This window comes from Hypomesus nipponensis, chromosome 14, assembly GCF_054491055.1.
Source record: "Hypomesus nipponensis isolate SF chromosome 14, ASM5449105v1, whole genome shotgun sequence".
Classification (NCBI taxonomy): domain Eukaryota; kingdom Metazoa; phylum Chordata; class Actinopteri; order Osmeriformes; family Osmeridae; genus Hypomesus; species Hypomesus nipponensis.
Window position 1 is genome coordinate 10,272,204 of NC_140374.1, and position 132,797 is coordinate 10,405,000.

The 132,797-nt window shown below is 42.8% G+C and overlaps 5 protein-coding genes across 7 annotated transcripts in view; 4 read left to right on the forward strand and 1 right to left on the reverse strand.

The window, feature by feature from the left end:
- Positions 1 to 256: 256 nt before the first annotated feature.
- Positions 257 to 90,423, forward strand: tln2b (talin 2b). Its single transcript, XM_084671983.1, has 57 exons — positions 257 to 327; positions 41,875 to 42,048; positions 42,170 to 42,267; positions 42,490 to 42,619; positions 43,180 to 43,332; positions 43,782 to 43,924; positions 50,367 to 50,494; positions 50,797 to 50,860; positions 51,053 to 51,157; positions 52,397 to 52,552; positions 53,454 to 53,555; positions 53,677 to 53,753; positions 55,012 to 55,195; positions 55,362 to 55,475; positions 55,928 to 56,036; positions 56,718 to 56,926; positions 57,248 to 57,346; positions 57,815 to 57,982; positions 58,515 to 58,809; positions 59,967 to 60,133; positions 61,622 to 61,750; positions 63,069 to 63,182; positions 63,366 to 63,479; positions 63,647 to 63,781; positions 63,958 to 64,086; positions 64,174 to 64,276; positions 65,208 to 65,416; positions 65,772 to 65,891; positions 66,079 to 66,276; positions 66,879 to 67,018; positions 67,602 to 67,695; positions 68,301 to 68,390; positions 68,494 to 68,616; positions 69,288 to 69,431; positions 69,643 to 69,804; positions 69,983 to 70,123; positions 71,289 to 71,470; positions 72,032 to 72,164; positions 72,274 to 72,375; positions 72,493 to 72,663; positions 73,287 to 73,433; positions 75,252 to 75,353; positions 75,501 to 75,620; positions 76,309 to 76,455; positions 77,635 to 77,801; positions 78,035 to 78,218; positions 79,506 to 79,631; positions 80,723 to 80,839; positions 81,527 to 81,712; positions 82,093 to 82,200; positions 82,295 to 82,400; positions 83,495 to 83,619; positions 86,141 to 86,266; positions 86,375 to 86,437; positions 86,920 to 87,102; positions 87,228 to 87,353; positions 88,190 to 90,423. The coding sequence occupies exons 2-57, from the start codon at positions 41,913 to 41,915 to the stop codon at positions 88,316 to 88,318; spliced, it is 7,632 nt and encodes a 2,543-aa protein (XP_084528109.1). The 5' UTR covers positions 257 to 327; positions 41,875 to 41,912; the 3' UTR covers positions 88,319 to 90,423.
- Positions 90,424 to 100,953: 10,530 nt separating this feature from the next.
- tpm1 (tropomyosin 1 (alpha)) lies at positions 100,954 to 109,488 on the forward strand. Of its 2 annotated transcripts, XM_084672576.1 has the most exons (10): positions 100,954 to 101,175; positions 101,854 to 101,979; positions 105,078 to 105,211; positions 105,762 to 105,879; positions 106,156 to 106,226; positions 107,013 to 107,088; positions 107,358 to 107,420; positions 107,528 to 107,597; positions 108,040 to 108,118; positions 109,276 to 109,488. In XM_084672576.1, the coding sequence occupies exons 1-10, from the start codon at positions 101,062 to 101,064 to the stop codon at positions 109,277 to 109,279; spliced, it is 855 nt and encodes a 284-aa protein (XP_084528702.1). In that variant the 5' UTR covers positions 100,954 to 101,061; the 3' UTR covers positions 109,280 to 109,488. The 2 variants fall into 2 exon arrangements, with proteins under 2 accessions (XP_084528702.1, XP_084528703.1); XM_084672577.1 differs by lacking the exon at positions 109,276 to 109,488 and having other exon boundaries at positions 108,040 to 108,122.
- A 2,481-nt stretch (positions 109,489 to 111,969) lies between these two features.
- lactb (lactamase, beta) lies at positions 111,970 to 116,472 on the forward strand. 2 transcript variants are annotated; one of them, XM_084672574.1, is made up of 6 exons: positions 111,970 to 112,605; positions 112,717 to 112,783; positions 112,945 to 113,135; positions 113,262 to 113,559; positions 113,648 to 113,813; positions 115,806 to 116,472. In XM_084672574.1, the coding sequence occupies exons 1-6, from the start codon at positions 112,228 to 112,230 to the stop codon at positions 116,332 to 116,334; spliced, it is 1,629 nt and encodes a 542-aa protein (XP_084528700.1). In that variant the 5' UTR covers positions 111,970 to 112,227; the 3' UTR covers positions 116,335 to 116,472. The 2 variants fall into 2 exon arrangements, with proteins under 2 accessions (XP_084528700.1, XP_084528701.1); XM_084672575.1 differs by having other exon boundaries at positions 111,970 to 112,593.
- Positions 116,473 to 118,039: 1,567 nt separating this feature from the next.
- Positions 118,040 to 119,720, reverse strand: nrg4 (neuregulin 4). Its single transcript, XM_084672578.1, has 5 exons — positions 119,653 to 119,720; positions 119,406 to 119,457; positions 119,141 to 119,234; positions 118,795 to 118,947; positions 118,040 to 118,647 (listed from the first exon to the last, which is right to left on the reverse strand). The coding sequence occupies exons 2-5, from the start codon at positions 119,413 to 119,415 to the stop codon at positions 118,578 to 118,580; spliced, it is 327 nt and encodes a 108-aa protein (XP_084528704.1). The 5' UTR covers positions 119,416 to 119,457; positions 119,653 to 119,720; the 3' UTR covers positions 118,040 to 118,577.
- Positions 119,721 to 122,697: 2,977 nt separating this feature from the next.
- Positions 122,698 to 132,797, forward strand: part of tmem266 (transmembrane protein 266) — a 20,147-nt gene continuing 10,047 nt past the window's right edge. Inside the window, 2 exon segments of the mRNA XM_084672654.1 lie at positions 122,698 to 122,711; positions 127,779 to 127,967. Of these exon segments, the coding sequence (XP_084528780.1) occupies positions 122,698 to 122,711; positions 127,779 to 127,967 (203 nt within the window).

The window sequence follows — 132,797 nt, forward strand, 5'->3', positions numbered from 1 at the left end:
GCAACTTAGCCAATATCAACGTGAAATATAGTAAAGAGCAAAGGATATATAGTGGGTTAAACTGTCTTCCTATAACTATAGAAACTATAGAAAATGTAAATGCAAAATATTGGATACAAATGCTGGAGTTCATGGAGCCTACATGTGGACTAGATAGTGTGACGCGTTTCCTCTTTTCTGCGCATAGAAATCTCCACCCCCCCCTCCCCATCTCCAGTCTAGTATACTAGTCTCTAAACGAGGAGGGGCTTGATATCGTGGAGGCTGGACCGCTGCTGTGTGTACATCCAAGCCAGTTCGCATGCATTAACGAGTGACAGATTTCAGGTAGGATTTCATTTTTTTTGTCATTACAAGGTATTTTTAAACACTGCTGTTTACAGGGAGTATAATTTGTAATTTTGAGGGCCGCGAAAATGTCCTACTTTACTCAATTGGGGCTTTGAATGGGCAGTGCTAATGGATTTAAAATAATTAAAGCCCAGATCTCTTTTGGCATTCTGCGATTTATGACATGATACTTCCTGTTTGTGGATTATTCTCGTTCTAATGCTAAGAAGCCATTTGTTTTTTAATGTTTGTTTTCGTTCAATTAGCTATGAATGATCATTTTCATTATAGGCTATCCACATTACCGCGCGCTATTCCTGGTGACTGATTCAAATTTGCACCTGACATCAACGATGATCAAGGACTTCTTTTACAATGTATATATCTTCAATTACCCCTTTGAGCTTCCTTAACCGATTTCAATGTGCGCTCGGATAGAAAATGTATCCTTCGTTGCAAGACTATTGCTTTTGAAATTAACTTGCTAGACGACCCGTGGCTCAGTTATCGGAGCTTGTGGAAAGACAGTCGCTTCCACGTTACGACCGGCGTATCTGGCAGAATTTGATTGGTCTTGTATTGGCAAAATCCCACTAAAGCCGAAAAAACACCATGACCAAAATCCTTCCATCCTCAAGCAAACATATTCCACGCATGCCTAGAATTTATCATTGCGTGATCTCTTGACATTGAGAACGTAAGAGACTGAGAGCCTTGTGAAAAAAATATGCAGCATCACGATATTTGACTTGAACTGACGTATAAATTTAACATGGGACAGGGACTAAAACTCACTTAGATTGGTCTTTAGTATTGAGGTCAATAAGGTGAAGTTTGGAAGAGTTATTGTAGCCCAGTGGGATGTGGTCGCTACAAAACGCATAATTTTTAGGACACTCTCAGAGTAATGAATTGGGATGCTTTCATTTGATCCCAAGAAAGTTATTGTCAGACATATTTGTCCCATCAAATTTAATAGACACTTCATGAGATCCTCTACTGCCCACTCTGCATGAATGTTGGGTCGGATGACAAGCCATGTCTCCTTATTCCATTTAGTGAATCAGCTTTCCCTGTGCTAAGGAGGAGCAAAAACAAGAGGCTTCAATAATATATGTCTGTCACTGCTGGTGACAGAACAGTGATAGACTTCCTCAGTATCAGATTGACATGTGATGTGCCAAGAAAGAGTCATGTTGAGACAGTGGTTTGAAAGGATTTGTGGTATCTAAATAGCTCTTTCTGTAGAAAGGATTTGTGTCAGATTGGACTGGGCACATGTCATATGAAATGTGGGGATGATACTAATAATATATTTTATAAGTGGTCCATACCCTTATAGTTTTACATACAAAATACTATAGAGCAAAGTCATAATACTGTTATATTATTATCAAGTTTCGCATACTGTGGATGTAGCCATCCACAATCTCTTAAAATCTCCCATAGTGATGTAACCTCTAGAAAGACTAGCTCAGAACTATAGATAAGTCCACAGTGCCCGTGATAAAATTGGTGGCACACACAGATTCCTGGAATTATATATAGGGCACAGTGCCCACGATGATGATGGGGACACACACAGATTTAGATAGTGCCATGCCTGTGATGCAGCTGGTGATGTCAGTTCCTCTCAGTTGCTTTGATACATATATTTCTCAGATCACAATTGAAATTCCGTCATCTCTGAAGTAGTTGTTCAACCTCCAAATCATCTATTCTAGTCACTTAGGCACATCTTAAAAGCAATTTCTCATTATTTTAAAATTATTTGGGTAAATTGACTGCATTTATATAGCGCGTTTTTAAACCTTGGTGGCATCCAAAGCGCTTTACAATTAAGCCTCTCATTCACCCATTCACACTCACACACCGACGGCGGCGAGCTTCCATGCAAGGCGCCACTCTGCCCATCGGGAGCAACTTGGGGTTCAGAGTCTTGCTCAAGGATATTTCGGCACATGGCCTGGGAAGAGTCAACCTTCGAAGCGCCAACCTTGCGATTAACAGACGACCCTCTCCACCCCCTGAGCCACAGCCGCCCCATTAAACAAATTGCCAATGCTCTAGTACATTCATGCAAATGATTATGTAGCCTTCATTTGTCTGCTGTTTCCTATGTTATCAATTGCTTATGTTATGTTCATAACAGAAGTCATTACATGTGTAGTCAGTGTAGATCAGGTAAACTCACTTCTCAGGTATGTATACAGGCCACCCCCGTCAGTATGGCGCTAGCTTTTCATTGGCGTAGCTGGTAGTAGTCGTGCTTGGGATGTCGGAGGTGGCGGGTTCAGGGGCGGTTCTACACAGGGGGCTTACAGGGGCCAGTGCCCCTGTAAAAATGTCCCTGGCCCCCCCTGAGCTGCCTTAAAAAAAAAGTAGTCATCACGAAACGAGGAAGGGACATTGCAGCCTTTTTTGCCCCAGTAAATAAAAAAGTGACAGAAACATATTAAGGTATTGAGAGAGCTGAGGAGCTGGAATAGGGAGAGCCAGAACCGTTTGTATGATTTAATGTAAAGCTAAATTAAAGTATTTAATGTTTAAATATCATTTGATTCCATTTATAATGTGACCCCCTGATTAAACACTTTTTTACGTTTGTATTTTTTCCTTTGTGCTATGCAATGCTGTAAAATAGTCTTTAATTTTCTGTATTTCATTTGCATAAAAAATAAGACACGACAACTGACCCAGGAGACTACAGAGCTTTGTACGAACATTGTTCCTGTCGTATGCCCGTTTGTGGATCGCTATATCCGTGCCTCAAGAAACTGACCAAGGAGGCTAAAGTGGTAGGAATAGTGCCCGTGTCTGTGATGCAGCTGGAGTTTATAGAGCTTTATATTTGAGCTGTAAAGTCAACCCATCAGCCTGTAGCCATGTGAAAGGTTCAACCGGCGGAGAACAATGCAGAATATTTTTTTAGCAAATTAGCAATTTTAAAACACCACCAAGGGATTGTAATACCCTTCGGAATAAAGTTAGGAAACGAAGTGAGGAATCAAAATGCAAAAAAAGCTAAATTTGGAACCGGTTCTAAACCAGTTCTCGATACCCAACCCATCTGGTAGGGTACCCTAGAGGGCACAGCATCACATTTTTTCCACAGGTAGGACACGCTAGAAGGGAGTTTATCACGTTTTCTTACACACTGGGCCACTGTACAGGACCCTTTATCATGTTTACAGTTTTTTACAATCGCTATGACAGTTTTTTCAATACCTTTAACAATTTTTCTAAACTCTTACCGCACCAACACACCTACCACTGTAGCAAGTCAAGGGGTGTGGGGTTTCCACAACAACAAGCGGAACAAAGACTTCAGCACACCCAGTCCACTTTCTGTGTATCAGGCCCTTTAATTTGTCACATACATCATTTTAGGCCATCCCACAAACAATCAACCCCCCAACGAGACACAGCCTGTCTCATTGAAGCAGGAAGTCCCTATATGGCTCGGGGGTGGATCCAATCATAGCTCAATGTCATAAAAAACAATAACATCAGATGGAATTACAGAAACTGCATTCATTTATGCAGGTATGTATCAGGTCTCACAGTATATGGATTATAGATTGTGTTTGCAATGCAGTTTCTTTTGAAGCCTCTACATTTTTGTTTTGTTGGGTTTAGAAAATGCATGCATTTTGTTTCTTTTGCTGCAGAAATTCAGAACAAAAAATGAATGACCAATGTCAGAGTAGCTTTATAGAATGTATGGTTACTGTATTGAAAAAAAGAAGACAGAAACATAATTGCTGCAGTAAAGGCTTCATTTGCGACAGGACACTACTGCAAGAAATATGCAATTTAGCTGCCAATTACAGTATTACCCTAGCTCTGGCACTTCTCTGAGCGCCACCACACATTCTAACTCCTCTCCCTTGCCCTTGTCCCACTCCTCTCACTTGTCCTGGTACTTGTCTTCCTCTCCTTTGTGCAGGTGTTACTGTACTGTATTCTTACTTTCTTCGTGTTTCTCTATATTGTTTTTTTCCACACAAGATCAGCACAAAGAGCTCTACTTTGCAGTATATATACCATATTGTCGTGCGATTGAAAGAACCCCAACATCATAGTGTTTCGTAGTTGGGAATCAATTGTAATTTATAGTATTTGCATAACTTCAACCAGCTTTTTCTCAGTATCAATGGAATAAAATACAGGGGATATATTTGTGTTTCAATTCACAATATGAACAGCTGTTCACTTTGACTTTAGCCAATAAATTAGGTTTTGAACATAGTGTTATCTGTTCTGACATACAGTGTTAAAGCGTTGGTAAATTGGTCCATAAAAATCGATTGTTTTGATCTTGGTGGAGCTTGTGTGTAAAAGAAGTTCAAGCATTTAAAATTTGTGTTTACTCTATGCATTTTGTGTCAAAGCAACAAGAAATTTGTTAATTGTATAGCCAACACAGGCGGATGTTCTGCTAACAGTGTCAAGAGTTTAGAAAACGTGTTAAATTTATTGAAAAAACTGTCATAGCGATTGTAAAAAACTGTAATCTACCATAGAGGCATCCAAGAGGACACTTTTGCTAATATGGGGGCACCAGGGAAATCCAGCGATTTCCACAAACTGGCATACGACAGGAACAATGTAGCCTGGCTCTGCCGACCTACGTACTTCCACTCAATTTGGATTTTGCTTCTGTACTCGGTCTGGCTGTTCAGTAGGTAAGTCAGATTTTGCAGGTTACTTTTTAACCGGCAGCTACGGTAGCTAGGTCTGTTACATTAGTGGTGAAGGAATTGGCTAAGGCGAACGCTAGCGATTGGTTATGGCAGATCAGAGTGGCTCTGGGCAGATCCAATAGTTTTAAACTTCAACAGAGTACCCGCCTACAAGGAAGTCAACGCTTGTCAATGGAGCGAGGCCAGACTCTCTGTACGAATGAAATGTATGCGAGTCTGGTTAGGACCAGGCTAGGAACAATGGGCCTTATTCTCGAACGCATTTAAGAAGAATTTAAAAAGGAATTTCTTCTGAATTGGATTTAGGAAAACATTTGGCATTCATGAAAGTTTTCTCATATGGGATTCGTTGAGAACTTCTGAAGACTTTCCGAACTCGAAATAGCAGTCTTAAATCGGCCAGAGTTGTCTCAAATGCGATTCCTTAAAAAAAACACGAGTAACAAAGGAATCGCATTTAAGAAAACTCTGTGTTTGAAGTGTTACTGAAGTTATGAGAAATCGTTGGTGATTGCGTTCACATCAACTCTACAGACTATGAGATTATCATTTAACCAATCAATTCTTGATATCTAAAATTCGAATTCTTGATATCAAGAATTGCATTTTGAATATCAAGAATTTGAATTTTGGATATCAAGAATTCATTGGAATTCATTAAATGATAAAACGGCTTGACATAACAGACATCCTCGGATTTAAATAATTATAATAATTAACCTTTCTTAGTGTGCACACTGTTAGATCCAGTGGAGAACAATTCCACTGCTCATTTTACTGGTATCATGTTGCACCTGTGCACCGGTTGTTTTTCGCTTGGACATAACTTGCATTCCTGTTGCTTTCCTAATTGTGTCGATTCTGACTGCACACGTCACTGCTGTTGTGCACGAGGACGCGCTTTCAACCGTTTTCAAGCGTTCATGAATTTGGCGGATGTCTTTTTCTTACGTTGTTTTTCCGAAGCCTGTAAGAAACATTTCAGAAGAAACTTCAGAAAATGTTCGATAATGAGGTCCAACGTTCGTTCAAAGTTTGTCTCCTTGGTCAGTTGTCTTATTTATGCGAATGCGATACAGAAAATAAAACACAATTTTCCAGCATTGCATAGCACAAAGGAAAAAATACAATTGTTAATGTAAACAAAGAAAACACCCCTTAGGCATAACTGTACATACAAGTGCTGTATGGAGAATTAGGCCTACAATTAGAAAAACTGGCTCAACCGTTGTGCATGTAATGACTTATTTTATGAAATAAATGGCTAGATGTGTGTGGTGGTAAGACAATTGAACAGAGAAACAATATAATTAGTGCTGTCAAACGATTAAAATATTTAATCGCGATTAATCGCATTAATGTCATAGTTAACTCGCGATTAATCACAATTAATCGCACATTTTTATCTATTCTAAATGTCCCTGATTTCTTTTTGTCCCAATCTTTTTTCAAATTTTAATGCTCTTATCAACATAGAAAAGTGGTTCGGATTGCTTTGTGCAAATATATTTTTTATTGAAAACAACATTGCAATCGCCTGGCTTTGACGAGGGGGCAGAGAATTCGCATCAGCTGTGTTCTTGGCCATCAAGTCGTATTTCAGATTGGACGTGCTGCGATGATAGCTCAGTTTACAACGACAAAACACACAGATCACTGGTCTTGTCAATAGAACCATTTGGCAACTTTTTAAAAGCAAACTTTCCATTCAGAATCTTATTGGCATCCATTTCGGCATCTCGCGCTCGTCATCCACTCAAAACGTAACGTTAGCCTACTACCAGAGAATATCTAATATCCGTAAACGGGCTCTGCTACTACTCTTTAGCCAGCTCGCAAGCCAAACGAGTGTTTGGCGTGCCTGTTGTTTTGTTTCCGGTCTAGCTAGATCCGGTGTGGTGTTGTAGTTTTTCTAACGTCGGTAGTTGTTGCAACAGCATGTGAAAAAAACTACAAAGTTTGCTAGGCCAAAAAGAGCGTTAATCGCGCGATAACATAATTGACGCCGTTAATTTGGGTTTGCGTTAACGCCGTTAATAACGCGTTAAACTGACAGCACTAAATATAATACATTTTGATCAACATAACATAAGCAATTGATAACGTAGACAAATGAAGGCTACATACCGGTAATCATTTGCATGAATGTACCACAGCATTGGCAATTTGTTTAAGTAGATTAGAAATTGCTTTTACAGTAAGATGTGCATAAGTGATTCAAATAGATTATGTGGCGGTTGAACAAGTAGCCTACTTCAGAGATGACGGAGAATTTCAATTGTGATCTGAGAAATAGTTACCAAAGCAACTGAGAAGAACTATCATCACAGACACTGCACTATCTATAATTCCAGAAATCAGGGTGTTTCACCAATATTTCACCATCAGCGTGGGCTGTGCCCTATCAATAAATTATACACTCACCGAACATACATACACACACACATATACACACAGATTCCTGGTATTATTAAATTATTAAATTACGCATATTATCTACGTTTACCTCATACTGTAATGGATCCTTTTATCCTACAGTAATTAAAGTCAAGTATTCCTTAATGGTTTGTCTTTACCCAATCATAAGCCTGCCATTTAGGAGGCCATTACCAAAATGACTAAGGATTATGTGAAGCCATCAAGGCCTCTGCTAACACTAGGTCCCTCCATGTATCCATCCAATGCCCTTTTAATGTACAATTATCATATTTATCAACTGCAGGTTATTCATTTTTGTTATTTACTGAAATTGAGTTTCCACAAATAATGTAATTTAAATTATATTTGAATTTGCTTTATCTGGTTTATTCAATTATGAATTGAAGAGCAATTTAATATTTTCTAATTACGTAAGGCATTTGAAGGCATGATTTTAAATAAATAGGTGCCAATGGATGTCATCTCAAAATGTAATTTAGTTGTGTTGTTTGTGTAAAACTAACCCTGTGGCTGAGGCTTCAGTTGTGGACGTGTCATGTCAGCTTCAAGACAGATATAGTGTGATGATAATGCGGTTAGACATTTCAGGGAGAGAATGTTTTTGTGGCTTTTATAAAATTGGCAAAAGAGATTGCAAACTAAAACAAAGCACACATTGCACTGACAAGAATGGCCAACAAGACAGATTAATTAAAGCCAACCTATCATTCATAATCCACAAAGGTGTGTTTCCGCCAATCTGTAGCCTATATGTGCGTTTGTTTTCAGTCTGTGTGTGTAGAGAAAGACAGAAGGTCAGTTTCACACCACTTAATTTGAAAGTGTTGTTTCTCTCAGCTGTTTCAATTTCTCTGCCACCATTACAACATTCCTGGATTGAACTCCCCAGGAAAACATTTAGGGGAAACACAGATTAGGGAGTCATCGGAGAGTGTTGTTGTTGAACCATACTAATGCATGAGTGTGCGGGAGTTGGAAACTTGAACACACCCTCTTCTTTCGCACTGACCCTGCCGTTGTGTTCCCTGTTTTCAACTTCTCCTATGTGTTGCTCAATGCTGTCTGTGTGATCTCAGCCTCCAGGGCTGCCCTCCACCAGCTGCTAGGGAACAAGAGAGAGACACTTCCTGCCCATTTCTATATGACACAGAATAGATGGAAAGTACTATAGCATAGTAGTAATACTCAGGTTAAATCTATAGATTTGTGTGTTTGAGTGTATGTGTGTGAAATCTATTGTGGTCGTACATTCATGCTGTCAAGAGGTGAGCTGAATTTGTGTCTTGGGAGGAATGGGCATGATAGGTCCCATCGTCGATGGGACAATTCACTCCTCAGTTCTCCTCATGTGCTTTTTACACTGCTCCCCCCAATTCCCCTCTTTCGCACTGCCAGATCTTTCCAAGAGAAATTCTAGTCGGGTCAGTAGAAAACAAGACGGATAGACTAATCCTCTGATATCACCCACTCACTTCATGACCTAGTCCTGGACAGCTACTCCACTTTCAAGCTGTTTATCATTCAAACCCACAACAGGAATGGTCACCACGCTATAGGGCCCAATCTTGCACCCAGCGTAATTGAATTTGTCAACGACGCAAGTATCAGTCCTAGTTTGCACTCGAAGCAAAGCGGACTTTTCCCTTCAAAGACGCACGTCGGTAAATTAGGGAATGACTTTGAGCTCTCGGGGGCGGTTCAGCGAAAAAGGGAGGCGTGTTCCGGCGCAAAGGTTCCCTGGTGCTATTTTGCAGTTTCAGAAAAACAATTCCGCCACTGGTCTTAAAGGGAATGTGAGATGACGCTCTGATTGGTTTATTGCACGTTACGCCCAAACCACAACCATTAATAATGTCTATAAAACTAAATATATATATATATATATATATATATATATATATATATATATATATATTATGCTATTGCTGTCTAACTTTTTTTTTTACGGATGCGCGAGAAAAATCTGTTTTCACACACACAGGCAATTTGCTTCTTCTTCTTGCTCGTGGCCTCAAAAGTTCAATTAATTTGCTAATTTAAATTTGCGCAACGTTTCCCTTGTTATTTACACCTGATTGCCTGTCGATGAGAAAGCCTACACTACATCAACTGGCAGTGACAATATTTGTGTGAATTTACCTATTCGCTCCTCGTGCTCTGTGTGGTGCTGTGTATTTACTTCCTTGCATATACTGTGCCAGCCCGACTGGCAACATACTGGCGTTGCTCGTCACAAAAGCTCTGATAAACGCACAGAATAGGGTTCGATTCTCTTGCTAGGCTACGTGTTTGCGCTGCTAGGTATCTCACGCTGCCTTGCGGGGCCTGTCACGTGACTTCCATTGAAAATGAATGGGAGGCAAAATGTATGTCTACCGCCCCCCCTAGAAAAAAAACATATGGGAAACACTGCAGTACTGATTACGTCTTGTGTTGGTGACGTAAAATTTATAACACAACCATTGCACAGTCAGAAGTCTGATAGTAGACTCCAGTGTGGTGCAGCTCAGGTCAGGCTAATAGGGCATAATGCCAGCCTCCTCATCTGTGGGTCAAGCGAGATGCCAGTATGAGCCAGCATACTGGGGCATCACTTTAATTAGGTTACCTACACAGGTCTGGTATGAGTCTTTAAGGTTAAGGGGTTGTCATGGCTACATTATTTACCTCATCAAGACTTTTCATTCAAGTAAAAATGAACACAATGAAGGGATATTTGGAAGGATTTAACTTTGCCTTGAAGATTTCTTCAGTTGGGGATGACTGGATTAGTTTTCCTTTATGCACTTCTTGTGGTGACGATATCATTGATCAGTGAGGAGTACAAGTTTATAGTCCTTCTACAGTTTATGTTTTTTTATAGAAGAAAGGGATAAACATCTCTGTTTTCTGTTATGGAAAAGGGCAGGAATGTCTTGGAAAATGCTTCCCTTGAGGAGAATTGATTATCTGTGGCAAGGATCAAGAGTCTATTCAGCTGCAGTTAAAAAGGAGAACAGTTGAGAAGAGCAACCGCTGCTCCTCAGGCTTTGAGGTATTTGTTCCCAGTTCTGACCCTCTAAATACCATGGAGTGTGTAGCTGTAGCCACATAATCAATGCAGCAAATGTACTGCAAGACGAGTGTCTAGTGTTTCGCCCATCTTCTGACCTACTCTACACTCGGCTAAACTGTTCTGAACTGTTACAGTACATGCAGTTACTAGGTCATCATGGTTCCCAGGCTCTTAGGGAGGGTTATGTATGAACTTTATTACACATCAGAGCTCTCAGTGGGCATGGGGCATTGAAGGCTGCTCATTGTGCTAGGTGAATGATGGTAACCTGTTGCAACCTGCCAGGTTATTTTTTCCCTGGGTAGTGGACCATTGTTAAAGCAGAATGTCCTCACTCCCTATGTTAACATTTGTCAATAGGTCTATATTTATCGTCTTTACAGGAATGAAAAGGACAGTCCCTTCCAGGCTGCAGTACAGTATATTCACAGCGTGAGTCTCTCAAGGGATTCAGATGAGACGTAAGACATGAACAAACACAGTGTTGTCTTACAGTTGCGTTTACACAATAAAGCTACATGCTGGGCTGTGCTGTTGAGACACTAGGTATTGGACCAAGTCATTTCTAGGCTGTGGTTAGCTAGGAGAATAGGCAGTATACTCCAGGACTCTGGTGATACAGTACACTATTGTCTTTCCCCCCTCATCAGCATTGTAGGAGGGGTCTTGACCTCAAAGGTCAGGGTGTGGAGGCTACAGGCCAAGCTGCTCACCATCGATCTGGTGTCCAGCTATCAAATTCTGCTGCGCATAAGAGTTCCAGTAAAGGTCCTTTTCCTTTTAATGCACCATTTCCTCATTATTTATACTCATTACAATGAGTCATCTACATGATTGACATACTGTGATGAAATTGGCCTTGGGCTATCATCCCTACTGCAACAGCTCCAAGGTCCAGGAGATGAACCCAGAGGTCTTGGTGATGAGGGCAAAGGCTCAATGGAGTAGTCACAGTTATTGGAGGGAAATAGACAAATACAGCCAGAAAATCATCTTGTAGTTCAACTACACTATTGATCTTTTTTATGGGAGGTTGACAAGCCAGTAGTTGTTGTCCAGGTCAGCTGAGGTCTTTTTCCTCCAGGCCCTGGTGTTTGGCAGCGGACTGCATGGTGGACCCATCCCTCCTCTTTCAAAAGCAGCAGGGAAATTACTGCTGTCCTCTGCTAAGATGATCTCTCTCTCTGTCTCTCTCCTCTCTCCACAGCAGATTGCTGATCCAATGAGAACAACTTGAGAACAGCTTGTCTCTCTCTCTCTCTCTCTCTCTCTCTCTCTCTCTCTCTCTCTCTCTCTCTCTCTCTCTCTCTCTCTCTCTCTCTCTCTCTCTCTCTCTCTCTCTCTCTCTCTCTCTCTCTCTCTCTCTCTCTCTCTCTCTCTCTCTCTCTCTCTCCAGATCCCAGTGCATCATCTCTCTCCCCCCTCTATCCGTGTCTTTCTATTGTACTGTCTATCCTTTGGCCAGTGAACAGTCCACCACCCTTCCTCATTTTGTCTCTCTCCCTTTCTCTTCCCCTCGTTTTCTGGCTGAACGGCTATGGCGTCAGCACCTTGACTCGAAGCGTGGGCCGCTTTGGCACACTCTAAACGATTTAACTTTTGGGACGGAAATGCATTTGGCTGCTGGACGCAGAGTGACTGTGTGTGCTACTTTAGCCCTGTGCATTCAGCTCATCAGCAGTAACCTTGTCTTAAGGGCAGCTGAGTACTCAGGTTACCCTCAATGGTGATATCTTCGATTACATTGGTCGTTTCCAGAAGTGACTAATGACATGGACTCTCAAACCCATGTAGTGATTTCACATGATGGGAAACTATATACAGCACACACTGATACCAGTTACCTCATTGTTGTAATATGGGCTACCATGCACATACAAAGTCAGATACTGTATAATTCTTAACTAATTTGCAGTCACTCAGTGTTTTTGCCCCGTCAGCTGATATAAACCAGACATCTTTCTTCTTCTTCCTCTGCTTGTGCTCAGTTGGCTTGTAGCTGCTTGTGTTTTCGAACTTGAACGTACTGTGTGGCCTACTCTTCCTGACAGAGGGCATGCATAGCTCCTCCATCCCAGAGAGCATGTTGTCTGAAGCAAAAGGTTGCTCTTGGCTGCCAGGCTACACTCAATGTGTACCATGTGGGCTGTTGTCAAATGATGACAGCAGGGTTCTTAGATAGAGTAGGAACAAACCCTCCATGGTTGATTTAATCCATCTGTATTACTGATCACTCCATTCTGACAGTCTTGTCCCATACTAGTAGAAGTAGCATGGGGCTCTGGGAATCTGTTGTGTTGCTTGTGCTGTTGCTGAAGCCCTGGTCAAAATCGTTAAAGGGGCAATTGACTGGGTTTTGGGGGTATTTCAAACTGTTCCTTAAGGTCTCCGAATAGGATATGTAACATTTGTTGGGTTGAAAATGGCCCGGGTGTTCTTCTATGCCCACTGACAGATCCTCTGAATTGTTCCCGGGAAAAAACCCTAGCTTTTCTCCTTTTATGGTGTGCTCATAAATATTTAGATTAGCTGCGCGCTGATTGGTTAGTTTTCAACGAGTGAAGCTGGGGAGCAAAAATGCAACATGGCCAACAGCAGCACTTGCTGAAACACTGAAGTTGGAGACTTGAAATAAAAACGCGCAAATAAATCTATTGTGTCTACACAACACTGTTTTCAACAGATTGACTATATATCATTTGAAATGATAACATTACTTGTTTCCACTCCTGTTGTTGAAGCAAACTGGATTGACTTGAGGCTTCAGTTAGCTAGCTAGCTCTAAATAACTTGCTGAAAAATAACATGACCAAGATCTGGACAAACATGCATCGTGAATTGTAGATTTACATTACACAGGTTATTTATTTAAATGAAACACAGTCAGGAACATGAATCAACGTTAGCCCCATTACCAATAAACTAGGCTAAATTATCACACATTCTACCTATGCTCTTGCGTTAGCAAGCTAAACTTGTTTACATTCCCTAGAGTCTAGGTGTTACTAGTAACAGTTACTAGCAATGCTAACGTATCCTGTATCAAGCACCTGCCTTTCTCCAGTTCTTTCAAATAGATTATCTAGACAGGCGTTAGCAATAAGCCAGACTGCTGTTCGTTTTCTGGCTATTTTTCGGAAGCTTCCCTTCTAATGCCGACTACAGCTAGTCTAGCTAGTCATTTGATGTGTGTAGAAACTTATTTAGCATTCTACCTGGTATGCTATATTATACAGGAAACGTTAGCATTGCTAATAACTGTTAGCACAACATCATACCGTCCTTATACCTTGCGGTTGCAATGAGCATACGGTCGGAACAGCCCCTCTTTCCAGGTTCAGCTTCCTAGCAAATCGTGCTTGCAATTGTCCAAGGTTGTCAAAACTGTCTTGGGTGAAATGTTCAGAGCAAATGAATGATTGAGTGTCGAACTTCGCCGGGATCTTCTCATAAGACAACAGCAGCCATGCCTGTTGAATGTTTGGCTCCTTGGGAAGACTGAGTGTTAGCCTTCCCTGTACAGCCTGGAACACAGCATTTACGACCGTGGTCCATTTTCAATATCCTTGTTATAATTTAAAACGTTCTTCTTTGTAATTCCTTATAAGTACCCTTACAAAAAAGAAGTATACTTCAAGTTTATTTTGTAAGTATACTTAGTTTAAAAAGTATACTATTATCATGTTACTTAAAGTATACTAGCAGTGTACTTATTTATATACTTTTTTTGTACTAAGTAAACTGAATTGGCCCACTTTTTAGGTCATTTAGTACACTTTAACGTACACTTGTAGTGTATTTCAAGGTTTACTTTTGAAAACTGCAAAGTAGCCTGTGTAGTGCACTTTCAGTTCATCAAGTATACTTCCTAAAGTACTTCAAAGTATACTTTGGAATACTCTAAAGTAACCTGTGTAGTGCACTTTGAGTTCATGAAGTATACTTCCTAAAGAACCTCAAAGTATACTTTGCAATACTTTCAAGTGCACTTTCATTTAATGTATGTATGTCAACAAGTAAACTTCTAAATGTAATTTTACTATTATTTACTAATGTATTTAAATGTTTATGGGCCCCTCAGATGCCTCAGATCTTGAGTCACTTGGCGAAAAGGGGGCCCTCATAATAGTTCATTGCAGATTCTTAGCTCTTCACTGCATATTCAATAATGTTCCTAGAATCCAGCTGTTCTTATCAAATGTAACAGTCATTTAACTCATGGTTACAATGGTAAACCAGCACAACAATGACAATTACCACGCAACAAAACTCTACATTCTAAGCAGACACATTTAAAAAACGCAATTCATGAAGTTACATTTGTATTTCGAACAAACGGCAAACTTATCAGCAAATTTTAACACTAGTTACCGCCTTGCATCATGGGAATTGACTAGCCAATGAGCCACACTATCTCCATTATTTCACGTCGTTATTTGATTCTTCAGTCAGTTTGACAGTATAACCTTCAAATTCTCAAGTAGCTTTTTCGTTTTTTCCCATTAATACTCCAATTGATAATTATTTGTATAAGAGTATAGGGTTTCAGAATGTTTTAGCAGTAATTAAGGTTACAGCTTCAGTAACAAAAAAAGATTAAATGTGCAATGCATTAGATGTTCATAGACATGAATAATTAGAATGAGATGGATCTAAAAAATGTAACCTGTAATGTACTTTAAAATTATTTTGACTGTTTTTGCTGTATAATAATAGAAAACATACATCCTACTCCAGAAAAAAATGTATACCATTTTCTGTTTCTAAGCATACTTTCTAAAAGTATGTTATTGAGTACGTAGTGAAGAGCTACGAATCTGCAGTAAACTATTATGAGGGCCCCGTTCTCGCCAAGTGACTCAAGATCTGAGGCGTTTGAGGGGCCCATAAACATTTTAATACATTAGTAAATAATAGTGAAATTACATTTAGAAGTTTACTTGTTGACGTACTTACATTAAATGAAAGTGCAATTGCAAAGTATACTTTGAGGTTCTTTAGGAAGTATACTTCATGAACTCAAAGTGCACTACACAGGTTACTTTACAGTATTCCAAAGTATACTTTGAAGTACTTTAGGAAGTATACTTGATGAACTAAAAGTGCACTACACAGGCTACTGTAGAGTATTCCAAAGTATACTTTGAAGTACTTGAGGAAGTATATTTGATGAACTGAAAGTGCACTTCACAGGCTACTTTGCAGTATACAAAAGTGAACTATTTTCAAAGCATACTTAAAAGTATATTAAAAGTAAACTATGTTCTAAGTATACTTCTTAAAAGTATATTAAAAGTGAACTATTTTCTAAGCATACTTCTTAAAAGTATATCAAAAGTGAACTAAAAGTGTACTATCCATATTTTAGTACACTTATAGTATACTTTAATATACTTATTTTTTGTAAGGGTAGCCTACACAGAGGAGCGCGCAGCTAAACTAGTATCGGAGATAGACGATACCTCGGGCTGGTCTGGATGTAAATTCGGGGGCGTGACAAAGATACAGACCAGAGCCAATAAGAGGGCGATCACCGGTCCTACGTAGGACCGGTAGCTTTGTTGAAAAGCTAGCGTTTTACAGCCACATTTGTTCTTTTTGAGATTTGAATAGGAAAGAGGTGTCAATGGACTTTGATATTCACGGTATGTTCAGTTTACCCACCGAACTGTCGTTATTCAACTATGACAAGGTAAAATCGGTTTTGCAGTCAATTGCCCCTTTCAGGATTTTGCTCACAGATCTGATTTTACTGTAATCAGAGAACAAGAAGTTGGTTGGTTGGTTAAGAAATTGGTTTTAGGCAGTGCTGTTAGTACTGTAGCTACTGTGCATGCACAACATCTTTCCTTTGACTTTGAGTGTCTTTTGGGTTGCTGGTAAGCAATGGCCACCTATCATGTTACTGTATACTTTAGACACTTCAAGACCTTCTGTTCTCTTGTTCTGCTGCAGTTATTGTGATGAAAAATTGATTGGTCACTCACATTTTACTTTAATGCTTAATCTCATATGTACAATGTCCAATACAAGCATTTTATGTGCTTTTCCCTGTGAGAACCGTTCTTATCATAATGTTAAGAATACGATTTCTGTGCCATTCAGCACGGACGCTGTTCTCTGGAATGAGATCAAATCCGACGTGTTCTAGGCAGTGACCTCTGGAGTGTATCTAACCTCCTCCACTCTGCACCATGAACATCCTCCAATTATAAATCCCCTTCCTCAATTTCCACTCCAATCATGTCTGCTCATACTGTATGGCCCTCTTTGATCCTGTCTCGGAGACATGCTGCTCTTAACTGGGTTCAGTATTGATGGGAGGAAGCAGTGGCAGGACTTGGAGCTTTTTCCACATGTGCTGAGAGAAGACAATTCAGCAGAAATAGCACAGTTAACATGGGAATGAGCATTTAACAAATTCCCAAATTGCTGTATCCGGTAGATAAATATTTTTAGTATAAGAATATATGGTGTGCCCCTCAATCATGTGTGTAGAAGGGTTTACATGATCACCAAGGACTCCGACGGTATTTTGGCAGGATCTGTAGGGGTGTAAAATGTATGATGGATCATGCTATTTCAATTTTCACAAATTCCGATGGCAACCATTTTTCAAAAAGAAAATTAATCACTGCACGCATTCAATCATGGTTGGGAATTAATCATTAGTTACATAAATCCCCAGTCTGTTGCTCTCCCCCACACACTCATACATGAGACTTGCACACATGAACATGTACGGATTTATGTTCACTGTCGCATCAGTTGTAATCAAAAATATATATCGAACATAAACAGACATTTATCTCACGAAGATTTAGCAACTTTAAACATGGTTATATCTATCCTATCATTGCATGCCGCAAATGTGCTTCAGTATTCTACAAACTGCATAACTTAATTGGCATGGAGTGACAGTGACTGCACTCTCTGTCACTGATATGGTCACCTATGCCAACCCTTTGTAATGAGCATTTTACTCCTTTACCTAGAAAAGCTTCAAATACTCCTTCAGCAGGTGCTCGGTGTGCACTAAGAATGCCTGTGGGGTTCCTGCTTGTACTGTAGCTATATCCAAAAGAGAATATCTAATGTACTACTGACACCATTTGGCACATGGTGAAGGATTACACTGGAAATCTATTAATAGAAAAACAAGTGGAATGTAAAAGTGTTTTTTCTGGTCTTCGTGGAGCAGTACCCAAATGGAAACGCTGTGTGTGAGTTTAAAACGATACCGTGTTAACTTCCAACGACCTATACCATATGCTGTGGATGCTGCCTGGCAGCTGCACAGCCAAGCAGGACCAGTCTTCAGTTTCCACAGACGTGAGATGGACCCTCAGCCACTGGCAGGTGGGTGCTAGGTGATGGGCCACACACAGTGGACAGGCTATACTTGCTCTACTCTGGAGATGGCCCATTTCCAGAGCAAGACCAGCAGAGCGAGCTGGTGTCATGTGACAAGGCCAGGTTTGTGCCAGCTGGGGGTTCAAAGGTCATTCACCAGCACTAATGACCATGGCTGGTGGATATGTCTATACAGAAGACCCCTGGCTGCTAGGGCCAGGCTGTATTCAGGTCTGCATGTTTAGCTACATTTGCATTAACTATCAATGTTCACTGCATCCTTCATAATCCACTCTATCTAAAAGGCTGGTGCCACATGTGGGATTATTGATGCCGTTATTCTATTACTGTCAGGATCTCTGGAATTTATTTCTGTTCTCCTGAATGTGTAAGTAGCTCAACCCAAGGAACATGAGCTATATTTACAGTTTGATTTGATTTTTCTGGGCCTGGGAAGAGGCTTTTATAAATGATGGGCGCATTGAGGGAGGGTGTATGAATCCCCTGCAGAGGGGTGGGACAAAGAGGCAGCCAAAAGGTTTCTTCTCTGAAAGGGGAGGCTGTATTCTCTGTGAGAGAATGAGAGAGAGAGAGTCAGGGAGCAGCAGGGTGAAAGAGTCAGAGAAAAACAGAGAAAGAGAGAAAGCCAGGCTGTCACGTGAAGGACGCTCTGAGGAAGACTGTATAAGGTGGCTGGGTTGTCTTGTCATGTGGCAGCTCATTCTACGCTGTGAAGGCCATAGCACACAATCCCTTCACATTCAAACCTCACAGGGACTGTGAATTTAGTTTAAGCTGAGGTTGTCAGGGTGGAGAAAAGAGAGGAGATATTGTATTTATCACCGGGGGTCACATAGGGTCGAGATTTGAGTGTAATGCATTACACCTAGGGCCATGTCACATGATGTTATCTTCTCTGTATACTGGATCTGCACAGCCAGTTTAGTCCAATCAGATAGAAATGTCGCGGATTCCCGTTCACAGCTCCTCTATAGTGCAGAACAGAGGGGCTAACTGAATTACAACTCCCCCCCCCCCCCCCCCCTACCCAGCCGCCACTTTCTCCCTTGGGAAGGCACGACTTATCATTCGGAATCTCTGTTTTCCAGGAAGGGGTTGGCGGAGAAGGGAGTGGGGGTTTCGGGTGGGGTAGGAATGAAAGTAGGCGGGTTTCCCCTATAAGCAGAGAGTCAGGCTCTGGGGCTGTGGTGGTTTAATTTTCCAAAGAAGGATCTCCATGACTGGGATTAGATGTCGTGGCTCCAGAAGGCTTCTGACCTACTGACCTCTATAGGCTGGCTGGCCACAGCTGCTGTCCAGATGTTCCTGCACTTCCACACGCCGCTAACGAAGGAAGATATGTTGTTCCGAAACAGACAAACAATGAATGCTGAGATACACCTCTCCAACAGCACATTCTAGCCCCCGACTATTTAACAGAGGAGGAACGCCAGAGTGCTACTGCCCAATTTGTCTGGAAGTTGTATTGCATCAGACCATTTGTATGATTATTTGGTCTTTTCGCATGGGGAGATTGTATTAATATTGCTAATCAGCTGATGGGTCCTGCTCTACCCCCTGTGATGCTGCCAAAAACCAACAGCTATGCCCTCACGTTTAAGGGGATACATGAGACTATGTTGAGGACCCCAGCACGGCTCAGCAACCTGCTCAACCTGAGAGGGTCAAACTGTTGTTGGCAAAAGTGTGTCCAAGTTAAACACTCGCATGTGTTGTTAAGGGACACCCGGTCTCTGATGGCTGTGTCATAAATCTGATTCATTGCTACATCTGTAGCATCCATGCTAATATAGTAATGCACAGCCACCGGGAAGAGAACCAGCATTGATTTCATTTCCTGCCTCTCTCTGTGAAGCTCGGGGGTTATGAGGGGGAAGATTACATGAGAGTGTCATATCTAAATGGAGAGATTAAAGCATTTGAGACTGTGGGGGGATACGGCTGTGTGCTCTGCCTCACAAATAGATGTACAGCTTGAACTGTGGTTCCCTGCCTTGCCCGCCTGCAACAGACCTCTGGAGCACATCCTCCTTGTTAGCTCTGGTTGGAAGTGTGGCATGTCAGGCTTCTCTGTGCTGCTGTCCTCTGATTGTGAAGGCAATCTGATAATGTAATCCCTGTCATGGATCTTTAAACTGGACCCCTGGCAGCCCAGTCCAGTTACTGAAAACCAGAACTGGAAACATCTTTCTGCTTGTTTGCCCTTCTGACTCAACTGCTGGTCTATGTCTGGCTGAGGAGCTGGTTGTGTATTGGAACTGTATGTCCCTCTGCCTGGCCTCCTGGATAGTACAACTTTAGTAGCTGAGAAGCAGACTTTCAGTTAATTTACTATGGCTTCTGTAGTGTTGGTGGTTCATCCAACTTTAATGCTTCTCTGTCTAAGTGCTTTAAATATACTAGCTAGCTGCCTATTATAAACACCAGTCTCCATACAGTCACTTTTAAGGTTACGTGGTTGCACTCTAATCAAAATGTAGATTACCTACCTATATATATATATATTTTTTTTTTATAGTGCCGTAAACACATGTTTCTTTTTGACCCTGGGAATCACCTGTCGTCACATGATTTCGCCTGCCGACGGTAGCTGAAAGATGGAGAGAGGGATTTTAGATGGGAAGTTCCATTTCAAAACTTTGCGAGATGGCTCGGTTGACAAAACTAAGGGTGTGTACTGATTGTCAGGCTGAGTTTAGTTACCACCGGAGTACTTCCAGCCTAAACTATCACATGCAAGCAAAGCACACAGCTGTAAGCAGCGGTAGCGGTTAACGAGCAGCTGACTGGGTTCAACAAGATAGAAACTGAATTGTTCGATATTAAGGTCAATCTGTGGTTGCTTAAGTATATAAAGTATGTTTGAGTGAGATTTGAATATTATGGAGCAGGATATTATAGTAGGCTTTAAAGGGGCAATTGACTGCAAAACCAATTTTACCTTGTCATAGTTGAATAACGACAGTTCGGTGGGTAAAATGAACATACCGTGAATATCAAAGTCCATTGACACCTCTTTCCTATTCAAATCTCAAAAAGAAAAAATGTGGCTGTAAAACGCTAGCTTTTCAACAAAGCTACCGGTCCTACGTAAGACCGGTGATCGCCCTCTCATAGGCTCTGGTCTGTATCTTTGTCACGCCGCAGAATTTACATCCAGACCAGCCCGAGGTAGCGTCTATGTCCGATACTAGTTTAGCTGCGCGCTGCTCTGTGTAAGCTACTTATAAGGAATTACAAAGAAGAACGTTTTGAATCATAACAAGGATATTGAAAATGGACCACGGTCGTAAATGCTGTGTTCCAGGCTGTAGCGTAGAGGGAAGGCTAACACACAGTCTTCCCAAGGAGCCAAACATTCAACAAGCATGGCTGCTGTTGTCTTATGAGAAGATCCCAGCGAAGTTCGACAATCAATCATTCATTTGCTCTGAACATTTCACCCAAGACAGTTTTGTCAACCTTGGACAATTGCAAGCAGGATTTGCTAGGAAGCTGAACCTGGAAAGAGGTGCTGTTCCGACCATATGCTCATTGCAACCGCCTCTAAGATCAGTATGATGTTGTGCTAACAGTTATTAGCAATGCTAACGTTTCCTATAATATAGCATACCAGGTAGAATGCTAAATACGTTTCTACACACATCAAATGACTAGCTAGACTAGCTGTAGTCGGCATTAGAAGGGAAGCTTCCGAAAAATAGCCAGAAAACAAACAGCAGTCTGGCTTATTGCTAACGCCTGTCTAGATAATCTATTTGAAAGAACTGGAGAAAGGCAGGTGCTTGATACAGGATACGTTAGCATTGCTAGTAACTGTTACTAGTAACACCTAGACTCTAGGGAATGTAAACAAGTTTAGCTTGCTAACGCAAGAGCATAGGTAGAATGTGTGATAATTTAGCCTAGTTTATTGGTAATGGGGCTAACGTTGATTCATGTTCCTGACTGTGTTTCATTTAAATAAATAACCTGTGTAATGTAAATCTACAATTCACGATGCATGTTTGTCCAGATCTTGGTCATGTTATTTTTCAGCAAGTTATTTAGAGCTAGCTAGCTAACTGAAGCCGAGTAGAATCACAATATGGTTTGGTTGCTAAGCTGTAGCCTAACGTTCTACCGACTCAAGTCAATCCAGTTTGCTTCAACAACAGGAGTGGAAACAAGTAATGTTATCATTTCAAATGATATATAGTCAATCTGTTGAAAACAGTGTTGTGTAGATGCAATAGATTTATTTGCACGTTTTTATTTCAAGTCTCCAACTTTGGTGTTTCAGAGTGCTGCTGTTGGCCGTGTTGCGTTTTTGCTCCCCAGCTTCACTCGTTGAAAACCAACCAATCAGCGTGCAGCTCATCTAAATATTAATGAGCATACCATAAAAGGAGAAAAGCTAGTGTTTTTTCCCGGCAACATTTCAGAGGATCTGTCAGTGGGCATAGAACAGCACCCGGTCCATTTTCAACCCAACCAATGTTACATACCCTATTCGGAGACCTTAAGGAACAGTGTGAAATACCCCCCAAAAACAGTCAATTGCCCCTTTAATGTATTTTATATTCCAGAATAAGTCAAATTTTGTGGATGTTTATTACACAGCAGTATAGTTTGTGAGTGAATAAAACTCCATCACAATTTAAGTTGTGTTCCATTTGAGGTATGCAAATACAAATAAAAAATCTGTTCATTCAGACATTCAAGTACACTTGGACAGCAAGATAAATATACTGAAAATGTATTAAGCTCTCATGTAATACAATTAATTTTTTATTTAAGTATGCTCTTTTTCTCTAAATAGATATGATTATCTAATACAGCTAAGCCTTCACATACTGTATACTTAATAGACTAGCTCTAAACATTGAATGGATTTCACCTTGAGGTTACAGTATGATCAGGTCTTGTGATAAGTGTGGTAAGATGCTTTTTTTTTTACATAGAGACATACTGTGTACATTATATGAATGTTCCTTTTGTATTTTGATTTGTGATGTTTTACTTGGGGTTCTGCGTCATCCAACACGTGCATACAGTTGCTTCTCACATGTTCTTCTACATTTTGCAGATGGCCATTTTAAAGTTAATCTATATGATTCTGATATTAGTCATTATGTGCTGTCTTCACATAATATACTTGCCAGTATTAGTCATGATTAGTTGCAATAACTGTGAATTGTTGGTATTGGTGTAAACCATTAAACATACTCACACAAAAAATGTAAATGATAAACATACTCATTAAGTCTAAAACGCATATGTATGGGCCCAGTTAACTAATGAGATGCGCGTGTCAGCATTATAAATTGTGCAATTGTGGCAAAACTCATTTAGGCAATTAGTGAGTAGCTACAGCAAAATGCTGAGCTCTTAAAACTGAGACTCAATGATTGAGAGAGGCATATGGAAACATAATGTACCAGGACTCTAAAATAGCCTCTGGTATAGCTGTTGACTTTGACAACACAGAGGGTTGCATATCAACGTCTACTTTATTATCTGATCCATGGGTTCAGTAGGTCACTCTGACAATGGTTGTTCACTGTAGTGCCATCAACAATATAAAATTGGGTTAAGGTATTGGTGTTATGCCTAATTTTCCTTTACTGCTTTTTGTTAGTAAATGCCCTTTTGTGATTACTGTAAACTGCCCCTGGTTCTGTTTCTCTTAAGCTATGCAAGATGCAACTGCATTCTGAGTTCCTTGGATGCCACAACAACTACATGATACTTTGGAGTACTAAGTCGTTGTCAGGATTATAGAAATGTAGGAAGCAACAGGAAGGGAATATGCATATATGCATGTTATTAGATGTAGTACTCATACAGAGGTGTATTTGTCTTCATTGTGTAGTGCATTGAAGTTCACCATTGTGGATTCCACAGCACAGCAAAGAGTATAGGCATTCACTGTCTCTATCCTGGAGTTGGAAGCGGTTTGTTCTAATGGCACCTGGCTCCCCAAAGCTTTGCTGTACCCACTGAACTTAATGAGCAAGCACTGTAATAGTCAACCACACAGCAAAAGCAGCAGTGACAAAGACCTGGCCAAACAGCTCATAAAGGACTCTATATCATCACATGTTATAAAAGCGGATAACTGTAGTGCATTACGGTTTGGGATAGAGAAAGGTAGTGCTGACTATATGATTCTCGATTGTTTACTCTCTCTGGAAGCAAGATAGAGCTCCAACCCAGTCAACAATTGCTCAGAGGGGCAGACAGATTGTATATTGATACAACAAAATGGCATATCAACTGCTTCTGGCTGGATGGTACTGAATGAGTAACAGATGGAGAGTATACAGTACAGTAGCCGAGTGAGGTTTTGGGAAATGTGTGAGGTGCAAAATGTACATTTGCTATGCCACGTTGCTTGCCATCATAACAACTGAGGCCTTAGAAATTAGGCTTTAAATAGAGGGGAGATAATAATGTTCACATATCAGATATGGCCTGTGTAAGCTCTAGTCTATAACATCACCCCAGTCTATAACAATCCCATTGGACTGTCACCATAGACAAGGGTTTTGGTTTAGGGTTAAGGCTGCAGGTCTTTTTGTCCTTGATCATTCAGGCTCTAAAGAGTGGGGACCCCATATAGCAGAGGGATCCTTTTCATCACGCAGGATCTTATGTCACTTACATAGCTGTCACTGGGGGGAGCTTGGCTAATGTCCCCACCAAGCAGCAGCACAGAAAGAAATCTATTTGTACTTGAGGGCCATTTGTTCTCTGTGTCTCTGAAATCCATTCAACAATGCTGTATGGCAAACAGACAGTTGTAAAATCCTAAAAATGACTGTGTTTTCAAATGTAAGTACAGACCCAATGTGCATCCCTTTGTTGCTGACGCACAAGATCGATCAATTTTTCAATCAAATGAGGCTCATCAACAACTGCTGACCGCCCTTCTGAGCATTGAGCAAACCCTGCTTCCTCTGACAGGTTTGAAGAGACCCATCAGAAGTGGAAGCAGGTCTCCGAACGATCTCCTGAACTTGACAGTCCATCAAGCCCATGTCAGTAATGGGCAGCTATCCCATAGCCTGCCATTACTTTAACTGCTGTCTTTACGGTATATGGAACATGTCTTTCACTTTGGTTGCTCTTTATGCTTCCCTGGGAGGACGAAAGAAGCATGAATTATCATGGTTTCCTGTGTTTTAGAGAGAATATAGGTCCCAAGATTTCCATGGTCCTCAGGTTTTGCCTGGATTTGGGAACATGCTCTACAAGTTATGTTACATCCATATTCCAAAATGGATTAAACATGACATGGCACTGCTCATCACCGTAAATTTAAATTGAGCAGACGCTTTTATCCAGAGCGACTTACAGTAAGTACAGGGACATTCCCCCTGAGGCAAGTAGGGTGAAGTGCCTTGCCCATGGACACAACATCTTTGACACAGCTGAGAATTGAACCGGCAACCTTCGGATTAATAGTCCAATTCCCTAACCGCTCAGCCATGATGTCTTTTGCAACCGTCATGCGCAGTTGAGCCTGTTTGACAGTTGTTTGACGTAGGGTGATAATTGGTCTATATAGTTTGTCCCCAATACGAGCCCCTCCAGAGCCAACTTCCCGACCAATTTTTTTTGTGGGCGGGGCTAAGTTGGGCTGGCAGCCAGGCTAAACATTAACATGTTACAAGGAAGAAATACACATCTCCTCCCATCTCTTTGCGGCACACACCCACTTTCCCTTATACCCTCCCAGCAGCGGTTATTGTGTTTTTACTCAAGTGAGCTGCCTTTGTAAATACGGTTTTATGTCTTTACCCGCTATTTTACGCCTGAAATGGGTGCAATCCTGTTAGTAAATGAGGCCCAGAGTGTCAATACAGAGTGTCATTGTCTTTTTCTCTATTTGGCAAATGCACTGTATATATTAGTTGAGACAGTTCCGGGGGTTGGGTTCAAAATGAATATTCTATGGTCTACATGCAACATCTACATTTAGTCATTTAGCAGACGCTCTTATCCAGAGCGACTTACAGTAAGTACAGGGACATTACCCCCGAGGCAAGTAGGGTGAAGTGCCTTGCCCAAGGACACAACATCATTTGGCAAGGCGGGAAATCGATCCGGCAACCTTCTGATTACAAGGCTGACTCCCTCACCGCTCAGCCACCTGACTCCCATCTACTACTTCTCATGCTGAGGACATTAAGTTAAACATTTTCCAACCATTAATACTTTTCCACACAAGCATTACAGTACAGGACTATTCAAAGGAACAGCTTGCATGTATTATCTGTATTACTGTTAGTGGATTCTCATCCATGGACAATGAGCCTTGCAGTTCTGGGGGAGTCTGATGAGGCGCTTTCATCTGCCGTCCAGAGTCACTGAGTGAGTAATGGAGTGAGGAGGAGGCCTGTTTGTCTGCATCTTCCATGTGTTTGGTTCTGTGCATTCAGAGGACTCTAAGCTCATTACTCTAATCAGGTTAAAGAGAGGGGTACTGGGGAGCACTTGGCCTCCAGCATGTTTCCTCCAGCACCCCCCACAACTACCACCCCCTCAGTGAAGAAAGGAGAGCACAAGGCAAACACAAGGCTTTTCCCAAGCTACAGCGAGTCCATGCAGTCCCTGCGACGCCGCACTCCTAATGATGAGCTCCGACTGCCTCCGTTTGCAAGGCACACACACTGGGCTATTGAGCTGCATCCATGCTGCCATAAAGACCAACTTGTATTTGTGCTGCCAACCCCCCCACTCCCACCCCACACACACCCCTCCCTCAGACTCGGATACATTCTGCTGCAAGTATGCAATTGTTTTCTAACAGTTTCCACTTCCCCTGGCTGACTGACATGTTGGGTAAATACCAAACGCTGCTCGCTATAATGATGTCCTGCACAGATAGCATTGATGATTTTGCGATATTGAAGCCGAGCTTTGTTGTCATCCTAACGTTATTACTAAATGTCAAATGGGAGAATAGTGAAAGTCAAAAGTGCAGTCCATGCTGTTGGCTATGTTGTGTGTCATCCTAGTGTAATCCACAGATATTATGCTTTAATAAATTACTGAATTTGAGTGTTTATAGAGGGCTTCCATTTCAGTGTTTTTATGGTTGTTTCAGCTGTAGGGGAAATATTTTTTTCCCTCAAGCAGAATCTGCTGTGTCAGTGATCTCATAGTGTTAACTTGTCAATTGTGCATAGTGCCTTCCTGTTGCTTGCTGGTCCATTGTTTCTTTCCAGTTGTAAAATCTGCTGAATCCTTGGCCATTTTTTGCCTCAGCAGTAAAGTGAGGCCTTGGATCTTTTCTCTTTTTTTCTCTTAAGAAATCAATGCAGAAGAATCAAACACTTAAAAGGTTAAAGCGAACAGTGCATCCACTTGTCAAACAGCAGAAACAGTAGTTATCTGTGACGTGGGTGTTGTTTAGCGATTAGCAGATGAAGTCAGCTCTCTTTTCAAGAATCAGTCGTGGAACTCAGAGCCCCTTGTCAGCCATAACAACGGATGAGTGCTGTGAATAGCACTGAGCACCAAAAGGCCCCTCAGATTTGTCTATTTACTGGAGCTGACAGAAGCACCTGACTAAGGAATTTGCCCTAAAGTGGGGTTGCCATGGCAACCCCCAGATGTAAAGCATGAAATATTGCGCCTCTGTGTGTCTTCATCTAAGCATGGTGGCATTTTCTATGTACCATAGTAGTTCATCCTGAACAACTCATACACTGTTGCTCTGTTGGTCTGTCACTCCAGCCATCAAGACTGCCCTGTAGGAACATCCCCTTCCCTGACTGTCCTCATCGCTTAGCCTGGCTGCCAGCCCAACTTCGTCCCGCCCACAAAACAATTTGGTCAGGAAGTTGGGTCTGGAGGGTCTCGTATTGGGGACAACTACAGAAAACCAGAATCTGGACGGACCAATGAAATTGCCAGGGCGGGCTTTATACGATGATGGACAGATGATCAACAGTAACGTAATCAACAACGTCACGAAAGAGCCCTTGGGTTGAATTCGTTTTCAACAAACAACATATTACGTTGCTCTGATTGGTTTTAGGTCTATCCAATTGAGCAAAGATGCATTTGTTTTACGAGTTCGGTTGAAACACGCCCCATAGTCACAGCCCAACGGAGAGTTTTCAGACTCATATTCTGACTAGAATTATGAGTATGACTATGTCAGGATACTCATCGCTCTTCCCAGAGAGCTTATTGGCCATTCAGTTTGAGAAGCATCTACTGTACAGTAATCACCAGCCAAGGCTTTCCTCAGATGACCTTAAGAGGGTGTGTTGCTCAACGACTATGGGATGGGAATGATTGTGGGGAAGGGTGTGTTGACTTGATCAGAAGTTTAAGTGTTTGTTTTCGTTAATCAGAAACACTTGGTCAACATCGACTGAATGTACGGTACTGCGGGAAAGGGAAAACGCAGTCAAGTACTGTAGATTGAGACCTTTGTTATAAAGTAAGGTGGGTCTTCTGGTAGACATTTAAAAGGTCCTTCACATCTGTTCTTCCTGCAGATTGTAGATAAATGATGAGAGCTGGAGCAAGTGATGCTATTTTCAGCTGTCCAGATGTGATGTGGGGATTGGTACAGTATGTATCTGTGGTAGAGCAGTGGTACAGTGGTAGAACATTTGATCTGCCGATCAAGAGGTCACAAATTCAAATCCCATGAGTACGTTGCTTTGGATAAAAGCATTCAATAAATTAATACATTGCGATACACCACTGCTGTAGATGCTCTTTGAGATTAATGAATGAAGGAGGTTGTAATATCCTCTTAGAGGCCAACATCCTTTCCTTCCTTTGTCTTCTCTCATCTCTAACAGCCTTCCAGTGGTGTTGTGTTACACTAGTACCACACAGATACCAGTAAGACACAGACAATTCTTTATATTCCAAAAGCTTTTAGCAAAGAACCAATCTTCTACATGGTCTTCTCAAATGTGTTTTCATTTCAAACAAGGCTTTAGTGGTGAGTGTGCTGACAGGGTGGGACTGCAGATGCATGTCTGTTTATATTCTTCCATCTTCACGAGGGGATTGCAGGGATAGCAGGACACAATCCTGTCAACCAGAACAGTGTAAATCAACTGAGTGTGTCTTTTTGCAACGAATGATAAGAAACATCTCTGAGTTTGTCTTTCAGGCATTCAACACATTGTATCGTTTAGGTGAACTTTCTATAGTGAGGCAAAAGCTGTTGTTTACACTTTTTTCATGCAAATAATTCTCTACTGGCTAAGAGGGAAACAAGTTTCACAAAAACAGTGTTTGTTGGAATATTGAGTTTTAGTTTGACTTGGCCTTCTGCAGTTTGCCTTCAAATGTTAGTGTTTACTGTCGATGTTGACCATTCAGTAATCACTTGAAGAGAGAACATACAGTGTTGTGCTGCCTGCCTAATTGAGTGTGTGGAAAGGAGTCTTGCCCAAGTGCTTTATCTGCATGACAGTCTCGTTCAGTTTGTTGTAGTTACATTGGCTTCACAGTGAACAATAAAAAGTTCTGCTTGGTTTTCAACCCAGTCAGTTTTGAGATGGTAATTGGTCCACAGCAGTTATCCTCTGTAGTAAGGTCTGAGATCAATGAACAGTAATGTAGCTAGATACAAAGAAACTACATTAATATCAGGATTTATCTTCATGAGTACAAAAATAACAGACAATCCTGGTTCTTGTAGTGAACATTTCTATATAGTTACAACACTGTGCAGGTTTATACAAAGGGAGGTGTATTCATTTTTCAGACACAGTCTGTCTCTTCATCCTATTTGTCCTGCCCACACTTCCTCCCCATGCTTCTTCAGGAGACTGGCGGGTGCACCTATAATGTCTGAAGTCATCCACAGTGAAGTGCTCATCTGAAAAAGCTCTCACAGTTGAGAGACCTCTATGTGACCTTGTTCACCTGACATTTGGAGGCTGACTGTACAGTGGCTAAAACTGTAAAAGCACACTGGCAAGTATGTTTGTGAACCTGGCCTTGTGGGCAGTGGTAGCCAAGAGGCAGGGCTAAATGGAGTGGACATGCCTGCTCCTGCTGTCCAGCCTTATATGTCCAAGGAAAGGTAACACAGCCGTCATGGCAACTGTGGGCAGAATCAGTGACATGGAAACAATGGGCCAACAACATGCCCTCTCCCTGAACCGCTCTCATCTAACAATAACAAGGTTTCGGTCAGCTGGGATGGTTTTTTAATGGATCATACAACGTTTTACAATGCGGTGCCATCTGCACTGCATTCAAAAGGACTCCTACAATCACATGCATGTGTAACCGTGAGAAGGGGGGTGAGCAGCAATGAATATCTGCAGCATTAGTGAGATGGATTTTTTTTCCCCGTATGGCTGGGGATGGTACGGGCCTACTCTCCGAAAGCCTCTGCTCTATCAGACTTTGGATCTCAGCCAGTGTGAATATGTTCTGTTCCACTGCTCTTGATATAGTCATCAGTATGCTAGTGGTAGTAGACAACAGATACTCAGGGACCTCCCCTGCCTAGGCTGGCCTCTGAGGTTTTACTCTGAGTGGCTGTGAGCTGGAGAGGCAGGCTGGGCCTGAGATTGCAGCCACCTGATTTAGCAGACATGACACTCTTAGGGCAGGATTTATTTCTGGGAGACAGAGCTCTGAGCATGTTCTCTGTGTAAATAGGGATACTCCCCACACAGCCTCTTAGCCAGGAAAAAACAGAAAATTCTCTTCCAGAGTACAGAGTACAGTAAAATCTTACTATTTTTATCTTGATCTTTATGTTAAGCCCACGTATCAAGACCACCTCAGGCTTATATAGTTTGACTCCATTGTTCACTTATAAAATACCCTTGCTAGGTATATGAGTCATTGTGTGTTCCTGTGCCCAGTCAGATTGCTCCTGTTGTACAGTGTTTGTTTTGTTTAGACATTCCCCAGGGCCAGAGGGAGCCTTGTCCGCCCAACAATGTTTGCATGGTTTTCATACTGGTCCTACTTAAGTGTGTTACAGAGAGAAAATGAGAGGGAGCTTCCCTACTCTCCTCTTTGGAAATCAGCATTACACTAATTTAATACGCCCACTTGAATCTGCTCAGAGGGAAGGCATATTTTCTCAGCAGCGTTTTTTTTTAAATGTCAGCGAGTTCATTGTCCCAGATGTTTGTTTCTGTAACCCCATCATAGCATGATCTCCCCTAATTACTGTTGCTTTGCATCTCTGGACTCATTACATGCCCCTTTTCCCTTTCTCTTCTATCTGATAATAGAAAAGTACTTCAAATACATCCTGTGTCATAGCATAGGGCCACAATGGCACGCAACAGGCAGACTCTGAGCTAGGATAGAGAGGAACAAGATCGCCTTAATTGAGTCTGCTTTGGTTTTTCGAAGAAATTGCCAAATCATGCCTGGAACAACACTGTCCTTGATTGGATTTCTCAGAAGGCTCTTGTTGTCTCCAATCTTATTTGGCTAGTGTGGTGGAGATGTGGGTAGCTTGTAGATTAATAACAAAGCCAAAGAGAGGCTACCATACAATAAAGTGTTTTTACAGAAAGTATAAAAATATATAGTTTTTTTGTCAAGAAACCAGCCCTCAAGATATCTAAGTGGTTTCTGGGTACCAGGGCAGAGTCTCCAACAGACTCTTTTGCAGACAGTGACCCTGCGGAGCATGCGGATATGGTCTGCTGCAGATATCTGGATTACTGCCCAATACACCTCTCAGAGTAACACCATCCAGATCAAATCTGCCGTCACCATGTCCAGAGGTTAATAATTGTTAGATTTTATATAGTTGCCGTCTTTCAGCAAGTCGTTTTTGGCAATATTTGTGAGGAGCATGACCTCATCCTGCAGTGTGGGCTGAGCTGAAAGAGAAGGCTGAACTCTTGACTCCAGCCATGTTCACAGAGCCCCAAACAGCTCCATATTTACTTAGCCAAACACTCATCTGACAGCAACACCAGATGCTGGGGATCCCAGTAACACATTACAAGACAGTCATATTAATCCTTAATCCAGGATCATACGAACAACATGACTGGTGAAGCAGTGGCTCGGCCATTGTGTGGTTAGACCAGCTAACAAATTGTGTTCCAAGATCATGCAGGTAAAGTTTTTTTTTGTCTTTGAGAACATATACATAGTCTTCTAGTGTGCCTGAGAGTCAGAGTCAGACAGGAATGGACTTCCAGTACAGGCCGTGGCGACCCTATCCTGCGTGGGTGGCCACCTTCTGACTGGCTGCAGCTGCTGGGTGGAGCTGTGCTCTCATTCCCCCTCCTCTTTGAACTCCTTTGCCTCTCTGTGTTCCAATGATTCCCCATCTCTCCAATGAAGGTTGAGAGGATTTGTATAAGAGGGAAAGGCCTTCTGTACACTGCTGTACTCCCTCTAGACTGCATCTATCCCTTAAACACTTTATAATTAGTTGGACAAATATAATAATTATCTCCAATGAATGTAATGTAAGTGGAGCGTGACATTGTTTGAACCACTTTGCAGTACATAATAATGATAGAGGATTTACTGTGTTTTATAAATCCCTCAGCTATGTTAACTTCACAAGTTAGGAAGAAAAGCTTGGTGTAAATGTACCAGTAGTAGAATCACCATCTCTCCACTACTCAATGGGTGTGTGAATTTGCCTTAAATGCTGTGTGAGATACTGGAGGAGTCTATTTATTGCTGGCATCTCTGTGGATCCTTGTAAAGCAGTGCTCGAGGACGCTCTACTTTACTGGATATTTTTAGATAAAGCGGAGCTTCTTTTTCTTCTTTCCTGTGACAAGGGCAAGATGCTTGATTTCTAAACCTTCAAATTACATTAAAGGAAAAAACCCAGTGAGGCATCCACCAGATACAAGTGTGTAATCACACCTGCTCAAAGCAAACAATATTCCCAACATATTGACCAACCTTCTTAACAAATGTTTTTAATATACTGTAACCAGGCAGTTAATTCCAACAGATTATTTATCTTAACCCAGAAGGGGGCAAAATGAGCAAAATTGGATTCTAACAACCCTTAAAAAGGGGTCCTTTAATCCAGTTTTTACTTGATGTATTACAATGATGTTGATATTTTTGAACAGAGCCTTGTGAGACTCCCATGGTGATCTGTAATGAACATGCCAAACCCAGAACCTCCTCAAGGTTGGGTTTTAGGAGTGGGTCATTCAAACACAAAAGCAAGGAAATAAGAGTGAAGGGATCTGATTGATGGCACATTATGATGGTTGTTTTAATTTTAGTTCCATCCTTGCTAACAGTGTTCTAAGAAAGAAAACTGTTTGATCAAGGACATCTTGGATTTAAAAAGAATAGGCGTTGCATAGCTTGGGTGTTAGTTAAAGCCTGTCTTGTGGAAAAGAAAGTTAAAAAAAATGTTAAAGCTCCTACAGTACATGGTGACACTTGATTTATAATATACACGTTTCATATATGTATTTGTACAGTGTGAACAGTGCTGTATGTGTGATCACATGGGCAGCATGAACCGATAACATACCGTGCCACTTCTGCTCACTGGAAATTCATCGAAGATTTTTTATTTTTTATGGCAGTTCATAAACATTGCACGTTTTGAAGTGCTTACACTGTGTTGTTATGGATGTATGATACGCGTAGTGAGGATGACCTGACAGGGTGATGAATATCTTGCCACGCTTGCGAGTCAGAACCTTAGGTTGTTAAGTAGATAGGGTAATAATTTGTTACATGTTCTCAGAATAAATCAAGTCTGCCTATTAACTAAAGATGTATTTACGAGGGCTGATTAAATCTCTCCTTCTAGCAAGCTGTTCTTAAAAGCTCTGATTTACTGAATTCCAATTAAGAAGAGATACACTCCAACTGATAACTTGAAGGTCATTAAATTCAGAAGTAGCACAGGGGCTGCCGGTCTTAAAACCGAGTGAAAATATCACACAACCTTGACAAGTCTTCCTAGTTAAGTGTTTTATATCCTATCTGCTGACCATTGGCATATCTTGTCAGTAGCTACAACAACTCTGTGTGTACTGAGTAATGGACAGAGAATAAGTTTGCAAGTTTGAAGTCCCATTTGGTCCCATCACATGGTTGTTTTCACACTATGATCAACAACAGTGCCTTATTGTTTAATATTGCTTGGTATGTGCCGTAGTGTTTTTGTGTAGCTTACCACATAGCAATCTATGTGTGTGTGTTCCAGGCACGTGGCTTTTCCCATTCTGCTAAGCAATTGGAAACCTCAAGAGACATGGCTTTTGCCTGCAGCCAATTGACCTTCCTTTTAATCAAATGGGGATAAAAGGGTGATAGTGAATTCTGTGGCAGTGCAGGATGAAGAGATGAGGTGAAAAAGAGACAAGGAAAGATGGAGATCAGCACGTCCTTAGCATACACAGTATTTCCATTTCTCAACCTTGCAGAATATGGCTCATTATTCACCTCACTAGCTTTTTATATAACCCTGTATACGCTACGTACAATAGAACTATTTGATTAGCATTATAACAACTAGTGCATAGTAATGCAGTCGGAGAATAAAATGTCAGTGAAACACACAAATACAGATTACTTGAACTATAAATAGTAAATTGTGACTGTGATAAAATTGGTGGCACACACAGATGTCTGGAATTATAAATAAATAGTGCAGTGCCCGTGATGCAGCTGGTGATGACAGTTCTTCTCAGTGGTTTTGGTACCTATATTTCTCAAATCACAACTGAACTTCTCTTGAAGTACTTGTTCAACCTCCACATCATCTATTCTAGTCAAATTGCCAATGATGTGATAGCCTATACACTACATTCATGCAAATGATAATATAGCTTTCATTTGTCTGCTGTTTCCTTCATTATAAATTGCTTATGTTGTGTTGATAAAAATGTTTTAAATGGGTTCTCAGTTAAATTGTCTTACCACCACAAACAACTAAACATTAGAAGCAAGCCAAACTGGCTGCAATTTTGTATTATTTGATGTTGAAAAGCTTATCCAAATAACCTCAAACGCGGCACTGCATTCTGTTAAGTTATAAAAAGGACACAAACAGAAAATGAACTTTGCAGATTGCCCATTTCTTGAGCTGATCTAGGGAAACTAAACCCATTCAAATGTGTTATACCCACACACTGATTCCTGGCATTAAAAGAGAGATGCTCAAACAACAGAATACAGTTAGTATACAGACTATTATAGAACATTTTATTTTTGTCTTGCAATAGCTTGATACAATCTCATTTTCCGGCTCGACATTGACTTCAGTGGACGTAGAGGTGCTATGCTAATACACCTCTGATCCTGGTGGAGCTCTCTGTGTCTATTTACAGATTCTGTTCCTGCACACTGGGCCCACTGTTTGAATTAGAGAGATATGAATTTCATGCGCAGACCAGTGTTTTCCTTCCTCTGGTGGAGGATGGTTAGAGGATGTTTAAGAGGGGCTATTTGAGATGTCTCGGGTGGCTGAAGAGCACTGGCTTCCTCTGCGCGTTTGATTTAAACCTTTCACCTTGAAATTCACTAGATGCTTTTGGGGGAGCGTGGGCTGCGAGCAGGAGGAGTTATTGGCATTGCAATGAGTAACGGCAGGTTTGTCCTACTGTGTATCACTCTGTATACTCTGTATCACCGGCACATCTCAGATAAGTCACGGTTGGTACAAACAGTGTTTACTTATAGAGGTCAGCAGGCTTCTGTAAGTTCCTCATATGGTCACAGGGTGAATATTTACTGGACTTGTGATGAGACTAGGCTGTGTTTCACGTGTTTTTTCTTTTGAGCGATGTCTAAAATACAATATGTAAACTACATGTGATTATGCATGTAGTTGGATGTCAGTGGATAATGGATGCATTCAAAAAAGGATTTGAGGACCCACAGTAGTCATCCTAACTGTGTTGTTGCACCACCAGCCCTTCAAGCAGCTGTAAGGTGTTGTTTATTTAGCCCAGCTGATTGACGAGTCCACTGGTTCCCATGCAGATCAGGACCTCCTCCTCCAGCAGCTACATTTATTCTAGACCTGTTCTGCACAGCCTAGCTCATTTCTGCTCTGCTCAACCTAGCTCTGCTCTGCTGTACTTATGTATTGTTCTCTGTTCAGCCTTGCCCTGCCTAGTTTTGCTCTGCTGTACTCTGCTATGCTTTCCTCAACTCAGCTCAGTTCAGCCTGGTTCTGCTCTGCTGTACTCTTCTTTGGTCAGCCTAGCTCTGCTCTGATCTGTGCTGTTCAGCTTTGCCCTGCCAGTATCTTCACATCGATCCAGCATGAGCAAATATTGCAGGCGGTGGAAAAGCCTAAAGGCTAAATAATCCCACATTTCTAGCAGTGGGATGAGGGTGGTGAGAGTAATTCATGTAGCTTGACATAACTGTGTCGTGGGAACATGCTACGTAGTCGGATGCACACTCACCAGCAGAAGTTCTTTCCCAAGACTCTGTTCCTAGAATCACTGACAGGTCCAGTGACTCCCCCCAGGCTGACCAATAGTGCCCCCCCACACACACACACACACCCAGGGCTGTATGCTCTGCTTTTTCATTACAATCATCAGAGATTAATCTGTATGGCTCCTGCCAGTGCCTCAATTCAATTGTCTGTGCTTAAACTGGCTACTCATAGATGTCCGCTGCCCAATTTTCAGATCTATAATGTTTAGAGTAGTGCACAAGATATAATCCAATGCCGTTAGCTCTGCTTCTGCATCTGGATGGATGGAAGACAGGCCTGGTAATGGTGTAGTTAGGCAGGGATGCAGGGAATACATTATTAAGGGGTTTGCAGGCAGGTGCAGCTGTAGATACAGTGAAATAAACCCTGCTCATGTCACTAAATGGCCTTGGTGTGTCAATGTGTTTTCTAGGACAGGCCTAGCTCCTTTCAGCCCACAGATGGATCCTTTTCTTCTTGAAAACCCAGTTAATGTGGAACAAGTTGTATTTGAGAATATGCCAGAGGAGCCCAGTGATAAATGGGTTGTTCTCACGCTGCTGCAAGCTGAAAAGTTATGATTATCCTTCTGGGTTTCATCTTGCCGATCCTCCACTGCGTGCTCTTTGAAGAGTCGGTGGCGATTCTCTTGTGACACTCAAGTGATTTGCTGAATTGCTCGGAGGTAGAAGGCTCTGTTTGCTGCTTTGGTTATCCACACTCTTAGGCCCAACTTTACTCAGAAAGCTCCTAGACACAGCTCTTCCTTCACACTCAGTCCTTGTCTGTGTGATTTTCCCACAGACAAACAGTTGGGCGGTTGTGTTTGTTTGTGTACTTGTGCGTGCACGCATGTGTGCAGCCTGTCAGCTGGACCTTGTGTGGCCTGTCTTGCTGATAGTAGCCAATGAGCATGTTATACATCTGGTGCACAATGGCAAGATTGGAGCCCTGTGCCATGGTTGTGGAGGAGGTCCCCCACACGGCCATTACCTCAACCTCTTTGTGCTGGGGCTGTGTCAGGGGAGGGGCTGCAAGAGAAGGGGAGCAGCACAGCTCTGATATACTGCTGTCAACGGGAAGTTCGTTCACAACTACATGATTAGAGAACATTTCCCCCTTCTCTGTGTTTGAGAGGGCTCCCAAGGGGACTGGATAGATGGGGTGATCTCCAATTTGCGAGAAAACACTCTGGGCCTCATGTACGAACATTCGCAAACGTAGCGCTATTAGCGCCATGGCCAACCCGCAGATTGCGCAGGCTGTGATACTTCAGTTTACGTCGTATTTATGAAACATGCAAGTCATCGGGTAATCAGCGCCTTTCTCCGCCCACAATACCGCACATTGCGAGCATTTAAACGCGCAATTGAATGGGCCTCCTTCTCTCTTTCTATCGTGGGTCAGCCACCGAAGTCGAATCAGCGATGACTGTTTGAAATGATCCTGATGCCAATATTTGTAATGTAGCGAGGAATTTAAAAACTGCTGGAATGGAATGAGAACGCTGAGTCGGAGATTTGATGTAATCTTTGATTTCTTCCAGTAACTGTAATATTGCATGACTGCTTAATCTGTAACGCGTAATGATTTAGTGTTTACTCAATTCAAAAAGTGTGATCCTTGTGGCAAAAATCCTTTGGACTTTGTCTTCTTGCTCGGTTAGGCTGGCACTTCACCAGGAGGCATATGAGCATCCTGGTTTACGCCTGCTTTTAAAAAGCGTAGAATTTTCAACGCAAAATAGAGGTGTGCTTTCACAGGCGTTTTTTCCGCGGAATACATAATTAGGCGCACTTAACACATCCCCTCCCATCTTTTTATGGGAAACTCCCACTTTCCCCTTGACCCTCCCGTGAATGCATATGCATGACACAAAAAGCGCAATTTGCCATTTTCAGTTTCCGCGACAGGCAGTGTGCGCTTTTACCTCAGTGCGCCATGTTTGTACATACCTCGCCATGCTTTTACGCGCAAATTGCAAAACAAATACGCCTGAAGTGGGCGTAAAAGCGTTAGTACATGAGGCCCTCTGTCTTTGAGCGCTGCTACACAGTACATCAAGACCCCAAAAATATTGTTGGATTTGGTGATGTGAGACCTTTACAGGGAAGGGGGTGTCTTTATAATAGCCATGGAAACTTATGTATACCCCATTCATTGTTGTACCCACAGTTCTAAGGTTGAGTGGTGAGTGAAAATAGGATTCACAACTTAAGCTTGAAATTTCCTTAAAAGGGAGAGCAGGAGGAGTTGGAGAGAACCATTGGGGAAGACTACTTGAATGCTAGAAAGAAGAAGACAGCTTTACTTGTTTATCATTGGTCCCACAAACATTACTGTGCCTGAACATCCTCAAAGGGATGATAGTATGTGACATAGCTAACGCCCAATAATAACGCTGTACTTTGCTTGTGTATCATCCTCTAAACTGATTGGAGAGAGAAATGTTTGCTTTCTCCTGAAAGATTACGAAGCTCACCTTGGTTCAACTCATGCTATGCACAGCATGCTGAGCTTTCTCTTATCATTAACTTTCCAAAAGCAAAACAGCTGGGACACGCTGTGGTAACTGATACAGATTCAAATTCATATTCAAAACGTCATCTACGGTGGCCCTGAAGTGCGAATCAAATCCCCTAATGTGAGTACATCCCCCAAATGAAAACACTCCCCCCGAATACGAGTCAAGTCCCCCCAAATCGGATGACTTGTTCACCTCCCCCCAATACAAAAACACGCTCCCCCAATGGAAAACGACATTACATTAACTCAAAAACACATTACATTAACTTTGAACGGAAAGGGTAGGTACTGCACATCAGCGCTGATTGGATGCAGTAGGCTAACAAACAAGAAATAAGAAATTGATCGACAGAAGTACAAAATGACAGAGTTACGTGCATTAGGACATTTGTTTGGTTATCGAAGCATGTAGCATAGGCTACTTATGCAAAAGCATAAATTGTGTGTTAAACCTAAACATTGATAGCCAAACAACTAGTCCACGTACTATGTCATTATCATGAACTTGGTCGTTTTGGTTGGAAGGAAAGAGGAAACATTTGTGTTAACAATTCAGAGTCATGACACTATACTCTTTATTTTAATCAGGGTCATTCCTATAAAATAATCTAAGATATGCTGTTAACGTTTCACAATATTAAAATAAGTACTATGCGCACGCTAAAAACGCAGTTGAAGGAAACAGGACTTTTCAGAAGAAAAAACGAATTGTCCACCCCTTACAAAAAAGAAGTATATTAAAGTATACTATAAGTATACTCAAATATGGATACTACACTTTTAGTTCACTTTTGATATACTTTTAAGAAGTATGCTTAGAAAATAGTTCACTTTTATATATAGTTTTAAGAAGTTTACTTAGAAAATAGTTTACTTTTAATATACTTTTAAGTATGCTTTGAAAATTGTTCACTTTTGATATACTTTTAAGTAGTATACTTAGAAAATAGTTCACTTTTGATATACTTTTAAGTATGCTTTGAAAATAGTTCACTTATGATATACTATGCTTAGAAACAGAAAATGGTATACATTTCTTCTGGAGTAGGATGTATGTTTTCTATTATTATACAGAAAAAACAGTCAGAATAATTTTAAAGTACATTACAGGTTACATTTCATGTCTATGAAAATCTACTGTGCTTTGCACATTGAATCTTTTTTTGTTACTGAAGCTGTAACCTTAATTACTGCTAAAACATTCTGAAGCCCTATACTCTTATACTAATAATTATTAATTGGAGTATCAATGGAAGCTACTTGAGAAAGAAGCAGACAGAAGGGTTGCATTATGCATTTGAAGGTTTTACTGTCAAACTGACTGAAGAACGAAAAACGACGTGAAATAATGAAGATAGTGTGGCTCATTGGCTAGTCAATTCCCATGATGCAAGGTGGAAAATAGTGTTAAAATTTGTATTACTATTAAAATTTGTGTACTTACATTAATTGAAAGTGCACTTGAAAGTATACTTTGAGGTTCTTTGGGAAGTATACTTCATGAACTGAAAGTGCACTACACAAGTTACTTTAAAGTATTCCAAAGTATACTTTGAAGTACTTGAGGAAGTATACTTGATGAACTGAAAGTGCACTACGCAGGCTACTTTGCAGTATTCAAAAGTAAACCTTGAAATACACTACAAGTGTACTTTACAGTGTACTAAATGACCTAAAAAGTGGGCCAATTCAGTTTACTTAGTACAAAAAAAGTATATAAATTAGTACACTACTTGTATACTTTAAGTAACACGATAATAGTATACTTTTTATACTAAGTATACTAAGTATACAAAATAAACTTGAAGTATACTTCTTTTTTGTAAGGGCACGCAGGGCTTGGTTTACACTTATCGAAAATTCTAGCCACTTGGGGACCAAAGGCAGGCTAGGGGAACTCATATTAATGTTAAATAACCTCATAAAATGAAGTTTTCATGTCATGTCTCCTTTAACATGCAATACTTTTGCATAAGTAGGCTATCCTACGATTTGTTACATTCTTCAATAGCCAAACAAATGTCATGGTGCACGCAACTTTGTCAGGCATTTTTTACTTCTGTTGATCAATTTCTTATTTCTTGTTACTTAGCCTACTGCATCCAATCAGCGCTGAAGTTTAATACCTACCCTTTCCGTTCAGAGTTAATGTAATGTGTTTTTGAGTTAATGTAATGTTGTTTCCCATCTGGGGGAGCGTGTTTTTGTATTGGGGGGAGGTGAACAAGTCATCCGATTCGGGGGGAGTGTTTTCATTTAGGGGATGTACTGGCTTAGATTGTGTGTCTGGGCTCCCAAACAGCATAAAAGAGATACCCGTGAAAGACTCACATAAAATTACAGTACATTAAAACACAAAAGTCCTTAAAATAAATAAGAACAGGTGTGCAAAGCTGCATAAAAAAATATGTTTAAAATTGATTTTGCACTGAAAGAGTTTTTGTACGTTCTTTTTCTGGCCAGAGGTGCTCTGAAACAGCTGCCTGATGGGATTATCTGAAAGGGTTGGTGAAAGGGGTGTGAAGGGTCCTTAGCGATGGATCCTTCCATTTGACTGCGTGACTGTAAAGCTCTGAGAGTTGGGCTTGAGTGTTGCCAGTGATTCTGGTTGTATTCTTGATGATTCTTCCTAAGATCCTTGCTTTTGTCTATGAAGAACTTCAGGGGGGTCAGATGGCTGAGCGGTTAGGGAATCGGGTTATTAATCAGAAGGTTGCCAGTTCGATTTCCGGCTGTGCCAAATGACGTTGTGTCCTTGGGCAAGGCACTTCACCCTGCCTCGGGGGGATTGTCCCTGTACTTACTGTAAGTCGCTCTGGATAAGAGTGTCTGCTAAATGACAAAAAAAAGAACTTGTACCAGGATGGAAAGTTGAATGTGAGGACTGACTCAATGAGTGACAATTATGTCCTGACAGACCTAGCAGATCCTAGCAAATATACATGCATTGCATTCGACACTGGTGTGTATACCCAATTAAAATGTATTACCGTATGTGTCCTACCTCAAAGCATTGTTGGCACAGTTTAGTTCATAATGTATATGTTTGTGTTGTGTAGGTGTGAAGGTTAGTGACGCCAATGCACCACTCGTCAAGATGGTTGCACTGTCACTGAAGATCTGTGTGCGCCAGTGTAATGTGGTGAAGACTATGCAGTTTGAGCCCTCCACACCCGTTTACGATGCCTGCAGGATCATTCGAGAGAGGGTCCCTGAGGCGCAAACTGGACAAGGTAAGAAGACACTCAGAGCTGGGAGAGCTTGCTCAGATGAGAGGCTACATGGGCAGTCACCAATCCTCTCTCTCTTCACTCTCTCAACCTCTTTCTCTCTTTTCACTTGTCTGTATTTCAGCCTCCGACTATGGCCTGTTCCTCTCTGATGATGATCCCAGGAAGGGGATCTGGCTAGAATCTGGGAGGACACTGGATTATTACATGCTGCGGAATGGGGTAAGGACCAATCGGACACCAGGCTGGAGCACAGTCAGACCTGTAACCTCTACAGACATCTCTATCCTCTTAACACCACTGAACGGTTCAAAAGTGGGATATCTAGAGTCTTAGCATTGTTCTACAATAACATGTGTGTGCCATATTCCTCTCCAAGCCTCCATATCCATGTCAAATTCTGTCCAAGGTGTCACCTCTCATTTCTCTTTTTCTTCATGATAGGATGTTTTGGAGTACAAGAAGAAGCAGAGGCCCCAGAAGATCAAGATGCTTGATGGGGCCATCAAAACCATTATGGTGGACGACTCGAAGACCGTGGGGGAGCTATTGGTCACTATATGCAGTAGAATAGGTAAGGGACTGAGCTAACTGGAACTAGTCCACCCATCCACTCGCCTTGAATTATTCATACACAATGCTATTTTTAGCCAACGTTGCAGGACCAGGCATGTGCACTTCACTTCATATAGCAACAGACTGTGAGGCCCTGTTATGCAATCTCTTATTGTGTACTCAGTGCATATAATTAGCTTGAGCAGGATATTTAATTGTATGTATAGAGCGGGTAAAGCAGGGCTAGTCCTCTCCTGTCCTAGACCTGTTACCTACATTTTAATAAAGCTCAGCCCTGCACCAAAGCTCCATTGGGGGAGGAGAAGAGGGATGTGTGTGGGACGGATCTCTTCATTTGGCATTGGTTTGTTAAGGCCCTTTCTGCTTGACCTCTCCTCTCCTCCTCACTTCAGCTTTCGTTGTAGTTTTCTGGCAGCCTGCCAGCTAGGCTGTGCTGGTGTATCTGGGCAGAGAAAGTATAGAAATACACAGAGAGAGAGGGATAGAAAAAGAGTGTTCAACCTTCCTTTTGATGTCCTCCACCCATCCGAGTGTTCCCCGCTCGCTACTCCTTCCTAGGGATCACCAACTATGAGGAGTACTCGCTGATCCAGGAGCAGGTGGAGGAGAGGAAGGAGGACGGGATGGGCACCCTGAAGAAGGACAGGACCCTGCTGAGAGATGAAAGGAAGATGGAGAAGCTCAAAGCCAAGCTCCACACAGACGACGACTGTAAGTCCGGGAAGGAGGACAGGAACATATGAGGACACCTTATGTGACAAACACACACACACGGATACACACACTCACACAGACACACACATACTTTCCGAAATGCACTGTCATGCCATTAGAACCCTGCTTCAGAGCTTATGTCCGATTTGTTGTTCTTCGTCAAAGTTTTACAAAACAAACATTTTTATCTTACCATTAGGGTTATGCAATTAAAGAAGAAACACCTTATAGCTGTTCAGCACTTCAATACATACAGTACCTCATAGCTAAAGTATTCCCATGGCTCCCTTCGTCTTCTATCTGCCACTCAACCAATCATTGGTCACACAGTTGCGACGTCTGTCTTGCGTCTTATCATCAGCCCCGCCACCCCAACTGTAAAAGTGTGTATCGTGCTGTGTTAAATTGTATATGTAGAAACGTGTGTATGTGTTTTACTGTGACAGTGAACTGGCTGGATCACAGCAGGACTTTTCGGGAGCAGGGCGTGGAGGAGAGCGAGACACTGCTCCTCAGACGCAAGTTCTTCTACTCCGACCAGAACGTGGATTCACGAGACCCTGTCCAGCTTAACCTGCTCTATGTTCAGGTCAGCCAGAAACACACAGACACATGCAAAGTATAGAGATTTGTTTTGCACATTTTCTGTTACTGTAGGTCTCAGAAAGCTGTAAATTAGAGAGCTGTGATGATTACAGTGTATTCAGTGCTAGTACCTGTCTCTCTTCTGAAGAGTATGTCCTTTAGAACGACTGTACCTTGTATCACATTTACTGTAATGGTTGTTTGGTCTGTGAGAGTCCTTTCCTTTGTGTTAGTCAAGTGTGTTGAATGTTGAGTAGTTCCTGGTGGGGTCTAATACCTATTGTGCTAAAATTGGAAGTGCCACACCACATAGAGAAGTTACTGCATATGCATTACTCACAGTAAAGGGTTGAGTGTTAGCCAGTCACTGAATGCCAAAACTGACTGGCAGATGGGCAGACAGACGGACGGATGAACGGACAGAGAGACAGACAAACAAACAGAAAGACAGATAGACAAATAGGGAGACAATCGGTCTGACTGTGTGGGTGCCCTCTGCTGTTTCATTGTTTTTGCTTGGTATGTGTGTCTGTGGCCATGCTGGTTGTGCCTGGTTTGTGTGTTTTGTACAGTGTGTGTGTGTGTGCATGCCTGTATGTGTGTTTGTGTGTGGAGGGCTGCTGACATTGCGTGTCCCTGGGGGAGTCAGCTGAGCCTACTATACACCAGGCAGGCTTTGCTCACTGCATGCCCCAGTGCATCCACATTACCTTCTCTAGGCTGGAGGTGGTGGCAAGCTCCCTACTGACACCTAGGCTCACAGGAGCAAGAAAACACTTAACACATACTGTACTCCCATACACACACAGAGACACACACACTGACAAAAACACAAAGGCGCATAGGCACAGACACACATACACAGGTCACACACTCAAAGAGAGCGAGAGAGAGAGAGACCTTCACAGAAAGAGAGTGAGACATTCTCACATACTCACACTCACAAAAACACTGCGAGAGAATGTGCACTCTCACAATGAAACATATACTCAATACTAGCATAAATGCATCTTCAGTTAACACACTTTCTACTGGAGCTGTTTATGCACCCATAGATACACGCTAGGTTAACTCTCTTCCCTCCCTCCGCTGCCTGCTCCTCCTTGTCTGTCCTACACTTTCATCTCCTTCTCATGCCCTGGCACACAATGTACACACCGCAAGTCTCTACCATGTTCCGTCCTCTAACCCGTATCTCCTCTTGCAAAAAACGTGTGCTCCCTCCTCCTGTTCGCTCTCCTCCTTCCCTTCCAGCCCTCAATCTGCCCATCCCCCTCTATCGCTCCCTGTCCTTCTCTCTCACGCTCGCACGGACATGAATGTCACACAAGAAAATCACAGACACAGTGTTCCCTCATGACGGTCGCTCGGATTCCAGTGACTCACTTTCGTCAGCGGGGCTCAGAGCTGCCAGAGCTAAAGAGAGGGGGCTTTCTGTGGCCAGAACGTACCCCAGGCCTCACTCTCAACCCCTGACATCCATGTAGTGCTGCCCTCATGTGCATCACCAGATGCACATATACCACACACACATTAATGTCTCCCTTTCTTTGAGGACACACTCTACTAAGCAGATCCCTTTGATCACTAGTTGCCCCCCACTATTGGAAAATGAGTAAGTTAAAACTGTGAGTGTGAAATATGATATCATCTCTGGCATTCTGTAGCGACTGCACCCCAGTGATTAGCTCCAATGTTTATTAATGATGTGCAGCTTGCATGAGCTCATCCCCCACTCTTAACGCGCACATACACACACACACACACACACACACACACACTAAGGGGGTATTTTGTGCCTTGGTTTATATGCAAAAGGACTCACTATTCCCTGCATATGCCTGCGCAATGACATCAAACCTTTGAATGCACGCGAGCAATTTACATACACTTACAACGGACACACAGGCGTTACACACGTCACATAGTTGTCGCGCTGGTGATGTGCACACGTATTTAGAAGACGCGTTTACAGCGCATGCATGTAGTGTACACTACACCTAACACCTACGCCACACGAGCACTACGTCTAACTGTTTGATAGATATCTTGGCGTGCATACAGCCAGGTGTTATTTGTGCCATGCATACTATGTTTCAGCACAGCACAGTAGCACCTGGCGCTGTGTTCTTTAGTTGGCAGTGGGCTAACACCAGACAAGGAACGTGACTGAGGACTACCCAACTCACTTTCTTTACATTAAATTAACTGGATGTAATGTTGTCAAACATAAATAAACATATGTTATTGTCATACAAGTTCTGAGACCACAAAATGCAGATCTATAGCCGGGACTCGAACCCAAACTGACAGAGACTACAGTAATTTAACACGCCTGGGATTGTACCTTTGTTATGATGTACGTTTCCCTGATCCAGCTCACCTGATTCTAATGAATGGTCATTATAACAACCCATTTAATTGAATCAGGTGTTGGAGCAGGGAAACATCTAAAACATGCAGGACAGCAGCCCTCGAGGACTGGATTTGGACACCCCCTGGGCTAGGTTACCCGCAGTTGGCCACAACTAAAAGACTAAAAGATACAAGACAACAATAACATGGTCGATGAGAGTCCAGCCATAGCTTGCTTGTTTAAGGCTGTTCATCGTAGCAATTATAAACATGTAATAGCACAACCTATTCGGACCAGCAATCCCCCCATAACACACACACACATAAAGACTCCCTGGGCCCTATTTTAACTATCTGAAACGCAAGTGTCAAAACGCAAAGCGCAAGTAACTTTGTGGGCGGGACTCCGGCACGGTTGCTATTTTGCCGGTGGGATAAATGACTTTGCGTCTGGCGCAAATCTAAAATGGGTTTGTCCGAAGTAGCTACATTACTAATTGTGTGGTTTGCGCGTAACGTGCAATAAACCAATCAGAGCGTCATTTTACATTCCCTTTAAGAGCAGCGCTTGTTCCATGGCGGATTGCTATTATAACTGCGGATTTGCCAGGCGCACGCCAGGAGCGGTTCACAGCCGAGGAGACTGACTTTCTAGTCAGGAAGAAGTGATATTGTATGGGAGACATTGCCCGCTCATGCTGCTCGCTAACGTTCTTATTCTTATTTTTATATATATTTTATTTTTTTAATTGTTATGTTTAAAAAAAAATTAGTTCTTAGAATTTGTTTACTTAATTTAAGACCTGTATATGTTTATTGTTTGCACCTTCCTGCCACAGTAAATTATGTGTTTGTGTAACAGGCTACATGGCGAATAAACCGAATTCTGATGGAGATGGGAGAAGAAACCCACCCAAATTAGCATTGGTTAGGAGGAAATTGCCACAATTACAAATCAAGTTCACATAGGCCTACATAGAGATTTCACATGAAAATCTTTTTATAATCATTGAAGAAATGTAACGCCATAAATCGCAACAATGTAATGTAGCTTCACAGAAAGAAGACCCTGGCCTCGCCAGCAGTGTGCACGGACCAAGCTTGTGCCCTTAAAATAGCATCTGAATAACGCGCCATTGACTTTAGACTGTTTTTCCTGCACTGTAAAACAAAAAAAGTAAAATTACCCCACTTTTTCTTTAAATGATACATGTTTTTTTCTGTATTTCGGAATACATGAAATACAGATAGAAAGAAAAATGGAAAACTGTAAATGTATAATTTTACATAAGAATTACAGCCAAATGTTGTCACTTACAAATTGCCTACACTAAAATGTCTGTTTTTTTTTTGCAAATATTAATAACATTTTCACCAAAATGTTCTGTTAAAACAAATAACTTCACTTCAATCAAAAATAACTATTTTAACAGTTATTTTGCAGATATTTACTTTCATCCCACGGACAAATTCTTTAATAACATAATTTTTGGTTTAGACATAGGAACCTTGAATTGTGAACTGAGCTCTTGTAGGCCTAGTTGACGTCATGCAATCCCAGCATGCACCAGTCAATATCAAAGACTACAAAAGCCTGAAAAAGTCTTTTCGGGGCTATCTCGTTGTTAATGATCATTGACCAATACACTTGCAGTAAAGCTCTCTCTTGGAAGTCGCTTTTGCTAAAATAATGAATGAATGTAAAGACGCCAGAGTAGGACGTTGATTAATAAAATTAAAATGAATGGGTCCTTATCTAGTGATGCAGAAGCCTGTTAACAACCATTCATTTGAATCAGGTGTGTTGGAGCAGGGAAACATCTAAAACGTGCATGACAGGGGGTCCCTCAGAACCAGGGTTGAAGACCTCTGGAATAGATAGTTGTGTAGCGGCAACGCTGCTGTTACCCAGAATGCCCCGCGGCAAGCTGAAGGTTTAAGCTTAGTTAGATAAGCATTGTTTGGAGTTTTGTTGTTGTGTTTGTTCTGTTTTGATATGTGTAATGTGATGGTCTGTAGTTTTGGATACATTAAGTGTTAAGCCTGAGTGTGAATGTTGTCCAGTTAGATCGCAATCCAACCTGTCTTTTAAATTAAATATGCGGCGAGCTTTAGTCCTTTCTAAAGTAGTTTGTATAGCTAGCCGGCGCTACAGGTATGATCTGAAGCGCCGATAGTGTCTGAATACTTATTATAGCATCTGGGAGCCGCGTGTTGTGCACACAAGTTGCTTTGAATGAACATGTTAAATCATAATAACTTATTGGGGCTTTATTGAATATTTATTGTTATTGAAAATGTAGTTTTTGACAGAGAAGTTAAAAATCATATTTACCAGCAAAGAACAGCCTGTAATGTGATATTACAGATATATCTCGTAGGCTACATTTGGTACTGGAAAATTACAATTATTTTACGGTTAATTAATGTTAATGAAAAAAAAGAAGCCAGATTGTTTCTGTTGTTTTACACAGTTTTTTTTTTTTTTTACAGTGTGGTCAGTGACAGAATTGTTCTTCTGAAACTGCAAAATAGAACCAGGGAACTTTTGCGCCGGGACACGCCTCCTTTTTCCGCGGAACCGCCCCCGGGAGCGTAGTTATTCCATAATTTACCAACGTGCATCTGTGGAGGGAAAAGTCCGCTTTGCGTCGAGTGCAAACTAGGAATGATACTTTGCGTCGTTGACAAAGTTAATTGCGCTGGGTGCAAGATAGGGCCCCCTCCTGACTTCTATGTGTCACATCTCACACAGCTAGTTGCCTGTACAATACATATCTCTGTTCACAAAGACTGTGTTCTGCACTATAAACAGGGGTCTTAATTATTGATATGCCTGTCAATTGATTGATGAGTTGACTGATCGATCGTTGTATGCGTTGGATGAAGGGCCACTGTCAGCGTTTATTGTGCGACTTTGTGGCTATAGTGAACTCTGGTTAGTGGGTCTGGTCAGACAACACTGGATTGACTTACAGGGCTGGTGGACTGTAGCCCCTGGCTTTGTCCGGCCCTGTGAACTGTCCTGGCCTCTATCCCTCCTCTGAAGTCCTGCTGCTGGTGTTGACAGATTTTCATCAGGCATCCTCACAAAACAACCCTGTTTCACGGGGGGAAAGGGATCTTTGTGGATATAAGTAAACATGAGTTATCCAACCGACTACACTGCATCACACTGAAAGGGTGTGGTTCTGAGAGGAGGAGGGGGTTGCAGAAGTTTCAGTCGAAAGTCCTGTTTGGTCGGCTGATGATGTAATGGGGCATATTAAACAAAGTGAGCTGAGTCTGTGTCGAAAAAGAGGAAATGCTCTGATGGAGGCTTTCTCACTGTCAGGCCTCTCTGTACAGGGAGCCATTAATCTCGCAGCAGATGACTAGAGCGAGAGGAGGTGAGAGAGAGAGAGAGAAAACAGGGGGAATGACAAAGCAAGAAAGGGGAGAAAGAGCAGGGGATAGAGAGAAAGTGAGAGAGAGGCATAACAAACTGGTCCCAGGAGAAAACAACAGACTTAGACTGCCGTTTGGAAGCTGTCTTTTTTCCACTCAGAGCTACTGTACCTAAACGTTTGTGGAACCTATAGGCACGACTTTGATTGAAGAGATGCTGAAATTCAACAGATGTCTAGTTGTGGTCTGAGAAGCATCGCCGATGAGTGACGCCTCATAAAGACTCATTCAAACAAAGCTGTTCTAAATAACTCATTAATGACACATTGTGGATCAGTTTAAACTGGTTATGCTCTGTTTTGAGAGCCTGGCTCACTCTGCACTGTCTTCCATCCCTTTATGCGATGGATTGCTCGTAAATTATATAAACAGTTCAATTGAAATGATAGAGATACTCTTTAAATGACATGAACAAGTATTTTGGCTAATTCTCGTAAAAGTATGTTAGATATTTCTGTGCATCGATTACACTTATTCTCTTCGCAGGCACTGGTCTCTAGAGCATCCTTCAAAACACTGAATGTAGCGGTGGGTTGTCTGAATATGATTTTCACACATATTCTCTCTCCTGTTTCTCTTTCCTGCTCTCTCTCTTTCTCTCTGTTCCTCTCTCTCTCCCCTCCCTATGTTTCTTTCTCCCGTAGGCCAGAGATGACATACTGAATGGCTCCCATCCTGTCTCTTTTGATAAAGCCTGTGAGTTTGCAGGAATCCAGGCGCAGATCCAGTTTGGACCCCACGTGGAACATAAACACAAGCCTGGATTCCTGGAGTAAGCTGCTTTGTTGGATAGCTGCAGCAATGCTTTGTCAGATAGCTGCAGGATAAAGTAATGCTATCGATTTCCATCCGTACATTACAATCCCAGTGTTCATCCACCCATCTTGTGTTTATCTATTTGGGGATGATCTTTTGCAATGTTTCTAAGAGTGGGATACTTAAAAAGTGATGTAAGATCTCAACACCCCTGTCAACTGTGTTGGTGGTGGGTCAAAACTTACCTTTTGTTCTAGTATGCTAACGGAGGGGGTGCATCATTAGTGTAAAGCTGTTGAATGTGTTTCATGTACACAGCCTGAAAGAGTTTCTACCGAAAGAGTATATCAAGCAGAGAGGGTCAGAGAAGAAAATATTCCAGGTATGTCCAGTTCATTCTAGTTCTGTCCAGTATGTTGTAATTAAAAATATCATTTTCACTACAGTAGGCCTGAACAATACATTAGCCATATTTCCTGTTGCACAGAAAGCAGCAAGTCCCTAAAACAGCCTTTGAAAACCCCCAAAATATAGTGATAGTACAGCACTGATTCTTTCATGTTTTTGTTTTTAGGATCACAAGAGCTGTGGTGAAATGGCAGAAATTGAGGCTAAAGTGAAGTATGTGAAGCTTGCAAGGTCCCTGCAAACATATGGGGTGTCTTTCTTCCTTGTGAAGGTAAGCTGTGATAGTGGAAAGGTGTTATTCTATCACAGACTTATGTACTATGCCTTTAACAGACCGTAAATGGAAAGTTAACCCCAATAAAAGAAAGCTGACTGGTAGAACACCGAGAGAGAAATGACGAGAGAGAGGAAAGAGCAAGAGAAATGCGAGAGACAGAGAGCGAGAAAAAGAGAGCAAGAGATTTTAGGATTTTGAAAATACTGCTGAATAATTTACTACCTAGCACTCTCTCACACAGCGATTTCATCCCAAAACACATACAGTGTGCAGTAGAAAAACTACCGGTACATCTCACCTCAGTACAACCTTCCATTTGTTATCTGTCAAGGCTGAAACCCCATCTCAGGGCTCATGGAACAAGTTCTCTTCTATTGTAGGCCTGTGTGTGTGGTGAGGGGGTAAAGGCCAGTTTAAACACTCTGACAAGACTTCACCCTGTGCTGTGTATTCCAGAGCCAACAGAAGTTCTAAAACCTCACCCAAGGTTAAATATTTAAGATACTATCTCAGACAGGGTGCTCTACGTCAGATAAGAAAACCTGAAATTCCACGAAGAGCACAAAGCAGACAGCCTCAATTATATCAATAGCATAACCAAAGACAATGGAAGATTTGAATAGGTCTCTATACATAGCTATCCTGATTATTGAGATAATGTTATCTGCCCTTGGGTGATATGTTTTGAGCTGTACAAGCTACTCTACATCTGAGCTGCCTTTGTTGCTGTCTCAAAGCTATATTTTCTGACCCTGAACAGGAAACAATAGCCTGAAGACAGAAGGTATTTTTGACTCCCCTGTCTTCCCTAACCACTAATTTTGCACAGTCTTCAGTGATCCTGGAGAGCAGCCAAGTGTAGACTCATGCTCTGAAGTGAGGCGTAATGGATTTGCAGTGGGCAGAGACGAGAGCACTTGAGCTTGGCAGAAAGCTGCTGGAAGCATTGATACACTGACAGTGTACTCTTGTAATGCCCCAGCAGCCTGGGAGGTACCGGGAGAATAGGGAGAGGGTGGGGGTGGGTGGTTGTCAGTTAAACAAGCCTGAACTCTGCAGGGTCACTTCCCACCTGCCCTCAGCACTTCCTCTGGGGTTTCGGAGAGTTTTGTGTGGTGGTAGCAGCAACACTCCACCGCCAATCCCCTCTCTACACACATAGAGAGTCCTGCAGTCATCTGCCTAAGTGTCCAACACCTACAATAACACAGTTGTGTTTGTTCCGATCCTCAGGAAAAGATGAAAAGCAAGAATAAGCTCGTCCCTCGGTTGCTCGGCATAACCAAAGAGTCTGTGATGAGGGTGGATGAGAAGACTAAAGACGTGGTCCAGGAGTGGCCCCTGACCACGGTGAAGAGATGGGCTGCTTCTCCCAAGAGCTTCACACTGGTAGGTCCCTCTACCAAAGACTGGTTCAACCTTACAGGCCTCTGCCTCAACCAAACCCATGCAGTCATGCTCTGGTGGGATTCATTCAGGGAAAACCTTTACTCCCTACTTTTTCAGCAACATCAATAATTACAAAGCATTGCTGCCTCAGTCCACAATCTCCATTGTTTTCTTTTCAGTATGCAGTTTAGTTATTTTATCAGTCTGTGTTTACCGTAAATTGCGATGGAAGAATGTGAAACATTTAGATGCTTTACTCATTTGAGTATTTTTCAATTTTGTTTCTTGGTTATTGTCAACAGTGGTGTCCATTTTTCTCTCACAGTGTTTTATTAAGCAAGACTGCTCTCAACTGGAATGAATACTCCATTTAAAGATTAAAAGGGAGACCAATTTTATAGATACTCAGATGTACATTTGCCAACATTGATTTGAATGAAATATTACACCCCTGTCTCTCGGAGGAAGCCTTTGAAGTGTGGAGTTTTTCTATTCTGAAACTGAGGATGTCTCATATCTAATCAGGTCTTTGAAGAAGTGTGAAATACAGTGTGCAGGATTCACAAGGTTTCTTTTGATTAGCACAAGCAATAATGACAGTGTTGGTTTCAGTCCATGCAAAAATTTTCTCTCCCACATATATTACCGGCTGCAAGTGAAGGAAATGAAGGTCATCCATAAGAGTTCATTATTACATTATTGACATGGTGAAAAGCTGTCCAAGACACTGCAATAGCTTGGCCATTGCTCAAGGTTAATGTTTCACAGTGATACAGAACCCTTTACACCTGTTTGTTTGAAATGTGCTAATATTTTTGTATAGTAGTAAGAGTAGGAGTTAGCATATTGGATTATGTTGATGGAATTTAAGAATCTTTGTATCTCTCTGTGTATCCTGCAGGATTTTGGAGAGTATCAGGAGAGCTACTACTCGGTTCAGACGACAGAAGGAGAGCAGATCTCTCAGCTCATCGCTGGCTACATTGACATCATCCTCAAAAAGGCAAGTTTTTGCCTACCAGCTTAAGCTAAAACACCTTTTTGTAGTTGAGTATGTTGCTAATCTATGTTACTTTCCATACGTGTTTTGCATTCTGTGATTCCTGTTAATGACCCCACCACAGAAGCAGAGTAAGGATCGATTTGGGTTAGAGGGAGATGAGGAATCCACCATGCTGGAGGAGTCAGTCTCCCCAAAGAAGTAAGAGTGGCTTTATCATTCGGTGTACTGTCTGCTTTTTTTTTGTAGGTCCTTTCATTCCGCTGACGAGCCATATTGTGGAGCCATACTGTAGCCTAGTTATTCCTTGTGAATGTAAACCTAGGCTTAATTGTGCATGTAATCCCATTTCTGTCTGCGCTGCTGTGTGCCTCTGAGAAAAATAAAGAAAAACTGTATTCAAAAATTTCAAATAGCATTATCCATCTGTGAGATAGCTCTCCCTGGTATATTCTAAAATTGTATTCCTTAATACTGTATGGTGACTTCAGTATGTGCTCTCCTCTGTGAATATTCCCTACGTTTTCCAGACAAGCTATAGAAAAACCTCAGGGAAAGCAGCTCAACTATAGTTATTGTATTTTACTGGAAAATATGCAGTGATTAGGAAGACATACATGCAACTTAGTTAACAGAATAACTAAGTTCAGTTGCATTCTGAGTTTTATGAACACCTCAACATAAAATGACCCGTTCAGACTCCACAGTTCTAGCAAAGTCTCTCTGAGGCATGAGGGTCAGAGGATGGTGTTTATAATGAAAAGAGAAAAACAAAGACAACATACAGTCCATAGGTGTTTGTTATTATAGGCAGGCGGAAGCTACGTCATAGAACTGTCAGAACACATTAGGTTATAGTAGGAACACTTATATGAATGGATAATAAGACAGTATATATGATCAGATGGTAAGGTAATAGCCGATCTCCTGATGGTGATTTACGTAAACACATAGGAAATCTCATTTCTTCCACAAACTGCAGATGTGATTGTACTTGTTAAGACATCCTGTCTTGGGAAGGCTATTTCCTTCAGTTTACTCATTTCATGTACAGTAGCTGGCTAAGCAGCTAAAAATGTTTTAATAAAGATGCCACATAGAGCATAGAGACAGGTAGTCATTAGGAGCCAGCTTGCCTCTCTTGCAGACAGTAAATGGGCATCAGTTCTGTTTTGTATGCCAATTGATTCCTGTTTTGGTTCTCAGCACAAAACGTAATTGCTGCCCCTCAAAATAAACAGTAATTAACCAATAGAGACATTGGCATCTGCTTACTCTACCAGGAAATATGTCATTTTCACCTACTATCAGACTAAATTGAACATGCTACTGTGACAAACCGCCAAATCTGACATGGTCGTTAATTTGTTGATGTAAAACATTGACCTTGTAAAAAATACCTTTTGGGAAGGTAACGCAGATCCAAATGGTCATGCAGTCTGTCTGTCTGTCTCTGTAGGTCAACCATCCTGCAGCAGCAGTTCAACCGCGTGGGCCGAGTGGAGCACGGTTCAGTGGCCCTCCCAGGGATCATCCGCTCGGGGTCGGTGGGCGGCCCGGACACATTCAACATGGGCACAATGCCCTCCGCCCAGCAGCAGGTCACTATGGGCCAGATGCACAGAGGACACATGCCCCCCCTGGTGAGCATGCCCACTGGCATCCACACCAATGTCACACAGTCAGAGATCACAGCTTGCTTATTTTGTGTGTGATACAAAGACACATCATTACAAAAAATACAGAACATAAAGTGTGCTGATATATTGTGCCCAGTGCGTTGACAAAGTATGTGGTGTGTGTTGTCAGAGTCTGGCCCAGCAGGCTTTAATGGGGACCATCAACAGCAGCATGCAGGCTGTGCAGCAGGCCCAGTCTGACCTGGGATCTGTAGATAAACTGCCTCCGCTAGGCCACGACATGGTGAGTCCTCAGAGCCCTAATCCCCCTTCACATAGCAAAGCCAGATAGCCACAGACTGACACGGCTCCAACTGCACTCAGCACTTCCCAAACCCTCCGCTCTCTTTGTAGGCCCTGTACAAATCCCTCCTGCTCACTGGAGATTAATTCTTCCAACGTTTTTGTGTGTATGTGTTTTTTAAAGAAATTTAATAAATTCCCTAATCCAAATGATTTTTGGTGCTCCCTAAAAGATGCAAGTTGGGTTTTCAGAGAGAATGTGCTTAGGCCAGAGCGAGGTTGAGTCATTTATGTCACGTTGGGGACCATTTGAGTTCTCATGTTTAATGTTTAATTGGATGCTAGAAATTGACTGTAAATATAGGATATTACATTTAAAGCATAGTACGTCATAAAAGTTCATATGAGCTGAAAATATCAAAGTGTGATACCCACTCCTTCACTCCCTTCCAGGCATCAAGAGTTTGGGTTCAAAACAAAGTGGACGAGTCAAAACATGAAATCCACTCTCAAGTGGATGCCATCACTGCTGGAACCGCCTCGGTGGTCAACCTTACTGCAGGTGAGTGCCCAGGAGAACATAGAACAAACTAACTGAAATGTCGAAACCATGTTCTCAACCCCCAGCGACAGTATATATCTGCGCTGGAATCATCGTTTTTGTTGGGCTAGATCTAGGCAAAGCTGGAGAGGAAATTGCCATGTTCGAGGAAAACATTCTTAAGTTAAAGCCCAAGTAACCCTGGGATGTAAAATCAATACACACGTTTTCCCAGCGAACATCAAGCACACCGGGAGGCAGACCTCAGATATCCTTTAAATAATGAAGCATTTCCCATTTGCCCTGATTAATATTTCCAGTGATGAATAGTTCCTAAGTGTGTTGTCCTGAAGCTGAACTGGCTGGTATTGCCCCTCTGCTCACCCTCCTGGGTGGCACGGTGCCAGACAGGTCCCTGACAGCCTGTTGCAGGATTTAATATTTCCCGGCCATCTGTTGGATGGCACTGACAACTCCTCTAACTGTACCATCTTGTGCAAAAACTATTCTAAACAAATGAGGATAACATACTCACTGTGTGAGCTTATTCCTGCACAACTGTCTCAGGGCAGTTATTCTTGCAGTATGTATGTTAACGTATGGTGGAGGTTGTAGTCTGGGCTGTTGTCTTCAGCTAAACATACAAGAAAGGGTCAACAGCGTTGTGTTGTCATCGTCCGTCTCCCCCCCGGTCCTTTCCAGGTGACCCCACAGAGACAGACTACACGGCCGTGGGCTGTGCCATCACAACCATCTCCTCCAACCTGACGGAGATGTCCAAGGGAGTGAAACTGCTGGCTGCGCTGATGGAGAAGGAGGTGGGCAGTGGGCAGAACCTGATGGGCGCCGCCAGGGCGCTGGCAGGGGCAGTCACCGACCTGCTCAGGAGTGTGGAGCCCGCGGCTGCTGAGGTGAGAGGAGCTGGCGCTGCTGCAGCCTGACATCTGGAACATTCCATCAACACAGCCATAGACATGCTAGCAAGCATGTACCTTGCCTCTGCTGTTTTCAATGTAATTAAAAACGTTTTATCATAGTGTCTTTTCATAAAACATTTCTTAAATAAAAAAGAGATCATTAAGGACACGAGTGACACTGAGAGTCTGATTTAATCAGTTGGGGACTTGTTTGAGTCAGTGATGTAGCCTCCCACCTGTCTAAGAGCAGGTGAGGCCTGTGACTGAGTGAGGGAGCGTGGGTTTTGTTAGTGACCATGGTGATGTCATCCCCAGCCCAGACAGACGGTGTTGACGGCGGCAGGAAGCATCGGCCAAGCCAGTGGGGACCTGCTGCGTCACATGGGGGAGGGCGAGACCGACGAGAGGTTCCAGGTTGGAATCCACTCCCACACTGTTCCTATGACACCGCTGCCAAACAGGAAGACACACTCACAAACTCCCACCCCCTCGTTTAAAAGCAGCGCACTATTCTGTCATGCGACCAGGCCTGCTTTTCACCACATACTCATGTAATGAGCAGTGAGAATACCCTACACAAAGTCTGACAACATGTCTTCTGTCTGTGTTTTCTCCATGTACATGACAGGCAATACTGTACAGTCATGGGCAAAAGTCCCAGGGGAAAATACAATTGGTCCCCCTCAATATATCACTGTGAACATAACAAAATCATTATATCTTAATAATATGCATTGATGGAACTTGTGCCGATTATAGTAATAAACTTTTTGAAAGTTTAGTAAAACGTTCCCCTCAATGTTAATATGTGTTTAAAGTCAATAACATATTCCAAAGTGCTCTTCTGGGCTCAGTGATGGAAGCTTGTGCATGTTGTTGCAGGACATCCTGATGAATCTGGCCAAGGCAGTGGCCAATGCAGCTGCCATGCTGGTCCTCAAGGCCAAGAACGTAGCACAGGTGGCAGAGGACACAGTGCTGCAGAACGGGGTGATCGCAGCTGCCACCCAATGTGCCCTGTCCACCTCCCAGCTGGTGGCGTGCACCAAGGTATCCACACATAGCCACACCCTGTCTCCCAGCCAAGTGCTCCAGATGAGAGTAGAAGCGAAGAAGGGAAAAGCTTGATGATAGCTGCTTATAAGCCCTCTTCATCCACATGCCACAGTGTGCCTCATTAGACAAAGTTGAAGGGATTGTTATTTGTATTTTTTTATTGTTAATGCCTAAAGTGTAATTGTTTTGATACTTTGGTCTATTTATTGCTTCATCTCTTTACTTCATTTGTACTTACTCTATATAAATGTTTTCATCTATTGTGTTTTTGACTGTATGTTTGTTTATTCCATGTGGAACTCTGTGTTGTTGTTTTTGTCACACTACTTTGCTTTATCTTGGCCAGTTCGCAGTTGAGAAATGAGAAATGTTCTCAACTGGCCTACCTGGTTAAATACAGGGGAAATAAATAAATAAGATAAGATAATAAGACAAGCTTTGTGGTTTGGATTTTACAGCAGCCCCCTCCAAGCATCTCTGATTAAGTTGTTTTCCAAGCCTGTTCCTGTGTCTGTGACCCGTGCAGGTGGTGAGCCCCACCATCAGCTCTCCTGTGTGCCAGGAGCAGCTGGTGGAGGCTGGGAAGCTGGTGGACCGCTCCGTAGAAACCTGCGTCCAGGCCTGCCTGTCAGCCACAGACGATGGCGAGGTCCTCAAGCAGGTGAGCGCGGCGGCCGGCGTGGTGGGCCAGGCCCTCAGCGACCTGCTGCAGCATGTCCGTCACTACGCCAGCTGCGGCGAGCCCATTGGCCGCTACGACCAGGCCACCGACACCATCATGACCGTCACGGAGAGCATCTTCACCTCCATGGGAGATGCTGGTGAGCTCTGGGGAAGGGAGGGGGGAATTGGGGAGAGGAAGAGCTAAAGAGGGCAGTGGAGGATGGGATTAGGAGGGGAGGGGTGAAGAAGAGAGGAGGAGGACGAGGGAAGGAGAGGAATTATTTTGACTGACATTGTGGTAATGATTGCCAGTCAGTTTGGTGTCCATCAAATGGAATCACATTGATTTGGCTGGCTATTACCAGAGACATGACAAATATAAATGATTGCTCGAGTCAGCAGCAGTTCTTGCCTCTGTTTCTCGTCTTTCATATCCTGAAGGCTTTCAGAGGAGTTGTTACCATTGATTTTGACTGAGGGGACCCAAGATGTTGTCAGGTTATGGTTTATATTAACTGACCTTCAAGACTTTGTTTTAACATTTTCAAACACTGAAGTATTTGTTATGGTTCAGCCATGAGGCTGAAGGATTTCTGAGCTAGGCCAATCCTCTAGGGGGTTGAAGAAAACATGTCATCTAAAACCACTACAGAGCTTCAAATCTGCTTTCAATCAGTGTCTGAGAGTCTTTGAAATGTAAAAGAAAACACATGACCTGAGCACTCAAGCAAGGTTGAACACACCAGTAAATCCTCAATGTGTCTGCAGAACAACCTAGTAACTGGTATAAAATGTATGTTTGACCCTCCCCGTTTTCATGAAAGTGAGCATTTTTGGGGGATTTCTGGGGTAAGACTGGAGACTATAATGTGATTCTCATGTCTCTGAACATCTTTTCAATAGTTATTTCTAGCTGGAGGTGGGTGTTTGGGAGTCATAGCTTTTTATAGTATGAGCGTAGGGGGAGACCTAGCACCATATAGACTATTCATATTTCGGGGTCTTTCCACAGGCTTTATTTGATTTTAGTGCAAGCAAGAGAGAATGATTCTCTTGAAACGTGAAGCTGATTTGGCTCTTAGCCAGAGTAGAGAACACAAAATCATACTGTGTGATATCAGAAGGTGAAAAAGAAGCAGGAGGAGGGGTGTGCAATGTAACGTCAACGTTACCACATCTCTCTGCTGTTAGCCTAGGAGATGGTATCGATGGGGGGGCCATGGTTCTCCTCTTTCTCTGTTTTCATTTGCTGTCTGTGATTCTCTCTCTCTCACCTTTGCTATCTCTCTCTGTCTCTCTCTCTGTCTCTGTGTAGGTGAGATGGTGCGCCAGGCAAGGGTCTTGGCCCAGGCAACTTCTGACCTGGTCAACGCCATGAGATCAGACGCTGAGGCGGAGGTGGACATGGACAACTCCAAGAAGCTGTTGGCTGCCGCCAAGTTGCTGGCTGATGCCACAGCCAGGATGGTGGAGGCTGCCAAGGTACAAGGATGGACTCTGTGGGCCCTATTTTAACAATCTTAAACACAAGTATCAAAACGCAAAGCGTAACTTTGTGGGCGGGACTCCGGCGCTGTAGCTATTTTACTGGCGGGATAAATGACTTTGCGTCTGGCGCAAATCAAAAATGGGTTGGTCTGAAGTAGCTACATTACATAATGGGTGTGGTTTGGGCGAAAGGTGCAATAAACCAATCAGAATTGCTATTATAACGGCAGATTTGCCAGGCGCACGGCAGGAGCGGTTCATAGACGAGGAGACCGACGTTCTCATCAGGGCCGTAAAAGATAGAGAAGTGACATTGTATGGGAAAAGCAGAGCAGTTTTCTCATTGCACTAAGTTGCCTAGTCATGCTGCTCATTCAAATTCTTTATCTTATTTTTATATATATTTAATTGTTTTAATTGTTATATTTTTTATTGTTTGGTTCTTAGAATTACTTTAACCATTGTACTTTTTTACTTAATTTAAGACCTTCATATTGTTTGCACCTTCCTGCCACAGTAGATTCCGTGTTTGTGTAACGTTACATGGCGAAATTAGCTTAGGTTAAACAGGCATGGGAGGAAATTGCCACAATTGTTACAAATCAAGTTCACATACATAGACACAGCCATACAATAAATCAAAACAATTTAACGTAGTTTCGCAGTAAGAAGACCCTGGCCTTGCCAGCAGTGCGCACGGGCCAAGCATGCACCCTTAAAATAGCATCTGAATAACGCGCCATTGACTTTAGACTACTTTTTTCCTGGTCTGTGGCAAAATTGTTTTTCTGAAGCTGCAAAATAGCATCAGGGAACGTTTGCGCTGGGACACGCCTCCTTTTTCCGCTGAACTGCCCCCGGGAGCGCAAGGTCATTTCCTAATTTACCGACGTGCGTCTTTGGAGGGAAAAGTCCGCTTTGTGTCAAGTGAAATGATACTTGCGTCGTTGATAAAGTCAATTCCGCTGGGTGCAAGACAGGGCCCTCTTATAGCAGCTGGGTTGCAGATACAGAACATTCAGCACAGGATGGTATTTTGGTCTTTGTGTTTCAGAAGACACAGGGGGTTCTCTGGTTGCTGTTAGATTGGACTACTGCTCCTATTAAAAATGAAATAATTTCAGGCCTCCCCAAGGGTAGTTAATAAGCCCTGGGCCACAGAGACAAGTATAGATGAACAGGATATTATCAATGTGAAATGCTCAGGCAAGTGAAACCATGCTTATGGCTTATTAGATGCCTTTGATCTGTGACACATTAATCACGATATCGCTGCCATCACTAAGAGGAAATGGGAGTCTTGTACTGGCGGTTTCCTTGGAAACAGTCAAAAAGCAGACCATGCTTAATGCCATTTTGCATGTAATATATAGTCTGTGTTTGGGAAATGTTTAGAGAAATGTTCAATGCCAAGGCAGAGCTGTGATTATCATTAAAGTGGGATTTGCACGTGCGTGTGTGTGCATGCGTGTGTGTTCTCAGGGGGCAGCAGCATACCCTGACAATGAGGACCAACAGCAGAGACTGAGGGAGGCGGCCGAGGGACTGAGGGTGGCAACCAACGCTGCCGCCCAGAACGCCATCAAAAAGAAACTGGTCAACAGGCTGGAGGTGGGCCGCTAGCAACACGCCCTCACCTCAGTAATGCTTCCTTACAACAGCACTGTCGCCACCCACACCTGGCTATAATTTATAACCCACCAAAAGGCACTTCTCCATCCAATATAAAATGCTTCCATTTGACAAAAGTATAGGGTATTGATTGGAAAATATCATGTTGTGCTCCAACGCATTGTGAAATGCATATCAAAATGCCCAAATCATTTTGCATTAATTTGCACAAATAAGGGGCAATTTTGCATATTTTTGATTTCTTCTCCTGTGGCAACATTAGGGGGAGGTGAATCCCATTAGTGATGTGAATGAGTTCATGTGAGGGTAAAGATCTGTGTTTAGCCTGCCAGCATCAACGATCCTCCCCCGACTAGACGCTAACTGCTCTGATGCTCCCAGCACTCAGTCAGCCTGAGCACACAGCACACAACCCCGGGCCAGAATCAGACTGCTATCACATGGAATATCTCTATCCCTCCCTGTTGCTTGGTCATGGTGATGGTTCCTTCCCACAGAAAAGATAGAGAGATTTGTATTTAGACTCATTTAGATTGAATCAAGGGTGATACGAGAGAATGACTGTGTATCTTGACTCCACCTGCACATTCAAAGCTCCTTAATCCTCCCTTCATATGGTCTGAAGACAGGGCTATATCGGTTCATCAATCCCCCAAGTTTCGGATCCGTTCTTGACCTGAACATTACCTGTATAGAATTTCTTCTGAGTGTACTATGTACTGTACAAAGCATACAGTGTTGTCTTGCAGTTGCACCAAAGAGGTGGTTGGGTAAGGGAGAGTGAAAGAGAGAGAGAGTGGAAGCGGACGGTTTTCTTGCTGCTTTTCTTTTCTTGTGAGATGTGCCAGAACTCTGTATTCTTGTTTGTATTTTCCAGGACAAAGATGTCATTGTTGTTCTGTTTCTTTTTTTCATTCCTATATCCCACCCCTCCACCCCTCCACCCACAATACATGGAATGTCTCCTCTCTCCACTTCCTATCTCACCCTTGCTTCAAAGCAAATCACCCCTCAGTGACTTTGGGGCCGTATTGTTAGCTAAAGTGACAATTCATCAACCTTCAGACATATAAGTTACAACAATGCTAAAAGGGAGCGCATTACTAAAATGAAAGCATGACACATCATCCTTTTTTTTCTTGGGAGATTTGTGAAGAACCCTTTGACGAAGATGTTTGTGGCCTCTTACAAAGATAAAATCAAGTCATGTTGAGGAGGAGTTTAAGTTGCTGTGACTTTTAGCCATGTTAAAGATCTCAGTGATGTCTAATGAATCTTGTGGCTGTGTGTGGAACAGATTGCTGCTAAGCAGGCTGCTGCTGCTTCCACCCAGACTATAGCAGCTGCTCAGAACGCTGCAGCCTCCAACAAGAACATGGCTTCGCACCAGCAGCTAGTGCACAGCTGCAAGGTACTCACACTGACAACAAGATACCTCTAGGGTCAGATTCTAATATCCACCCATGTACTGTTATATCACCATATAGCAAAATTCTGATGGGCAGCTTTAATGACCATCTTTCACCCTGCTTCAAATTCATATCTGTGTTGTGTCCCATATGTGATCTATGGAAATGTGTGTGTGTGTGTGCAGGCGGTGGCAGATCACATCCCCCAGCTGGTCCAGGGTATGCGGAGCAGCCAGGCTGAGCCGGAGGAGCTCAGTGCCCAGCTCACACTCATCATGGCCAGCCAGAGCTTCCTGCAGGTACTGGAGCCCCTCTCTCTCCCACGCACACATCATATTCCACCTCACTGTCCAAAGGTAATTTGTGTCTTCGAGATATGTAAATGTCTCAAGCGGCCGAGCTTTATATCATGCCATGTCATATAACCGCCGCAGTAATGCTGTTGCTGTTATTTTCTTCCTCCAAGCCTGGCAGTAAGATGGTGACGTCTGCTAAGTCAGCAGTTCCGACAGTGACGGACCAGGCTGCAGCCATGCAGCTTGGCCAGTGTGCTAAGAACCTGGCTACCTGCCTGGCAGAGCTCAGGACTGCCACCCAGAAGGTGCCTACTGAACGCTCAGCCACAGTCCAAACTCAGCCTCCTCACTGTCCTGGAGATACATACAAAGCAACACTCTGACAATGCCAGACTTACCAATTGTCTTGTGTGGACAATGGAATTGATGAATCGTTTATGAGAAGTTTGTGATGACTGCTTGTGCCCCCGTGTTGCTGCAGGCCCATGAAGCATGTGGACCTCTGGAGATTGACTCCGCCCTCAGAGCCGTCCAGACCCTCAGGAGCGAGCTGCAGGATGCCAAGATGGCCGCTATTGACAGCCAGCTCAAACCTCTACCTGGAGAATCGGTCAGTGAACGACAGCATCCAAAACACCAATTGGAATGAGATAAGACAGGGTAGAGATGTTTTAAACTTTGTGTGTCAATCCACCAGCTGGAGAAATGTGCCCAGGATCTGGGCAGTACCTCCAAGGCTGTGGGCTCCTCCATGGCCCAACTGCTGACCTGTGCAGCCCAGGGCAATGAGCACTACACAGGTAGGGCCCTGGGGAACTACAGAAACCCCTTCCTGTTTACTCACACTGTAAATCTCTATCAACCAGCAGAGTGGTCACTTGGTATCAGACTTGTTATTTATTTACCCTTGTTAGAAGGCTTGATTTTCATGAAGAGTCATGGCAAAACAAATATTATTTGCTGCAAATGGAACCCTATAAAGCTGTTGAAGTGGAAAACAAGATTGAGTAGGTAGTAGACACCCTGACGAGCATAAAGAGATATCCAAGTGTAATTAAATTCCTGATTTAGTGGCGGTGTTATCACTATTGCCTAGCAGAAAAGAAAGACCCTGAAGGTCTTGTATGGCCTGGCATTTTTTGCCCTCAATTCCAGCTCAATTTGTGCTCATTCAGGAACCGATGAAGACAGATTTGAATAGTGTATTCTAACAATGAGTTCTCCTAGACTGAGCACACACTCTCAGGCCCAGGGTGCTAGTCGCTCCTCATTAATCTTATTTTCACTAGATTTAACATTCCTTCAGCAATCGGCTCTACTTGGCTGGAAAATGCAATTTGATGCAATTTGCTGCTTTCGCTCTCAGTTTTGTGTAGAATAAGTAACGGGCAAATGCCACATGGGGCCGTATTTGACTATAAAACTAATTTGTTTTAACAATGGGGGTGGTTTATATTTGCCCCATCATGATAGTGGTCTAGTTGAGCTGTATGCAATTATTCCACAAGTATACATATTAAACCTGCTAAACATGCTCACCTTAATGTTTTTCACAGATAATGAGATTTAAATGTTGTAGAATTTGGCTAAGAATTACATAATTCTATTTCTATGCAAAGGCATTACATAGCAGTTGAAAACATGATACAATAAGTCCAGGGAAGGAATGATGACGAGAATCCCCCCTTCACCTCCCCATCTTCTCTCCATGGTAACCGGCTACATGTATAGGCGTAGCTGCCAGGGAGACAGCCCAGGCCTTGAGGACGCTGGCCCAGGCAGCTCGAGGTGTAGCCGCCAGTACCAAGGAGCCCCAGGCTGCCGTGGCCATGCTGGATTCTGCCCAGTACGTCATGGAGGGCTCTGCTATGCTGATCCACGAGGCCCACCAGGCCCTGGTCCACCCTGGGGACGCAGAGAGCCAGCAGAGACTGGCACAGGTCAGGACAGTTCCTACTGATGTCTAAGCCTGGTCATGCTCACATCAGGTGGCTCTCCCTGGTCCTTCACTCTCCTCTGCTCCCTGACTGATATGTGTAAAAACTCCTCTCCATGACAATGAGCTTCACCATCAGATGCTCGGCAGTGCCCTGTGGGAGATAAACATGTTGGTTGGCAAATGCCGGGGACAGTGGCATAAATTAGTGACATGGATTGTTGGGCTTTGCTTCAGTGCTGATTTGCATTGAAGCTGTATTATACTCAGAATTCTATAGCTGTGTTCTGGGTCCATGGGGCCTTGGTAGGATAAGTGTTGGGTTGGGCTGAGCAGGGTTGTGCTGTACTGTGTTCCAGGTGGCCAAGGCTGTATCCCACTCTCTGAATAACTGTGTGAACTGCCTGCCTGGCCAGAAGGATGTGGACATGGCCCTCAGGAGCATCGGAGAAGCCAGCAAGAAGCTCTTGGTGGATGCAGTGAGTCTTACACTCTGGACTTGGAAACATGAGAAACATCAATAATCTCTACAGTCTTTACACAAATTATTTGGTCATTTGTACCCATTCATGATTTAATCGTTCCTACAAATACGAATCTGATCTGCGGAAATCTAAAGAAACATACAGACTACAGCTGTGTAACATGTGTCTCCACTCTCGACAGCTCCCTCCCTGCAGTAAGACCTTCCAGGAGGCCCAGACCGGCCTGAACCACACGGCAGCTGAGCTCAACCACTCCGCTGGGGACGTGGTCCATTCCTCCAGAGGCACCAGCAGCCAGCTGGCCGTGGCCTCCGGAAAGTTCAGTGAGGACTTTGACGAGTTCCTGGATGCCGGGATAGAGATGGCAGGACACACCCAGGTGGGTTCCGTCATCTGTCGACAGAGCTCCATAGTCACTTGATGGTGATTACCCCAGTAAAGAGTGCTTGCTTGTTATACTGTTCCACCAACGGGGGGATAGTTGAAGTTGGAATGCCTATGAGGTACTGTAATCAAACTTTCAGTGCTTTCAAATTTTTCTGTCACTTTAGCGCTTAAACTATTTTGACTCGTTTGATAATTAGATCTTTTCATCTAAATCACTTAGTCACAGGGCTGTCCCCGAGAGCTCCAACACAATCAAATGTAATGAGATCTTTGATGATGTTCTTGTTCTGGTTATTTTGCCCATTAATTTTGCAGTGATCGTCAGGGAGTGGAGTTGATGTAGCTTGACGGTGCGGCCTTAATCAGGTTTAATGGAGGAAGCAGGGGTATTGTTTTAGTGAGGTGGGGTGGGGGCCACGGTTCACATACACTCCAATCATGTTTCATAGCGCTCTGCTTAGTGTAAGGATGCCAATTGTGCTTAATACCGAAACTGTTCACCTGGACCGATACAGCATACACAGAGAAAAAAACTGTATACTAACCATTTGGCAATATAAAAAAATAAACCAAATGTGTGTCTTGATTTTCCAGCGGAAAGAAGACCAGATCCAAGTTATTGGTAATCTAAAGAACATCTCCATGGCATCCAGCAAGCTGCTGCTCGCGGCCAAGTCCCTCTCAGTGGACCCGGGAGCAGCCAACGCCAAGAACCTCCTGGCTGTAGCAGCGAGGTAAGACCATTCACAATGGACCGGCTCAACTGAGAACACATCTTTCTGCAACCAAAATAGAAAATTACAGTATTTCTGCCTTAGTCAGTTCAACGCACATAATATGTTTGTATATGTATAGTAACTGTGTCCCCCATAATATGTATAGTACAGTATAATATGGTAAAGTTGTGATGCTATGAAATATCTTTCACTGTCATGGCTGTTCTCTTTCTGTTGTTATGCTGCTAAAGCAGAAAGAGAAAAGAGAGAGAAAAAGGAGGAAGAGAGAATGGAGGAGAGTGTAGAATCCCCCCTGGTGGAGGTTGGCAGGCAGCTTGCTCCACTGGGGTTCAGGCCTGACTGACTTCCCTCTGTCTAATTAGAGAGATGGAAGCAACGGCTAGGGCTTGTCTCTGCTCACCGAGGCTGAACACAAGCCCAACACGGCCTCAACGTGTCTGTGCTGTGTGTTCAATTGTTACTGGGAGTGAAGTTCTGAAAAACGTGTGCATAATGAACTGTGTGTGTATGTGTGTCTGTGTACATGCAGAGGGGAAATGTTGGATGTTTAAAACCTGTGCATCTGCCCTTGTGTATTCAGGGCAGTGACGGAGAGCATTAACCAGCTGATCACGCTGTGTACCCAGCAAGCACCCGGGCAGAATGAGTGTGACAATGCTCTGAGGGAACTTGAGGTAGTTTTCAACTGTACCAACTGAACTTTCTATAACCCTACAGGCTTGTTGATGTTTTTGTTTACTACAGGCAACAGAAAATATTGTTTTTCATTACTCCAAACTCATATAGTTCATTGCGAAAACAATGTTTTATCATGACATGATCATGAGCGTTCATTAACAGCTCATTTAGATGCAGTGTTCAGGGCTCAGTGTTCAGTATTGACAGAAAGTATGCCCAGCAGTCCTCTGTCTCCATGGAAAATAATGACCTATTCTTCTACTTCCTCTGAGTCACTCAGCCCACAGTCTTCACGTGGACTGACATTTATTACCTTTCCTCTGCTGTGCCTTGTTGTGGAGAGAGCAGCCTGCTCATTTATTGACAAGCACAATCCACATTCTGAACTCCCACAAGCTATTGTGTAACAAGAGTAGTTATTAATGTGTAGTCACTTAAATGTCTAACTTAAAAACAACACAAGTTTTTACATTTTAAAAACAAGACTTTGAAAAGTTTTCTGTAAGTTACCAGTTGCTGGTTGTGAGGAGAGGGAGATTTCTTCAGTAATGTGTACTTCTTGATGGCATTCATGTCCCTCCCTGTCTTCTTCTGGGACTAGGCTGTCAGGGGGCTGCTGGACAACCCCAATGAACCAGTCAGTGAGCTATCCTACTTCGACTGCATTGAGAGTGTTATGGAAAACTCCAAGGTACTATACAGCCCCCTTAAGGGATCTCATGCATGTCACAAATACAATACGTGTAATACACAACCCAAGGTCTAAATCTCTCCCTGGTTTCCTGCTTGTGCAGGTCCTAGGAGAGTCCATGGCAGGGATTTCCCAGCACTGTAAGACTGGCGACGTGCTGTCGTTCGGCCAGTGTGTGGGTGTGGCGTCCAAGGCTCTGTGTGGGCTGACAGAGGCTGCTGGACAGGTAAGATCTCAGCCTGGCACCGTGACTCACTGGACATCCTTTTCTCTCTGCACAGGCCTGGCTGACACCCAACCAGTGCTCCTCCAACTGTCCTTCACAGTTCATTTTTAATCTGCAGCCATGGCCAAGTATAGGCAGTGATATTAAAGTTGGCTGCTTCAGTTATGATGTTGATTCACACTGTTTTCTAGATTATTGTGCAGAGGGTCAGATGGATTTTAAATAAAAATGGATGGATTTTAAATAAAAAAGCTTAATTGACAAAAACAAAAAAGATTTCAACACACATTTCACAGATTTTTGGGTCTTGGTACAAAATGACCAGCGAACATCATTTAACTTATCATATCAGCCCATGGGAAAGTGTGAAGGATTTCACTATTCCGGTGAAATCACTATCCTTCAGATTGATTGGATTATAAAAGAGCAGACTGCTAAAAGGACTTGTATTTAATGTTTTTGCCAATAAAATCTTTTAGAACTCATGAAATGCTTATCATTGTTTTCCAGTATACCATAGAACTATGTAACAAATCTATTCTACAAATACTGAAGCAGAAAACCACTCTAAACTAAATTAATGTCACTGACAATACTTTTGGCCATGGCTGCAGTGCTCCCCAGGGGAGAAACAAAACAGAAACAATGGGTTCTCCTCTCTCCTGCCTTAGGCGTCCTACATGGTGGGTGTGTCTGATCCAAATAGTCAGTCGGGTCATGAGGGGCTGGTGGACCCTATCCAGTTTGCGCGTGCCAACCAGGCAATCCAGATGGCCTGTCAGAACCTTGTGGACCCAGCCAGTAGTCCCTCACAGGTGAGAAAGCCCATCTGTGACTGCTGACGGACTACAGGGCCTTTCCCTGGCATACGGAGACTGTTACTCTGTGACTGATAACACATTTGTGACTCAAATCAAATGGCTCGATAAGTTTTAGCATCAGCCGACTATGGAACATAGTTAGACATGCTCTCTCAGAGGAATGTCTCCTTGTAATGTCTCTTTCTCTCGTTTGGTTGTTTGTTAGGTTCTCTCTGCAGCCACAATTGTAGCAAAGCATACCTCAGCCCTCTGCAATGCATGCCGCCTGGCCTCGTCCAAAACATCCAACCCTGTGGCCAAAAGGCAGTTTGTCCAGTCAGCTAAAGAGGTTGCCAACACCACTGCCAACCTCGTCAAAACTATCAAAGTGAGTTTTCTGGCAATGGAATTTCTATCCTGTTTGCCCTTAGCAAGAATATATTTGCAGCATGGGCTCCTTTTACTGTTTCTATTGAAAATAGTATTTGTTGTGTTGTGCAGCTGATATGTGGTTCTGTTGTAGCAGTATTGTGGCCTCAAAGACTTGTCCTGATGTTTTATTGCAGGCCCTAGATGGGGATTTTTCAGAGGAGAACAGAAACAGGTGTCGTGTTGCCACCAGTCCTCTCCTGGGGGCTGTAGACAATCTCTCCACATTTGCCTCCAACCCTGAGTTTGCCAGTATTCCTGCCCAGATTAGCAATGAGGTAAGCATGTTTGCATTTTCTGACATTCTTTTGCATTGGGATGAGATTTTGAGTCAATTTTAGAATTGCATAGGTTCGTAAATTCAGCTTTTCTTGTCATTCTGTCTAAATATTTTTATCCCATAGAAAGATTGTGCACATTTGGAATAGGCATTGAGATCATACGATGATTACCGTATTTCCGGCCTTTAAGTCGCACTTGTTTTTCATAGTTTGGCTTGTCCCGCGATTTATAGTCAGGTGCGATTTATATACCAGAATATATGTAATTTAAAAATTTAAAAATTTAAATTCATACTGACTTTCATGAACCAACAAGTTCAACAGATTCAGATTTGTGGAATGAGATCAGGATCTTGGTGAACTAGTTTACCTGTGAGTAAGTAGTTTACCTCCGCGGAAGCAACCTCAGCTGCGCGTCGGACGGTTCACGCCTCCGCATCGTCCATTATCAGGTGATATTGGACACCTCGTTGGGCATTATCCCTTACATGTGTTAGGCTACGCTAATATACCGAACACCTATTCAGCCTGTTGTTCTGTGTGCTATTGTGCCCTTTAAAGATTAAATGGCTGTTCTTGGTCTTGGATTTTGTGAAATTAATTTCAAAATAAATGCGATTTATAGTCCAGTGCAATTTATGTTTTTTTCCTCTTTATGACCCTCCTGAAAAAGGGGATGGTACAGAGTGGTTTCTGTTAGCTGGAGGAATTGGTCTGCACTGAAATTGTTCTTTCTTTTAGTTAGGAAAAGACTCCAGATGGAATTGATTTTACTTCCTACAAAAAAAGACTCCTTACACAGCTCTAAAAGCTTTATGACTCTAATCTGTTGGAGGGCAGTGTTTAACTGCGCTCTCTCTCAGCACAGCTGCTCTAATCTTGAGCTTGTTAATCTAATTGTCGAGGGAAGCTTTGGCTATGATCAGAAAGACTGAAGGTGTTTCTTTGCACGACCACATAAAGCTGGATCTTTAATCCCATCCCTGAGTGCGTGGCTTGGAGGACACCTTTGATCTCCTGGAAGTCAACAGGGAAGGAGAGCTGCGACACCTGTGTAGTGTGTTTGCGCTTCAGGCATAGACATGTACTGTTCCCCATCCTCGCCCTCTTGTTCTCACTCGCTCTCCTCCCTTCCTCTCTCCTCCCATCCCTCGTTCCCCAGGGCTCTGCATCCCAGGAGCCAATTGTGCGCTCGGCCCGTTCGATGCTGGACAGCTCTACCCTCCTCCTGGAGACGGCCCGATCGCTCATCATCAACCCCAAAGACCCCCCCACCTGGTCGGTCCTGGCCGGCCACTCCCGCACAGTGTCAGACTCAATCAAAAGCCTCATCACCTCCATTAGGTGTGTGCCACCCCCATCCACGCCATATACGTAATTATAAACAGGTCTACACCCGATGTTCTGTGGAGTGCAGGGGCTCAAAATGGATTTTCAGCTGAGTAATAAATGATTGTGGTAGTGGATTACATTTCCAACTCCCATTTAGCAGCTGAGGGAGTTCTGTATGGAAGGAATGAAGATGAGGAGGCAGAACAGCTCAGAGGCTATGCTAGGCTGCCTCTGCTTGGAATGACGGCAGACACAGAGGTAGTCTAGTGACATGAACAGAAGTGCGTTCCCTCCTCATTATCACTCTACCGTAAAAAATGCACGCAGACACACACACACGCCTCAGATCCATCATGTTCTGTATCTGGCATTCCTCCAGCCTCCTGCAAATGTGGTATGGATTTCAGATTTCAATGTCCTGTAAATAAGATAAACTTTTTGTTTCATAATACTTCAAAACGGTACAATTTATAGGACAACTCTGTTAGACATCCAGCCAGGTACTGTCTTTCAAGGACAAAATATAATAAAACATACGATGTACTACTCATCATCATCACTCTTGGTTGGCAGGGACAAGGCGCCAGGGCAAAGGCAATGTGACTACTCCATCGATAACATCAACAAGTGCATCCGGGACATTGAGCAGGCCTCACTAGCAGCTGTGGGTCAGAGCCTTCCTTGTAGAGATGACATCTCCTCTGAGGTACAGTCGGTTGTAATGCTCAAAGCCCTGTCATTGCTTCTGGGATACAAGGTTTCCATTGAGAGCCTTGTCCCATGTCTTTTGTTGCTGTTATTGCTGTTTCCACCAGGCTCTGCAGGAACAGCTGACATCCTCCGTGCAGGAGATTGGCCATCTCATCGATCCCATCACCACGGCAGCCAGAGGGGAAGCCGCCCAGCTGGGACACAAGGTATTAGTCTGTCTGTTTCCTCTCGCCGCCTCTGCAGGCCTCATCCCCTACCAGTTCTCTCTGGAGCAGTCGACTTATTATCCCAGCATCTCACACCAGGGCCTCTTCCTCTCGCAGGTGACCCAGCTGGCCAGCTACTTTGAACCTCTCATCGTGGCGTCGGTGGGTCTGGCGTCCAGGCTTCTCGACCACCAGCAGCAAATGACCATCCTGGACCAGACCAAGACCCTGTCAGAGTCTGCCCTGCAGATGCTCTATGCTGCCAAGGAGGGAGGGGGTAACCCGAAGGTACTACCACTCAAACACAACGAGCGTTGGGTAGTTGTTTTAGCATGTTGACGTGGAATGTTCTAGCATTCAATGGTCTATTTTTCTCATACATGGTTAACTCACCAATACAGTTAACTTACATATGTCAGGGGGAGTGGAAGGGATCACATGCAGAGGATGTAAAAAATAAGAGTTCTTTCTATCAAGTCTCCAAGAGAAATAAAACAAGGATTCCAAACTGGTGAAAATATCACAAAATATTGAAAGCTCTAGGTTGTCCTCAAAAAACAAGTGCAAACAAACTAAATGCTCTGGGATATTCCAAATAATAATCCAGTCATGAGAAGTCTGACACCAAACTGGCAGTCATTGGAGTTCTACAAAACAATCTGACAAAGAGGAAGAAACAAGGTTTAAATGGAGATTATAACAGTAATGAGGTCATGAGCAGCCACAGTGACACTCCTGATTAGCCGAGAGCCATGACAACCTATAATGGACAATTTTATATAAGATGTCCTTGAATGTGTGTAAAGGTATCCCCCAAATAAAATTTATTATTTATGATGATGATGATGATGAGGAGAGTGTTTCCATGTCATGTTTAAGGCTGATCTGGGTATGTGTGTCTCTATACTTAGGCTGCCCACACCCATGATGCTATTGCTGAAGCTGCTCAGCTGATGAGGGAGGCAGTGGATGACATCATGGTGACCTTGAATGAGGCGGCCAGCGAGGGTGGCATGGTGGGGGGCATGGTGGAGTCCATTGCTGAGGCCATGGGCAGGGTGAGCTGTGTGTGTGTGTGTGGATTGTGGCCTATTGCTAGTTGTCCCTCCAGCAGAGACTCATTAGTCAGATATGATCGATGAGAAGTGATAGGCCCAATACACCAGCGATGTCAGCTGTCACTCTGCCTCCTCCAGTGATCTGTCTTTGTCTGGGGTGGAACCACTCATCGTAAAGAAGTTAAAGTTCATGTCTTTTATTGGCCGCGTTTCCCAGATTCCTTAAGAAGCTCTTAAGCGCTGAAACCTTCTTAGGAGCGCTCTTAAGAGCGCCGTGAAAGAAGTACGTGTTTCCCAGAGTCATTCTTAGCTTAAGAAGATCTTTCACTAAGAAGGAAATGTAAGATCAGCCTGACCCACTCTTAACAGCCTTCTTAGCGACCAAACGCTCACTGCAGCCGCGTCAGGGAAAGTTATATCTGACACTCAAAGGAATACTAAAACCATGCGTGATGATAAATGTGCGCCCACAGCTGCAGAACACTGACGCAAGAAAAATAATAGCATAATAACAAAAATAACGATATAAAAATAAATAATTGCTCATGTGTTCCTGTAGCTACATAAATAAAATGAATCATCATTACTATCACTCATTACGTTTTCACAAACATTCGGCATCTGCATGAGTTGACGTTAGATATAAAAACATCAACAACCCTGTGGTATTTCACAGAAATCAGGGAAACTGACAGGTGTAATTGAACTCGGCTGGAACCTCATCAAGAGATCGAGGCTCCACCTCAGTCTATATATAAAGGCGTTGCTGAAGTCCACGCAAGTGGACTACTCCCAACAATAAACCCACTACCACTACCACTACCACCACACATCAACTATCATGTATAGGGCTCAAGGCCGTAGCCATGGAGTCAACATCGGGGGGTACGAATTACATTTTTTATGATAATTTCTGACTGCGTGCGTGGTTGCCTGTCGTAGCGTAGAACATTTATATTTTTATATCAATATATTGGGGGGGACATTTTGACCAGATTTGAAAAGTGGGGGGGATGTGTCCCCCCAATATGTATTATGATTACGGCCTTACACGGTGTTGTGTGTGATTCGTGCGCTGATAAAGTGGTGGGTGATCGATTTTCCTGGCATCGATTGATTTAGTTTCAACACCACGGCGGTGGACAGCTCCCATTAAGAGCTTCTTAAGAGGCTTCTTTGGCGGGATCTTAAGAAGGCAGTTAAGAACGTGTCTTGGAAACACCCCTATCTTAGCACTCCTTCTTAGCCGAACCCTTCTTAAGAGCCTTCTTAAATCCTTAAGAACGTTCGAATCTGGGAAACGCGGCCATTGTCAGATGCACAGAACAGCACAAGGTCAGACTGGGCACTGGAATTATGCATTAACATTTGATTAATGTTAAATTAAACAAAGAAACAACGTTTTATGTGTTGATTTAAGGTTTGTGAAAAGCCTCAAAAGCTTTGATTTCAGAGTTTTAAGGTAATTAGAGTCTTCACTGAAACTTTGATTTGCAAGCAAGCTGACCTGTAGTTATGAGAACACAGCATCCATTCCTACAGTTCCAACAGTAGATAGAGTCCTATTCATCAACATGATACTGGGCGGCTTCACCACTTTAATACTATGGAGTGTCATTCAGAAAATGTGGAAGAAGTAAAACATTTTTAATTCTGTGTATATTACATCTAATCGTTTTATGTCATGGGCAAATTAATAATAATAATAATAATCAGGGCAAATTAATTGGCTTTGTCCTGTTACAAAATCAAGAAAGCCAGAATGCTTATGTATTGCTGATGGAATGCTGATTAAAATAAGCTATTTGGCCATGACAGCTTGGAGAAGGAACTCCCCCAGAGCCAGATGGAACCTTTGTAGACTACCAGACCACCATGGTGAAATTCTCCAAGGCCATCGCCATTACCGCACAGGAGATGGTGAGCACACAACACACCTCAATTGCTCCACCTCAAACTCACCTCAGTGTGATTACTGGACTTTATTGTAATTCCTAATACATTACATCACATATCCCTAGGCTTGTTCTGTGACCTTGCAGTATGTGTGTTTGTGCCTTGCTCCAGATGACCAAGTCTGTGACGTGTCCAGAAGAGCTTGGTGGACTGGCCTCCCAAGTGACGGTTGACTATGGCCAGCTAGCCCATCAAGGACACCTGGCGGCCGCTACGGCTGAGCCAGAGGAGGTGAGAGGTCGACCCGCCTCAGTCGACATCATGGATTCTTTGTTTGTGAGATATACAGATATACATTACCTAAGGGTCCCACCTCAGTCAAGTCGGAGATGTTGGCAACTAAATTGATTAGCATTTGTTTGGGAAGTAAACACATAGATTTGCAGATACACACAACCTAGATGGTGGGTGGGGTCCTTTGATAGGATATTTTCTGACAGTGAGAGATTCAGCAGGGAGGTTTTTGCTCCTCTCCATCCTCCGTCCCTCTCTCCACACACGTGTAGTCTGCGCTCAAAGCTCCCCTAAGAGAAGACAGGGATGTATGGAAACACAGTCTGATAACCATCGCACACTCTTATCAATACCCTTTACATAACTGGCTGCTGGAAATTCTGGCTACCATGGCAACATCGTACCCCCACAAGCTTAAAAGCCTGTAGTGATGCTCATAATGAAGTACCACCCACCCATGAATCTGTGTGTCTGGAAATTAAAGGTGTAGTGCCATCGGTCGCTCTCCTCAAGCTTTTGAAAGCCAGCATTATGTCCCTCTGGCTGCTATAAGGCAGACAGTCTACTATGTGGCATGTGGATGGAGAAGATAGACGTTAGCAGTACGGAGCTGTGCGGAGGTGGATACTCGACTGTCTGTCAGACTCGACAACTCATTGACTGGCCGGGTGACTGTTTTTTCCAGGTGGGGTTCCAGATCAAGACTCGTGTGCAGGAGCTTGGCCACGGCTGTATCTACCTGGTGCAGAAGGCAGGGGCCCTGCAGGTCAGCCCCACAGACAGCTTCTCCAAGAGGGAGCTCATCGAGTGCGCCCGTGCCGTCACCGAGAAGGTAGGCCGGTCGACAGGAGACCGTTATAGCACTTTCTGCTCCCTGCTGAGTGTGTGTGTGTGTGTGGGCAGGACTCTTTACCTCCCCAACCTCCGCTCCCAGTCCTTTGTTGTTCGTGTATGTACAGATAGGAGGAACGTAGGAGTATACATTGTTGAGGTGAAAGGGCAGCTGCTTAAAGTCAGTTCCCAGGGCAAAGGCTTATAATACAGAGTTCTTTAAGATGTACTTGTGAACTGTGTGTGGAAGCTGTAATCCCTGAGCCTAAGCGCTGGGGTTTAATAGGAGAACAGTGCACTAATGTGTCAAAACACATATTTGGCTTGCTGCACTGTTGACGCTAACAGCTCATGTTACACAAGTAGCAGTAGTTACAGCCGAGAATACTTGTTACCAATAACAACTACATGAGTTCATATCAACACCAACACGTACTGTCAATGGACAGAAGCAAGGACCGATCAGTCACGCGCCTCCTCCATGATCCTAGCAGTAGATACTGGAACTTTGTATTCACATTGATCTTATATTGCTCCTGCTTGATTGGGTTCAGGGCTTATATCAGGCTGGTATAATGTGTGTCTCACTGCATATGGAAGCTGAACCCTCCACCTCATCTGAATACAGCTCCCGTGGCAGTTCATTTGTTAGCGAGGGCGGCAGACGTCCAGATCGGGAGCTTGGAGAGAGGCAGAGTCAGAATCTTGGGCTTCATGTACTGCATTTATGCAGAATCAGTGGGCCCAGGGCTAATTCATTGCTACGCCCCTTTCTCTTTGTCTCTTAAATGTTCTCGTTCTCTCTATCTCTCTCACTCTTATCTCAGTTTCTTTGGCTATATTACTCTGTTGATGTATGTTTCACTATCAGTGGGTCTGTCTTTCTGTCTGTCTGTCTGTCTGCAGGTCTCTCTCGATTGCTCTCTCTATCTCTCCACTCTCTCCTGCTGCTTCACCTCCAGTCCTTTTAGCCTATTGCCTTCATACTCTTCCTGCATGGCATATTAACGTTGAGCTCAGATTTAATGAGAGTTCAGAAATCTGAACTTAAACAAACATGAGAACATCGGGCCAAGGACAATTAGAATGTGGTCTGTTTGTTCACTAGTTGTGTTATTGTTATGCAGGGTGTTGAGGCAGTGTGTTTGTGTGTGTGTGTGTGTTTCCATCTCCCACACAGGTGTCTATGGTGTTGTCAGCCCTGCAAGCTGGTAACAAGGGCACCCAGGCCTGCATCACGGCAGCCAGCGCCGTGTCCGGCATCATCGCAGACCTGGACACCACCATCATGTTCGCCTCAGCCGGAACACTCGACCCTGACAACGAGGAGTCCTTCGCTGACCATAGGTGAGGCACTCGAGGCAGGCCCCTGCCTCGAAAGTCCCAGCGTGTTCAGTTCCCTGCCCATCAACAGATGAGGCGTCTACTACCCTCAATACATAGTCCAACTGAAGGTCAGGAGAGCTTACCTTGTCGACGTAACACTCAAGGCAGCTCCCAACTCTGGAGGTTAGCAGAGCAGGCCAGTATGTAGAATGCACGCATGTGTGTCTGAGGGAGAGTGTGTGTTGTGTCCACAGGGAGAGCATCCTGAAGACAGCCAAGGCTCTGGTGGAAGACACCAAGCTGCTGGTGGCAGGGGCAGCCTCCAGTCAGGAGAGACTGGCCCAGGCCGCCCAGTCCTCTGCCAAGACCATCACCCATCTCACTGATGTGGTCAAACTGGGGGCCACCAGCATGGGCTCCGATGACCCTGAGACCCAGGTAAGGACACCCAGATGGGCTCAGTCCTGGATGGAACACTGGAAGGTTATTCACATTGTAGCAACCTAGGGGACTTGAGGGCCTGATTCACAATGAATTAGGACTCAAGAGACATTTGGCCCTGGGGATCTGGGTAAGGTTAGTGGGACAAACTTTAAATCAGGATTCTTCCCATCCGGGGTCTGTTGGCCTTCATGAGGTGTGATCCTGTGGGGGTTAAAATCAGAGTGAGAGGTCATTCTTTTCCAGCCAGTCTCTTTGCTGAACAACACTCCTCCAGGGTTGTCTTTCTGGTCCTTTGCTTTTCCATGTGGCCCTGGGCTGGCTCCCTCCCTTGATCACCTGATGGGCTACAGGTGTGACCAGTGCCATGTGCCAAGTGGCTGCAGCATTTCAACAGGCAGATAGACTCTTTCTATTACCTCCCCTAATCTAAGCCTATGGACCCGCCCTCTGCTCCGGATTGGCTGGTCTGTTTCCCCTGGTTTGCTACAACATATATGTATATGTCTTCAAATCAGGGGAGGTTCTAGACCATTTGAACTGGCGTGGGCAAGCTGGGACCAGTTGTACTGTTAGAGGGACCACTTACATTAAACATTGGTGTCATATAGTTTTCTTCACTGCATTGCAAGCATTAACAGGCAAAAGACCATGTTTCAAATTATTCAAAATGTTACGGTGTGTGGTAAGTTAAGACCCAAATGCAGGAGAGGTGGCCAGGTAGAACATCAAAACAAGGGTTGATTCTTGATAATAGGGAAACAGACAGGATACTCACAGTAACAAGGGTAAGGACAAAACAAAGACTGAACACAAAACAGGAACCTAAATACAAAGAACCAAACAAGACACATGTGGACCCGATAAGACAAACAAGAACTGAAACCACTCAACAAAACACAAGTGAACCGCCCCCCCCTCCCCCGAGCCGGCCCTGCTCCAAATGGAAACATAAGATACAGCTTTGTCTGGGACTCTATACTTTCCTTATGTATCTGTCATGTATAGCAGTTAGCTTTTATTTGTGGTTGCATCCTTTGACACACACACACACTACAGACTTGTCTCCCCTCTACGGCCTCTCTCTCTCTCTTCCCCGCTTCCTCAGTAGTGCGATACCTCCGGGTGAGAGTGATAGGTGTGTTAACTCCGGTGGCTCTGGTAAACTCCTGCGCTGGCCATTGTGTTGTATCATTTTGAGCACATTCCCACACCCCCCCTCTCCCTGCCGTATCTCTCCCCTATCTCCCTCCCCCTATCCCTCTCCCCCGTCTCTGTCCCCAGGTGGTTCTGATAAATGCGGTCAGGGATGTGGCCAAGGCTTTAGCTGAGCTCATTGGCGCCACCAAGTGTGCTTCAGGCAAGCCGGCAGATGATCCATCCATGTACCAGCTGAAGAGCGCTGCCAAGGTAAGGTTTACGGAGCCAGCATAAAGGGCTGGGCCCACACAGATACGTCTCAGAGATATGCAGGGGCATTCTGTTCTGTCCCAGCTTCCCAGCTGGGAGTGTTGCAGTACCACAATCTCTACAGCCCAGAGTAGTGTTCCGTCTCTAACAGAAAATGACACTTCTTATCGCTGTGTTTGAGTTTGGCACTCTTTCTGCTCTCTATGTGCCAATGTCCCAGTCATTGAGATTGGTATCAGAGTTTGTGTGTGTGTGTGTGTGTGTGTGTGTGTGTTTGTGCGTGCGTGCGTGCGTGCGCATGCACGTGCGCTTGACTGGACAGGCTCCTTATCTGTCAGACGCTCGGGTCAGCAGCTGACTCTGGTGTTTTCCAAGGCACAGCTAAACCTGTCCTTTCTACTGCCACTCACTGTCCACGTCCCTATACATTGTCACACTGTACAGTTCACCTATAAATACTGGAGCCCAGTCATGGCAGGATACCTCACAGGTCCCCCTGCCCTAACCCTCGATGTGGGCGCTGATCGAAGCCCTTTCTGGCTGGGCTCTACTCCCCCCATCAAATGCACTCCAGGATGAGAGCTTCAAAGGCTTTTTTTCGGTTCAGCTACCTCCCTCTTTTCACTGAACATCCATTACTCTTCAGTTACACTGCATAAGGCTTCTTTTACTCACTCCTTCAGTGGAGGTAGGACCGCCCATGGAACCTGAATATGTTGACAAATTATTCTCATTCCTCCAGACATATGGTGACCTCCACTTGGGACACACTTTCAAACCCCTGGTGATCACGTTGCTGAAATATGCTCAGCTCTGCTTGACACAATCTGCCCCCTGATCCAGAGCTGGGTATGGCAGGTGCTAAACATTAGAACTATGACGACTTACTACCATGTTATACATCATTGGTAAAACGATAGCAGTTGTACTAGGCAGTCTAGCCCATCCTGGTTTATGCTTGTCGGGGTAGACAGCACCATCTTCTGGCCTGTTTTCTCTCTCTGTTTGTCCTTAACACTTCTTACTTTCTATAAATATTACATAAATCTCCCCCTCTCTCCCCTCCCCCTCTTCCTCCGTGTGTGTGACAGGTCATGGTGACCAATGTGACGTCGCTGCTGAAGACAGTGAAGGCGGTAGAGGATGAAGCCACTCGCGGGACCAGGGCGCTGGAGGCCACCATCGAGTGCATCAAGCAGGAGTTGACGGTAAGATCCTCAGACGGGCTCAACTCTTCCATCCCTTGTGAGTCGCTGGAGAGGACGCACAGGGTTTCGTAGCTGGTCGCAGCTGGTTCTAATGCTCTGTCTTAACCGTTTGAGGAGAGGTTTTTGCACACTGGTTTTGGTTCGCTCTCTCCTGCTCATCCCAAACAATCCCTGCTGTACTTTTCACTGTCTTATCATGGGGCTGTGGTGCAAGAAATGTGGTGGGGGTTGGGGGGAGGGGAGGTGGTCAGTGGAGCAGAGGAGAAGTTTTCATCAGCTTGTTTTCCTTGTGATTTACTGCTAATCCTTATCAGAGTCCCTCCAGGACCACAGCAGGCTTTGCACAGGCATAGGAACACACCAGAGCAAACACAGCACACTTAACTCCCCATTACAGGGGCATCAATAACACTGGGAAATGTGTCAACCTCGCTTATTCATTCTCACAATGGCTATATACCCCCCCCTGGCTCCCTCCATTTGGATCTATGCTGTTTAGTAACGGTTCAGCAATGGCACAGCCCTGATATCTGTCTGAACGGTCTCACCAAGTCCCCTCCCTTCCCTTCATCATTCCCTTCCCTCCTCCCTCCTTTTTCCCTTCCCCCTTTCCTCCCTTCCTCCCTCCACCCCCCCTCCCTCCCTCCACCCCTCTCCTTCCCCCCCCTCCCCCCCACACGTTCACAGATGTTCCATTCCAAGGACGTCCCTGACAAGTCCACCACGCCCGAGGAGTTCATCCGCATGACAAAGGGCATCACCACAGCAACGGCCAAGGCGGTTGCGGCGGGAAACTCTGCCCAGCAGGAAGACGTTATCGCCACCGCCAACCTGAGCCGCAAAGCCATCGCCGACATGCTGACCACCTGCAAGGTGCTAATCCTGCCAGAGCGGCAAAGCTGGGGCCACAGCACCAGGACAGGGCAGGACAACAGACTGTAGGGCAGCAGGGTGTTACTGGTGCTGGGGCAGAGTAGCTCACTAACCCTGGAATATTACGAGTGCGGAGCCTTAGTTACAAAGTCATCTATTACATCACTGACAGTTGGGTCTTGGCATGAGAAGGATAAAAAGTTGATCGATTTTATTTTCGTACTTATACTGCTGTGATATTTACTGATATTGCATTTGTCAGATGGCTCCCCAAGGTGTTGTGAAGGATTGAAAGGCACCAGGCAGAAAAGCCTCCTCGGGGCTGAACTTACCTCCGGTGTTTAACAGACTGTTTTTTTTGTGTGGTCTGTTCTCCCCAGCAAGCAACCAGTCACCCAGAGGTGAGTGAGGAGGTGAGGAGCAAGGCTCTGCGCTATGGGTCAGAGTGCACTGCAGGTTACCTAGCCCTGCTGGAGGAGGTGCTGCAGGTGAGAGAATACACACAATGATGGTGTTGAATCCAGGGATAGACATGTAGTTTGGAACAATGCTGAAGGTGAGTGTGTGTGTGTGTGTCTCCAGGTGCTTTTGAAGCCCACTGTGGAGCAGAAGCAGCAGCTGGCAATACACTCCAAGCGTGTAGCAGGGTGTGTGACAGAGCTGATCCAGACTGCTGAGGCCATGAAGGGTAAGGCCCCTTCACATACAAGTACCTTGCACAGACAACCCCCCCCCCCCAACCCCCCCAGACACACAGACCTTCATGCAGAGCAGCACATTGTATAGAACACTTCACTAGACAATTCATTTCCACATTTCTTATTAAGCGCACGCTCACAGCCAGAGTAATTTGGGGATGCTAATTTATAGTATGTTATGGACTAATCTGCTTTTGAATGGGTAATACCTCTAAGTGAATATGCCACAGAAAACTTTGTCCAGGACAAAACATTGTTCATGAGAGTCACTTCTGTATATTGATAATGTACCGTAGAGTTATTTTCAGTGTAAATTGGCCAAATGACCATAGTGAAGGTTCCCACATATGCCTGGAATGTTGCCTGAAGGAGTTTTGGACAGCAGTAATATATAGCATTATGGTGCGAATTGAATTTCAGAGTAGAGTCTGAGACCCACTGGGGCTATCCAGTTCACCTCTCTAATGCCCCTTGTTTTTCTCTTTCTTTTTCTTTCTCTCTGGCCTCAGATGGAGGTAAGTGGGAGATGATTGTGTGTTTTGTTTTTGGAGATCACCTTTCATAGGCTCGGGGGGGGGGGGGGGGTTGAGAAGTGTGTGGGGATGGGAGGGGTGGTTGGAGGGGGCGGTGGGGCCCTGGCAGATATCCCCAGGGTTTAACATAATCCACCAAAAACATCATTCCATCTGCTTCTCCAAGCTGTTTCCCAAAAGCCCCCCTTTATGACCAATTTAAAACCTATAAAGAGTGACAATGATCCATCAAAAGTGCACTTCTTGTTTTCTTTCATTTAACCTTACTTAACTTTGAGGCATTATAGTCTCTACACAGGCAATTCGCCATGTGGATAACTAGCGCAGTAGCGCTGGTGTCCTAATGATCTTGTGGTGTCAGCTGTGATTTTGACATTGTATTCCATACTATGTTGGCTGCTACAATAATGCAATATGTAACAACTACAATCGGTATGTGCTGTAATATCCGTTCTGTTCTAGGGGTCAGGGGAAGCGATGTAACTGGAGCCTGGTGTGTGCGGGTGTCGTAGCGACTAGTTGAGTGATGTCTCTTCCTGGGTGTGTTCTAGGATCAGACTGGGTGGACCCCGAGGACCCCACCGTGATCGCTGAAACCGAGCTACTGGGAGCTGCTGCCTCCATCGAGGCTGCAGCCAAGAAACTGGAGCAGCTGAAGCCCAGAGCCAAGCCCAAGGTAGGAGTCTTCCTCTCAGGCCTCCCTCCTTCCCTCCTTCCTTGGCCTCACTAATCAGACTTGAGCCTGGAGGACCCACCCAGCGACAGATCAAGGAGACAGGATGTCAATACTGTGTGCTACAGAGGAAGAGCTGCTCTTAGCTTTAGTGACGAGTGTAAAAGTAGAGGGGGGAACACTGAAACTGTACCAGTCATACGGTCAACAGAGAGAGAGACTCAGGGAGAGTACCTAATGATTTTTTTTTGTGTTTTCTCAATGTATGTTCATAGGAAAATTTAATCAAGGGAGTAATCTGGTTAGTTTTTTTTTTAGATCATTTTTGAGGCATGTTGCCAGGAGACGCAATTACATAGCATAGCTTATATTGGAGTGTGTTCTAAATTTGTGATGATCTGTCTGCACCCCTGGTTGAGGCAGAGGTCATTTGTCTTGTTGAACCTATTTCCTTAATTTTATTACATTATTCCTTTGTTTTTAGACTGAAGTGAAACAGCCTTTTTTAAAGCATTTAATGTGGTATATGAATACTGATAGATTACCAGGAGGTCAAATTGGTGTGTAGAATTTCTTACTGAAGTATGTGCAATAGCAACTTCTCCCTGTTGTGGTCGTCCCAGTTTTGATCCACTGGTTGTAATACTGCTCAGACGTAGTCCCTCTCCCCAGCTTCAACAAGAACTGAACATGGCTGGAAATCCCCTTTTCTTGAACCTCTGTTAGACATATTGAAGCAAGGCTCACTGCTGAGTGAGTGGAATGAAGATGTAGCTTTGCTTCTTTACGCCCCCTAGTGATCTGATGGAATGCTGCATCCTGTATGTCTTCAGTTTGTCTCTCCTACCTCAAGACTTTCCTTATTTGACACGTAATAGGCAGAATGATTTCTTATTAACATGTACTGTTGGACTGTAGCATGATTAAACTAGACATTAAAAAGTATCTAGTTTAATTGCAGTTCATTATTTGTAGAGCCATGTCCAGTGGGTCTTCTAGATGTTTCTGTCAATGATCTGTGAATGCCTATCTAATCAAACTCCTCTTGTTCTACCTCTCCTCCCGCTTCCACCCCCCCCTGTCTCTCAGTTCCCCTGTGCATACTCCTAACCCCATAGACATAGAGGAGCCTCTCCCCTTCCCAGCATGCATCACTCTCCTCCTTCCCCCATCTTCTTGAGACGTTGTAGACCTGGGACCCTTCTCTGCAGGCCTCTGTCTGATATGTTTGATATATTAGGTTGTTATTCAGTCCAACTATATATCAAACATATTCCTACAGTGTCCCGCCCTGTCTCCAGCCACGTGTGCCTTGTATGTTGGTGGTGATGGTGTAGCATGATCTGATCCGTTGTCACTGACTGCTATGTGTGGTTGACTGAGGCGAGGGGTGACGTTGAACCCGCTTTAGGTTGACTCTTAATAGGTTGTCATCTGTATGTTGTAAAGGCTGGATGTAGGGCTGCACTATTATGGCCAAAATGATAATCACGATTATTTTGATCAATATTGAGATCACGATTAATTATCACAATTATTTGTTGATATTAACCAAAACAAATGTAATTGTCACATAGGATAATTATAACTACTTTTATATCCATATTGTGCTACATTCCTGCTAATATACAAATATGTGTATCAAAATAAAATAGGTCATATTCACCTAAATTAAGTGCACCTCCTTAAAGAATAAATAAAACATAAATAAATAAAACAATAAAGAAAATGTAGCAAAACTTCAACAGGGCACTATTTTGCGGAAAACCGGCGGATGTCGCGGCCGCTCATTGTTGGCTATAAGCAAAAAAGAGCGAATATTTTTTTCTGTCAAAATTGAGGTTTTTCATGTTTTGTATCGTTAACGCCCTAAACTTATTGTAATGTACAAAAAGTATATGATTACTTATGAAAAACAGTTAATTTCAACGGTTTTTGGTAGTGCTGTCAAACGATAAAAATATTTAATCACGATTAATCGCATTAATGTCATAGTTAACTCGCAATTAATCGCACATCTATTTTAAATGTCCCTCGATTTCTTTTTGTCCCATTATTTTTTCTCATTTTAATGCTCTTATCAACATGGAAAAGTGGATCGGCTTGCTTAGTGCAAATGTATTTTTTTATTGAAAACAACATTGCAATCGCCTGGCTTTGACGAGGGGGCGGAGAATTTGCATCAGCTGTGTGTCTCCCTTATCACTTTTTGACAAAGGTCAACTTTATGTTAAATTATGTAACTTCAGTTGTTATAAAGATATCTGAGTGATTTAAACAGATTTGTACTTTTTAAATATCGCTCAATCACGCAAATTTGATCGTGGGAAGCCAAAATCGCGATCGTGATTAAAATTTGATTAAATGTGCAGCCCTAGCTGGATGGGTCAACAGGTTTTTTCTTGGTCAAAGGTCGCCACTTTTCGTGATGATTTTTGGAAGATTCCAACATCATCATTCCTGTAATTTACATGATTGTCCATGATGGTAGTTTGATGTTTGTGTGTATGGTTTCTCCTTCAAGCAAGCGGATGAGACTCTGGACTTTGAGGAACAGATCTTGGAGGCTGCCAAGTCCATTGCCGCTGCCACCAGTGCCCTAGTCAAGTCTGCCTCGGCAGCACAGAGGGAGCTGGTTGCACAGGGCAAGGTCAGTCCAAGTCCTCACACTGTTGCATAATGATGACATCACATAAACAACTGCATTGTGTCTGGGTGCAGTTCCACTGTAGGGCATCTCTGCTTGTTTCTTGTATAGGTGGGCTCCAATCTGGCCAATGCTGTGGATGATGGCCAGTGGTCCCAGGGTCTTATATCTGCGGTGAGTTACCCTCACTTTTTCGTTTGACAGAAAATGCTAGTGCCGGCTCCCAAGTTGGCACGGAGAGGTGTCTTGTACATTTACATGTATCATTTAGCAGTCACTTTTATCCAAGGTCAGGGGTAAAAATCTAATCTAAATTTTGGGGTGCACAATTACTTAGACATTTTCTCATGAGCAGTTCCTGGGGGGAAACATCAAAGTTGTGCTGTAACACACAGACTACGTTGAACTTAAAAATGCTTTTATGTGTGTATAATCGGTGTGTATAAATAATTAAGTGCCTTAATTACATATTATTAATATTGAAATTACTTTGTTATGTTTACAGTGATGTATTGGGGGGACAAATCATAATTTCCCCAGGATTAGGGGGGTTGTGTCAACCCCATCCCCCCCGGGCTTTCCGCCCATGTCCAAAGCGACGTACAAAATAGTGCCTTGAGTAAATGCATCAGATAATCAGGTATTCCCTCCTACAGGCCAGGATGGTGGCTGCAGCCACCAGTAATCTGTGTGAGGCGGCCAACGCCTCTGTTCAAGGCCACGCTAGCGAGGAGAAGCTCATTTGCTCTGCAAAGCAGGTGGCAGCCTCCACCGCTCAGCTCCTGGTGGCCTGTAAAGTGAAGGCTGACCAGGACTCGGAGGCCATGAGGAGGCTTCAGGTGACAACCCTGATTGACATTGACCCCCACACCAACCCCGGGGCCTCACCCTTGCCCTATATTCAGTCATAGTATTTAATATAGAGGTCTCTCTCCCTCCATCTCTCTCTCTTTCTGCTGGGAAGGCTGCTGGAAACGCAGTAAAGCGGGCATCAGACAATCTGGTTAAGGCAGCGCAGAAGGCAGCTTTCGATAAGGCTGAGGATGACAGTGTGGTGGTCAAGACCAAGTTTGTGGGTGGCATTGCTCAGGTAACATCTCTTTTTTCCAAATGACTTGTCAATGGACATAAATGTCATGGTCTGTAAGTGTACCATAAAGAGCCTTAAAAAAAGGCCTTGCTTTTATACGCAAACCTTTTCTATTCTAGTCTCTGCATGATTCCAAATTGGTGGTAGGCCCTAGATAAATAGCACTTCAGATGTGTTTCTCAGCTGCGGTTAACCAGGCATCCACAGTGGCCCCAAACATCAAACCCTTCGAAGATGTTTTCACATTCTTCAGTCCCAGCAAAGTACTTATCCCCATCCTTTTCATGTACAGTCAAATGTTATGTAATTACAGTGGATGAATGTCTACTTACTCAAAGCTTGAGGCGCTTCTCTGCTCCTCAGGATTCTTTGTTTTAATCTGGAGAAACTGACTCCAGTCCCCCTATGGGTTGCGAGTATGTGTCTACTTTGCACTTGTCGACATCTGTCAAATTATAAAAGCTTTTCACTAAAGAATAAATAACTATTCACTGCATACATACATTGAATACATTCAATTTGTCACCACATACAGTTACAGTTGAGGAAATTATAGGTTTTAAAGAACAGGACATAAATGAATGCTCTTAAAAATTGTCTTAAAAGCTTGAAAATGAAAGAGAAGAGTATATTACAAGTACATTCCTGGTAGCAAAAATAATATTTCCCTCTCCCTTTCCCTCCTCTCCCTTTTCCTCCCCTCCTCTCTTCATTCCTCCTCTCCCATTCCCTCCTCTGCTTTCTTCCCCTCCCTCCCTTCCCCACTCCTCCTTTCCTCCCTTCATCTCCTTTCCCTTCTTCTCCCCTCCCTACTTCCCCTCCCCCCTTCTCCTCAGATCATTGCCGCTCAGGAGGAGATGTTAAGGAAGGAGAGAGAACTAGAAGAGGCCCGGAAAAAGCTGGCTCAGATCAGACAGCAGCAGTACAAGTTCCTACCCACCGAACTCAGGGAGGACGAGAGCTGATTGCTTGAACAGGCAAGAAGTTTACCTTTGACTGGAACCATCAGAGATAGAGGCAGACGTATGTGATTGGCTGCTTCTCTCACATGTAGACAGGATTTAAACAGCACTCCATGTCAGATTAATGAGAAGGTCTAGTGCCTGTGTTCAAAAGTGTAGCTGTGTGTGTGTGTGTTTGTGTGTGTGTGTGTGTGTGTGTGTATGTACTTGTCTCAGAATGGCATTGACGTTTTACTGTAACTGTAAAAGTTCCAGCTGGTTCTAGATGTCTATGCAGGACATTCTGTGAATATGTCTAAACAGTGTCTTGTACAGATCCTATTCTTACAGGATTCATGCAGTTCGCTGTTCTCATAAACATTTTGTTTATCTATACAGTAACTATATAAAAATATATGTAATGTTTAATGAGCATTACTGGACCCAATAATTGCTAAAGTTCTGAATGCATCAAATGTTCATATAAAGATATCTGAATGTCATGAAGGCTGTTTTAATTGTGCAAACGTTTACTCTCAAACTGACATATAAATCCATATTGTAGGTAAGTACCTCAAAAATACATAGTGCTTATTGAATTATGGAAGTTTTTTTCAATGCATCATTTTATCATTGGCTTGCATGCACCATTATAGCTATACATATCAATGAAGCTACTAACCAATAGATTAGTAGAGTATGCGGAGGCACTTGTGTTATGTTAGTATTAGTATGAGCATCGGGTTTGTTAAAGTGATGTTTTAAGAGTTTTGTTCAACACCAAACCAGTGCCGGTGAATGGTTCTAATGAGTGAATGGTAAAGCTACAGCAGTAGCTTGTGAGGTGACGTCAGTCAAAGTATATTTTAGAGTAATAGTTCTTAAAGTAATAATTAGCCCGCATGTGAAAAGATTTAACACTGCCTTCCATTTGATGGACTATCAGCTGATGTCCTTATCTAAACCATTCATTTGTCAGGAGTAGTCAGGTGAAAAGTGATTCTCTTAAATCTGGGGGTCTAACTGCAGGCCCATCTCTTTGCTTGTCAGCCTGGTATTCCAGTAGGCCTCCCTCCCTCAAACACTTTCCAGGCTGCACAAGGAAGCTTTGTTTACATTCTTTGTTGTGTTTGTTCTTCCTTGTCTTTGTGTTTCAATTGCAGTCTAATTGACAATGTCCAGATATTGTTAGGGAGGTCCTCCATGCGTGAGCAGCACCTCAAGTCTTCATGGTGGTGTTTCATTGACAAGGAATACTCCTTCCTCGATTTTCATGATGACGATAGCAATACATGAACATTAAGTCGATAAATCAGACTTCAAAATAATATGCGGAGCCCTACCCCAATAGAAGTCTGTTGAATGCACTGATTGCTGGTACCCTTATGCACTGAGGAACGCAGGCAATGCCTTCCACGTTCATCCATGTAGGAACACTAAAGAATTTGCTTCTAGCTGTCAGTAAGAGAACGGTTTGTTATTATATTGGTATCATAGGTAAGGTACCAGCTGTATCTCTCTTAGTGTGTCTACTCCAACACCTCCACCCTCCGTCTCTGGTCTGCATTGTGTACTAGTGCCTTACTTGAGTCTGCTGTGAGAACAGCATAAGGCTGTGTCTGAGCCTTGTCATTCTGGATCAGAACATGTTGCCAGTCTAATTCATCACCTAGTCCTATGCCATGTACTGCCTTGGCTGGTAGCCCATCTGCCTGCCACCCATTACCAATGCTGGTATGTGAAGGGCATCCATGGATACATTTAGGTTTAGACTGTCGAGGAAGATTAACACACTACACTGCATACCATGAGCATGGCAGGTTGTTATTGAAGTAAAACAATATTAGACTTGTGCTGCCTTGAAATTCATTTGACGAGTCATTCAAAAAAAACTAGGATGGAAAAGCTTCCTTATTTCATTGTTAAACCACTATAAATGATGTTTTTATCAATAAATGTAAGAACTATCCTGAGATTCATAAGCAATTTGTTTAAGTATTAACTGGAAAAGGAAAACTACTAGCTCTGTTATTCAAATAAGTGTTGTGCTTTCTTTAACACGTTTGTTTCATTATGATTTGAAGCTGTATGTATATTTATCTGGTCACAAAGGTATTTTTTGTATTCACCAAAAATAAAAGTTTGAAACAAGCATTGTCGTTTGTTTTTTGTGTGCAGTACATATGCCTAAATTAACAGAATATAATATTACTTGATCCAAGAATAAGGAGTCACATTCTTTCCACTAGATGTCCCTGTAATACTGTTCAGTGTGTTGATAAGGGCGTTTAAAGAAAAATGTTGCAGTGGAAGGCAGTCATTTCAAAGTGAGTCAGACCAAATATGGCATTATTTCCCTGCTTCTCAGAAGAGACCTTGTACTATGCACTGATTAGGTGTTTGAAAGCAGACATACTTTATGCCATAGTTTAAACTGACATATAGATTGTCTGTTGTTGATAACATTTAAAAAATAAATCTAATCTGTCTTGCGGATTGATGTTCTCTTATTGTAAAAAAAACAAAATACGTTTTTTTTTCTTCCAGAAACAATGTATTGTTAAGTTCATTATTCAAAACAGATACTCAGTGCATGAACCTACTGTACTTACTTCTCAGGTGACAAATGGTCCTGTTTGAAACTTGCATTTTTACAGTTCCATGGGCAGACTGGGGTGGTGAGAGGTGCCCAGCACAATATACAAAGACCGCCGCCTAATGAACACCATATTTGGCGTTTGAGTGTTTGGGTCTCATGTGAGGCCCGGCCACACAGTGGAGGAGCAAACTGAAGCCATGTGTTCAGCAGGGAGTGCCATTCCAGCACACACCAAAGAAAAAAAAGGATGTTGGTTGGTGAACTTTTTCCAAAGGGCTATCAAAACCCCCCAGGGAGTATTTTACATAGCACATTATGTACAACAGTACTGTACATCATCATATTGTCATCAACCCCATATTTGCAGTCTTATTAGTAATCCAGAGTAATACAGCCTCAATCAAGTTTCCAACAATCAAGAACAACTTGAATACCATCATGGTTCTAATGTGATTGTGTACTTCTTTACAAACACTTTCCATGCCTGCTTTCTTTACTTTCTTATCTTATAACCTAGGATGGAAACATAGAGAGCATTGTCTCATAAGAGAGAGTTCCTGTCCACTCACCCTTGTCCTGCTCATTCACGGATGGAGACCAGCTGCACCTTGTGGGCTGTAGGTTTGATGTCTGATCTCTTACACGAGGGTGCATGCCATTAAGTTCGGAGAAGCTCACAGGACATCCTGCATTGGCGGTACTCATAGCAGGGAACCATGACCTCCTGAATGTGTTACATTAACTGTGGAGTAGTTTTATTAGCAGGACTGTGGCTTGTGCCAGGCCTAATCCCCACTGCCTGGCAGCTATTTACGCCTTGCTTTGTTCCATGCTCATGTTCACTGGTCTGAAGCCAAGCCATGGCTGAACTGGCTGACGATAGATCAGCTTTGGACTTTCATTTTTTGCACGTAGGTCAAATTCATCAGTGTGCAAATACTTGGGGAGAAAGTACACAACCACTTAACCCTTAAAATGTGTGGTATGACAAGAGTTTGCTGTTGTTAATAGTTTCCTGCTTAAATGGTGTAGTTCAGTTATGTTTCACAAATTAAACTGCATTTGATTACAAGAACTGGGAACAAGGCGTTTGAGTTTGAGTAAGTCATTTCCTCAAACACGTTTCAGAAAGTTCTGTTATGATGCTGTTAATCATGTACTTTGAATGGCAGGATACATCATTCTGTATTGGTCTGCCGGGTATTGCTTTTACAGTTCTATTACTAGACTAAATAGATGGCAGTAGTTTATAAGACAGCACAAACAGACTACATTGTTGGGAAAGAAGGAAAAACATTGTCTGAATGGGTCCTGTCTGGCTTTCTCGTTTTTTTGTGTCTTTTTTTTTGTTGTCTGGGAAACCAGTCCAAGATAAGTAAGACTGCTGTTGGAAAAGATTCAGTTAGCATCATGCTTTTTTCTCATCTACACTATATTCACAGTGAAGTTGCACTGACCTGAGCCAGAAGGATCTGTTTTTACTCCACCAACAGTACAAGGAGGGACAGGAAGCAGGTTTTGGAAAATGTTTCGAAATGTCAAAGAAATTGTATTTTTGGGTTTGGTTTGAGGCCTCTTCAACGTGTGGAGGCCCTAGAGATGCAATTCAAGGTTCTATAGGAACTGAGTGAAGGACAGTGAAGTTTCCATTAAACAAATGGTCAAAAAGTTTTGACAAGAACAAATCTCTAATTCATAAAATACATGAGAAAACGGAAACTAGTATTCTTCTACATTAAGAGGCCATGGAGTCCATGTTTAGTTTCTGGTCTTTTCTGTCAGGTTGTTTCGTTAACCACAGCCCACAGGTCATGGTAGACTGGCGGTTTATTCGAACTTTATCCCCAAAGTCAAGTTACAGTACAGACGCAAAAATGAAATAATAAAAAGGCTGTCATATTTTTACAGCTTGTGTGGAATTGTTTTCTTAATCTGGGAGTGTTCCCTCTTTTACCTGCCTCCTCTACTGTTCTTGTGTGTATTGATAAGAAGTTATATCTGCCTGGCCCTGGATACAGCAACATGTTAGCCTCTCTGCACACTATCAGAGTGAATGAGAACTGTGTTCAAGTGAGCCTTCAGAAGATGAATGACCTTTAAACACATTCTCTCCTTTTGTGTGGACCAAATGGAATCTGTTTTGAGAGGTATTCCTCCTTAAGATAAACCCAGGTGACAGCAGCTGATGGATCAGAGAGGCCTTGAAGAAGAGAGTCTTCTTCTCTGGTACACATGCCTATTTTAGGCCATCAATGAGGGGCTCCCTCTCTGGCTTGAACTCACTAAACTTCCATCACATTCCAACACACAGGGAAATGGGTGCTTGCCTTGTTGCCATCCCACAATCTCTTTAACATGCAGATGTTTATTTATGTCCATGCTTGGCACATGTTAAATTAGTTGGTATTTTCTGTTTCACTAGGCTAACTTTGAGATATTAAAGCTTTTTTGGCCAATTGTTTGACCACCTTATATAAATTGCACTCTAGTTGTATATCATTCCACCCCAGTCCAGCTGCACACATTTAATTGAAGATTTAGTGTGATATATTTTATTTTTTTTAAGTTTTAGTTTGCTTGTGTGTCCCGCATCCCAATGTCCCATGTTTTACCAGATTTGTTAATAATAATTTATATCTAGGAGGTTTTCACTTGACATGGGCCCCATATGGAAGTATTATGTCTGGGTTCCTTGTGCTGTCACCTATGGAGTCTAAGTTCTGACTGCCTGGCTCTCCATGGCCAAGGCTGGGCATATACTTTACCCAGGGAGTGCAAGGAAGCAGGCATTCAGCCGTGTCAGCAGTGCCAGTAAGAGTTGAGCTATATTGGGCTAAAGCTGAGACTCCAACCTGAAGCTAATTATGGACACCTTAAAGGAGGTAATGACTATTACACCGCTACAGCTGTTCTCATACAAGTAACAGTATATGATCTGACCCAAACCAGGCCCCCTTACACTCAGTCCTGCAGCTGGGTGAGCTGCCACTGAGTCTTGAATTGCTTCCTTTTTGTTCTCTCTTTTGTCTCACAACAGCAAGACTACTGTCTGCTACAAACTGTGCTGTAGACTGGAACTGAGTTGCAGTGACCCCTGGGGATGTAAGCTGTCTAGAGTGAAATGTAACACTGGTCCATCCCATCCACTGTGTCTTAATAAGGATTTGTCCACATTTCTGCCCTCAAACGTCCTTGCCTACTTTTCTCTCCACTTACTTTGTGGCTTCCCCACCCAGTGTCTAAGCTGAATAAACAGTCACTGCTCAGTAATGAATGCTCAGCAGAACTTTTCTCTTGCCTGGTGCCATTTTTCATGTCAGGATTTTTGAGTTCAGACAGAGGGATTAACCAGTGTGACTATAATTTTATTTTTTCTATTACAAGGAAGATTGACTTCCCTCTATTTTATTTACACTTCATACTGGCCTGCAGACCTACAGGTTGTGTGACTCTGGTAGAGGAAAGTGGCGAATGCCACTAGACTTCTAGTAGACTTTCTTTCATCAACCCAATCCAATATTCCCTTGATGTGAATCTTGATATGAGCTCAATAACCAAGGAAGATAATTGGACTGTCCTCATGTGCTGTTATCTCTGACAGGGAAGCCTCGCGGCTAGGAATCACCAGGCATGTATTTACTCTCATGTCTATGCAGTTAGATATTTGTTTTTATGACTTCTCTCTCAACTGCTCTACTTGACTGGGTGCCTGAGACAGACAGGAAAACAGTCCTAGCATCTGAACAAACACAGACAGACGCAAGCAGGGGTTTGGTATGAGCAGGCAGGTACTGTGGAGCTGTGGCTTTACAGGGAGACAATAGTCAGGGGACCAGTCACACTGCACACAGTCTGTCGGCACAGTCATTCCAAACCACAGCGTAATGTATCATCCCTATACAGCATGTTCCTGTACAAGCTCTTAATGACTGCTTTGCTATAACCAAGCTCTAGTTATTTAGGGTTTTCAGTTCATTCTCATAACTTTGATTTACCGCTCCACTTTTAAATGTAATTTTTTATGTTACTTTCCACAACCCAAAGGGGAATTTCCTGTTTTATGTGATGGTTTTACAAAATATCCTAGTTTTCATCTTTAGAGTAGTTGCTACAATTAAACCCACACCATATGTATAGGTTGTAAAAGTTTAAAATATAAGTTACTTAAACTTTGGCCTTTGGGATGATCATATTTTGTATCACGTAAATACTCAATGGAATGCCCATTCTAAATCTTTGTCTGTCCCAGTATGTTCTCACCATGGCATTCGAGCAATGAAGAAGACCAGTAGCTCAGTTGTAAGTGCATACCAAGCAGTTTTATAGCACCGGAGAATGGAAAAAATATGTATCAACTTAGACCTCGCAAAAAGCCTCTCCAGCCTAGCTCTCTCCACATACAGAGAGACTACAGTACAATACACTCCATATATGGACAAGTGTATGGAGGATTCTCTCTCTACGTGTAGACACGGAAGGGTTTAGCCTTATGTCATTAGGGGCAAGAAATTGCTGGCAAATGTTGTCTTGTCAACAAGATGCATGCAGGGATGAAACTGTTATAGAGAAAATAATCACGAGAGGGTCAAAACATTCTGTACAGGAAGACATCAGAACAAGACCATAGAACACTGTGAGTTTTCAGTGTTCAACTACTCTCCCCTCTATTAGTACTGTGGTTTTCAGCAGCCTCTGATATATTGAGGGTAAATTCCTGGGCAACCCACAGCCATGATGCTGTTAAGAAATCTCTTATCTGAAGTTGAAAGTTATCCAGGCTGCCAGTAAACAAAATTTACTCCAATACCCCTTTTTGGATTACCTCTCCGTATGTACAAACAAGCACACTCAAAGTGCAAGAAATTCACTCAAGTTTAAACTATTGTTTTTATTATATTTTAACATGGCCTCCGTGGATTTAGATGGGTTCTTTGGAAGTTTAATGGTGGGATGAAATCCATATAATTAAACTGATACCCGTCTTTAGCATTAGGGTTCAAAGGTTGCAACCACCATGACCAAGCAAGGAATCAAGGCGGTTCCCCCTCACTGCTTCTCCCCCTTGACAGAGCAGCATCAGATAGGGCTCACATTCTTGCCTGTGTGTGTCTCCAGCTGTGGAAGAGAAGCACAAACAAACGCTTTGGGAGGAGTTCTTGCTAGCCCACAAGTATTCAGCCATGATGGCTACCACACACACAGACCTTTTTTTGGAGTGGAAAAATATTTTCTTTACACAAAGTTTTCATCATTATTGTGCCCTTCTTGCTTTGCAAATGTAGTGTATGCATGTGAGGTACATGTACTGTCTCAGCTTGTTCTTCCTTGGTACAGGTTTTAGTAATTCCAAAAACAGGATTTTAGCTTCAACCTGTTATTTGAGTAGCATTGATTAAAAGATATATACGTTCAATCTAACTACCGTTATTACTGTTGACCTAAACAAGTCATCCTTGTATTTGCGTCGGATTGTTGTACATCAATAAGAAGAACATTTTAGGGGCCCTTCTCTAATCTTTATAGACTGACCATGGCAAGACTCACCAGTGTGAGGGGTGAAAGAGTCTCTCAATAAGCAGCTGCCTCCTATAGAAAATACCTTGCACAGGTGGAATTCTGTGCCACTTCAATGGGGCACCTGTCGCTGAAACATGTGACCTTCCCACCCCTGGAATTTGACACCTATTGTAGTTCCGCAGGAGCCTAATCAGTGATGAAAGATAAAAGATGGGAATGTGGAATGGAAGACCACAGATTTCAGTCAGACATTCTAACATTGGCTAATGATTATCAGAAAAACATGCCTGGTGACTGTGAGAGAAGGGTGTCTGAAGTGGTTCTGGTCAGATACGTTATCACAATTCCCCAGCTGCTTGTGATTATTTTTGAATGTACAGTGTATATTACCTAAGTGCATAGACACTGGCCAAGACTTGATGTCACTCTATGTCTACACTACTCCGAGTGTCAGGACTGTAAGCCAATGGAACATAACTGCAGAGAGACCCCTGTCAGGGCATTAGTTGCACTCAGGTTACATTAGGCTACGGTGCAGCCCTCCAGTACACTGTCTTCCTATTTGCTGTGCTAAGTGATTATGCCCTAGCATGGAGCGGTCTAATTCTTAGGGTGCGGCTCCAGGGATCCACAGAGCTCTATATATATCTGGACAAGTCTGCAGAAATCCTCAGATGATATTTGACAAGGAGGCTTCCAACAAAGTGCTCCTCTGAGACATACACTGATTGAGGGAGCTTTTCACCAGGGCACAGTCCAGCCTGGTCTACAGTTCCTGGCTCTCTCTACAGACTGCTGCACAAGATGTTGTGTGCAACACAACAGAATTTTAGGTCATGATTGAATCCTTTAGCTTCTGTCCCAAGGGTTCCCTTAGATAAACAAGTTCTGACACACATCGGCCTAGATGAGCGGGGTTTCTCCCTTTGCAGCCGCAGAAGGGAACCGGACATTCCATTCACACAGGGGGCCTGGTTACTGTATCAGATCAGCCTACTGATGGAAATCAGAATACTATCCTCATGTGGGACATCTGAAAAAGGCTGTTCTGTAATAAAAGTTACTGCAAAATATTATTAATCTATATAAAGGAATTCTAACTTTTAACATCAGTGTTTCATTGTTCTCCATGCAATTATTTCCTGATGTTTTCCATGAGATGAGATCTGGATCTCATCATCTTCTTGAATTGTGATCATAACCCAACAAAGTAGTATAAATCCATCCCTGAAGAGGAATGCTTGTTTGATAAAAAGTCTAATTCGTTGATGACCTACAGCCAGACAAATGAAATCCACGTGACTGATCAGGTAGCATTAGGATAGTGATCCTGGCTTATCTGTGGTGATATCCATCTATGCAAAGCATTATGTTTTTTTACTGGACTCATATAAAGTCCAACGCATCAGCCAAGGAACAGAAAGTGCAATGCCATAACGTGACAGTAAATGATATGCAAGAGATTTGTAGTTAATGCTATAAATGCAGCATTCAATTATGTTTGTTAGGGTTTAGGAATAGTATCCATTTCAGCGTTCCCAAAACTCCTTAAGTTACAATCAAATTTCTCTGAAGCTCGAGTTTTGAGGAGCTTAGGCATACAGACGTATATTTTCATCCTGGGTTATTTTGAGAAAACACATAATTATACCTCTTTAGAATGTTTTAGAAGTTGAGTTACAAGGAAAGGCAAATGTGTAGTTCTTGAGGCTCCATAGAGCATATAGAACTTCAGAATAAGTTAACCAAAATAACTATTTATTAGCCATCTTTAATATGTGTCGCTTAATCAGCAAATTAATAGTAGGTCATTTATTTACATCTGTAATGTAGCTTATTGATGCAAGATTTACTATCGTTGCAGGACACAGTGCTGTGATGTCTAGACAAAGGAAATACTTTGTGACTATACCTGCATCAAAGCCACATTCATTGGCCCTTTGGCTGTTTATACTATCTCAATATGTGAAAAGAAAACATCATAATAGAGCTATTTTCATTCCCAGAATACCACTGCAAATCCAGCATGCGACCGCAAACCTCCTGTGACTGCTTCCCAGTGAAAATACTGTAGAGACAATTAGGGGTGCTGAGGATCAGATCATGTTACAAACATGCTTTACAGACCATCTGAACTTTACTATCAGTAATAATGTACTGAATACATTTTCTATTTCTCAGTTTTTTAATACAGTCAAATCCCAGTTTGATGCATATTATCAGCTGATCTTTAAAGATGTGGCAACAAACAAAAAACATGTTTCAATTTGAGTACAGTTTGTACGGTAGCATGCAGACTTCACTGCCAAATTATTAATATATGCAGGTTTACTGCACTCTGCACTCTGTATTTTTTAGGTTAGATTGTAAATTATGGCTACTACTCATATTCTATTTTTTTCCCCCTTAGTATTATCTAGACCCCCCCTTAGTATTAGCTAGACTTTGCTCTTTTTGTATAGTTCACATATTTAAGTTTCAATATTCCTATATGTTTAATGTATGGACCTCCCTGCCAAAGTAAATTCCTTGTTTGTGCAAGCACTCATGGTGAATAAAATCCCGTCTGATTCTGATTTAAAAATCTAATTACATCTACTCAGATTGGATGGATTCAATGTGCAATGTTATTTACAAATAAATGTTATCAGTGTTCATGGTTGTACCAGTTCAGTTTCAGAGCAGCAAGGAAAAACTAACAGAAAGAGAACACAACAGCGAATAAATTCTGATTTCAATATTTACATTTATTATCTTACCGAGCTGTACAGACAGTGAAAACATTTGCAAAAGTGCAGAAGAGCTGTATCACTAAGGTACCCGCCTTAAATCCCTGACCTGGTGTTGAGAACAAACCACATTTACGCAATGGTAAAGTGAAGAGCATTTACGTATACCGGCCTTCAATATGTGTCCTCCAAGATTAGAAATATTACTCTGAAATAGTTTTATCTGTGTAATAGTACCATCACAAAATGTCCTGCCACTCAGAGGGGATGACACATTACATTTTTCTAACCCTACTGTCTGGAATTGACTTTGAGACTATATCCTTTCTCCTGAATGACTGGAATGGCAGGAGTCAAGGAGCTTAATTTTAAAGATGGGATCTACAACATAATTAGTGGTCTCATCATACTCTAATACAATAACCAAGAAAACAACGTGGTATCATGAATAAGCTCTGCAAAACATTTACCAACATAATGAATGTGTCAAAGTATTTTAATTACATAGAGTATGTGTCACGGCTGACACTTTTGTTCCAAAACTAGAACCAATTGAACAGTGTAGAAGACATGGTTAATTTTAGGGGTTTGTCTCATCAGAGCTGGCTCCAGACACTTGGCATGGTGTCTTTGGTTCAACTTTACAGACCAAGGCAGGTGCTTGAAGGAGGCTATCCTAAATATACCCTCTTAAGAATCTTTGAGAGGATATGGGGTTGTCTTGAGACTCAAGGCTCTAACTGAAGTACATGTTTCATAAGATTTTAAACATTTAAATAAGAAACATATCTTATGTAGGTTTTACATGATGCAAAACATCTTAGTAAGTTAAGGTGGAAAGTATCTCTGCAGTTGCCTTGCAACGTTTGTTCAGTGGTTCAGTTCTCTCACTTCAGGTGTAACAGTTGCTCCGTTACGATCTACTGTAGATGAGGGTGGACTGCTGAAATACCATCACACTTGGGTGTCCCATGGAAGCTGACCACTCACAGCCAGCTGATACTTAAAGAGTTTGCAGGAGGCCACTGGATACATTCTCAGGGATACATTTCCCTATCTCACACTACTGAGATTGTTAACAATGCCTCGGGGGGCTGGCTGACTTCAAAATCTCAACAAGAATACCACTTCTTAGACTGTATACTTGACCTGGCCTGATTCAACACCTCCCTGGAGCACTGACTCTACATACATACTACGAGACAGAAGCTGGTGAAAGCCAATGCAGACCGTCTTTGTAGATACACAGGTCCTGTTGTATAGGCAAGCATACCCTTGATGAGAGAAATATTTTAAATGATTGATGGTACATAAAACATGTATTTTATGTGACCTACCTTAAATATTAAGCCAGCTCATATTAGTGCAATTGTAAAGGAGATCAACACAAGGGTAAGAGTATAATAAAAGACAGGGCAAATGTTGAGGCCCACTAATAACATATTGTTTGAAAACAAGTTGCATTGCAAATAGTATACTTAACAGTATTAGGGCTATAAGCTGCTGTAGGAGGAATTCCATCAGGTACTGTTGCTTGCATTTCCCTCTCCTTCCTTCTCCATCTTCTCGGGAAAGAGTCAATCCAGCTCCTTTAATACTTGCAAATAGGAAGCCATCTTAAGGGAGCTGCTCTCTTGCCCCTTAGATCCCATATATAGTCATATCAATGGTCAAATGTCTGAGAGCAGCGAATCGCAGAGCAGATCCATAAAAAAAGATTGGGCATGCGGAAGGCCCTCTCCAAAAAAGTATTGGATGTCCAAAGGAATTCAGTCGCCCCCCGTGAAAGTACATATTTGACAGGGCACAGTCAGGAAGAGCTTGCACTCCAGCTTAGCGTTCAGTTCGGCACAGACGCTCTTAGCCTCTCCTCTAGGTTTCATTTGGGACTTTTGGTGCAGCCAAACAAACAATAAGCAGCCATGGATGCCATCAAGAAGAAGATGCAGATGCTCAAGCTCGACAAGGAGAATGCCTTGGACAGAGCTGAGCAGGCTGAGGGAGACAAGAAGGCAGCAGAGGACAGGAGCAAACAGGTCGGCAATTTATATGGAAAATCACTATGATCCATAAGAAAGGCAAATATCAATGGCTCTCTTTGGCGCTTTAAGAGCGAGTAAATGGATCACCTCCTCAAAATGGATCTATTACCCATGCGGATAATTTCGAATAAGGACGTTTAAGTGAATGAAATTTGAGTTTGGGGATATTCTTTAAATCTTCATCTCTTCTGGTTGGATAGACTAATTGGTGACGTACAATTGTGTGAATATTTTAGGCTGTGCTTTAGTTATAATGTGAAATAATTTGAAAATCATATTCATGAATATCCTTATAAAATACTAATATGTAAAAAATGCTTATATATCCTAGGTCCGTTTATTAACTGTTTGGATGTGTTGATAAACGTAATTCTTAATTTATATGCATGTTTAGTTAGAGGATGACATAAGAGAGTTGGAAAAGAAATTGCGTATTACCGAAGACGAAAGAGATAAAGTGGCTGAAGAGTTCCAAACTGCTGAGGAAAAGCTGCTGAGCGCTGAAGAGGTGGCCACTAAGGTATTTTTGTGAATTGCATGACATTTCCTAACTTTTCCCTCTCTCTCTCTTTCCCTGTCTGTCTCTGTCTGCGCTCTTGCGCCTTGTGCGCGTTCACGCCTTCTGTTTCCCGCTACACACCTCTGTGAAACTATCCACAAAAAACACCTCAGCTCGAGGATGATTTGGTAGCTCTGCAGAAGAAGCTGAAGGGAACTGAGGATGAATTGGACAAGTACTCTGAGGCTCTTAAAGATGCCCAGGAGAAACTTGAACTGGCTGAGAAGAAAGCCGCCGACGTAAGTAAAAAGGGCATACAAAGTCACTATTCCTGCACTACACCGCTTTTATGCTTCACTTTTCCAATATACTTCCACAGATGTTAATGTGAATATATAATGACGGTTAAACCTTAGTTGACTTATCTGTTCTCTTTCATTTTAAAATGACGTAATCAAGGTGGAACACACACAGTGGGCCTACATAGCTAATAAAGAGCAATCATTCTTTGAAATCACATTGTATAGGTATTAGTATGGTATTGTGGTATCAAACTGTCTGTTGATTCAATAAAAAGATCAAAGTGATCACAAAAGTGCACAATTAATCAACGTAAAGAACGCAAGTAGCCTATAGCCTAAGCTATGTCGGCTATTGGGCCCTTATTTGGCCGTTCGCTAGTAAGAATTAAAGATTCACAAGTCCTTGTGAGGGGACATTTATGAGTGGAAACCGAGCTTGCTAAATGTGCAGCGTGAGAGCGAAGTGTCACTGTATACCTTTGGATAAATATAGCATACTTCTTTATATGGTCAAGTTTGAGCTCAGATCTTGGGCTGTGTCCTATTTTTTTGCAATAGGATGAATCCGTTTTTCAAACTGTCTGTGTTTTCCACTTTTATCAACAGAATTCGATTTCTGAATATAACCCTAAAGTCAGGCTCCTACATATTCACTCCAAACTGTTACTTTCATTAATCTAAAGAGACTAACTACTGAACTTTGTAGACATGGTGAAGTTACATATGTAGGCTATTTAGATTTTTGTTTTGACTTGAAGCCAACAATAGCCTACTGAATACAATTTAGCCTATACAAAGGAGTCTAAGGCCAGTCTAGAAAAGCGAAAGAGTCTCATTGTTCAATCACTTTAGATCTTTTGTTCGTTTTATATAGCCTATATAGTCCCTTTACAAAGATAAAGATCATTTTCATGTTCAACCAATGTTGAAATAGTTTTAAATGTGTCTTTTGCAAGTAAAATCTAAATAACCGTTCAGAAAATGACTTGGTCAAAACAACTTTTAATCTGACGATATTTAGTTGAATACATTTCTTATCGACCTAGAAATAACCGACTCGCTCGATTCTCTTTGTATTTTCTAAAAAGGTTTTCTGTCCTGTGTACTGCTTATTGTGACCAGTAGAGTATGCTGTCCATCTGCAGAAGAAGACCAAGGAGCGCTCGCTCATCTTAATAACTAGGCGTGCCCTACAAATAACGCAGCATGTTTTTTTTTATAGAGCACGTTTTTATATTTACAAAAGAAACACAAAACCGTAAATAAACTTAAAGTCGCGCTCTTTTGAAGCTATTTCGTTTACATGCAACAGGGCTTGCCTATAAAAGCATTGCTTCTTCCGGTGCTTGCATTGCAAGTTGTTTTCTGGTGGTGCGTCCTCAGAGAACCAGCACACCGCACATAGTCTTTCTACACATTCCAGGGTATAGTTGCGCCCATGACCATTCCAACTAAAGTATAAAACCGAGGTCTTCGTTAGGCGGTACAATGGCGGGTGTTTCATCGCTGGAGGCAGTCAAACGAAAAATTAAATCTTTGCAAGGACAGGCAGACAGTGCTGAAGAAAGAGCTGAGAGACTCCAGAGAGAGTTGGGCTTGGAGAGGAAAACCCGAGAATCAGTAAGCATTTAAAAAATAGATTGTGTTCACCCATAATGTAGGTAGACGAATTCGTTATTTATGAGTTACATTTTATCTTGTGAGACACGTGCATACCTAGGTTAAATTAGTGGAGCTTCAAGTGGTAGACTCAACACTGACATTGCGGTAACAGGAAATTGACACCCCGCTGGGCTGTTTTCTAGCCAGCTTAATGTGAATGCTCAACAGAGATAATGAGCTTTCAGCGTATTTGATTGTTTAGTAGTAGGCTAGACCACAGTAGCCTAGTTTCAGACGAGAGAGCTGAGCCGTCTTTCTCGCCATTCATTTGACACTGATGCTGGTTTAATGTTATCCTCATAATTAACTCAGAACATGCTGCTGTATACTAAACTTCAGTTACGAGCAACTGTAGGCCTAAAGTATTTTTAGGTTCAGAGCTGTCAAATTGAAACATGCGTTGCCACAAGCTATGCAGCGCAACAAGTGCTTGAAGTTTGTACTTCTATCATTTATCTGGTACAAGTAGTTTGCCTTGAGATGGAAAAGCGTTTTGCATATTAAAAACGGTTGAAGACCAGCCTAGTTATTTAAGTTGGTGATACAAGGCAGCAGCCATAGACACAGGAAATACCTCGTCGTGTATAAATAGGCTTCACCATTTGTTTATGAACAATCGTTGATGCAGTCAATTTAAACCCGTATTAGAGTAGGTAGGGTTTTTGCAAACATAGGATTATGGGTGGACCACCAATCAACCGATAAATGCATCTCCATGTGACTTGCTAGCTTAGTTCCTCTATCGTCATTGAAGTCGAATGCACTTTGACCTGCTCATACTTGAAGGTGTTCATGTACCAAAAGTGTAAACAGTGGGTTACCAGGGAAGCAAGGTTACTGTTAAGAATAATTATAAACCTTGTGAAATACTATACCCTTTAATATCAACAGTAAATAGATTTAAAACTGCCTTGTTTTAAATCTTAAATATATAAAGATTTATTTCATTTCCTAATCACCCTGTTTGTGTGTGTGGCCTTTGACCATGTAATTGTCAGGCCGTTCATTACAGCCAGCTCCTTGTAAATTTTCTCTCAGGGGCCTAGTGACAAGGCCAGGTATTTTGCCACTTGTTAATCTTGTTAGCCTGGGGCATTGCCATTTCACACCATGAGTGTGTTTGTGAGGAAGGGAGGGTGTGCTCTCAGACAGAAGGATCCTCTAGGGATACCATGCTTTACCTCCCAACAATTGTTACTACAGTACTAGCAAATATATTCTTTTAAACATGGCACCTACTCGCCTTAACGAAACACGGCACAGAGACAAATTACTGGCGTTCTTAACGATGTATTTTGTGTCTACATTACAGCATATCTGTTTGTAATGTCTAATGCTTCATGAAACGCATATGTGTACAATATGTACGTATCTCCGTCTAAGTGTTTCCTTCCAGCTCCTCTGACTTGGTTCCTGTGTTCTGCTGTCCCTAGGCTGAGAGCGATGTCGCTTCCCTTAACAGACGCATCCAGCTGGTTGAGGAGGAGTTGGATCGTGCACAGGAGCGTCTGGCTACTGCTCTGACCAAGCTGGAGGAGGCTGAGAAGGCTGCTGATGAGAGCGAGAGGTGGGCACTTGTGGCTTCAGATCAGGCATCAGGACTTCCGATCACTTTGCGTTCATGTTATTGTGTTTCTCAGTGAAGAGCCATCGGGGGGGGGCGCTTCCAAACTCGGGGCATTACCGACAATTTCTGACCTGACACGAGCTGTGTCTACACAGACAAGGAGATCTTTAAATAAACAGGCCATGTGCTTGTTTTCAGTTCTTTGTTTGGTGTATCAACAGCCTTCTGTATGGCTGGGCCCAGATCTCGGGTAGCACAGTAGTTTTGGTTAGAACAGACACTGTGTAGATGAACTTTATTTATCATGTCACAGCAGCTCAAATAATGTACATCTCAAGGATCGACGTAAAATATTAATAATAAAGGCATAGGCTGTCACTGCTACTGCAGTCTCACTCCTCAATGCCACATCAAAGCCATTTGTCCTAGGCTGATGGAAGCTCACCTAGGCTGTTATCTCTTTGACTGGTAACCTGTATTGCGATCTTAGTTTGGGACTCCTGATGTCTTCTGACTGTTTGTTCCCCCCCACACACGCGCACACACACAGAGGCATGAAGGTTATTGAGAACAGGGCCATGAAGGACGAGGAGAAGATGGAGCTGCAGGAGATCCAGCTGAAGGAGGCCAAGCACATCGCTGAGGAGGCCGACCGCAAATACGAGGAGGCAAGTCTCACAGTTGTTGGCAGGTGGCCAGACACTTATCTCTACAGTGAAGCCCCCCCACAACCAGCATAGCCAAACATGGTAGTCCCTACCAGCACACACACACAGTGACTCAGTCTATGCTGTAAAATGGATGTGCAAACATGTTCTTGTTATTCTGTTTGACCTACCCCATTCCATAAAGCTGGTGTTTGCATATGTACTGTATGTGTGCACACATGAAAGTGTGTGTGTGTGTGTGTGGTACTAACACCTGTTGTCTGCTGTACCTAAAAGGTTGCCCGTAAGCTGGTCATCATTGAGAGTGACCTGGAGCGTACAGAGGAGCGTGCTGAGCTCTCAGAAGGGTAAGTCTGTTCCCTGCCACACCAAAACACAACTTAATAACCCGCATGGACTGTATTGTATACTAAACATGCTCAACTCTACTCACATTAAGGCCTGAAGGCAAAGCTTGACAGTTTTGTTTACTCTTCTTACTGCATGTACATACAGTCAGTTTGCATGTCTTGTGTTTTGAATGGCCTGTCATTCACCATGCCCACTAACAGACGGATACGAAGAGCGGAGGACGAGCTAAGAGTTTTGGAACAGTGCTTTAAATCACTAACCGCCTCCGAAGCAAAGGTACTACAGGCTGACATACTCTTAGGTTTAACCTCCGACATGCCTTTCGAGATGTTCATTCATGTCGGTGAATGAAGCTTCTCTTTCTTGCTTGCTCTACTTGTCTACCTTTTTTACTTGTTTTTTTTTGCTCTCACGCTTGGGCTATCCTAGACACTTGCATCTCTAACGTGGCAGGAATGTTGCATGAATGACATCTCCAACCAAAAAGTATATTTAAAACATGCAAATGAATGCTTACTGGCATTAATTTTCAAATGAAGTCTTTGTAGACATCACCTTTTTACTTGTCACATTCCTGCTCTGTTGGGGCACTTTGGGCTCCCTCTCCTTTAAAATCCTGTAGTTCTTATTTGTTTTGTTTCTTCTCCCTTCTCTTGCTGTCTACCCCTCATGTACCATGTCCGTTTCTTCTTGGTCCCTCTATCCTTCATTTTTTACCCTTTTGTCCGACCTCATTGTCCTACCCTCTGCACTCCTCCCCATCCCCCCTTCTAAAACGCCAGCAAATGCTCTGAGCTTGAGGAAGAGTTGAAAACTGTGACCAACAACCTGAAGTCACTGGAGGCCCAGGCTGAGAAGGTAGGTGACCGTCCAGGCCAGAGCATGCTGTCCAGACCTACAGCACCATAGCTGTCATGGGTATCAGTAACGGAGGGAGCACGGACAACCATTCCAGCCTATTAGAAGAAAGTTATGATTGCATGAATGGACGCTGGACAGAATAAATGTGTATGAAATGATGCTATGTTGCCACAGTTTCACAACAGTCCTAGCAGTCTGTCAGAGGAGAGCCAGCAGACCCATGTGTGGGTATACTCTTAAACCCTGTCTCTGCTTTTGGTCCACAGTACTCCCAGAAGGAGGACAAGTACGAGGAGGAGATCAAGGTCCTGACAGACAAGCTGAAGGAGGCAAGTGTCACAACGCCTCGTTTGAGGACCCTGGCCAGAGGCCAGTAGGTGCCATGTCAGGATGTGTGAATTGATGACTTCCTGTTACAATGTTCTCTCTACCATAGGCTGAGACCCGTGCTGAGTTCGCTGAGAGATCTGTAGCCAAGCTTGAGAAGACCATTGATGATTTGGAAGGTATGATTTTCTTGATGTTAATTTCTCCAATAAACCTTTTGTCTGTTTTTTCAAATGAAGATTACGGTTAGGTGTCAGTCGGTCTCATTCATTGCCAGATCGAAAGTTATTTTAGAAATCCATCAACCAGAAGGATTAAAGTGCCCTTGATTCCCTTTTCTCAAATGTATTCTTCCTCTAATTTCTGTCACTATGACTTATTTCCTTGATACTGAGGAATCTGTCTAAGTGCATTTCTAGCCTTGCCACTTTCTGGTGTAACGTTTCCTCCCTTTCTGTTTTCCACCTGTGTGTGTCTCTTCCTCTTTCTCTACACATCTCTGTCCTGCCATGCTGGGGACTTGGATGCTCCACCCTTCCACCCCTTCACATTCACCCCTCCACCCCAACCCCATCCCCCGCTCCCCACCCCATCCTGTGCACCTGGTCTTGGCCCCAATAGATGAGTTGTATGCCCAGAAACTGAAGTACAAGGCCATCAGCGAGGAGCTGGACCACGCCCTCAACGACATGACCTCCATGTAATTTGTCACCTCCTACCTCTGAGTTTGCCTGTTCCCCTCCTGCATCTTCCCTCCTCCCCACGTTCCAGCCATCACACCCCCCTGTCTCCAATGTTGTTCTCTGCCTACTGTGTCCCTATGATCCCTTCTATTCATAAAGACCATACCGTTCACTCGCAGCTAATTTATATACTCACTGAGGATAGTCTTTAAAGGAGACCTACTGTATGTAGTAGTCCTTGCCCCTATTCATAGTGGTTTCCTCTCTCACACTTGTTCATGTGGTTGGAAGGACTTTTTTTCTGCAGAAGGAGTTTGTCCATACAGCATGAACCTGTAGTCTTGTTTTTTATGAGCAGAAAACAGCATGGAGAAAGAGGACCTCCTATTTTTACATTGAAAATTTACTTTTCATAACCTTTTGTATTACTTTTTACTGCGAGCAAAAAGTAATAGGTAAATTTCTGTGAGTTATTGTGATTACAAAATGAAAAAAATAATAAATATATATATTAATTGCAAAATATTAATATTAATATTTTGGCAACAGTTAAACTAAGATTGCAAGGTGTCTGTTGAAATGCAGTACATTGTGTGGAGCATTTCAATGATTTTCAAGAATTTGAGTGCCAATTTGTTCTTCAGTGTTTCTTCTTTGTACCTTCTATCAAGTGTAGCTCATGCTCACTTGTTTACTACTAACAAAGTCTACTTCTCCGCAGAAGAAAGGCCCATGTGTGCTTCTTGAAGTCCCTTTGTGCTCAGTCAAAATCCCAGTTGAAGTTGAACTTTAAATCTCGTTGATCTGGAGAGTTGACTTCTTCTTGGATTTTGTCCCATGCCCCATTGGGCATGCTTAAGTCCAACTTAAGTTTCAGAGATGTATGAGCAGCACCACTTAGATCGAAGCTGTTGGGTCAAGTGCTGCTCCTCATGACTCCTCAAGGTCTTCATGTGATCAGAGGTTTGGTCCAGATTTTCTTGTGTGTTTTGAGATAGTTGCTCTCAATTTCTCCTGTCTCTACTGGACAGTGCATTACAGTAGAGCATTGTGGTTTACTGAAGCTTGTCCAGTGTGCTGTGGCTTCAGAGCACTGGTGTGATGTTGCACCTGCAGCTGTCGACAAACCTCCCAGTAGTCCTCTGGTTCACTGTACCTCTTCTCTTCTACACAGATAAATTGTTTACACGTCATCAAAGAAGCCTCCTGCCGGCTGAGCGGCATCTGTCTGCACTCTCCAGCCTTTTCTTTGTTTCCCTCCCCTCTCTGTCCTTGCTTTCCTTTACTCCCTGTGTTTTCCCCTTCATGTCAACGTTGCATATCCCATCTCTTGTACAGAACCTTTGAATCTTTCTGCGTTGTGTAAAAATAAACTTCCTTCCTTCTATGTAAGATGTATTTCCTTTATTCTGTCTTTTCTTTGTTTTTCATTTCACTAGGTTCAAAACTTAGTCCAAAACCATGCACAACTTCAGAACTATTTTAATTAGTCATATAGATAAATGTTTTCAGAAAATCAAATTGACACACTTTCAAGTCTAGTCTGGACTAATGTTGAAGTGCACTTACAACTGTAGTTTCTAATGGTTATATGGCCAGCATAGAAATGTGTTGTGTGAGTAATTCAACAGATAGAGTAAGCAGAAGGTTTTTTGTCATTGTTGGAGAGGGTAGTTGTAGAAAAGGGTGTAAAGAGGGGCAGAAGAGTGTTATATTTTCGACCGAAAGTAGTTATTACTCCATATATGCTAAAGATGATGATGTGAAGGACTTCATGTTCATTTCTGAAATAAATGTAGATTTTCAACATTATTTGCTCTCTTTGTACCAGTGTTCAAGTGATGGTCAAGTTCCCAAATGTATCACATAATAACACCATAAGTCATTCAATCGTGAGAATGAAGTATGGATTATTACTGCATACCATACAACAAATGTGAATCCGTACATGATGCGGAACATGTCATTTGTGTACTACATGTATGAGCACTAACAGAATGCAGAACTACTGCACTGTTTCTTCAAAATCTAAACTTTTTAACACATTTATAGTTGGTTAGGTATAAATAAATGATTAGGGGTTGTTGTTGTTGTGCATGCATTGTTCTGATGACTGACTAATCCTGTTTTTTTGTTGTTGGTGCTTTCTAACTAACAGAGAAACTCTCACATGCTAAAGAAGAGAACCTTGATATGCACCAGATGTTGGACCAGACTCTCATGGAACTGAATAATATGTGAAAGTTTAGTTTCCTCTTCAGTTTTGGCTTTTTGTACTTGCACCTCGCTTGCCATGAACCTTCTTCCATTCCATGCCAATGGTGGAGACCAAACATCCAGATGCTTCTTTCTATTGATCATACTGCTTTCAGTGAAACTCAACATGGGAGCAAGACTGAAGGAAAGGTACAACATTTCCTTAACAAAGCCCTAAATGAGAAACACTTTTGTTATTTTGCTGATGTATACCTGCAATGATATCAGCATTTTGTAGTCAATTATAGTAAAATAAATGTGACAAGTGATCAGGGGAAATTGTGCCATTTGTTAAATAGGTTGTTTTGACCTGTGTCTGGTGGATTGAAGATAATTCATCTGGTGCATACCCATTCCATCCTGATTAAACACACCATGCATTTCCAACTAAGACAAAGTGGAAAAATTTTGCACTTATTTCAATCTCGCATCACAAATTTAATTGTGATTGTGAAAGACGTCAGGTTTTCCATCTATTGACTGGTGCTTCTGTGTTGTCAAATAGTTTCAAGTAGGAAGGAGGAAATTCATTTTTGATTACTTATTGTAGAGTCCAAAACTCATTTTGTTTACCTTTTCATTTGTCTTGTTTGGTGCCAGTATGATACCCTGACTAAAAAGGGGTCTGTCTACATGCCCAAGTATATTTATTTTTCTTTTGAGCCTGAAACTCATTACAAATTGTATGCCAACATTATCTTGCTAATGCATTCATTTTTTTTTTTTTTTTTTTTTTTTGTAAAACCATAGTTCGAAATTTTTTCATCTTGTCTTAAGTATGATTTCCGTCATATTTGGTTGTGCCTTGTTTTTATTATTTTTATTAAATGTAGATGTAAGTGTATATCATATCTGAAATAAAATGTCAATTAAATACGGATTTTAAATAAAATCGCACAGTTTGAGATTGTATAAGTGGTGGCCTATTTTTGTTTCATGCAATTATACGTCTAAACTTGAAAAAGTGCAATTGTTTTGCACTGTCTATTGAATAGGCTACATAGTTTTAGCTCGTTCAACGTTTTCAAGCTTTTTAGGTTAAAGGCAATGGCGACTCTTGTCCAGTAGGTAGGCTAGTGTAGCAGAAAGTTATAGTTCAGTGTGTTTTACCATAACAAATTGATACTCGGCTTTATTACATTTACTCTGTTCCTTCTGGCTCAGTCAAAGTTTTAGATTTGCAGAGGTGGGGGAGGGAATGAGTCGCGAGATGGATCACTGTATCCAGTTTAAGTGTTTTGTCCTATTTGAATAATCCACATTGCATACTGCTAGCAATTTTGTGTCACCATATTTGTATACTGAATGCATCATATCCCAGACACAAGAAAGAAGTTGTTAAAGCTATGTAATGTGATACCCATGATCAAAATTCATTAGGAACTGTAGAGTTGACTACGAACGTTTTGGCTGTGCTCTGACGCCAATCTGCACAAAATAAAATGTAAACAAACTCAGAAAAATTCTGCCCTCTTTAATCTAGTGCCAGCAGGAGGTTATAGCTCTGTCACAAGAGGAGGTTTTGAGGTTGAGGCTGTCAGATGTCAGTAGCATACAGTAACCAATAACAACAGCCTATACATAGTCATTACATTATAAGGGAGCGAAGAAAGGGGAGAGAACGCGTTAAAAAACAAAATCCCAATGGTTGTAAATATGTAGCGTCTGAACTCGAATGACGAGTTGTTTATTTCAATCAGGTAGCTGTAGCCTACTGACTCTTAAAAGGAAAAGCATCTAGAAATATCGGTAATTGATTAACTTTGTCTGACAAGCAAGAGGCAGGAAACGGATACGATCTTTTGTTGAAAACACGTAAACGTTTACTCAATTTTACAGGTTAGTAGTGAGAAACGCAACATTTGTTGCAATGTCGTGGCTACTTTACTTGCCACTAAAACGTGTTTGTACCAACTGTAAATCTCGTGTTCCGCCGATTCTACGCAGTTATTCATCTTTGTGGACACAGCAAGCTCGATGCAAAACAAGGCTGTCAAAGCAAAGCTTTGTACGGCAGCGAAGACTGTTTTTTGGACGTCAATCTGTCACCATTTACAAATCCAGGTTTTGGATCTTTGGAATCGGTACAGGGATAATCTTAGCGTTGGGTTTGAAATGTCATATTGACTTCAATGAAAGCTCGTGTGAGTATATAATTAATAATGACCAGGGGAGGAAGTCTGGGAGATACCTTGCGGCGATTCAAGTAAGCCGGGACCTTGCTCGTCGGATAAAGGTAGGCCAGCAGGTATTTAGAGCATGTTTTGCTGCGTCTTTGTCACAAAATGATCGCCGTTGAGTCCAGTTGATAACTTTTAAAGTTCAATATTACACATTTTATTTTCTCTATGCCTGACAGGATGAAGTTGGGGCACCAGGACTAGTTGTTGGTGTGTCTGTCGATGGCACACAGGTCTGGTGTGAAGGTAAAGTAGGTGTCGAGGGGGGGGGGGGGGGTCATGGTTTATCTGCGTTCATTCTGGACATACTTAAAGCATATAGGGTTAAGCCATAGCACTTAACTCTTTCTAAGGCTATAGATAATACGGCTATAGATTAAGTACCTAACATGCCTCGTATGTTACAGGGCTTGGTTATGCTGACTTGGAGAACCGAGTGCCATGCAGTCCAGAGACAGTGCTTCGGATTGCTAGCATCAGTAAGCCCCTCACAACAGCTGCAGCAGCTCGTCTGTGCGAAGAGGGAAAGCTTGACCTGGATGCTCCAGTCCAGAAGTACGTCCCTGAGTTCCCCCAAAAACAGTTTGAGGGGGAAGATGTAAGTTTTAAAGGAACTTAAATGTCTGTATGCCTTTCACAAGGAAAGCTTCTTTAAAAGTTTTTTGCTGGTCCTAGTTTATGGTTGTTGTTCGATCTCTGCATCATTATTTTCCTCGTTTTCCAGGTCACTATAACTCCAAGGATGATTCTGTCTCACCTGAGTGGCATACGGCACTATGAGAAGGACATCAAGAAAGTGAGAGAGGACAGGGAGAAGGCAAGACGACCTCTAAAGCAACCAGACAAAGAAGAGAAAAGCACAAAAGACAACACAGAGGACACTAAGACAGAGGCCAGCTGTACCAAGCAGAACCAGAAGAAGAAGGAGTTTGAACAGGAGGAGTACTACCTGAAAGATGGCTTTGACAGTGTTATTCATGCTTTGGATTTGTTCAAGTATGATCCTCTCGTTTTCAAACCTGGTAAGGTATGCCCCAAGAACAACTGCAGTCTTATCTCCATGTAATGGACAACCAATGGCTATAAAAGTTATGCTGTTGTTGCTTTCAGGCACTACGTTTCTGTACTCGACCCACGCCTTCACCCTCCTCAGTGCTGTGGTGGAGCGGGCTGCAGGCCAGCGCTTCCTGGATCACATGATGAAGATGTTCAGGGAATTGGGCATGCTCAACACAGTACCAGATGAAAACGATCCCATCATCTATAATCGCTCAAGGTAATCAGACACATTTTTTCTCTAGAGCTACAGTATCTCACAAAAGTGAGTACACCCCTCACATTTTTGTAAATATTTTATAATATATTTCCCTGTGACAACACTGAGAAAATGACACTTTGCTACAATGTAAAGTAGTGAATGTACAGCTTGTATAATAGTGTAAATTTGCTGTCCCCTCAAAATAACTTAATTGGGCCCAAAGTGTCAATATTTTGTGCGTCACCATTATTTTCTAGCACTGCCTTTATCCTCTTGGGCATGGAGTTCACCAGAGCTTCACAGGTTGCCACTGGAGTCCTATTCCACTCCTCCATGACGACATCACAGAGCTGGTGGATGGACCTTGCGTTCCTCCACCTTCCATTTGAGGATGCCCCACAGATGCTCAATAGGGTTTAGGTCTGGAGACATGCTTGGCCAGTCCATCACCTTTACCCTCAGCTTCTTTAGCATGGCCGTGGACATCTTGGAGGTGTGTTTGGGGTCGTTATCATGTTGGAATACTGCCCTGCGGCCCAGTCTCTGAAGGGAGGGCATCATGCTCTGCTTCAATATGTCACAGTACATGTTGGCATTCTTGGTTCCCTCAATGAACTGTAGCTCCCTGGTGCCGGCAGCACTCATGCAGCCCCAGACCATGACAATCCCACCACCATGCTTGACTCCTCACCTGGTTTTCGCCACACACGCTTGACACCATCTGAACCAAATAAGTTGACCTTGGTCTCATCAGACCACAGGACATGGTTCCAGTAATCCATGTCCTTAGTCTGCTTGTCTTCAGCAAACTGTTTGCGGGCTTTCTTGTGCATCATCTTTAGAAAAGGCTTCCTTCTGGGACAACAGCCCCGCAGACCAATTTGATGCAGTGTGCGGCGTATGGTCTGAGCACTGACAGGGTGACCCCTGTGGAAGAAATTGCGATTTCCTGTGTGCTTACATTATTCACTAATCATTAGAACTAGTCATTGGATACTAGTTAGTATGTTCTCACGTAAGCTTGCTATTAATAAGAGTAGATTGTGTCTGTTCAGGGTTAATAGATGTTCGGGATCAGGACAAGTACTGGCTAAATGTTCCTTGTCATGAGTACAAGGAGAGCTCCAACTATGAACTCTCTAGTCTGAGTGGTCATGTGTTGGGAGCTGTGAATCTCTCTCTCTGAGACTGTTGTAACGTCATTACTGCCTGACTGTCACTATCTATGTTTACATTCTTGTGCCCTATAAAAAATGGTCCTACGGCCTTCAGAGCGGAGAGAGACATGATTGATACCTAAGCCTGGTGTTGTTTTGTCATTTATTGTCTGAGGTCTGGTTTTCTCTCCCAATCTGCAGATTGATAATACTTATTAAAATCCAGAACTCAACTGAACTTAGTCACTCCGTTTATGAAGAGACGGACAAAACACTTTCTTCATCACCCCCCACCCCTTCACACTCATGCGTCTATTTCCTAAAGACAACCTCTGGATATGACGCTGAGCATGTGCACTCAACTTCTTTGGTCGACCATGACGAGGCCTGTTCTGAGTGGAACCTGTCCTGTTAAACTGCTGTATGGTGTTGGACACCGTGCTGCAGCTCAGTTTCAGGGTCTTGGCAATCTTCTGATAGCCTGGGCCATCGTAAAGCAAGTTGTAGAGCAACAATTCTTTTTTTCAGATCCTCAGACAGTTCTTTGCCAAGTCCACTCCACTCCTGTGAAGCTCTGGTGAACTCCATGCCCAAGAAGATTAAGGCAGTGCTAGAAAATAATGGTGGCCACACAAAATATTGACACTTTGGCCCAATTTGGACATTTTCATTTAGGGGTGTACTCACTTTTGTTGACAGCGGTTTAGACATTAATGCATGTGAGTTATTTTAAGGGGACAGCAAATTTACACTGTTATACAAGCTGTACATTCACTACTTTACATTGTAGCAAAGTGTCATTTATTTCAGTGTTGTCATGGGAAAATAAATAATAAAAGTGTTGTCATTGCAGGTTTTATCATTTCAGTAAGAAAGGGCGTATTGTGAACTGCCCGTACGTAGACAACTCCTACAAGTGGGCCGGAGGGGGCTTCCTCTCAACTGTGGGTGACCTGCTCATATTTGGAAATGCACTGCTCTACAGCTTCCAGTTGGCCCAGCTAAAGGACACGTCAGGCCTCCTGCCTGGCATCCTGAAACCCCAGACAGCCACGGCCCTGTGGGCTCCTGTGGAAAAAACCGAGGCGAGCTGGGATAAAGATGGGCTGTATGCTCATGGCTGGCTGGTGGTAGAGAAGCTGCAGAAGTATGGTCTTTGCAGGAGACGTAGGCATTACGTGTCACATACAGGAGGTGCTGTAGGGGCTAGCAGTGTGCTGCTCATCCTGCCCAGTGAGCCCATGAGTGAGATAGCTGAAGGGCAGAGAGCTGCTCTCCCTCAGGGTGTCGTGGTGACAATCATAACTAACATGCAGTCAGTGGGACTCAACAGCACAGCACTGAAGATTGCCCATGAGTTTGACAAAGCCAGAGGTGTATGAGAATGTTGACTATACAGATTCTTACATCCACTGCCAAGTTTTCAGCAAGTCTTTTATCAGACATGTTTCGTTGTGTTTTGATACAGCTTTTATATTTGTCTGCCTATGTTATGGTGTAATAAAACCCAATGGTCTACATGGTTGTGTCTGATGAGCGATTGATGGAATTAAATCAGCTCTATCATCTATTATTTAAATCACACCAGCCATAATGCATAAGGGAGTCAGGTGGCTGAGCGGTTAGGGAATCGGGCTAGTAATCTGAAGGTCGCCAGTTTGATTCCCGGCCGTACCAAAAATGACATTGTGTCCTTGGGCAAGGCACTTCACCCTACTTGCTTGGGGGAATGTCCCTGTACTTACTGTAAGTCGCTCTGGATAAGAGCATCTGCTAAATGACTAAATGTAATTTAATGCCACTAGATGGAGTCAGTGTACTAGGTTTTCTCAAAAAGAGACTACTTATTTTTCATGTTAATTTATTTAGTATTATTTTAATATTTCTTCAACGGTGTATTTGTCCTCATTAGGAAGTATTAACACTTTACAAACTCTTCAAGGGCAGAGTAAAGAAACGTTTGATTTAATCATGCGTATACCCGTATGTTCAATACATATGACCAGTGAGACTGTAGCACCATCTAATGGTTGAGATTTAAAATACTATGCTAATAGTGAGCAGAAGTCTATGTACTGTCGTTTTTTGGAGCGTTGTTATTGTCGTTTGCAAGCCATGATGTCTCTCCAGGAAAAAACAATATCGCTCTAGCATGGTCGTAGCTCATTTTCTAAATTCTCTAAATTCTCTGGGCGGGCAAAGCAGAGAAAGGGGAGGTAACCTTTCCTCTTATGACGACATAAGAGGAACATTTGAGCGTTTGAGCTTTTGTTTTCTCAAAGGCGGAGAAGAATACCAAGGGCTTGGTTTACACATATCAACATTTCTACCCACTGAGGGACCAAAGGCAGAGCCTGGCTCTGCCGTCCTACGTACTTCCGCTCAATTTGGATTTTGCTTCTGTACTGGGTCTGGGAGCTCGGCTCTGAAGTCAAATTCCAGAAACAATTTTTTTGTAGGTCCAATCAGCGAACAGAGGGAGTGGCAGAGAACGATGACGTTAATGTTGTGCACTAGTTTGAGTAGTTCAGTAATGGCGGCGGAGAAAGATGCAAGCGAAACTATTCTGCGGTTGTGGCAACGCTGCCGAATATCCATAGGTTAAAGCCGGAGCAAGAACATTCCTTGCTGAGTTTTGTTGGTGGCCATGATGTTGTGGCCCTCCTCCCCACGGGGTTCGAGAAAATTTTGATTTTCCAGCTACAGCAGCTAGCTCCGTTACAGTAGTGGTGAAGGAGTTGTCTAAGGCGAGCGCTTGCGATTGGTTATGGCAAATCAGAGTGGCTCTGGGCGGATCCAATAGTTCAACAGAGGACCCACCTTCAAGGAAGTTAACGTTTGTCAATGGAGAGATCCCAGACCCTCTGTACAAATGAAATGTACGAGGGTCTGGTTAGGACCAGGCTACCAAAGGCAGGCTAGGGGAACTCATTAATGTTAAATAACCTCCTAAAGTGAAATGTTGTCATGGGACCTTTAACAGAAAAGATACTTATATCTACTGTAGTTATACAGTAGTTACAATAACTGTATTGTGCAATGATCAAATCATGGTGTTGGATGAAAGACGTGTAATTACTTCTTTATAATTTATTGTGTAATACAGCATTCTATGTACATATTTTAGTGGCTCTACATTCATTGAATAGTAGAAAGAACATAATTTTTTATTTTACACAATCCTGAATAATTCCCTTACATGCAGAATTGCATTATCTTAGACAAAAAACCTTTACTGAAATGTGACTATCTGCAAATCTAAATAAAAAGAAAGAAATATTGCACTATTTCACTGGGTGTCATTATGTTCCACTTTCTCATCTTCTCCACTATCTAATCAAAGTGTTCTATATCAGTGGCAAAATTCCATTTGACACAAGACTAACAGATCCAAAGCACAATTTAATCATGTTGGATTCCAGTTCAATATGTAGCAGTATAGTAGGGTAAATCAAGTGACCAGTTAATGGGCTAGTGCCAAAGTAAGAGCCTCCTCGGTCCTCTCAGCCTTCTATGACCACACCGTCAGCAGCATCCAAACATAACTGTTCACGCCAGTATCCATGAGTCATTGGACTGTCTCATGTAGAATGTTTCTAAACATCCTGGCATGACAGCAGCAATATCATACTCTGGGTTTCACTCTCCAGTACTGTTCAGTGTTTGGCTGCTGCTGGGGTTTGGTCCTCAGCACCCTCATGGAGAAACACACAATATACATATATATATATATTTACATATATCAGGCCCAGTGTTTGTAAAATAAAAATATAGAGTCTAATTGAATGTAAAGATAATATTCTACATAATAATACATTCATGAATAATCATGGACAACTTACTTGCATGCATAGTAGATCACAACTGCCAAGATGACTAGAAGGAGGAGGGCAACGATCACCACCGCAGCAATCAACCCTTTCTCTCCTGCATTACCTGATGTGATAAGCAGCTGGAACTGTTCACACCGACTGCCTTTGTAGCCTCCACTGCAGCTGAGAAACACAGTGCTCAACCTTTCAGTATGAGATAGAAGAGGTAGGTTGTATATCCTTGGTGTTCCAGACCAAGGGGAAGTTGCATGTGTAAGTCCCAAGAGCCAACAGACAAGCATAGCCTGACATTTGTTCATGACACTTCTGTGAGGTGTGAGAAAATATTGATGTGGTATACAGAAGAGTAACTTACACACACGAGAGTGTGTCCATAGAGGGGAGTTTGTAACATGTTCCCCCATTCATGCAATAGGAGGCTTCGAACTCATTACAGGGGTCTCCGTGATCTACAGAGTGCACAGTGGTGGTAGTTATCACAGCAATTTATCAGTAATCAGTCTTTGTGGAAAAAAACAAAAGTAAACAATGGTTTTAGTGTTCATTTTCATAATGTCATGTTTCATACCAACTCAGTAACACACTTACTCATTAACAATCGGCAAATGTAGTTTATTTACCTGCCATCATTGGACCGTCTTACAGAATGCCAATGTTTTATTAGATCACCACCTGATGAGAAATCACATTTTCACCTGTTACAGTTCATCCCAATTATCTACAAACCAACATATTATTAGGCTTCTGCAATAAATACAAAAAAGACATGACAATGTACGTAGACAACTTACAATTTTTTGGTACTGAAATACTCGAGAACTTATCATCCAGCCATAAACACAAACAAGGTTTGTTATTTTTATTTACCAGGTTATGGAATCCTAGCTCCTTGTAGTTTGGTGCAGGTTCCAAAGGTGAGTCAGTATGAGTGCCTTAGGTACTTTCTGACAATTGCTTTTTGTTGAACATCCAAAGCATGAACATGTAGGCGTGTTTTGGAGCTCAAAAATGTTGTGATGGCTGTTTGTCCACATTGTAAATGGCATGTTAAATGTCAGGATTCTTTCTATTGATTTTGACAATGACTTGTATTTTATAGAATGTGTGAAGTCCATAAATAGGGTCATTTTCAGTAAGTTTCAAAAGACAGGGTATTACTACTATGCAGGAGGTTAACAACAACTCTTTATAACTTGGAAATGATGTATACATGATTTACAATATGACAAAGTTGACCTTTCAGGATAACAGTCTTGTGTTGTCACTAAACTGTCCGACTATATTTGGATTCAGCCAAGAAAGAAGACTGCATTAAACTAGTTATTTAAATTGCATCACTCAGCTCATCGGCAGGCGTGGCATAAATATCGCCTGTTTGTGTGACTTCAGTCTGACTGTGTATACAAACTTTGGGCTTGGTGAGACAGCAAGGAATCAATGGTATGCTATGAAGGCTTTGGAGTCAGCGTTTCAGGTATGAATGGAATCGTGGGAACTTTGCAGCCCTCGTAATGATGTGACATGTAACTTCCTCTGAACAAAAATTGCCTGGTAAAAACATAATAGCTTACTTAGAACCGTTAACCAGTTCCACGGTTTTTCCACTGTGACATAACCCAGGTTGCTATGTGGTTAAATTATCTTCCAATGGTAATAAATGTAGGGATAAAAAAAACTATTTTGCGAATGCAATGTTATTTGGTTATTAACAGGCCCCTAGAGTGAGGAGATTTCATTTTTAAAATATGTCATTTGGAGATACGTGGTGTGGTGGCTATACTACATTTCAAATGTAGAAAAAAAAATGAACGACCAGTTCACGACCAGTTTCAACTTTAATATCAGTATAGACGTTATGTTATCGCGAGGCAAACTAAGTAGAAGAGCTGAAGTGAAGCGCAAATGTTTTTACGTCGACGCTTCTGGGGTGGCATAAAGAAGACGTTTGTGGATACTTACGGACTTGACACAGAAGCCAACGAATTTAGATTCACCGTGGTTCACACCTCATTTCATTGTCGAGTTCAGACAGCACATCTGTAGGTAATAGGATGCTATAGTTTCAGCACCTGGACAGCTCTTTTTCGTGACGCCTGTATTGGACACATGGATCGCCAAGCGTGATCGAGGGGGAAGCACCGTGATCAGGCACGAGTTGTGCATTATGCCGTCCTGCCGTTTCGAAAATGTTGTTATCTAGGCTGGTCGTAAACACTTGACAGCATCTTGATGAATGATGGTGCTGGCCGTAGAAACTGGGCTATTTTGTTGTGCCCTGGATTTAAAGCAGCAATACGGGTGCTTGGCCAATGCGAATCTGGAGAGAATCGCAGCCTACACCACACAGCTAGAACCGATCATCCCTCACATTGATCATCGGCGAGGGAGAAATTGCCTTCATCATTACGAGGGCGTAGGAGTCACGACCATACTTTCTACAATGTAGAGCGATAAAGGTAGGTTTGATTGTCAGAGAGCAGCATAATGATAACTCAATTTCACACTTTTCGCCTCCATACTTTTGACTTCCCCATCCTCCTTCATTCTCTCATTCTTTAAAACCGTTGTCTTGATGCTCAAAGGACTATTTTATTCCATTACGTAGCAGCGCTATTGCGTTTGCTTGAAAAGCGAAGCTTAATTTATAACAGAGAATCATAGAATAGTATCTCATTACACCTGATTATGACAACGACAATATATTTTTATGAGCAGATTAAAGAAGTGAGAGCTACAAAGGCCACGTTCATGTTGAAAATAGTTGTGCTGTATCCTATTAAGTACATGTCTCTGAGGATGAATCCTGTTTGTAGCCTAAATCTCTGGCTCTAGGCTATTAAAAGAAAAGGAGGAACGCAGATAGGTTAGTAAACGAGGATATGAAAGAGGATGTAGCTTGCAATAAATGAAAAGATCGCCGTGATAAATGTTGAAATTAGCATTTAAATAAAGTACAATACTGCAGCTGGAAATTAAAGGGGACTTGGCCCATGCTGTGCATGTACGACGTTGTAGTTGATCATACATTTATTATCATACATACTCTGTGGGACTGTATATCCCATAAGACCCACCAGGTCTGTTATTGTGTCAGGATATCTTTACTTTTCTGTAACATTGTCTTCAACTTGACTGATTTAAGACAGATTCATTGCTGACAGAATTGCACTTCATTGCAATTAAGGTTATGGATACATATTTGTGTAAGTAGGTGTAAGTAAGTTATAATTCATTTGGGGGAGGGGGGGTGATAACAAGTATGCAATATCACAGCAAAGCCCTTGAAAGTCCTCAATTGATTTATCTTGGAAATGAATCTGGCGTGTGGTACTATCTTACTCTGGTATGTCACCACTTGTACCATCACAATCAATGTCTGAAGGTTTTCTCTTTGTCTTGTAACACACTGCCTTCGTTCTCTCCACACGTTGCTTTGTGAATGAACCTTGCCATGCTATGCTTTACAATTGAAGCTTCAGTTGAAAGACCTCTAAAGTCATGCAGCTGTCTGAAATGTTCAGATTGCCACTGAAAACCAAATCCGATTTTTGGAAGGTGAGGCCTCACCACTGACATTTAGTTTACAGGTGCAAGTCCAGAAATAGATTGTATCAAAGCATGAGCATCTGTGATTCACCTGTCCTGTACTGCCAGGGTGTTTTCCTGCTTCTCACCAACGCAACTCTTTGGTCAAACCTTTAATGCTTCAATTACATTTCCACTTCAGTTTTTTCTCATCTGCTAAGAAGAGCTTGTTATGCATGTCATATGAGAATTTTGAGGCTAGTACAAATTAGAGTCAGTGTTTATTATTTTCTCCATAGGTGTGGAATGAAGTCTCTGCTGTGGTGAAATTATCAATCCCAATCTGGGTCATATCTCGTGGAATTTTACTCCAAACAAGACAACAACATGAGCAACCCCCAGTGAGTAAAACATGACATATAAATCATATTCCTGATTCCTAAATATCCATTTCAACCCAAGTATAATGTGGAGTCATGTCTTGTGGATCATGGTCATACTCAGCATGGTGGGATGTGATTATGGGAGCGCTACCTGCTTTTTTCCTCATGCCCTTCCAGCCAGTGACTTTGAGCCTGGATCAGCAGGGGAGCTGAGTTTGCCTTGAGTCAGCCAGCCTCTAAAAGAGAGCGGCCAGCAAACCCTCCCCAGTCTATGCTGGTATCTCTTTGCATGCAGAAGGGATGTTCACTTGTCATCTTCTCTTATTAATAATTACTCTCTGTGTGGTCCTAAAGACAGGCTGTGAATCTTGATGATAGCCGTGCTTGGGACCAATAGAAGGGGAGTGGGCTGTGGTGCAGCAGGGGAAGTGAATGCAGACTTGTTTTAATCAGCTGCATGTCCTGGTTAAAGACACAGGGCACCAATCCTACGGTGCATTGATGGTAGTATGGCTGCTAAGTGACAAAAATTGGTTGTGTGTGTCATCTGGTTAATGTAAAGCTGTGAATTGATGTGGTTGTTCTTCAGTAACTAACCTTATCCTCATGGAGTGAGAAATGCTTGGAGCTATTTTCACAATGCTCTAGACTAGATCGCTGTGTAAATCATCTCTCCATTTTCCTGATGTGTATGTCTGTAATTACCAGTAATACCAGGAGGAATTTGGAGTTAGGGATGGAGATACAAAAGACACACAGAAGAGATACACTTTTTTAGATGTATTTTGTCATCAGTATTTTGAACTGAGTTCATATAAGTTGTAAAAATATTTCTTTATTTCGTTTTACAGTTTGTATGCAGATAGAAGTTGATTAATATGAACAACCAATATGAACAAAAGAATCGCCTTGCCTTTTTAACAGTCCTCGTATAAAATAATTTTCCAAGTGAAATAATATTGAATAAACAAACTGTAGGCTCTTAGTGTGGAAGGTCTGCACTAGTGCACTTGAAATGACCCCATAACAACAGTGGTTTGTGTCTGCTTTTTTGTGGTGCTCTTTTTGCTTGGTCTTATCCCGGCTTGTTGGAACATTTAGTTCCATACAGCACACAAAGAAAAGACTCTACACACCCGGAGGATCTCAATGTGTTTCAAACAGGCCAGCTAACATTTACTGTACATTACTCTCCTCTGGTCACGTGATCTGTCAGAGAAATGTTATTCTTTCTGTGGAACCATGACTTTCCTGTCTTGTTAATAATCCACTAATTAACCATACATCATTTAGCTACTATATCCTATCAAAATTTTTCAGATCTTAAAGAGATGCAGATAGCTGTATTGTACAGTTTTACATAAGATTAGACATGTACTCTATTTTACGACAAATGCATCCAGACACACTCTTTTGCTCTTTTTATGCAGTACAGTCAGGCTACAACCGGCGTCAAAATATTACTTTGAAATTGTCCATTCAAAGGAGCCACCGTATCTCAATTGATTCTGAATGTAGCCTTTCTTTCCTTCGTTAACTTATTGAAAGTGATTTACATTCAGTGATGTCATGGTGATGGCTTGTTCCTTGACTGCTGTGTGGCAGCTGGCACTGGGGCTCTGACAGATGTTGCTGGGTTGTCTGCAGAGCGTGAAAGCTCTCTGTTCTCAGCCATCTTCCCTGGCTGCTAATTGAGGTGTCCATGGCAAGGATGGGAGGAAATGGATTGACGGCCGCACCTGCTTTTCCTCTTTAAATGTGCGTGAGCACGCCCAGTACACGGTACTATGTCTTCTTCACTCTCAACACACACTCCTGGAAACCCTGTGAGCACAGTCGCACATAAAGTTGCCAAGTCCTCTACACATGACACGTTTCATGTCAAACGTGATACATTTGTATCGAGTACGCCCTTAAAAATAGGGTACGGGGGGGGGGGGGGGGGTGCAGGCTTGGCTTGTTCCCCCTGAAGTCATTTGGCACATTGGTCCTGTTATCCTAATGATATCAGAATTTAATTACTGTGCATAGAGGAACGGCTATCCAGGTATCCAGGCTTATTGGGTGAGACACTGTGGCAATGTTGTAGACGGCTGGCTTGAAACAGTGTGGCGGCAAGCATACAGAATGACAATGATACAGAAGCTCTCAAAACACCAGCCTGTGCTGAAGCAGCAGTTTGACATTCCAGGAATAGACAGGACATGGACAACTGTATTGGAGGGAGGGTACTGGAAAACATTAAAATGTGGGTGTGCATAATTTTTCACTCTTACTAAAATTTTAAATAGTTGTTTTATAAGAGAGATGCAGCTCTATAAATGGTGTATGTCAAGTCATGCTTTGGGTTATTTTCCTGTTAAGAAGAAATAGCAGTTTAGCTCTCAAAGGCTTTTTTCTGTGTAATTTCATGTCAGTAGAGTTGAAACGTGAATTTCCAGGAAATGCAGTCAGAAATCTCTCAGACTCTCGTAGGATGGCAGATACATTATTTTAGATTTTTAAATTTTTTAAATTTTTAGACAAATGTAACACCCCTGCAAGACTTGTTTTCATTGGATTCAATATTCGGTGCTATAACATTTAATTCAGTTTCCTATTCTGTTGAGCGTAGCCATATTTATGATGTTGCAGCTAAAGACCCTCTTCTAAAGTGCACTACGGGTAAGATATGAGTTTCATCTACCAGTGACCTAAGTCTCTGTTGCGTAGATGTTCCTTTACAAAGTTTTGATTAATTTAATCTACTATTTAGAAATTATGCATTTGCTTTCAGACATATTGATGTGACTGGACACATAACAACAATGGAATGTACTGAACAGTAAAAAAGCTAAACCCTTGTCGGACTTTATTTTTAATATCTGCATAGCCATTTTAATTTGTCACATACTTTTTCTTCAAAAACAAAACGTTGAGGGTTTCGGTGCTTAAAGTCGCTGCATTAAAGTGTCCTCCATCAGATGTAATAGGTAGCAGCTGGAGGGCTACCTTCCCAGGAGAGTATTGTATATGTATACATCTATCGATGTGGCTGGGGTGATTTATAGGTGTGCTGTGTAAAAACAATGGGGCGAGAGCCACGGAGGGCTGTTTGTCTGTGAAGTCAATCCTTGGCAGTGATTACATACGAAGAGGAAACAGTTCAAACTAAAAGCACTAATCAAGCTTTGACATTTTTTGAAAACAACATTTTTACTTGGATATATACAGCAAGAAAGAATACCAGTATTGAAACGTCAAAAAAGCCAACATTTTTACAAAAAGGATTGACAACATTAAACATTCATCAAAGTTTGGCTCACATTTGTTTAACAGACCATGTTCCATTCAAGGTGAGTTAAAACAACCTCACCTGTTCAGTCAAGCTGAGACAGAGGAGATATTGGTTCAGTTATTTCCTCTCTGCCCACTAAAAGATCAGTTTCCTGTGGTGCAAATGACAGTAGATCTTCACAATCTGTTACTGATTTGATTGGCTCATGTCATTGAAGGGGTGAAGCTGACGGAGGTAAAGATCCTGGTTTGTTGGGTGGTTGAGAAACCATTGATAAGTTGAAGATGAAAGAGAAGGGTGTTTGTTCAAAGCAACACTCTCTGGCCCCTGAGTGTCTTACCTTCATAGCGTGACTCCTCTGTGGGAGGTAGATCTCCCCCAGCCACTGGTGCCCTGTGTTAACCTTTATACTTCCTCTCAACAATTTTGGTTATTGCTTGCCATAATAGCCTGCCAGCCTTTCGGGTTTTGCTGGCTACTCTTGCCTGTATGGTGGTTATAATGCACAGGCACCCCCTCCCATGGCAACCCGCCACTGAACTAGGCTCGACACGCAATGGGACCTGGCTTGGCCTGTGATGGTCTGGAAATGGGATTTTGATGCACCCAGCAGTTTGTGTCTGTCATGACTGATTAGCATCCTTGTAGTGGTCAGAGGGGAGTGGTGCCAAGTCCAGATATAACATTAGAATGAACAGGCGCCCAACGTTGAGTTTGTGAATATGAGAGCAATCATCCCTGAAGAAGAGGATCCACTGAGCACTCATGTGTGGACTGCATCACAATACGGAGGGACGTGTGTCAACATTACTGAAGGACTTATGTGTTCTGTAGACCAAAGGACAAGTTGAAAGGGTTGTCTTCATTCTGGGTTACATAGAATGCTGTACATAGAATGACAGCGTGTCTGAAGGGATTCTTGGTAGCTACAGTATGGAGATGAGAACGCAACCTTTGACGAGAGCATGTTAAGTAGGGATTAGTCATAAGTCGCTGAGGAGAAGGACCTGTGTTCATCTGCAGGTCTGACTACATTAACATTTCACTGGGAGGTGTTCAGTATACAGATATGTACACTGATCTAATGCTGCTCACTGACCAAGCTCGCTAGTCCTGTTTAACCTCCACATATCAGCATGCTGGTGTAGAATCACCGCCAATCTCCAGAATGTTACCAGAATGTTTATTCTTCTTTATGTGTTGTGATTAGTGTCCTCCTGTCCTCTTCAGGGCTGAAGTTATTGATGTTGTCTTATTGGCTGCACTAGGACGAGTGCCAATCAATATAGGACTTACATTCTTGGTTTGACCTCTCCTTGTCTTCTATTGGCTGAGCTGTATATGGGCTCTTTGTGCTACCCACACCCAGTTTCAATGTTTCAGAAGGAAAGGGAGAAAGTCGGAAGTGGAATTGTCATTTCTGCAGGCGTTCACATTTTGTATAGTATTCTACACTGTGTTTTAAGCCCCTTCTCTTTGTGAAAGGCCATTATGCTGGATGTTCTGTTCGATTCATATTTTGATGAAATTGTGCTTGTGCTAGGCCTATCTTTGTGTTGGTCCACAATACAAGCCATAATTTACCCTCCTGTCTCAGGGAATGCATGTGTGTGTTAATGAATGTATTCCCTTGCTTTTGTCCCCCACACAGTCTTTCTTTCATCAAAGCCCAAACGTAGTTGTATAGTAGAGGGAGGACCTCAATTGGGACCAGAGTACTTGTCTTGAGTGAGTGTTTACAGCTCAGTGATACTGCTAGGCTGTGTTCTGATGCTGGTATTCCTGGTGCTGTGGTGTGTGTCCTCCAGGGCCCCCCCCCAGGCTGGAGCCTCAGAGCTGGAGGTGATCTCCCAGCAGGCGGAGGAGGACAACCAGTGTATGGCCCCCGTCCAGCTGGTCAGCTTCACCTATAGAGACCTGCCCCTGGCCGCCTTGGACATCTCTCTGGCGGGCTCCCAGCTCATCTCCAACCTAGACGAGGAGGACAACAGAGAAGGGTAGGGAGCACTCCCAGACAGGACCCAGACAGGACTACCATCTCATGGAGCAGCTGTGTATGGGTTCAGCCGTGAACCCGGGCATCCTGGGCATCCGCAGTGAACGTTGTGTGGGACTGAGAAAACAGCTGTTCCTTTGAAGGGGTCATTGGCTGATTTTATAGGGTATTTTCACACTGTTCCTTGAGGTCTGTGAAATAGCCCTAGAATGAAACAAGAGGTTTTATCCCTTTTATGGTATGCTCGTGAATATTTAGATGAGCTGTGCACTGATTGGCTGATTTACAACTAGCGAAGCTGCGGAGCAAAGACGCAACATAGCCAGACATGCATCATGAATTGTAGATTTACATGACAACACAGGTTATTTATTCGAATGTAACACAGTCAGGAAAATAAAATAACTTTAGCCCCATTGCCATAAACTAAATCATCACACATTCTACCTATGCTAGATACAGGATACGTTAGCATTGCTAATAACTATAAGCGACAAAGTCATACTTGCAGCTTGCGGTTGTCGTGAGCATACGGTCGGATGTGTATGGGGCGTGACAAAGGTACAGACCAGAGCCAAAAAAGGTGGAACCACCGATATGACGTCAATTCGGTGGCCTTTTGGAAACCGACCGTTTTACAGTGGCAATTTCAAATTGTGAGATTTGCATAGGAAAGAGGTGTCAATGGACTTTGAGGTTCACTGTATGTCCATTTTACCCACCGAACTGTTGTTATTCAACTATGACAAGGTAAACTCGGGTTTGCAGTCAATTACCCCTTTAAATGGTCCTTCTTTTTCACGAGGACTCTTATTTGAGATTTTATCCAAAACTGTCCCCTTTGACATTCCACAATTGTAATTGACTACAATAAGTGCCTGTTATTTTTCATGATAACAGATGTTGCATTGAATTACCCCTCACTCACCTCTCACTTTGGCTCAGAATATCTGAGTGTGGCTTCTGTAGTGTCATGCAGTATGCATGAGCTGACATGCTCGTGTGTGCGTTCACACAGTTGCACTTTAAGATGCAGCAATTTCTCTAAGCTAAAAATAGCCTCCCCCCCGGCAATGTGCATGTCTGGTAGAAAACAAAGTGTGTCATTAACACTGTATAATTCCTAAAATGTCAGGTACTGGTTGCTGCCTTGTCTTTGTCCATGGGGCCTGCTTGTCCTTGGTGGGGGCTGTTAATGCTCCTCCCTGCAGAATCCCTGTGCTACAGTCAGCAAACTGGACACACCCCGCTCTGAGCACTCCTGTCATCAGTGTAGCTGCCTGTCCACTCAGGAAGCGTGACTCACAAGCCTTTGGCAGGCTGGGGTGTTTTGGTCCATGCCCAAGGAGGAGACAAACAGCACAAGCTTAATTATACTATCCACCATCCCGCTATCAAAACCCGCTAAGACTGTCAGTTGATCACAACCTATGGGGCACAGCCTGTCCCTGTTTCTCTGTGGGATGAAAAGGGAAGCAGAGGGGTCATGCACACACGCTATGCACACACACTTCACACACACTCAAATCACAGAGGGGCAGACATGGTAATAATCTCTCAGTGTGAATATCTCTTGAGAGCATGGCCATGTGACGTTCCAGCCCCATGAGAGGGTAAATAGTGGCGTAGAAAAATCTCAAGGTGTCAACATGTTTCTCTCAGGAATGCTTGAAGTAGGAAGCCAGTCTGTGTAGAGCTCTTAATTTTAGAGAGGGGAAAGAACCTTAGCACATTCCCCCTACTGATCATCATCACAAGGACCTGTGTAGCAAGGAGTTCTTAAATGTTTTAGATAGGAATTCTTGATTTTCAAACCACAGGCATTCCAAACATTGCACCTATGTCATCCAAGTTTCACTGTACCTTCATTGTAAGCTTTGGTTAGAAAGGTAGCTACGCACACAACATGTCACCAGTTCTGGTTTCCTTCATGAGTCACTCAAGTGGCCTCAGAAGGATGGCTCAGACTGATTAGGCTGAATTACTACACGTTATTTAATTTCAACGATAACACCATGCTCACACAGTATATGTACTTTCCTTTCTATTGTTAGCACAATGGTATTCCAATACACAGGCACACCTTCTATAGTTCTATGTATAGCCAGCGTGGGAATAGCTACCAAAGCATGGGGCCTAATGGATTGTTGCAGCAGTGTCAACACTGCTTGGTAATTATGTGAGAGCTTGAAATCTGATCATCTTCCTCGGGTGCTCTTGGGTTTTGTTCATGTGAGTAAGATTGCAGAATGAGATGACTGACACTTCTCTGAACTCTGACAAATATATTTTTCTATATCAACAGAGCATGAAAATTAAAGGGATTTATTTGTTGCGGACAATAACATGTATTACAGCCAGGCTTGAATGAAACCTTTGTTTTATTTGTTGAACAGGAGAAAGTCACTCCAGATGCGTACATGAGAGAGAGAGAGAGAGAGAGAGAGAGAGAGAGAGAGAGAGAGAGAGAGAGAGAGAGAGAGAGAGAGAGAGAGAGAGACAGAGAGAGAGAGAGACAGAGAGAGAGAGAGAGAGAGAGAGAGAGGGAGAGAGAGAGAATGTGCTGCGGAGGGGTGGGGTGTCAGCGGCAGTGGGTGTGGATGTTCAAACAAAGTACATAGGCAGTACTCGCAGATACAGAGCAGTAATTATTCATATACTTCTGACTGGACCTTCGTCTTCAGAACATACTAGAGACTGGAAAAGTATGTGGTGGCTATAAGATCTGTCTGTGCCTCCTGCCCCCCCTCTGGTCAGCATATCTACAACATAGAGGCCCATTGGTTCATTTTCCATACTGACACTGGGCTGGCCCAATCACATCTCTTAACAGGCTCCACCCCTCCCCCTCTGTTTCTCGTGTCAGATGCAGTGGCTCAGAGTCTGACCGATTGTGGTGGGCCGGTCTGAGCAAAAAGCCAAGGTCATTTTTTTGTCCTAGTCCAGTCCTGTAACTAACCCTTAACCAACATACCTGGCACTGGGCCAGGTCATTGGGCAGCATGGAGTTTGTGCTGTTCTGAATGAGATTCCATCAGATCCCAGACTAATGGATGGATTTCAAAATGATAGCTTCTTGGCATTGGTATAATCTCAATGGTATAATTTAGTGAGAGTGGCTAAGCCTTGTCACCTCAGCGGGTAAGATGATCTCCCTGCTCTCAGGCCCCACTCTGAGTGTTCCCCTCCTGCAGACAAGCAGGACATCTGCAAGACATCTGCAACCCAGGTCTGTTCGTCCCTCGCCCCTGCAGGAGGAACCGCAGCATATGCCACCAATCTCAATGGGCCTGAGTGAGAAATGTGACACGGGGCAGCAGCAAAAGATGGTCCATCTGGATCAACCTGCCACTGGGACTGGAGGAGAAGTGAGGAAGAGCAAGGGACCCTCGTCCCGCCACACTCCCATTCACAAAGTTGTACATTGAAAAGGGAACTGGCTCTATTGGATGAATGTGGCAGCCATGTTGGATTGTGGGGTGGTCTTGATCCGGTATGGTGCTACTGTGAGAGCAGTGTGGCTAATGTAGTGTAATAGTGGGAAGTATGGATGATTTAAAGCATGGCCAGTCCGGCCCACAGTGATGGCATGACTCTAAAGCGTGCTCAGAGTGCTTTACTGGAATCTGCTTATCCTGCAACTGGTCAGAATGAACCTCTTCTGACAATTTACATTGCAATTGTTTGTCAATTTATGTATAATCATACATAAAGTTAAGACAGTCTTCTGAATTAAAAGTAACACAAACAGAATATCTAAAATACGGTGTTTATGTGAGCCTCAAATGAGTGTTGTCAGGTAGAGAATTTGGTGAGTCCCCAGAGTACTACTCTACCTGTTCTCAGAGGACAGATATATGTAAAAAAAAAAAAAAAAAAAAAAAAAAAAAAAGAGGGGGATTTATCCATTTTCTCACTGGCTCCATTTCAAACACATAGAGGAGCAGTCCTCGCCGTCTAATTGGCTCAGCAGCCTGACACCATATGCAACACAATAGATGACATTTGAGGGCAGGGTTTGAGGGGTTTGTTAATATTCAGAGACATGCAAAGTGTGAGATTGCTTTTTGGGCTGAGAGCAAGAGAGATCAAGTGCCATGGTGAAAACCCATTTATCAGAAACAGCTTGTCTGCTGCTCTACAGATGTAGGCCCATCCGTCTCCATTTCCCTTGTATTAAAAGACTATTTCTCTGCCAAAGACCTGCCGGAATCCCTTTTTCCAGTTTACCTCACAATATATCTACTAGAGGTGTACAAAGAAAAGGGAAAAATATGTGGTCTCTTATCGAAGTTCATTATAGTGTGCTAAATACATACTTTTTTGTGTTAAGATTACATTGTGTACTGACTATGCCATGTTTATCATGCTCAATGACAACTAGCTCCATAATATGGAATTGTCTCTCAGTAATTTGAATTTTATTGGCTAAATCTCTATGAGAAAAATATTTGCTAATCCCCCAGTGGTAGGTGTGAGTAACGGTGAGCAGATATGGAACCTCTCAAATGTTAAATTGATTGTCTGTGATAACAACTGCATGAGCCACATTCAGCACATTTAATGCTTAGTTGGTTTTTCCATCTCGGGACTTTGTTCCCATTGGCTGTGATGAGGATTCTGATGACTCAGCACTGATCACATACAGAGAAGGTAGCCTGCTGTTAGACAGACATTTGTCTTGATTTTAAAACAATCGAGCCCAAATCGCATATCCATGCTTTTTGTGAAAACACTGGCTTCCTAGCAAAGATCTGCAGCCATGGTGGATTTGAAAGGAATTCACAGAAGGAACAGACGTCAGGAGAAAAAAAGGGGAGGCGTGCAACCT

Excerpts from the sequence above, each read along its gene's own strand:
- tln2b (XM_084671983.1), top strand. The coding sequence starts at position 41,913 with ATGGTTGCACTGTCACTGAAGATCTGTGTGCGCCAGTGTAATGTGGTG. Across the intron at positions 73,434-75,251 it reads TTGCTGAGGCCATGGGCAGG|CTTGGAGAAGGAACTCCCCC; the intron begins GTGAGCTGTGTG and ends TGGCCATGACAG. Across the intron at positions 83,620-86,140 it reads AGCCCAGAGCCAAGCCCAAG|CAAGCGGATGAGACTCTGGA; the intron begins GTAGGAGTCTTC and ends TTCTCCTTCAAG.
- tpm1 (XM_084672576.1), top strand. The coding sequence starts at position 101,062 with ATGGATGCCATCAAGAAGAAGATGCAGATGCTCAAGCTCGACAAGGAG. Across the intron at positions 106,227-107,012 it reads CGTGCTGAGCTCTCAGAAGG|CAAATGCTCTGAGCTTGAGG; the intron begins GTAAGTCTGTTC and ends CTAAAACGCCAG. Across the intron at positions 107,598-108,039 it reads GACCATTGATGATTTGGAAG|ATGAGTTGTATGCCCAGAAA; the intron begins GTATGATTTTCT and ends TGGCCCCAATAG.
- lactb (XM_084672574.1), top strand. The coding sequence starts at position 112,228 with ATGTCGTGGCTACTTTACTTGCCACTAAAACGTGTTTGTACCAACTGT. Across the intron at positions 113,136-113,261 it reads AACAGTTTGAGGGGGAAGAT|GTCACTATAACTCCAAGGAT; the intron begins GTAAGTTTTAAA and ends CTCGTTTTCCAG. Across the intron at positions 113,560-113,647 it reads TCCTCTCGTTTTCAAACCTG|GCACTACGTTTCTGTACTCG; the intron begins GTAAGGTATGCC and ends TGTTGCTTTCAG.
- nrg4 (XM_084672578.1), bottom strand. Across the intron at positions 118,948-119,140 it reads ATGGACACACTCTCGTGTGT|CTGCAGTGGAGGCTACAAAG; the intron begins GTAAGTTACTCT and ends TGTGTTTCTCAG. Across the intron at positions 118,648-118,794 it reads GTGATCTACTATGCATGCAA|GGTGCTGAGGACCAAACCCC; the intron begins GTAAGTTGTCCA and ends TTTCTCCATGAG.